Source organism: Myotis daubentonii, chromosome 11 (genome assembly GCF_963259705.1).
Source record: "Myotis daubentonii chromosome 11, mMyoDau2.1, whole genome shotgun sequence".
Taxonomy (NCBI): Eukaryota; Metazoa; Chordata; class Mammalia; order Chiroptera; family Vespertilionidae; genus Myotis; species Myotis daubentonii.
Window position 1 is genome coordinate 25,050,570 of NC_081850.1, and position 144,179 is coordinate 25,194,748.

General features: G+C 44.4%; 1 non-coding gene across 1 annotated transcript; it reads left to right on the forward strand.

The window, feature by feature from the left end:
* Positions 1-53,231: 53,231 nt before the first annotated feature.
* Positions 53,232-53,303, forward strand: TRNAH-GUG (transfer RNA histidin (anticodon GUG)). Its single transcript has one exon. It is a non-coding gene; the product is annotated as a tRNA-His (tRNA).
* The last annotated feature ends 90,876 nt before the right edge of the window (positions 53,304-144,179 follow it).

Genomic DNA, 144,179 nt, shown 5'->3' on the forward strand with positions numbered 1-144,179 from the left:
GGGAGTCTCAAAAATACATCAATTGTGCAAGAGTTTCTGTGGGGAACCTCCTAGGGGGAGCCCTGCCAGTGCAGCTGTGCCCCTGTGGGACCTTGGCAGGTCCTGCTCACTGTTCTCCCAGAGGAGGGGCCTTCCCCTTCTCCCCAGGGGACCTGCTGGGGCCTCTGCTGCCTCACATTGTCCCCAGGGCGGGTCCCCACCAGCCCAGAAGCTGCCAGTCTGAAGGTGACAGTGCTCTCCCCACAGTGTTGACCGTGGGTGTGTCTCCATCGGGGAGGGGGGCTTCTCTGACATGTACTGGCGGGTGCCCTGCCTCTCGTTGGAAGTGCCTGTGTTTTCCCTGTGTCCCTTTAGAAGCACCGACTTTCCAGTGTTTTCTGCACCACAGGGATGTGACACCTCGCTCTGCCCTTGGGTTGTGAGGAATATTTCCCAGCCGCCCTGATGCATTTTCCACAGGCTGCTGCTCCTCAGGGCAGGTTCCGGAGAGCTTTCTTCAGCCAGGGGTGGAGGGTCCTCAGTTAGGTCAGCAAATGCTGCCCAGGCCAGCCCTGCTCCACAGCTGCAGCTGGAGCGGCTGCCGGAGGTGGCAGGACCGCTGGAGGTGGACATGCCTCCAGGTCTGCCCCAGGATGGACTGAGGTGGTACAGGAGGAGCCGCCTCCGCCTCCTGGGCTGGTGCTGAATTTTTGAGAGGAAAAGGTCACCCATATGCCTGTGTTTTCATGTGTCCCCCAAACACAGAACATGGCCACAGCCCAGGACCCACCACAGGACGTCTTCCAGGGCAGGCAGGCAGCAGATGTGTGGTCTGAGGCTGGTCTTTGCTCCTGGCCAGCCTCTGGGGTGCTCCCTGTGTGTTTGCACCAACCCTTCCCCATAAGCTCACATGCACCTCCACCCCCAGCCCACCCCCACCTCCTCTACCTCCTCACCCTTGAGCTCTGCCTCCTTGGGCTCCAGCTCATCAGGCCAGGTTTGTTTAACATGGGCACCGTGCTCCAGGTTGGAGTCAACATGTGTGAGCTGCCAGCCGAGACAGTAGCTTCAAGGTTGGAGGCTTATGGGGCCTGGGTGGCTTCAGTGGAGGAGTCCATCCACTGGCCCTGGCTCCCCCGACCCCCAGGTGGCCACATTCACTTCAGGCCTGCTCAGGCCCTCAGTGGTGTGGCTCACCAGCCCCTCGCTGCTGGACATGGGTGGGGGTCTTAGTTAATCAGCTGCTACTCCTCCTTGACCTGGGTTGAGCTCTGCAATGACAATGACTGGCAGCCAGTCGGGAGGACTCAAGCTGTTCCTGGCCCTCCCCACATGCACCCCCCTTCTACACACACACACAAACACACACATACACACACAGGGAGGGGACATAGGGTTGCTCAGATGGGGTCAGAGTGGTGGCCTGGCCCAAACAAAACCTCCCTGGGCCTCCCTGTGTTACCTCTGGGTCCCGCCGTGCAAAGGGCCACAGGCCTCTGGGCGGAGTCCATCGCTGCCTCTCTTGAGGCCTCGGCCTCGGCACACTGGGAGACAACACGGAAACATGGTGTCCTCTCCAGTGTCTCTGTCCGAGTGAGACGGGAAGGGCAGTTATAGAATGGGGCTGCCTGGTTACCATGGTTCCAGGTTCTATTGGGCTCCACTTATTTCTGTCTTCCTCAGTTTCCTTCCAATACTGAAAAGTATAGGTCTTTTACCTCCTTGGTTAAATTTATTTCTAGCTACTTTATTTTGTTGTTGTTTTTGCAATAATCAGTGGGATTGTTTTCTTAATTTCTCTTTCTGATAGTTCATTATTGGTGTATGAGAACACCACCGATTTCTGAATATTAATCTTGTGTCCTGCTACTTTCAGGCAGTGACCTCATTTCTCAATGTTGTTTCGCTCAGGTGGGTATAGAGAATTGAAGTTGCATTTTGGTGGGCAGTTCAATTTCATTGGTGGAAAGAGGAGTTTCATGGCAGGTGCTAAATGTTAGAGATATTTACAGTAAAGGTAAAAGGGAAAGGGAATTTTTAAAAGTATCATTTGAGGTTATAATTTGGATCTCTTTATATCACCCCACTTGAACTGCTATAGTGCACTGTCAATCTCCAAATCTTCGTGTCTTGAAGCAACATTACTTTTCATTGACATGACATATTCATTGTGGGCCCCTCTGACTCAGCTCTGTATCCTCTTCGTTGCTGATCCCAGGCTGAAGGGCCCGTCCTGAATGCTCTATGACAGGCAGAGGGAAGACTAAGATGGTAGAAGCACTACTTGAGGGCTCTCACAGCTCCTGCTGGCAAGTGGCATTTGCCACTTCTCACCTTGCTGTGCTAAAATGACACGGCCCAGCCTGACGTCAGCAGGTATGGAGATGCAATGCTCCCAAAGCCATGCATTTGCAGATAATAATCTATCCTGCCCTAGTGAATCCTTCAGGAGACAGGTTCCCTGAAGGAGATATGCTTGCAGGAATTTTATTGGCGGAGCTCTTAGAATAGCACCTGTGAGGGAGTGAGGGAAACGGGTTGGAGCAGAGGGAAAAGGTGAACTATGATGCATTCTCCACAAAGGCTTCATCTGAAACAGAAACGGCCCTTCAGAATTGCCCCACATTGAGGCAAGGGGGCTGGATGTTTGTATGGCAGCACCGACCAGCCATTGGAAGAGGCTGTCCCTGGGAACAGGGGCATGACCTTGGGCAGGGCAGTCCCTGTAGCCAAGGGCAACATTCCTGGAAACCAGAAGACGGAGTGTCTCTGGCCGGGCAGTGCAATCTAGGTGGTACACACAACGTCTGTACACATACTCCGACGTTCTTTATAAAACATCTATAAGGACTGCAATGGCTTTTAATTATTATGATGATTGCTTTCTAAGAGTGTTCCACGGTTGCAGCAACAGTCAGAGGCTGCAATGGGGCATCCATCAGTTTATATACATGGGGTTCACAGGGATATAGAACTGGGTATCCTGCTTTTCTTTTATGCTGTTTTAAAAATTGTCATAAACATCATTTATCCTGTGGTTGAAGGAGATAGAAAATATGCCAAATAGGAAAGCTGAATCTATTTCTCAATCCAGTCTCCCCGTGCTTGCTCCTCGGAAAGTTTGCAGGAACTCCTGATTAGCTTAGAAAGCCATGGCACTGGCTGCTGAGCCAGCCGTGGGAGATGTGTGGGGTGGAGAAGGAAGGGAGAGAGAATTCTGCTTTCCTTTTTAATCACGTGTCTGATGCGTTCCAGGAAGGAACTTAAATTCTTCGATTTTTCTGGTTTGTCGGTAGGAATCACCCAGCTGTCATCCCTCTGAGGATTTGCTAAGGGGAAGGGGAGAAGGAGAGTATGTGTGGGCATCACGCATTGGGGCTACTTACGTCTGTGGGTCCTAACCACCTGTCTTCTGTGATCTGAGTGTGTTAGCAGTTCATTTCCCAAAAGATCTTAAAATTTAACAGACTGTTTCTTTTCATTAGATCTGAAAAGTGTTTCTCTCTGCCAGAGATTTTCTTTCTCTAAATATTCTAACTGAAAAAGGGTACCTATAATGCCAAGTGATCATTGTGAGTTTTCTGCCCTTTTACCAATTTTGGCTGGAACTCAGTGAGGCAAATGTTACCTTAACAATTTATTTTTTAAATTCCTACTGCACATAAAGGGAGGAAAGGCAATGAAAAGTCAGTTTTTGTATATGTTCAAAGCTTGTCTGAATCCAGGGCAACTTTTCAATACAATAATGACCCCGAATGGGAAGATGTCTTCTAGCCTCATAAAACCGGTTTGTCTTATTCAGACAAAACCTTCGCTGGTGTCTAAGCATGTGAAGCGTCACAGGTGAGGGAAGGGAAAATTCGGGAAAATGTATTTGGATAAACTGACATGAAAATAAGGCTGCACTTAGGTTTTAGTTCATAGATAGAACAACCAGCTCTGCAGCTTTGGTACTGCCATGCCTTCCTGGTGTAAGTCAACTTTACAAATTAATTTCGTTGTTTATGCTTGCAAAAATAGTAGCTGTTCAATGTAGAAAACATAACATGTAGAATTTGATAAAGAAATAAACAAAAACTGGATATTATCTCACTACTCAGATACACCCCGCCATGCAAGGAGTATCATGGTTAATGTTTTCTTTGTCTCCCCTACACATACTTAAGTGTGAGCATGCATGTACTTATCCGCATACATACTGCATACCTGCTGCAGTGTTGAAGGCAGAAGTCTCAGGTGGGGGAAGCCTGCTGTGTAATGCAATTCCCTCTCTTCAGGGCCAATGACACTTCGTTAAAACTGCTCTCCTCCCATTTGTCCGCCGCCTTCTTTTCCTCTTTGCTTAATCCTGGGCACTTTTCCCTCTTTACTTTGAGCTTGTGATGCTGGCCACCCACTCCCCTTGGTAACCGCCTGATGCCTCGCCTCGACCTCCATGACAGTGACCCCTCCAGGGCACTCTCCTGCTTCTGGTCCACTCACCGTCCACAGCCTTAGCTATTCTCTCCTACTTGTTCTGTGTTGCTGCTCCTGAGAGCTCTGTCCTGAGAGTTCCTCCCGCCATACTCTCCATGCATAGTGGACTACTTTTGGTTTTCCTAAGGAGCTAGATATTCTGGTACTCCAAGTTTTTTCTGTTAGTTCTTCCCTATATCTGGGACATATCCCCTGGGACTTCATGCTTATATACATACTTTACCTAGAGTACTCTTACTCATCTTTTTAAAAAATATATATTTTATTGATTTTTTACAGAGAGGAAGGGAGAGGCATAGAGAGTTAGAAACATCAATGAGAGAGAAACACCGATCAGCTGCCTCCTGCACACTCCCCACTGGGGATGTGCCTGCAACCAAGGTACATGCCCTTGACAGGATTCGAACCTGGGACCCTTGAGTCTGTAGGCCAACGCTCTATCCACTGAGCCAACTGGTTAGGGCACTCTTACTCATCTTTAAGATTTCAGTTTAGGCCTGGCCAGTGTGGCTCAGTTGGTTGGATGTCATCCTGTATACAGGTCTCAGGTTTGATTCCCCGTCAGGGCACATACCCAAGTCTGCAGTTTCAATCCCTGGTTGGGGCATATATGGGAGGCAGTCTATTGATATTTCTCTCTCACATCAGTGTTTCTCTCTCTCTCTCCCTTCCTCTCTCTCTCTCTCTAAAAAAAAAAAAATAATAATAAATAAATATAATCTAATAAAAGACAAAAAGGGTAATTGACCATACCTTCGCTACGCTTCCCATTGGCTAATCAGGGCTATATGCAAATTAACTGCCAAGAAAGATGGCGGTTAATTTGCATACGTAGGCGCTAAGCAACGGAGCGAAGTCAGCCGGCCCCGAGCAGGAGCAGCGAGTGAAGGCCAGCGTGGCAAGCAAAGAGCAAAGAGGGAAGCCCGCCGTGCCAGCTTCTGCCACGTCCCCGGGGCCCGCGTGTGGCGAGCGAGGAGCTAAGTCCCTCGGCCGCCGTGTCGGCCCCTCCCGGCAAAGAGCGAAGGCCTGGGTTCCGGGCGCCGGAGGAAAACTCGTACCAGCAGCCAGGGGAAGTGGCCCCAGACTGCGAGAGGGCACAGGCCAGGCTGAGGGACCCACCCAAGTACACAAATTTTTGTGCACCGGCCCTCTAGTAAATAAATAAGTCCTCGGGTGAGGATTTAAAAAAAAAATAGTCAGTTTAGACATTACTTCATTTGGAAAGTCTTTGCTCCAAGTAGGTGTGCTTCTTTTTGTGTGTGTTTTGTTTTAGGTGCGCTTATGTGAGCCCTTAACACCATCCTTTTCCTTTCTCTAGGACTGAGAACACTGTTGTAGAAATACCCATTTGTTTGACTGTATGTCCTATCAAACTGTAAGGCTAAAGCCCGTCTTGTTAGTCGTCACTGCATCCCCAACTACTGGCAGTGTCTGGATTTAGTGGTCTCACAACATTTATTGAATAAAGAGGTGCCAACAAAACTGCACACCATTTTCTGTGGAGCTCTGTGAGTTTAATCAGTGACGATTGGCACAACAACTATGTCAGCTGAGTTCCTTCATCATATGTGTCTTAGTCCATTCAGGCCTCTTGTAGCAAAATACCCCAGAGTAGGTGGTTTAAACAGCAGACATTTATTTCTTACAGCTCTGGAGGCTAGACATCTGAAATCAGGGTCAATTCTTAATGAGGGCTCTCTTCCCGTTATGTCCTCATGTGACCTAACTTAGCGGGTGGTGGGTGGATAGGGATGAGAATCATTCTTGTGTTTCTTCTATTTTTTATAGGGCCATTGGTCTTATCATGAGAACTTCACCCTCGTGGCCTAATCTAACCCTAATTGCCCCCAAATATCCCCTTCTAAATACCATCAGATTAGGGATTAGGGTTTAAACTTTGGTGGGACACAAATATTTAGTCCACAGCAATAGGATAGGCACATGATTTCTTAAAAAAAAAAAAATAATCTCCTTTGAGTACAAAACAAGATAAATTTGCCTTTAACTGCAACTTGAATGTTTAGATCAAAGTACTAAATAGTGAGGGACGTTCAATCCAAGACCCAGCCCTGGAAAGAACATGTGATATCCTTGCCCTAAAGGTCTTTGACTATTGGACATGTCGGTGAGGCCTCCAAACACATATAGGCTTCCAGACAGCATTGTCTTAATCTGTCTTGTTCACTATTAATCCCTCCACTTTGAATGGAGCCTGGCGTATTGCAGATGGTCAGGGATTCTCTGTTAAATTAGTGAATGAAGTGCAGTGTGTTGTTGCTCTGAGGCCAAAGGTGGGAGGTAATGGGGAATATGACTAGATGGCCATTCCAGATGTAGGAAGATCTAATTTACAGTTATTTGAATCCACATCGACCTCTGTTTGCTTGTTGGGTTTCTTTGTTTATTCATTTCTTTGATAAATTTATAAATTCTTAACTATGGTTCTCCCAAGGGGTGTTGAGGTTGCATATGGAAACACGCATTTTTCAGCAGAATCATAAAGAAATAGATGAGAAAAGAGGAGTAAAGTTAGTACACTAGGTTGCATGCTATAAGGATCTGCATCATTTGGCTCTGAACTTGCTATAAGCGAAAACTAAGAGTTAAACCAAGCCAGTTATAAGGTTTTCAGTTTCCATAGATAAAAATAAACTCGTTGTCAGGGAGGTAGAATGTAAACTGCATCACACAGGGCAGAAATTCATCTCTCTTTTTTTCACTATTTATTTTCAGTACCCAGAACAGTGCCCAACAAAAACTGAGCGTGATACAATCTTTAAATGAACTAAAAAGTATTTTTCCTAGTCTTAATAATGAAAAGATCTTCACAGAAGGAGAAACCATGCAATAAAGTACCTAGCATCCTCAAGACACCCTTATGATGAGTAAATATTTAATTCCCTAGAGCTACTTCTTTTTTGCACTTCCATGTGAACTGATGACATGACATATAACTCAACAAAATGAATTCAATAATATCAATTCTATAATTTCAGTCGTAGCTTTTTGAAGGTCCGTCTTGTGCAGAGGATAAAATATAGGCTATTTTCAAACAATGTCCCATGAAGGTTATTTCTCATAATATTTGATCAGAAATAGGCAGCAGAATGTCTGGAATAATATTTTTCTGCGGGAAACTATAGTGCACGTACTCTCTACGTGAAGGTCAGCCATGTGCTTTGCCGCTCAATGGCCTGTGAGCAGGGCAGTGCTACTCCTAGGTTCTTATTGCTAACACGCCTGGGTAACTCCCCTGTCGTGGGTGCTGGGCCAAGAGTTGCCTTTCATTTTCCCATCAAACATAAGAGGTCATACTATCAGGAACCCCCCATTTTACAGGTAACAAATCAAGGCCCAGAGAAGTTAATAATAAGCATTACAGAACTACCAGTGGTGTTAGAGAGACAAGATTTGACCCAGGGTGTCTGACCGCTTAATCAATATTTCTGCTTATGTGACAATGAAGGAAGCTTCCGAGATATGTGAGAATCGATACTTTTTTCTTTCTCCGCCGTCATAAACACACTTGACCAGTTCTCTAAGCAGCGGTCGGACTTCCCCAGAACCCTACTCAGGACCTTAACGTGTCCTCTATACCATGTAGCAGTGAAATGAGTGATGTGATAACAAAATAACATCATAATAATATCTTAATCTCCCAAACATATTGTGTTGTTGAATTTTTAAAATAATTTTACAATCACACACAGAAACTGAATAGAATTTTAGAAACGTACAGCTCTGTGATTTTCAAGCAGCCCAAGCAAGCATTTCTGATTCAGTCCGTAGCCAGTTCCAAAAGGGCCATTTCCCTGTGTCTTCTCCTTGAGTAAATAATGCACAAGACAACCATTGTCTGAGTGCAGGATCATAATGCATTTTCTTTTTATTTGAATTTTCATTTATTGATCTTGTTTCTCTTCCACATGAATAATGCATCCTTTCAGAAGGCTTCCAAATTCACATTATTTGGCACACTAAATAAAAAGTCCTTTCTTTTATGCACTAACAAATACAAATTATGTAGTCAATGTGTTTTTTAAATTGTTTAAATATGTATTTACATGCTCAGCCGAAGCATTATTAGAGTTGTTTGTATAGCAAGTGGAGTTCTAAAGTGTCCAAATATCTGTTCATCATAATAAAATAACTTTAAGTGAGTCTGTTGTTGTTCATCTGGGGGAAATGGCATATTTAAATATTGATATAAACAGCATTCCCTGTACTAACTGGAAGGGGGGGTTGTAACAGTTTAGGCAAACAATGCAGGCCTTTAAAGGGTCCGCACAAATCGAGACACTTGAGTAATGCATTGTATCCATCTTCCCAGCATTCTTTGCTTTGTGTTCTCCTATATAATCAAAAGAGAACCTAAATAATGTCCAAACTGTCTTCTCCCAATTCATCTTCCCAGAACAGCGAATTGCCTGTGGGAGGGTTCCTGCAAATACGAATTAGGGAAGGAAGCTAGCAGTACCCCAAAGGGCGGACACGAGGCTGGGCGGGTGAGCAAGATACGCCCCGTGCCCCAGTACCATCAGAATGGCGTTGGGGCAGAGATATGGTGATTTCATAGCTGACTATGCCCTTGGCCATGGCACTGTGTTTGGCAGGGATTTCTTTGAAAGAAGAGAAACAGAGGAGCTATTTCTGATACAGGCGAAGAAATTTGGCAGGAGTGACATACAGGAACTAAGAAGACTTTATTCAGCTCAGTGACCAAAGAGCATCTTGTTTGGAGAAGAAAGGAGTGATCTTCTGCAACACAGCATTTCAGAAAGAATTTGGTGGTCATTTTCTTTTGTGGTTGACCCAGTATTTAGAAGATTGGGGTAAAGTCATTGGGGATAGAGACCTATAGAGGGGTTGGGGGTAACTTAGCCAGACTGGTACTGAGAGGACAATCAAAGGTGAAGATGGCACCATGCAGGGAATGGGTTGAGGGCGGAGAACCCTGCACAGCACCACTTGGGACTAAAGAGCATGATTCCTACCTTGGGTGAGACTCTTGGGCAGACATGGAGGCCCTGTTGGTCTCAGCTTCCTGCCTGCACATTTCTGTCATTCTGTGTGTTGCCATATTTAACTTGTCAGGTAAAGAGAGACCTAATAAACTCTACCATCTATCTGTAGGAGTGGCCATGGAGGGGGGACCACTTAATTTACGGATGGCCAGCAAAACCTTGGGGCCTCAAGAGATTAGTCAATGGAGGAAAAGTCCTGAAGGGATGAAGGAAATCCAAGTTCAACAGGAAGAACAGAGAAAAAGATCAAAAGCTTATTTTCTTTTTTGAAATCCTTTTAAATTTACCTTTATTGTGGAAAGTATTACAGACCTCCCCCTTCCCTCCCACCTTTAACCCCCTCCCCTCCTCTCCCAGGCCTTCACCACACTGTTGTCTGTGTCCATGGGTTCTGCATATACGCATACAGGTTCTTTGGTTAATCTCTCCCCTCCCCCATCCCAGCCTTCCCTCTGAGATTTGTCAGTCTGCTCCATGCTTCTATGTCTCTGGATCTATTTTGTTCATCAGTTTATTTTGTTCATTAGATTCCACATATGAGTAGATCATGTGATACGTGTCTTTCTCTGACTGGCTGATTTTGCTTAGCATAAAAGCTTATTTTCTTTTCTTGTCCTGGGTGTGTGTCACCCTTGTCTGCTCTTTCTTGAAGAAACCTCTGAGACAAAGATTCTAATGCAAGTAGACACTTGGGAGATAATCCCAGAAAACTGCAGGAGAGGGATGGGGAAGTGAGACCGGGGAGTGAAGGATGCCAAGACAGGATGCCTTGTCATACTGGTTGCCTAGAGCTCGAGAACTCTGGGGACAGGGTAGAGCAAGCATGTCAAACTCAAAGGCTAACACGGGCCAAATAAACAAGGTTTAAGTTTATGTGGGCCGCAAAAAAACAAAAGCTTCACTTTTTATAGAAACATAGGTTTATTTCAAAAAGCATAGCATTAAAAAAATAAAAGAACAAGAGCAATGATAAAATTAATGTTTTCTTCCAGACATTTTGGCATCTCTTCTCTGCTACCATCTTTCCTACTTCGGGGGAAATCTTGTTCGCAGTGATTACTTTCAAAACTGACCCAAGGTGAATGTCAGTAATTCTGGATCAGACAGGAGACTTATTTCCTTTCATAATTGTAAATAACTGCTCACACCGTTACATTGGCTGGGCCGCAAAAATATTCGTTGTGGGCTGCATGAGGCCCGCGGGCTGTGAGTTTGACATGCGTGCCTCTGATTATTCCAACCAACGTGTTAGGATACTGAGCTACTTGTTGATATGTATCAGCCCAGTCTTAGGCCATTTGTCCATCTGATTGGTTATCCATCCGGTCTTTAGATGAGAGCCGTCATTGGATTCGCTCTCTCACACACCCTACTTGCCTCAAACCCAGGTCTGTCATACTCCCCCGTCTGGCAAAATCCTCAGGGATTTTGTTTACTGTCACAGGGTTCATGGTGAGCATCTGAGGGGTCAAGGGTGAGACACCAGCAATGTCTGCTGCTACCTTTTATGTTTTTAATGAAAGTAAAAACCAGGATCTGAGATTTCTCCACTGATGTTGTTATAAAATGATCTCCAGCAGAAGTGGTGTGAAATGCAGGAAGGCTTTGTTCTTGAGGATGAGGGGGTGGTTAGAGGTACCAGGACACCTACAAACAGACGTGTTTCCATCTCAGCAGGAGACGGCCATGTCCCTCCAAGCGTTGATTACACTGTCCCCCCATGGTTGTCTCATTCATGTTGTTCTCATTTACCTCCTTTTGCTCTGGGAATTTGCCAGCATGGAACTTGTTTCAACGTCTACACTGATTAGATACAAGCTTATGTTAAGCTGGAAGCCAGTAAACGTTTGGCTGGGGAACTTATGGGGCTCATTTAACTCAAAACAGGGTTTTGAACTGAGATTGCAAATAGACACGGGAAGGTTACAATGAAGGTATAAGTGCAGGACACATAGTGGCCTGTTCTCCAGAAGAGGGACACTTCACTTTTGAGGACCGATGTCAAGGAGATCCCTCAAGTTCCTCCACTCAGAGTCCTTAGGGGAGACTGAATACATGGGTCTGATCTCATTGGTGATGCTTGTATTTGCTTTGAGCTTCTGATTAGGCCTAGGAGCAGCATGGTACGGTGGAAAGGCTCAGGTTTAAAAGTCAAGAAAACTTCGATTCAAATCCTGCACAAGGTAATTCATTGCCCTGTGACCTTGGACAAGGTATTGAAACTCTCATTTTCCTAAAAAGTCTGGGTAATAACTACATCTCAAGTTATGGGGAAGGTGAAATTAAGACACAATAGCTAAAGAAGAGGCCCTGACATAAAATGCACTCCAAATAAGTAATTTCCCTTCATCTTTTGTTGTTTTTCCAATTTAGAAAGATGTCTATGTTTCCTTCCTTTTTTTTTTTTTTTTAACCATCAGTGGTTTCCAGGATGTTCACAAGATTGTGCAACCACCACCACTATCTAATTTCAGATTTATCTTTCTCTTGATTTGTTGACAGTGGTTTTGTTTGTTTGTATGTTATACCATGGCATTTATAAAGAGCGGTAGGAGACCCCCTTTACTAACAAAGCCTTACATTTGAAATTCAGTTTGGGCTACAAACTGCATTCATATCTATGATCACTGTGGTCTTCCTCTGAAAACTACATGATTCATTACCGAGCCTGTTTTGCCGTGGAGACATTGAGAGGTGACCTAAGGACAAAATATCTGTGAAGGCGCTATATTAGATCTTGTGTCTCCCTTCTGAAATAGTACTCAGCGGCAACATTTTACCCCAGCAACATTGCCAACACGTGCGAGGCAATGTCCTGCGGAGGAGGCAGGCGTGGCTCCCAGGGCGAGGTCTCAGCGGGATGGACTGGTTGTCAAAACGAATGTGGCCAAAGGTTCAGCAGACTCACCCCCACAGATTTCTGTTACTCCCATGGCCCTTTCTCACTGTGGGCTTCACACCTGAAACCTGCTGGTATGGGTTTCAGTGCTGCAAGGATGTTTCCCATTTTTAAAAAAGGAGAAGAGGGCGATTGCACCACTACTTCTTGGGCCATCGACTCACAGTCTCGGGCCCCCTGGAAGCATGGCACAGGGTGCCTGTCTGCACCTTCCCTCAGGAATCAAGGTCAGTGTCGCTAAGATTAGCAACCTACACAAACTCCAGCCACACCTACATCCTCTTGTCATTCACTAGGTCAAGGATTTTGGATCCCTATTCAGTTGTATTTCCTATCAATTTTTTTCCTGTTATGTAGGGGTGCAGTGGGTTTAAGGTGGCAATGTTTAGGAATCATTTCTTGGCCTAATCCTAACTACTTAGCACCTGCAAGGATGATGTAATATGCTAATGAACGTTTAAAATTGTTATAAGAGCCTTTAAATATTTCCCTGTGAGTGTGCACCCTATTGATGGGAATGAATACACATGCTCTTTTGTGAATAGCTTGATACAGTCCATCAAAATTTCAAACGTGCTTATCTCTTAACCTGTAATTCTACTCTGGGGTTTTTCCTACAGCAGTCCACTCATACAAATGTGAGAATATCATGTGTAAGAATGTTCACTGCATCATTTTCCTAGTGAAAAATTGGAGGGAAAAGCTAAGTATAGATTGATAGAGGGGATTTCTAAATGCAATGTACTATGAAATACTTCCCATAAGGTTGATTTAAATGATATGGAAATTACAGAACAATATGCATCATATGTCCCCATCTTGTAAACAATACCAAAATAATCCTATCTAATAAAAGAGAAAAATGGTAATTGGCGTACGACGATACCCTTTTCATTGGCTAATCAGGGCTATATGCAAATTAACTGCCAACTAAGATTGGCAGTTAACTGCCAACAAGATGGCGGTTAATTTGCATATGTAGGCACAATGCAGGGAGGCGAAAGGGAAAGCAGGAAGAAGCCCCCTGCCACTGACAGTGATCGGAAACCCAGGGGGGAGCTAAGAGCTGGGGGCAGGGCAAAGGCGGCCCTGGCTTTGCCCTGCCCCCCAGCCATGATCGGAGAATCAGGAGTCTTTGCCGCCCTGGCCAGTGATAGCAGGAAGTAGGGGTGGAACCAGCGATGGGAGCTGGGCACGGTCGAAGCTGGCAGTCCCGGGAGCTAGGGGTCCCTTGCCTGGGCCTAAAGCGAAGCCCACGATCGCGGGGCCGCTGCAGCTGCGGGTCCCCGCTGCCCGAGCCGGACGCCTCAGCCAGAGGCGTTGGGCCTGGGCAGGGGCGGAGCCTGCAACCACGGGGAGCTGGGGGTCCCCTGCCCAGGCCTGACACCTCTGCCGGAGGCCTCAGGCCTGGTCAAGGGGCTGATCCGGTGATTGGTGATCAGAGGGTGATGAGGGTCAATTCCTCTGGCCGAGGCATCAGGCCTGGGTGGGGGGCGGAGCCAGGGATTGGGGGGATATGATGGTCCCCTTGCCCAGGCCTGAAGCCTGGGTCAGAGGCGTCAGGCTTGGGAAGGGGGTGGAGCCAGCGATCAGAGGGAGATGGGGGTCCCCTGCCCAGGCATGATTCCTGGGCCAGAGGCCTCAGGCCTGGGCGGGGGCCAGAGCCAGTGATTGGGGGGAGATGGGGGTCCCCTGTCCAAGCCTGACACCTCTGGCGGAGGCGTCAGGCCTGGGCAAGGGCCGATCCTGCGATTGGAGGGTGATGGGGGTCAACGCCTGAGGGCTCCCAGTATGTGAGAGGGGGCAGGCTGGGCTGAGGGACACTCCCCTCCCCCCCCCACACACACACCCAGTGCATGAATTTCGTGCACCGGGCCCCTAGTCTGTATATAAAATCCAACCTCTTTGTTTCCTTTTTTTTAAAAAAAATCATGAAGGTGTGTTCTTTCTTTTTCTTTATTAAATTTTTGTTGTTGTTAATCCTCACCTGAGGATATTTTCCATTGATTTTTAGAGAGAGTGGAAGGGAGAGAGGAGGAGGAGAGAAAAACATTGATGTGAGAGAGACACATCAATTGGTTGCCTCCTGCACGTGCCCTGACCAGAGCAGGGATTGAGCCTGCAACTGAGCCTTTGACCAGAATCAAACCTAGGACCCTCCAGTCCACAGACCAACACTCTATCCACTGAAGCATACCAGCCGGGGCTCTTTGTTTCCTTTTTATGGTTGTGAGGTCTCTTTTGGGTGGACCCTGTTAAATGATTCTGCTCCGTAGTTTTAATGAGTTTGGAGAGAAAGATTTTGCAGAAAGAGGTGAAGAAGTCTAACTTGTTCCGCATATTTGAAGGACAGAGGCCAGAGCAGAAAATATAAGAAGGGGTGGGGGGAGAAAGAAGGAGGGAATTGGTGGGAGTCTGGTAGGATGTAATGCAAAAGCAAGTAAGAAGCTTCTTGGAGCGAGGAGGATGAAAGTACTTTTAAGAACAGAAATAGTTAACGAGCAACTTAAATTGTTTGCTATGTCCTTCATAGTAGCAACTCTGCCCCATAATCCTCAAATCATTGGTAATGTCACTACTTCTTTGTATGGATACATCTGTGTGCATGAGTGTGAAGGTAAGGGTATGTGTGTGAGGGTGTGTGTGGGTGTGGGTGTAAATCCAAGACGGGGCCAAGTTGCAGAACTGAGGCAGCAGATATTGAAGCAGAAGACCTGATTGGCTTTGGTAACATACCATCTCACTCCACCTTTGTGAAAAGATGCAGATATTTGAGGGAGGGCATTGGACTTCCTCACAGCATGAATCAGGGGCTCCAAATCTTTCCAATTTGGTGATGGTTCCCTTTGCGTGCAAAACCTTTTTAGTTTGATGTAGTTCCATTTGTTTAATTTTTTTCTTTTTTTTTCCCTTGCCCAAATAGATGTGTCAGAAAAAATTATTGCTAAGGAAAATGTTAGAGATCTTATTGCCAACTATAGGCTCGGTGCATGAATTTGTGCACCGGTGGGGTCCCTTGGGGTGGCCTGTGGGAATCGGGCCCCAGCTCACACCCCCAAACTCACAGCCCAGCTTGGGCTCCAGCCTCACAGTCCCGCAGCCCCGCCTGGCACCTCTCCGTGGCCTGGAGCCACCCCCTCACCTGCTCCACTATTCTACCTGCAGGGCGATCAATTGGGGCTGGCGCCCCCCCACTCCCACCCCGCCGGCTCCCTCAGCGCCTGGGAGCCAGGCGGTGGCCCCGCCCTACTGCTGGTCGCCATCTGTGGGGTGATCAGGCCACCACTTGCACCCGCCTTGGCCTGGCACCACCCACTCACCTCTGCGGTCCCGCTCTTGTTGGAACCCATCATGGCCCACAGTGCCTCCACTGCCGCCAGCGAGGTGTCACTGACACCTGCCATGTTCCATGGTGCCCCCTGGTGGTTAGTGCATGTCATAGTGAGAGGTTGAACTCCCCAGGGGATAACTTGCATATTAGGCTTTTATTATATAGGATGTTTTCTTTTAGTAGTTCTATGGTTTTGAGACTTATAGTTAAGTTTGTAATCCCTTTTGAGCTTATTTTTGTAAATGGTATAAGAACGTGGTCTGGCCCTAGCTGGTTTGGCTCAGTGGATAGAGCGTTGGCCTGCGGACTGAAGGGTCCCAGGTTTGATTCAGGCCAAGGGCACATGCCTGGGTTGCAGGATCGACCCCCAGTAGGGGCGTACAGGAGGCAGCTGATTAGTGATTCTCCCTCATCATTGATGTTTCTCTCTCTCTCTCTCTTTCCTCTCTAAAATCAATAAAAATATATTAAAAAAAAAAAAAAAGAAAGTGGTCTGGACCAAGGCCATATCTCAGATCAAAACTCTGGGAAGAAATGGAAATGTTCCATGTGCATTATGCCAGGAAGAATTAACATGATAAAAAGGAACACGTTTTGTAGGTTTACCCCCTCCCTGCTGAGTGGTCTTGGGCAAGTCACCCCTCTATGCTTTGTTTCCTGAATTGCAGAGTTAGGATGATAATAATTGTACCTCCTTCATGAGCTTTTATGGAGGTTAAATTAGTTATTGAGCACCTATTCGATGCTCAGTAAATGTTGGGGAAAAGCCTTCTTGAAAGCAGAGCAGTCAGTGTACATGTTAAAATCTATAGTTTGAATTTGACGTCAGGGTTCTGTAGCTTCATTCCCTTCTCACACCTTGTCCGCAGCCACCTGATGACTGTTCAACACCCCGCATGTGGAGGTGGAGGCCGCACCTGTGAGGAGGCAGTCAGAAACAAGAACAGTTACTAAAGAAACACTGTGCTGCATTTCAGAAATCTTTTCTTTTCATAACTGGAAAACAAATCTATGAAATTTCCAGTAAAAGTGATGGCATATGGGAAATCATTATGGGCCTAGATAAGATGAAAAAAGAATGAAAAGCCTGTGACTCCTTCGTGTGGAACACCGTTGGAGAGCAGGTATGGCCAATGCCATGCAGTGCGTTCAGGGAGCTCAGTGACTGATGCCAACAGCAAAGGGCGGGCAGTGCGGCCTGAGTGAAATGGGCACCAGGCGCGGGGACAGGATTTCAGGGCCAGGATTGCAGGGCTGTGGGGCTGGGAGAGGAAGTACAGAAACCCGCCCCAGAAATAGTGAAAAAGTCATTCCTTTTGCTGGTGAACAGCAAGATCTGCAAACTGCCCATTTTGAATAAGCTTGGATTGGCTTCTTTACTGAACTGCAGACCTCCTCAAGGCTTTCTTCTCTAAAAAAATTATTAAATGACAAAAGCCAAAAGAATACCTTCAATTCTAGACTTATAATCTTGGCCATATGTCAGATGACCATTGCTTTTTTTGCCACTAGGTTAAAAATTATATTCCCCTAGTGACAGATGATATGAAAATGTTTATTATACAATGGGATTTTCCCAGCGATGCCTCTGAGACATACATATCCATACATACAGTGTTTCCCCAGCAGTACTGAGGGGGGTTCTGCATACCCCAGGCCTCTGAGAGTTAGGAGGTGTTTATTCCATCCCCTCCCAAACTATGCAGATCCCCTGTTCTTGACCGGCGTGTAGAGTGTGGGGACATCTACACCAGGAGGCGCTGAACATTGAGTTCTCCTTCTCGAGCCTGGATGCTAAGATGCATCACTAAGTACGATTCAAGAAAGCTAGAAAGGAAAGTTGAAATAATTCTAGAGCAGTGCTTTTCAAACAATGTGTGTGTGTGTGTGTGTGTGTGTGTGTGTGTGTGTGTGTGTAGAAGAACCAGTTTTGGTTGGGTTTGGTATTTGCAATCTGTTCAGATGAATACTTTTATAAATTCTAACAAAAGTGAATTACTAGACAAATGAAAATTTAAAAATCATACAAGGTCCAAATTTTACTTACTGTGTTCAATGGACATAAAAGACACTCGGTAAACTTGTCATCACATTTCTAAACTCCTGCTTATCTCACTGTAGACCTGGACTGCAAGGTTCTGCAGATGGACCCTAAACCAGGGGTCATGACTTTGAAGAGCACGAGGCTAGAGAGTATTGAGAACAGTAGGTTTTTATCCATGACTGGGACCCAGCCTGTGACCATTGCAGAGCACCCAGCAACATGTGCACTGTTAGTGCTCACTTAAAGGAACATACCTCCAGGAAGACACTGTGTTGCAAAGTATTTTATTGTGCGGGACACAAAACAAAGGCGATCTCAAAATTTCAATCAACCCAATAATCCATAAGTAATGCACTGATTAAGGAAAATTGTTCTTCATCATTCTCCATCATTCCTATTTTTATGTGTGAAAATGCCTACTACGGGACCTACGAGGGCAGTCTGAAGAGCAGGAGAACCCACTGAAGGAAAAAAAATGAGCCTGAGTCTGGGATCAAGGCAGAGAATGAGGTTTTCCAAGGAGCTGGGGCAGTAAGCCCTTGACAACTCTATGTCTGATGAATGTGGGCAGACCAGTCCCTTCAGAGGCCTCGGGCGATTAAGCCAATTTTCCTAGGCCAGGAGACAGCTCAGACTGGTGTCTGTCGGGCCACTCTGAGACCGCACGTCACGAGTTGGTTTGGTAAAGTGGCAGACTGAATCTCCTGGATGCGTGCCAAGGCCCTCTGTCAGCAAGAGGGTAGGGATTTGCTACTCTTAACAGCAAAAAGTAGAACCAGAAAACCCAACTAATAAAAGAACTATATAAAGTCTGACCACGGCATTCCGTGTCCAAAGACAAGCAAATACGGTATTCTTCCAATTATGAACAGTGGCCATAATTGTAGTAGCTTTGCAGCGTTCTAACTTAGTTATTAAAACATCGTCATTTCCCCATGTCGCTGACTGCTTTTTTCTATTCCTACAAAATCCATATTTGGCCCGAGCTTTAGCAAAACTTCTGGGGTGCATTCCTCATGTGATTTCCACGTTACCAGCTAACTTGTTTATAAGTAAGTCCCACCGACACCTGGACTCAGGGAGGAGGCAAATTCACTAAGAGAAGTTTAACTTTCATGCAGACTTCTCATCCTCACTGCGCAATGTCAGTGCTGTGGGAAGGAGGTTGGAGCTTAGTCATCAGACCTGTTTAAGTGAAAAACCAGATCAGTGATTCTGAGTTTGTTGCTTCCTATCATTATAGAAGTTTATATATAATTTCCACAGTATTTTTTACAGCAACCTTATGCTAATTCAACATATGCTTACTTTATAAATTATTGTCTCCAAGAATATCAATATATACGGAATTTTTCAGATAATTAATGCTTTAGATATGAGCCAAGCTCAGTTATCTAATCATGCCTCTCCATTTCCATTCCTTTTTCATCTTGGAGATGAGGAAATGGAGCCCCTTTCGGGGTAGGGGACAGTGAATTGGGTTACTGAAGGTCTTACAACAAATTATGGGTAGGGTCTATCTAGGCTTAATTCCCCTGACTCCTTGTCCAGTGTTCTTGTAGGGATTACCTCCTAGTTTTTGCAGAAATCAGAGTTCACCAAAGAAACCCTGGATATAATTGCTGTGGACATATGGTCTTGAATTTATACAAGATGCTAATCACTGCCTGCCTGCTCATACCCTCTCTGAAGGAAATCTCCCTTCCCCTAACCCCTGCTGCCTAAGCAGCCAGATTTTGTATTATGGAACTCCTCTAATCCCGCGGTTGTTAATTAGTCTGGAGATGACCATCCTGCCCGGTGGAGTTCACCCACCGGAGGGGTGAAAGGCAAATAGGACAATCAGATTCCCTCTCTCAGGAGGGTGAACCAAGGAAGAGAGAAAGGCTACTTTCTGGAAGTGGGATCATGAAATCAAAATACGAATAAGTTGAAAGAATGCAACTATGGCAAACAAAAGCCATATGCAGTTCAGGGTTATGCGAGAACGGGAATCAAGAGCGAGCGCAGAAAGCCAGGGAGTATAGAGCTGCACACAGGCGCTGCAACGCAACCACAATGGCATGAACAGTGAGCTCTGCACCAGGCACTGTCCGTACTGTCTTACCCATATGAACTCGCTTCCACCCTCACAACAACCCAGGAGCTGGGTGTCACTGTTAGCTGTGTTTTCAGATCAACCAACTGAGGCACAGAGAGGCTAATGAACTTGCTCAGGGTCATACAGCTCACTTCATTGCTGTAGTTCCTGTAGGTCTGTTTGTAGCCCATGTGGTAATCCCTGATTCTTTTTTTTAACAACTGAAAATATAGTTATGTATGTAACCACAACAAAAATAAGATGTTTGACTTGAAATCTTCAAACAGATGATAAAAACTCACCTGAGAAAGGCATGATCATTTATATGTCGCAGTTAGCATGGTCTTTATCTCAATCCTTTACTTGAGTTAGAGTAAGAAACCTTCCCAGGCAGAGCCAAGGTGGGCAGCCAATAACAACGATGGGGATGGCTTCCTACGAAGTTTAGGCTGAAGATTAGGTTCTTGTGACCAAATGTCTGAAAGGGAATATAAGACAGGGGTAGGAAGAGGAGGCTAAGTGGAAACACTAAACACGAAAGAGCTCACATGCCCAGCCTCTAACCAGTCAATCTCAGGCACCTATTGAATGATTCAGGGGCATGCACGTGGGGGGAAGAAACCAGTGGAATGCACAAGGTAAGTCATACCCAAACTTGGAAGTGAGGAGCCATTTCAGAGCACGACTATGGGCAAAGGCAAACTCACCGACTCAGCGCCTAAATCCCATCAGTGAGAGGAGCCCGGGGATCTGGAGAGGCCCAAACCAAAGCTGTATCCCGAGGGATCAGCCCTAAGAGCTTTGAAATGTGGCAAACCGAGAGGGCTACAGAAATACAAATACCGGGGGTGTGGGCAGTTGGGCAAGAGGTCAGGAGGAGAGTCTAACAGCATCAATAAACTAATAATTTGTCACTGAAAACAGTGTGCCCCAAACCTTCCTTATGCTACGTATTGGAATAAGTTGGAAGCTAATGAAAGGGGGGGGGGGGAGAGAGACAGAGAGAGAGAGAGAGACAGAGAGAGACAGAGAGACAGACAGACACCAGTCCCAGGTCCCAACCTAATTTCACCAACTCCACACTTCAGGGAAGAGCCCTGGGAATCCGTACATCATCAGGCCTCTGAGTGATTTTCATCCTCAGGGAAGTTTAGGACACACCAGGCTGAGGATCCTTGTCCTGTGTGTGTCAACCTCACGCTGACTCTTTCAGGTTGACAGTGGTAACAGACGATGAAACTGATAGAAATTCATATCATGCTATGCAGTTGAGAGGTGAGAGAGTCCACATGACTCTACAGGCCCATACACTCTGTGGCTGACAGTGTGTTTTGCAAACTTGTGTGGTGCCCACCGAGTAGGAAGGGTCTAGGCGGGGCCTTCTGATAAGAGGGATCTGAGTCAACCCACTGCTAAAGGGTCCTGCCAGGTTCAATTTGCCCCTCTACATTGTGATGTTTGCATATCAGCCAACTTTGCAAACAGTGGCATCATGAAATCATCTTGAAAGGGAAAGAGGCAGCCCAAGGAAAGCAAATGCAGGCAGCAAGGTTCCAACCTGGAGTGTACAGGGCGTGAGAAGTGGGCATTGCTGTGTCCGTCCTCCTGTCTGGTCCCACTTATGTTACCTGGGTGGGTGAGTGTGGAACACTTGGGAGTGGGGTGTGGTCAGGGTTATGGGGAAGGAGAAAGCGGGGCAGAGGCTGTGGGGGTGAGAAGCTACCAGTACCTCTGGAATTATTTTCTTTCCAATTGACGATCCTCCTTCACCTCCAGTTTCAGAGAGAGACTTTATATGAGTCTAGGCTTTCTAACTCCTCACACTTGTTCTAGGTATTGCTCCCTGCCTGCTTCATCATGTTGATGTGCAATAAAATCCTTAAAATGAAGAGGGCTTGTGATTTGGGGAAAACAACCAAGAAGTAGATTTGGTTCCATATCTTCCCAGTTGTGAGATCTTAGACAATTTACTTGTTAGGGCTGAGTCGTGACTCCCTTGTCAGTAAATGAGTGTGATCACATCTACATCTTGACATTGTCTTAAAATTTAATGAATTATGTATGTAAAACACCTAGCATGCAAAAATCCCTCACAAACGTTAGCTCCTCCTTCATGTGTGTCCTCTCTCTCTCTCTCCACTCTATCTTTCATCTAGTCCCTGCCAGCATCGTGCTAAAGTGGATTGTATCTCATAGTCCAAATTCTGCCTCTGAGAAGCACAGAGAAAAGGAATGAAGTGAGAGGCCTTCTGGGCAGTGATCTTCACACACCAGAAACAGTGCAAAAATGTAAAGTTCCCCCAACCAAGTGGAGTGCCCACTCCCACCCCTCTGCTCCTCCTGGGTCCCAGTTAACAAAGAATCTCTGTTTATAGATAAGTCTGTATTTCTTGTATCTATATTATTCCAGATGTTGAAAATAACCGCCTACACTGCCCCTGAGTGCCTTACACCCGTATCTTCTCATCTTATCTTACTGGCTAAAAGGTTTCTTTTAAATAGCATTTCACCCTCCGGCTGGAAGTACAAGGACAAGCATTTTTTCCCCCCTGCATTGGTTACCTTTATTGTAAGTCTCTTGAAAGGTCCTTATTCATTCTCCCATCTTAAAGTCTTGCTAAATACTGTGTTTTGCAACTAAGATATGTAGCGTCACGTTTCCTAGTGAACTTCATCCTCTGACACCCAGTCTGAATGGCGTGTCTGAATTGGTTTTCTGCATTGGCACTTTGTGTAGAAGTTGGTTCATTCCCCTCTGAGAATAATGTCCAGACATAAATTCTGGGGAAACTATTTAATTCCCACTGCAAAGTTAATTACTCTTCCTCAGGTAAAGTGACATCCCCCCAAGATGTCCGTCAGGTTGAAGTCATGCAGGCCTTGGCTTGATTATCATTTCTGCCACTTAATGTCGTGTGTGTGTGTGTGTGTGTGTGTGTGTGTGTGTGTGTGTTTAATCTCACTGAGCCTCAGTTTCTGCACCTGTAAATGGGGATAAGAATGTCTGCCATATATGATAACTGTGAAGATTGAAACAAATATGAGGCACCTGGCAACCTGCAAGGGCTTTGCGGACACAGGTCTTTATTTTCTTCACCGATGTATCCCAACTTGAGCCAAAAGCAGTGCCTGGTTCATAGTAAGTGCTCAATAAATATTTATTGAATGAATGTTGAATCAATAAATATTTATTGAATGAATAAATATGACTGAATGAATAAATATACATCAAATGAATAAGTGGCTATTGAATGAATAAATAAATCACATTGAATGAATAAATAAATCACATTGAATGAATAAATAAATCACATTGAATGAATAAACAGTCTATAAAGCTCTACAGTGTCAGAACAGAGACACGTACCCCTGGACACGCAGTAAGTGTTGTTAATGGGAACCAGTAGCCACAGGCGCATTCGGCTACTGTAAGGCTGTTTCCATCCTCTCCCGTCTTCTCTCTGGCTTCTCTAGGCCATGTTTCTCCTAGGCACGCATCCTCAAGTTTTACAGGCTTCTGAATACCTTGACGATGTGCTTGGATCCACCTGTGAGCTGGTCCGCTCCTGTGTGCGGGCTGTGTGGGGAACAGGGTCAGCTTCCCCATGCCCAGGTGGGACAGGTCACAGGGGGGCTGGCTGGCTCCCTGTGGTACAGATACAGCCTTTCCCTCCAATCAGGACAGCCTGTGGGTCCTCGCTGCCCAGTCCTAGGGTGAACTTGACAAGTGATCAACTCTATTTACGTTCTAAGAAATACTTGTCAACACAAAACAGCAAATACTTCACACACACACACACACACACACACACACACACCCCAATTCCTTGAGGGGGAACCCTAAGTAGCTGTCCTTAGTGTATGGATGGGTTTTGCTGTTTCTCAGCCCCATTGGCCGGGCACACTGGGACCTCACAGCCCCTCCCAATACACCAGCGCTTCAAGGCCTCCATTCTAGCTCCTGGGGTGGGGAATCTCTTTGTAACTTCACTGAAATTCACTGCACTCAGAGCGCTGGCTCTTTCTCAGGCGAGGTGGAGATCAGCCTGGCTTGTTTTGTCTCCTTGGGGCTGAAAGCGAGGCCACCCGCCCTCGGCTGTTTTCAAGACTGGGGTAAACTGCTCCGTGTCTGCTGTGGCCTCAGCCCCAGCTCCCCTGCCATCACCCAGGATTTTTATCTGGTTAAAATGAACATCAAAGGCAGCCACAGAGGAGAATAAAGAGGGAGGAGATATCACAAAAGGAGCCATGGGGGGCAGAGGAGAGAGGGAGGAGAAGAGAAAAGAGAGGGCCCCTCACGGGTAGGACTGTGTCCGCACCCCCACGGGGAGGAGGAGGGGAAGCTCTGACAGGAGAGCCCCCTGTCTGACGGCCCGGTTTTGTTTTCATGCTGGAAGCCCCCGCCTCCCTGGCTTTTTCCACTGGCTTTACGGTCTCTGCAGCACATGGAGCCAGAGGCCGGAGGCAGAATGTAAAACACAGGCCCCTAGGATGGTGCCCTGTGCCCGGCTTCCCATCTGCTCACGGCCGTGCAGGAGCGCGAGGCCTGGTGTGTTTGATGTGCCCTGGGGAAGAAGGAAAGACGGGCCCTGCCTTAGTGCTGCTCGCTGCCACCACTTGGCAGCCCTTCAGGATTTTATGACAAATAGTAATGAATAATTAACAAATCATTTGAGCTGCTCCCAAAAGCCTGAAGAGAAAGAACAGCAGCGCCCCTGCTCCCGCCACACCAGACAGTGTTTCCCCTCTTACCATAGGTGGCCGAGATGAGGGCCTCGGAGAACACCCCAGGCCGCAGGGGACCAGCTCGCTCCGGCCTGCGCTCTGTTACAGGAAAAACATAGCTGGCATCTTGGCTTTCTCTCTGCCGCGCCTTTCTGTCTTAGACCAAGTTTGGAGGGATGCGTGAGCTCTTTGAGCTCCGTTAGAGCAATAGTGTATTTGGGCTGGGGGACACCTTCACCTTCCGCCCCCAGAGGACACCGAGCACCGTCTGCGACACTGTGATTGTCATAACTGGGAGAGGGGTTATGGTTGTTGCTGGCCTCGAGGCCAGGGGTGCTTCTAAACACCCTGCAGTGTACAGGACAGCTCCCGCAACAAGCATAGCTCACCCCAAGGCCCACCCGGCAGTACAGTAACAGAGTATGTGCCCCCACCTCCCGTTGGGTTTCAATGCTTCCTGGTGCCTGGAGTGAGCCCAGGACCAGAGAAACTTGGGCTCCCTCGAGTGGTGACTCACACTATGACAGCCAAGACGTCAGGCCCAAAGCACAGGCTTGGATAGGGGTGTGAGTGTGTGTGTGTGTGAAACAAGTCAGTTTATCCATCACAAATGACGCTTCGGTTGATGGCGACAGCAATATTCATGAATCATTAATGAGCCATTTTCCTCTCTCCATGTTGTTAATATCTATGCAGCGGCCTTGGAGTTGAGAGCAGATTTCCTTCTGATTAGTCAGACAGAGTGTTTATTTTTGAAATACGTTCTTCGCGTTTAGAGAAGCCCTTGAGTGTGAATTCATGTGCTTTCTTTTTTTGTTTTTTCCCTAAATAGAATCTCCAAATCATATTTCCTCATCCTCCCTTTGGGAAGAGGACCTTAGAAGTAGCCCGAATGAATGGGTTGTAGATAATGTTTCACTTACATTTTTTAGGGAAATGAGGAGAGAAGGTGGAAGGGGATTTTAAGATTCCAATTCTGATCAAAATAACCCTAAATAGGTCATATTTTACACTGTCCACTCAAAAGTATCCCCAGTGAAGCATTTGCGGAGCATCCCTTACCTGTGAGAGGTCATTTGATCTCCCAGCCAGGCAATACTTTCCAATGGATTGACTTTCCTCACTTACCTGGAGCCTGTCACCATGTCACTCCCATGTTCATATTAATTATAACAACAGCAGTAACGATAATAACACTATTTATTGAGTGAATCCCACATGGCAGGCCCTGTGTTGCATTCATTAACTCATCTAATCTTCATTACAATCATGGGAGGGAATGTGACTGCATTTTACAGACGAGGCACTGAGACATCGGAAGATACGTGACTTGGTGAGATCACTGAGCCAACAAGGAAGCACTCAGGACAGGCATCCAGGTCTGTCAGATCGCACAGCTACCTGAGGTTTTCTGGGCTCTGGTCGATTAGAACAGTTCTCCACGCTGGCGCTCAAGGTCACTGCCAACCCTTTCCAGCCAGCCTTCGTTCTGTGATCCTTTCTTCATAAGCCCTTCCCCTCTGAGACCATCTCCCAGCTGGGCCCAGCTCTGCTCTTTCTCAGCTCCGGGTCCTGGGCTTCTTTCCCCCGTCAGAAGTGGCCTCCCTTCTCCTCCCAGCACTTCCAATTCAGCTTTGCTTCCAAGCCCAGTTCCCATCACCACTAAGAAGCCTTTCCTAGCCTTCTCCACTTGAGCACACACACTGTCTGGTGCGGACACAAGCCTGCCTGAGTCTGAAGTTCTTGCGCTGTCACAGACTGCATTGCTTGCGAGAGGGAAACCTGTCCCAGACATTCACTGGTTTCACACGGCAAGGTGTTGTGCCTCTTTCTTTACCTGCAGGCCTCACTGAATATAGAGAGTATGCAGGTATAAATTATAACGTGGCACGCCTGAAACTTATATAATGTTATTAACCAACGTAAACTCAATACATTTAATTATAAATAAACCAATTAGACCGAATTGAAACCCAATCCATCTTCACAGAATTGTTGCAATAAATAAATGAGAAAATGAAAACACTTTGCAAACATAAGGCATGGTTAGATTATCATCTGGTCTTCCCCCCCCCCACCACCAATTTTTATTAATTTCTTTGTGTGTGTGTTTGTTGTTGTTGTTGTTGTTGTTTTTTCTTTTCTTCTCCACCCACTCCTGCCAGTTTTATTCAGAATTACATGAAGTAGGTCAGCCATGCTGGGCTGGAGAGAAATCGAGCTTTTCTTCTCCTTCCCAGGCCTTCTAGCTGTAGAAATGCAAAATGTGGCCAGCAGCCTCGGATGCCACTACAGGGTGTAATGTTTAGAAGAGAAGGGAGAAAACTCAATGACTTCAGTCATGTAAACTATCCCAGTGGTTTCTTGTGTCCCAGAAAATACAGATTTTTAATAAAATATGGGAAAAACCCACTTAATTCTGCTGCCTTGACATGGAGAGAGGGAATATAGGTTTTCTTTGTCATTAACAGCATCACCATCCTAAACCAATAAGTGGGAGAAGTGGCGGCTTTTTCTAGGGTATTCATTAAATGATAGGCAGAAATTCCCGTTGGGTTTTCATTGGAGTTGCATTGATGAACTCGGAAAGAATTGACATCTTTTCCTATTGAATCTCTCTATGCAGGAACACGCTGTAGCTCTATCTATTCAAGTCTCTGTTATCCCCTTAGGTGCTGATGCCCATGAAGACTTTTTATATATTGTGTTAGATTTCTTTCTAGGTAGTTGCAGTTTCTCATGCTATGGCCATAGGCCATATTTCCTTTATGTTATTATCACTGGTTTCATGTCCGTGTGTTTTATAAACACTGTAACTCTGTATAAATATTAACATTCTGACTTTGCTGAAATCAATAAAAGTATATGTAAAAAAAATAAAGTGATGTGCCACATAGTATATACATCTGAGTACTAGGCTGGTAGGCAGAAACCAAAGGACAAGTTTTGTGCATTAACCCAAAGCATTAACAGCACATAAAGATTTTTTTACTTTAACTGCAGATAATTTAAACCGATTATAGTGAGATAACCAGAGATGAATTATGGCTTGAATGTAAAATTTGCAGGTATATGTGTGTTTTAAGTATAGGACACACTGCCCAGGTTTCTCAGAGGTTCCTAGTCAGCCTGTGCGTTGGAGTCCTTTGGGTTAAATGCCTGAGATGCCCTGGGAGTAAGTAGCAGCAAAGATGTACACGTGTAAAGTTGAATCTTATTTTCCCCTTGCTTTTCCTCTCCTCTGGTTGCTCATTGGACTCTTCTGGAAGATTCCTTGATGCTTCTAGTACACCTTTGTCTGATTCGGGCCCAGTGACCCTGAAAGACTAACTGCCACCACGGTTCTCTAATCCTCTCCTTCTGCGCTCTGCCCCCTGACTAACCTGCCTCGAGCATCATCTTCATTAAACCACATCGCCGAGGTTCCCTGATCCACACCTTTCCTTGCATTTTCCCTCCAGGAATCCGCATGTCCTCCTCTCACCTCTCCACTGACTAAAAGCCTCGGTAAATCCCCTTGTCCGTCTAGTTCACATCTTTGAGTGAAATCTTGCTTGGCTGGTGTGACACTCCACTGGTCCCTTCCTTCCGTGAAATTGCTGCTTTATCTCACTGTTGGCACGTTTTTTACATGTTATTTAACCTGAATGTCTTAGGTTTCAAAAACAGAGAAATCAGCCCTAGCTGGTTTGGCTCAGTGGATAGAGTGTCAGCCTCCAGACTGAAAGGTCCCAGGTTCGATTCAGGTCAAGGGCACATGCCTGGGTTGTGGGCTTGATCCCCAGTAGAGGACATGCAGGAGGCAGCCGATCAATGATTCTCTCTCATCATTGATGTTTCTATCTCTATTTCCCTCTCCCTTGCTCTCTGAAATCAATAAAGATATATTTTAAAAAATAAAAAAACAACAAAAAACACACAGAGAAATCAACCATTTAGTTACATTTACATTAAACCCAAATTTCTGAGGTTGAAATAAAGAAACATACTCAGATTTTGATTTATTGGCACCTGCATTTGTCTAGATGTATCTCTAGCCGGTCATTCAATCTGTTGACAAATATGTATTGTATGCCTATCATGTGCCAGGCACTCTGATAGTCATTTGACATTTGTGCCAATTCAAACTAAGCTAAGCTAAGCAATGGTAACAAATGGCCCCTAATCGTGGTGGTTTATACTCATAAAGTTTATTTTTTGCACATATGACATGTCCATCCCCACTCAGCTTTAACTCTGCTCCAAATCTCCGTTTCAGGACTCAGGTTAAAGTAGCTGCCCTCTGGGGGATGTGCTGGTCACGTGGCAAAGGGAAAGAGCAAGGAGAAATCCATGTCAGAACTCTTAAAGCATCTACTTCGAAGTGGCACGTGTCAATCGCACTCATATTTTATTTGCCAAAGCAAGACACACACACAACTAAGCTTGAGATCAGTGGGACGGGGCATAGAATACTCCAGTAGTGAGGGGCCCTTTAGTGAAAGGCATTGAATGTTTTTGACAAATAATAGAGTGAACCACAGCAATAAAGTGCTGAGAAAGACAGATGTAGTACTGATCTCACAGCGATTACAAACTAGCAGGAAATAAAGACGTTAACCAAATAATAGCACAACTGTGGCAAATGCTGCAAAGGAGAAAGGGAGGATGTTAAGAAAACCTAAAATGGGAAAACCAACATAATCTGGGTAATTGAGAAGACCCTCTTTCTACCACCACCAAGAGATATTTCAGAGTTAATAGAAGTTAACTAGGTAAGAGAGAGGGTTGCCTCTTGGGCAGATGCTTCTGGTAACTTGAGGTCGTTCAAAACTCTTCAATATACTAATTTGATCAAGATGATCAGAATTAGTATTCTTCTGTTTTGCAGATTTTCTGCATCTTAATTGAATAAAATTTCTCAAAGTCTCAGTATTCCACATTTCCTTATTAATAGGTTTTCCCCATATAACAAGTCAGAGATAACTTTAATGCATTACTGTGTTGACATTTTTATTGGTTTTGAGGGACCCTAAGTGACAACTTCTAATTAGACTGAGATATACCTTTCTCCAAACAGCAGCATGTAAGTCTTGATATTTATACCACCTATATATTTGCACAATATGTGTAATTTGTGTTATTGTTTTTTGGTAGTAATTATAGAGCAAGAGAATGGTTTAATCATCTGGATGGGAATGTACCCTATCTCTAACATGTAATTATTAGACCATTTCCACATTCATAAGATAATATTACTCTCAATTATTTACTGGGAAATAAATGAGGAAACTAATAAGGATGCTGGGGTCTTCGTCTTGCTTTCCAAATCAATGCCTCAGAAGAGAGCCTTTGTAATTTCGTCTCCATACCATATGTCTCTGTTGACATTAAAGTGCTTAGTTCCAAATGAGTTGGCTTCATTCAAGCATCTTAATTCAAGAGTGGATGATTAGATCTTAAGCTAAAAACCTATTAGGATGTAAGCACTTGTGTTTTTGAAAGGTATTAAGGGAACATCATAGTATGGTTGTAGCTAAATCCTCCCTATCTGGCAGTGGGTTGGCAAAATTCTCATTTGATCTTCAAACGCTACTGACTAGCTTCATGTCAAAGTTAAGCACAGAATGAGAAATATGCCAAGTGTTTGTTATATAATACACAGACTGGATGGTCTCTGTTTTTATCCTTTTCTTGTAGTACTTTCCAAGATCCTGTCTCTGAGCAGAGATAGAGAGGACCATGTACCCTTTTCATGGGAAGAAAAAAAACACACAAAACCCAACACACCTTGAACTAGATTCCAAACTCAGAGCAGGAAGCCACCTTAACAGGACATCTCAAGTGAATGCCAGCATGGTGGGATTATGCACCCGGGTTTCTTTCTTTTTTAAAAAAATATTTATTTTTTTAATTTTTCAATTAGATTTGAGGTATAATATAGTTTCAGGTGCACAACCCAGTGATTGGACATTTATATAACTTACAAAGTGATCATCACGATAAATCTCAGGCCTTCTAACACCATACATAGTGATTATAATATTATTGACTATGTTTCCTATGCTGCACTTTACATCCCCATGACTATTCTGTACCTGCTAATTTGTACTTTAAAAAAAATTCTTATTGTTGAAAGTATTACATATGTCCCCTCTATCCCCCACTCTCCTCTCCCAGCCCAGGCCTCCCACCCTTTTATTGTCTGTGTCCATTGGTTATGCTTATATGCATACAAGTTATTTGGTTGATCTCTTACCCACCCACCCCCACCCACCCATCCTCCCCTGCCTTCCCTCTGAGGTTTGATGGTCTGTTCGATGCTTCTATATATTTGGGTCTCTTTTTGTTCATCAGTTTATGTTGCTCATTATATTTCACAAATGAGTGAGATCATGTGATACTTATCTTTCTCTGACTGGCTTATTTCGCTTAGCATAATGCTCTCCAGGTCCATCCAACACATGAGGTCTCTTCACCAGCACTGTGCTACACAGCAATCGTCGTGAGTAGAAAAAGCTGAATCACGCTGCAAATACGTTTAATCCCTTTGAGAAAGCACATATTGATCTAAATGAAACCCAAAATATGATTGTTCCTGCTTTTATTTAACCACATGTGTGGTCCAAACTAATAGGATTCTCCCTCTTTCTGAGTTAATTTGCTTTGTCCCTGTGTAATCCTATCATCAGCAGGGCACAGTAATCTTTATACCGGGAATGGGAAAATCATTTGATAACCATCTGCCTAATGTTTTGGCAGAAATTTGTTTAGCTTGCAGAGCTACTACCAGACTGGGACTCCTCATCAGGAGTTGACATTTCTCCTGGGGAACGGGGCAGGATGAACTCCCAGGACTGAGATTCCCTAAGAATGTTCTGGCAGGTGACCTATGGAGCTCCTGACTGTATCACTGCTGAAGAAAGACAACATGAATTTATCATTTTCTAACTTCAAAGGCACAGGCTAGTTTCTCCCACCTCCCCTCTCTCCTTCTTTCTTCCCTTTCTTTCTTCTTTTACTTTTTTACATAAAAGATATCATGGATACATTGAACCAGTAAAGGTGGGCTTTTATGAAAACTGCTTGGGGAATATTAATAGCTCATACTTCTAATTCCACAATCCCTCAGTGTTTTCCCTTTGATTCACATCAACTATTGACAACTCCTTTATTGCTCATTAGAAACACAAATGAATAGAAAAGAAATGCTTATAAAAACAGGAATGTAAATTGCTGCAGAAAAACGTCAGATATATATCAAAGTACTTACTATTGACTTAACCATGAAAAATAAGAGCAGACCTCTGAGATTAACTTGTATTGATAATACCTCTTAACTGTATCCTCTCCCACCCCCAAGGAGCTCTGAGTACCGCAACAACATTATCTGGTCCAGACATGCAGATTAAAACAGGACTATAGGTTCAGAACTTGAAAGAAATGAGTCTATGCTTTAAAAAAATTAGGCTTCATGAATGTACACATTTTCATGAAAATTTAAATTAAAGCATGAGAACTAAGACCATGATGGGAGTGGGGTGGGTATTTGAAGCTGCCCTACTAGAGAAATGTCCCCACAAGGATGAGTTCTCTCATACTTTAACTTAAATGAAAGATTAAAAACATCTGAGTCGCTGGAAGTTAATCAACTTACTAGTATTCAAACTCTGATATAATACTTACTAGTATGTGACAATTGGATGTTTGAACTCTGGCTTTATATTGAGCGATATTAGCAACTTTCTATCAGTTTATTTTAGGCCTGAAATGGTATTGTGGTTCTATTTTTTTTTAATGCTTATCTTTTAGAGATACATACTGAACAAGTCCTAATGTTTTAGAGACACATTCTAAAATACTATGAAAAAAATAATAATTCATCTTTGATTGCTTCGTAATGACTTTGGGAGGAGGAGTGTACAGGGATATTAAATAAAATAACATTGACCAAGTGTTGATCAATGTTGAAGCTGAGTAATGGGCACATTAAAGGTTCAGTATGCTATTCTATTTTGTATATGTTAAAAAGGCTTCATAATAGCCTGGCCGGTGTGGCTCAGTAGTTGAGAGTTGACCCATGAACCAAGAAGTCATTGGTTCGATTCCCAGTGAAGGGCACATTGCCTGGGTTGCAGGCTCAATCCCGAGCAAAGGGTGTGCAGGTAGCAGCTATTCAATGACATTTCTCTCATCAGTGTTTCTGTTCCTCTACCCTTCTCCCGTCCTCTTTCTCTAAAAAATGCTTCATAATAAAATTTAAAATAAAAAAGATAAAGTATATTAGATATACAATGATGTCATAAAGATAATCTGGTCAACACTTACCTCCCCACTTTCCAACTGAAGAATTAAAACATAGAAATGTGGTTGAAAAAGTTATGAAGCAATTCTTTTACTTCAATAACTTGGCTACATGTGTGATGTCCCATTGGGAGGGTAGTGGACTCATTCATTAAAGTTGGTAACACCTCAAATGTTTACCCCAGCTAGCTAGAATAGATCTGGATTCAGGCTTCACTGAGCTAAGTCACGCCTGAGAATCAAAAACACCTAGATTGAAATGCCTGCTCTAATTACAATTATGTGACCTTCGGTAAAGTTCCAAATCCCTCTGAGTTCCATTACCTCATGTATGAAAAATATGTTTAGAAATCCCAATCTTGAAGGACTACAGGCAGTGTCTGTAAATCACATAGTTGGCACTGGGAAAATAGTAGCTATTTTATTTGATGTTTTTAAAAGAAGACATGTGGACATTTCCCAACTAAAATGTATGAGCAACTCTAAATATGCAATAAATAAATACTTTATGGCTGGATGACAAAACAAAGTCCAATTTGCTTCTTATCAAAGGAAAGAGATCATCACCTGGAAAGAGTTTGAGTAGCATCTAGGAGTGGGGAGGACACGGTTAGGATACTGATAAGTTTGGAGGGGGGGTCTGATTTAAGGTAGGTCTTAAAATGTAGCCTAAGGGGGCACATAATTGAGCAAAATGTATGATATTATAATTAATCATTGGTGGACACAGAGTTGAGAAGATTTCAAATGGAGTCTTGAAGCCCTAACTAGTTTGGCTCAGTTGATATAGCACCGGCCCTCGGACTGAAGGATCCTGGGTTTGATTCCAGTCAAGGGCATGTACTTGGGTTGCAGGCTCGATACCCTGCCCCAGTCAGGGCATGTACAGGAGACAACCAATCGATGTGTCTCTCTCACATTAATGTTTTTCTCTCTCTCTCTCTGTCTCTTTCTCACCCTTCCGCTCTCTTTAAAACAGTCAGTGGAAAAATATTCCTCCGGTGAGTATTAACCGCCCCCCCCCCCCAAAAAAAAAATAAAAAATGGAGTTTTGAAGAGTAAATTATTTTTTGAAGCTATATGACATCCTGCAACTTTGGCTTCCTGGGCAAGAGTTTCCTGGAAAAATAAAGTTAGGTTAATGTACTCGAATAGTAAAGTTGTGTTAATGTAAACAGTAAGCCAAAGGGATAGAGATGATTTTTGTTCTCATTCGTATATAAGCTTTACACAATATTTTTGTTGCTTGTATTTTTATTTTTAGGTCCAAACATGCATGAGGATTATATGATACGAGTGCATTTTAACAAAATTAACTTTCTTTATGGTCACAGTTGCATCTCCAACATTCTTTATTGCTTTTTGTCACCTCATTAGAAGGTTTCATACTGTCCTTAGGATATTATTGTAGCTTTATGCCAGTGATCCTCAATTTTGCCTGCACATTAGAAACGCTTGGGGAGATTTTGAAAGTCCCAAAGCCCAGGTCCCCCCTCAGGCCAATTCAATGAGAATGTCTGGAGTGGGGCCTGGATATCAGTAAGATTAAACTCTCCCAGTCATTCCAACGTGCATCCAAGGTTAACAACAACTGCTTGATGCCTAGCTGGAGAAATACAACCTTGACTGGGGAATTATAAGAGCTTCGCTAGATCCTGACACTAACTACTAACTGATGAAAGTTGGAGGAGCTTTCTAATGCCATTAAACTTTAGTATAGCCCTAGCTGGTTTGGCTCAATGGATAGAGCCTCGGCCTGCGGACCAAAGGGTCCTGGGTTTGATTCTGGTCAAGGGCATGTACTTGGTTGCAGGCTCCTCCCTGGCTGGGGCCCTGGTGGGGGCTCATGCTGGAGGCAACTAATTGATGTGTTTCTCTCACATCAGTGTTTCTGTCTTTCTCTCTTCCGCTCTCCTTAAAAATCAATGGAAAAATATCTTTGGGTGAGGATTAAAAAATAATAATAATAATAAATTTTAGTATAAATAATAATGACAGGGGTTATGTACAAACATCCTGACCTTAACGGTCTGGATTCATATCAAATCACATTTCTCAGGTACTTAAAGTTTTATGGCAACCTTCATCTTCGATTACCCACTCCAGCAACTTCCTTTTCTTCATTATCTTATCATAGTGCGACTCTTTTATTCATTCCTCTCTGGGAACCACTCCATTTCCTGGATTTACTCATGTACCCTGTCATCCCAGGACCTCCTCCCCCAACACACACAGGCTCATGTAAGACTTCTGCAGGTGTAGCTGAGTGCGCTGGATGCTGGGAAGATAGAAGAAGTTTTAGATTGCAGAAACATAAAAGGATTAGTGTAGAATATTAGAAATGAGAAAATCCATGGCCTGAGAAAGTCCTTCGGCCACTTTGCATGATGATAGTTACCCCTCCATCCACCTTTTTTCTGCCACTCTCTTTCTTCTTTGCCCCTCTCTCAAGAAAAAATAAATTTTTCTACCACTGTCTTATGCACAGCACCCTAGTTTCTTGCTTCATCCCCATCATCAGCTTTGTAATCCCTTTGCATATCCAAAGACCCATTAATTCCTCTGATAGATAAGCATCTATTCCAGGTTGCACCTTCTCCATCCCCACTAGATTCTTTAAGCAAGGAAAAGAAAGTACTAGGAAATGTTGCTACCATTCTCATGGGAATTATGGCAGTCCTTCCCTAACCTCTTAGGATATATAAATAGCCAATCAGTTTAGATTAAAAAAAAAAATTTTCCCCACTACAGTAATTTAATTCCTTAATTCTTCTAGTAATTATGTCTACGGTAGTAGGTGCTAAGAGATGTGTAAGCAAAATGAATAACATATCTTCCAAGAAGAATCAGTTTAGTTGAAGACATAAGATAGATTCATAAGCCATAGATATGATATAATACAAGAGACTAATTATATGTTCAATGAACTCAGCTTCCAAGAATTTACTAGTATTTCAGTTGATTGACATTCACCTTTCTGAGATCTATATTCTTTATTATTGTTATTATTATTTATTATTACTGTTACTAGAGGACTGGTGCACGAAATTCATGCACTTGGCAGGGAGGGGGGCCCCCAGCCCGGCCTTTGCCCTCTGGCAGTCTGGGAGTCCTCAGGGGATGTCCACCTGCTGGCTTAGGCCCAATCCCCATGGGGAGTGGGCATAAGCTGACAGTCGGATATCCTTAGTGCTGCCTCAGAGGCGGGAGAGGCTCCCACCCCCACCACTGCACTAGTCAGCTGTGAGCCTGGCTTCTGGCTGAGTGGCGCTCCCCCTATGGGAGCACACTGACCACTGGAGGCAGCTCCTGTGTTGAGCGTCTGCCCTCTGGTGGTCAGTGCACACCATAGTGACCAGTTGTTCTGCCGTTCAGTCAATTTGCATATTAGCCTTTTATTATATAGGACTAGGGGCCCGGTGCACGAAATTCGTGCACTGGGTGTGTGGGGGGGGAGTGTCCCTCAGCCCAGCCTGCCCCCTCTCACATACTGGGAGCCCTCAGGTGTTGACCCCCATCACCCTCCGATCACCTGATCGGCCCCTTGCCCAGGCCTGACGCCTCCGCCAGAGGTGTCAGGCTTGGACAGGGGACCCCTATCTCCCCCCAATCACTGGCTCTGGCCCCCGCCCAGGCCTGAGGCCTCTGGCCCAGGAATCATGCCTGGGCAGGGGACCCCCATCTCCCTCTGATCGCTGGCTCCACCCCCGCCCAAGCCTGATGCCTCTGACCCAGGCTTCAGGCCTGGGCAAGGGGACCATCATATCCCCCCAATCCCCGGCTCCGCCCCCCGCCCAGGCCTGATGCCTCGGCCAGAGGAGTTGACCCTCATCACCCTCCGATCACCGATCACCGGATTGGCCCTTTGACCAGGCCTGAGGCCTCCGGCAGAGGTGTCAGGCCTGGGCAGGGGACCCCCAGCTCCCCGTGGTTGCAGGCTCCGCCCCTGCCCAGGCCTAACACCTCTGGCCTAGGTGTCCGGCCCGGGCAGCGGGGACCCGCAGCTGCAGCGGCCCCGCGATCATGGGCTTCGCTTTAGGCCCAGGCAAGGGACCCCTAGCTCCCGGGACTGCCAGCTTCGACCGTGTCCAGCTCCCATCGCTGGCTCCACCCCTACTTCCTGCTATCACTGGCCAGGGTGGCAAAGGCGCCTGATTCTCCGATCATGGCTGGGGGGCAGGGCAAAGGGGGCCCCAGGGCCGCCTTTGCCCTGCCCCCCAGCTCTTAGCTCCCCCCTGGGTTTCCGATCACTGTCAGTGGCAGGGGGCTTCTTCCTGCTTTCCCTTTCGCCTCCCTGCATTGTGCCTACATATGCAAATTAACTGCCATCTTGTTGGCAGTTAACTGCCAATCTTAGTTGGCAGTTAACTGCCAATCATAGTTGGCAGTTAACTGCCAATCATAGTTGGCAGTTAATTTGCATATAGCCCTGATTATCCAATGAAAAGGGTATCGTCGTACGCCAATTACCATTTTTCTCTTTTATTAGATAGGATTATTTGCAAAGGATCAGGCTTTTCTCAGTCTTATTTGTAGTAACATGTATGGTCAAACCACAAGTTGCATACATTTTTTGATTCATGGTCAAGTTTTCTCTGACTTCACTGGTCAGAAGGCCAGATCAGTATGGCTTTAAAAATAAAAAGAGAACTTCTATTTCCAAGGTAGGTACCTAGGTCAACCTTCCTTCTATAGACAATAGCTTGTCTAAATTATATGAAAACCATCATCATAAAGCCATCAATGAACTCCAAAGAAAGAAAATAATTTCAGTGTAGTAACTAAAGTCATTTTTTGAACCAGATGAACTCCTCTTTTCACAACTTCAAGGTACAGGGGATGGGAGACAAATCCCAGGGCCCATCAAGATAGAGTCTCCACAACCTGCATCCCAAAGAGCAATACCTTCAGACCAAAAAATGAACTAGAAACAACCCTGCCACTTCCCACCCTCAATCAGAAGACTGCTAAGAAAATGTATGGTTGTTTTTTGTTTTTGTTTTTTTACCTTGATGCTGAGAGAAGGTGAGAAAATGAAAAGAAATCACTTCTGAGAACTTGGAACTGCAGCTCATCTCAGATTAACAGCCTGAATTCACACTCCTAGAATGGTCTGAGAAACCTCAAACCAAGAATTTAATTGAGAGTGACCCCAGACTAGCCATGCCACAAAGTGCATAGTAGAAACAAATATAGATCCTCTCTGAAGAATACATCTTCATTTTAAGCCCTCAACATTCTCAGACCATAATAAAAAGTAACTAAATGCACATGGAAATAAAGCACCATGAGCAAGAACAAACAAAATCCACATACACAGAACAAACACCAACTCATAAGGACTTCCGGTCATGGAAGTTTCAGACACAGGCTATAAAACACTCTGTCTAATATCCTTAAAGAAATAAATGACAAACTTTTAAGAAACAATGACCTATAATATGTGAAGCAGATTTTAAAAGAACTAAATTGAACTTCTAGAAATGAAATATAAAAATTTTTCAAACTCAATGAAATAAGGAATTACTGTTGGTTTAGGTGTGATAATAGTGAGATGTTTCTCCACCAAAACATTAAATATTCTTATCAGAGATGAGTACCAAGGTATGTTCAGATCAAATGTAATTTCAGATGAAATCACACGATATCTGAGATTTGCTTTAAAATGCTGTAAGAAAATGTTGTTTGAAGTTTCTATTTTGAGAAAAATTAGATTGTTGGAATGTTGACAATTATTGAAACTGAGTAATGGACTTGTGGAATTTTTCATACTATTTCCTTTTCTCTTGGGTATGTCTGAAAAAATGACATAATGGCAAGTATGGTTGTTTAAGAGATAGGGAGCCCATTTACTTAACTATGTGAGCCCATTCAATTTATTTTTTAGAATATAATTTTAAAAATGTATGATTATCGTAAGTAATTTCAAGTCATGTTACTGTAAGTATGATATACATATACATTTTCACAGGCTGATAAAACTATAAATATGCAAGGCTGGTTTAATGTTTGAAAATCAGTGTACACAGTGACAGATTAAAAGAGAAAAATCATGTCAATAGGTAACAAAAAAAGTATTTGCTAAAATTGAATATTTTATGGTATAAATTCTAAAATAGATAAAAATTTCTAGTGGAAATGGGCAATAGAAGGAAACTTCTTTAACCTGATAAAAGATATCTACAAAACTTACAGTAAATATCATATGTAATAATAGATTAAGCTAGAAGAGCATTTCCTTTAAGATCAGGAACAAGACAAGAATATTTACTGCCAGCCCTTTAATTCAAACTTGCACTGCAGATCCTGACCAGAACAATAAAACAAGGAAAGAAAACAGAAAAGAACAGAAATGACCAAAACTGTTACAATTGGCAGATGTTATATATAATTCTAAACATAAAAAAATCCAAAATATATACAGATTAATTATTAGAACTGATGAGAGGGTTTGGCAAGGCTCCCAGATAAAAGCCAATATAGAATAATAAACAACATTTCTAAATATCAGCCACGAATAGTTGAGAGGGGAAAAAAATCACTAGACAATGAGCAAACTACAGCTACACAGAGCAACATGGAAGAAGCTCACAAACATGGTTTTGAATATAAGAAGCAAGCCACAAAGAAATATAAACTGCATTGTTACATTTATATAAAATTCAAAAACAAGCACAATTAAACAATTTATGGCTGAGGAATGCACACATAGGTGGTGAAGCAACAAAGAAAAACAAGGGAATGATTATCACAATAGTGAAGATATTGATTCTTGCTGGGAGAAGACAGAGAGAGCACAGTAAGTGCTCACACGATTCCAGCAATGTTCTCTTTATAGTGAGGTTGAGCTTATTTCCATGTTTTAATTATCAATAATGTAGTTTTTTTTTTTTTACTCTCCTGACATATTTCACAATTTTTAAAAAGTTGAAGAGTAAGTGAGGATAAGGACAAAGTTCAGTAAATGTAAAATGTCTGCATAAAAAAGTGATAGCTATAATATCATCTGAGTTTTGGTGTGCTTTTTTTGGTCACACTTCTGAGTTTTCCAACTTCTGATCATAAAAACATCTTGCTCTTGGGCATGAGGTTGATAGTACTACAGAGATCATTCACTCTTATCTGGTCAGAGCTTCCACAATTACCATTATGCTTATAACTTCCAAAACTCGATTTCCATGGCTTCCTGTCACCCATTTGTCAATTTCTTCTAGACACTGCCTTATAGACAGAGCCACTGGAATGACTTGCTGTCACTTAAAACTGTAGGTCTGGTTTGATTCATGTGTGGAGTTTGTGAATACTCTTCTTAATCAACATTCTCTCCCTAGGTGAGTTCATTCATTGCCATGTTTTTGAAACCATCTGTATGCTGCATCTCCCAAACATCTTATTCCAACTCTAAGCCTCTCTTGTGAGTTCCAGCTTCACATATCCATCCGCCTACTTGATATCTCAATTTGCCCCTTTAGTGGAAGCTCAAACCAGCACATTGACTATGCAGTTTTGCATCATCAGAGGCATGAAATGTATAGGATACTTAGAAAATAACCAACAGTTCTGTATTGCTGATCTCAGTGTTGGAGACTGGACAGAAATGTAGAACATGTGACTAGAAAAAAAGTTTGGGACATATACTAAAGGACCTTACATGTTGTGCTTAAAGTTTGGACTTTGTGGACAGTGAAAACTCACAGAGGAATTTTTATTTTTTGTTCATTTATTTATACAGTAAACTAGAGGCCTGGTGCACAAAAATTTGTGCACTCGGGGCGGGGGGTGGTCCCTCAGCTCGGCCTGTGCCCTCTCTCAGTCTGGGACCCCTCGGGGGATGTCCACCTGCAGGCTTAGGCCCGCTCCCTGGGGTATCAGGCCTAAGCTGGCAGTCAGACATCCCTCTGGCAGCCCAGGAGCCCTCGGGGGATGTCCACTTGCCAGCGGGGACCAGGCCGAAGCTGCAGTCAGACATCCTTAGTGCTGCTGAGGAGGCAGGAGAGGCTCCCATCACCACCACTGTGCTGACTGCCGTCAGCCTGGCTTGTGGCTGTGCAGAGCTCCCCCTGTGCGAGCATACTGACCAACAGGGAGCAGCTCCAGCATTGAGCGTCAGCACCCTGGTGGTCAGTGTGTGTCATAGTGACCAGTCATTCCCAGTCATTCTGCTGTTAGGGTCAATTTGCATATTACCCTTTTATATATGCCTGGTGCATGGGTGGGGGCTGGCCGGTTTGCCCTGAAGGGTGTCCCAGATCAGGGTGGGGGCCCTGTTGGGGTGCCTGGCCAGCCTGGGTGAGGGGCTGAGGGCAGTTTTCAGTTTGGCCACACCCCCTTCAGGGAGGGGGGTTCTGCTGGGGTGCCTGACCAGCCTGGGTGAGGGGCTGATGGCTGTTTGCAGGCTGGCCGCAGCCCCTTCAGGGTGGGAGTCCCTGCTGGGGTGCCTGGCCAGTGTGGGTGAGGGGATGATGGCTGTCTGCAGGCTGACTACGGCCCCCAGCCACCTAAGCTCCCAGTGGAGGCTGGCTGGAAGCAGGTATCTGGGATTTATTTATCTTCTATAATTGAAACTTTGTTGCCTTTAGCAGAGGCCACAGCCGGTCAGGGCAGGCGGGAAGCTTGGCTTCCTCCATCGCCAGGGCAACCAAGCCTCCTGCATATAGTTGCTCTGATTGGCTGGTGGGTGTGGCTTGGGGCATAGCGAAGGTATGGTCAATTTGCATGTTTCTCTTTTATTAGATTAGATATTAAGTAATTACCTGCCATGTACTAGACATAGTGCTCAGCACTGGGGATACATCCATGAACAAGACAGAGTCTGGAGAAGAGAGATTACTGAGAGCGTTAGGAGGTAGAATGAATGCATTAAAATTGGTGTCACGTTAGGACAAAATGGGATGGAGAAGTGTGGCTAGAGAAAGGAACTGAGGATGACACCAAATTTTTCTTCTGGCTCTGGAGACTGGGGGGATGGCGATGCCTTTGCCTGAGGTACGTGATGAAGGAGGGGAAGGTGGATGGGTGGGAGGCACCTGAGTTCAGCTTGGACATTGAGCCTGAGATGCCTGTGGGGCTTTCAGGAAGGAGGCTGAGTAGCTCATTGGAAATGGGGGATTGTGTTTTTGGAGAGAAGCTCAAGACGAAGCCCTTGGTGTGGGACGCTACCTGAGGAAATAATAGTTGAGCGTGGTGGGCGGAGGCAGGTGGCACGATATTGCCAAGAATGAGCAAAATAGTGACCATTCATATTACCTTCAAAACATAATTGGCATTGGAAAGGCATTAGTCCTAGCAATGCCTTAGCTAGCTCCTAGCTATGTAACCTTAGTCTCTTTTGCCCAACGTTTTGTGAGTCTGCCTTCTACTGTCCCCTTATTTATTCAGGGAAGGAGAAAGCCAACATATATAGGAAAATCTTGGGATGGTGGGTTTAGAGATGTATGAAAAGTTTGCCTGTACCTGACATTGACCTAGTCACAGCCATGCCCAGGGTTAAAGTACCATGTGCAGCAATTCCTGGCAGATTGCAAACACTATACCTGATAAAAGTAACCTGTGTTCATTTATAAACATTATTAATACCATAATTACTAATAGAAATAGCAGCTCATGGTTAATTGTGGTTTGGATTGTGTCCCCCTACCCCCCCCCCCCAAAAAATAAAATAAAATGTGTTGGATTTACAACCCCCAGTACCTCAGAATGGCACCTTATTTGAGGATAGGGTCTTTATAGAAATACGTTAACATGAGGTCATTGGGGTAGGCCCCAACCCAATATGACCAGTGTCCTTTAAAAAAGGGAAATTTGGACACAGCGACAGATATGCGCACACAGGGAGATGCCATGTGAAAATGATGGCAGAGATTGGGGTGACTCTCTACAGACCAAGCAATGTCAAAGTTTACCCACAAACGACCAGTAGCTTGAGGAGAGTCATGGGGTAGATTTCCCCCTACAGCCCTCAGAAAGAGCCAGCCCTGCTGACACCTTCCAGCCTCCAGAACTGCGGGGCGATACATTTCTGTTGTTGGAGCCATCTAGTTTGTGGGACTTTGTTACAGTAACCCTACCAAACGAATGCATGGTTATGTATTATTTGACATTTTACCAAATGAATTTTTTGCTCATTCTCATTTAATCCTCACAACCTCCTGTGTGCAAGGCATTATCAGTGATCCCTTTTTTGGGGATAAGAAACTAAAACTATCAGAGATCTAGGTTTCTGTGTGATAAGACACAGGACACAGGAATTTTCATAAAGAGAAAGTCAGGACATTTCACCCATGGGCACAGCGTTGCGTAAGTGGTGTAGTAGAATATGTTGGTTTAGCTGATAGCATTCAGCCAAGGGCAGTCTCGTGGGTTCGAATCCCAACTCTGACAGTTCAGGCTGTGTGTTTCTAAGTTTCTTAACCAACTCTGTGCCTTCGTATGATGGAGAAAATAACAATACCTAAGGCTCTCATGAGGATTAAGTGAGTGAATTCCTGGGAAATGTTTAGCACACTTCCTGCTGCATTAATGTGTGCTCAACAAGTAGTAACTATTTTAAAATAATTTTTCATGGCAAATTATAGGAAGTTAAGAAGCCCTTTACAAATTATGAGGGTCATACAATCACAGTTGCCTCTCGTGAATGTACTGTGCAAAAGGTCTGTACTAAATGCTTTGTGTGTATAGTCTCTAGGTGTCTGGGGGTGGGGCATGCATGACAACTGCTATCTATTCCACAGGCAAACACGGCTTTGTGGTAATTCTGCTCCAGGGTCCATTCAGTCATCACTGGGGAGGTCCTCTGCCCATCTTAACCCCTCTATAAGATCTTTGTGGTGGTATAAGGATTCAGGCTATCTTGTTAGGTGTGATCCAGAAAAAAAAAGGAAAGAACTGGGGGTTATATGCAACTGGGAATCAGTTAAAGGGTCAGAAAATAAAGCATAGGTTCCTGACATAGATGTATCCCACATGCTTTGAACTTTGAAATCACTGCATAAGTTTTCACTATGAGCAAGTTCTCTATAAAGACATTTCACCACACAAATAATGAGTAAAAAAGCACGGTCACCATTCTGAATTTTTTAAATGCAATTAAAATTGGTGCAGACCTACAAGCCTTGCCAAACCCTGCTTTAAATAACAGTTTAGAGAACCGCAAACTTCAATTCCTTTTGGCAATGTCTTAGTTTTCTGTGAGGCACTATAGGTTATTAAATGTCATACCTATTTATCTTGCTAATGAATAGTTTATCCTACTTCAGTTAGGCTGGTTTCCCCCCACCTCCCCTCTCTCTTTCCCTCCAGCTCACTCAAATAATTGATGATAATTAAGGGAAAGCTATCAGGGGACCATGCTTTTCATCTAAGATATCTTTACAGTTCTAGGGTTACCTGGTGTAGAAATCTGGCTTCATCTTGTAAACTTAATATCTACCTTTCATATCAGTACTGGATATCCTAACAATGACAGTAAGAATAATTGCAGTTATATGTTCTATACAACACCTTTCAAAACATTCTGAATATTTTACATTATTCTTTTGCTATCTACACTAATAAAAGACAAACATGCAAATTGGCCATACCTTTGCTATGCCTTAAGCCACGCCCACCAGCCAATCAGAGCCACTATATGAAAATTAACCCAACCAAGATGGCGGCCAGCAGCCAGGGAGCTGGAGCGAACAGGAGGATGGAATGATGGAAGAAGCCAAGCTTCCTGGCCGGCTTCTGCCTCCTCTCAAGGCAACAAAGTTTCAATTATAGAAGATAAATAAACCCCAGATACCTGCTTCCAGCCACCATGGCCACGGAGCTGGAGCGAATAAAAAACAGAACAAAAAAAGGAAAGGCTGGGAGCCTTGGTCACTGGGGGGCTTGGTCAGTTTGAAAACGGCCCTCAGCCCCTCACCCAGGCTGGCCAGGCACCCCAGTGGGGACCCCCACCCTGAGGGGGTTTGGACAGCCTTAAAACAGCCCTCAGCCCCTCACCCAGGCTGGCCAGGCACCCCAGTGGGGACCCCCACCCTGAGGGGGTTTGGACAGCCTTAAAACAGCCCTCAGCCCCTCACCCAGGCTGGCCAGGCACCCCAGCAGGGACCCCTACCCTGATCCAGGACACCCTTCAGGGCAAACCAGTCGGCCCCCACCTGTGTACCAGGCCTCTATTCTATATAATAAATGGGTAATGTGAAAATTGACCCTAACAGCAGAACGACTGGGAATGACTGGTCACTATGACACACACTGACCACCAGGGGGCAGATGCTCAATGCAGGAGCTGCCCCCTGGTGGTCAGTGCGCTCCCACATGGGGGAGCTCTGCTCAGCCACAAGCCAGGGAGCGGGCCTAAGCCAGCAGGTGGACATCCTCTGAGGGGTCCCAGACTGCAAGAGGGCATAGGCTGGGCTGAGGGACTCCCCCCCGCCCCAATTGCACAAATTTTTGTGCACCAGGCCTCTAGTCCTATCTAATAAAGATGGAATATACAAATTGACCATCATGCCATCACAAAGATGGTGGTGCCCATAGCCACAAGATGGCAGTGCCCAGTTCCCTCAGCCTCGCCGGAGTCCCGTAGTCCTTTCAACCCACCCGGGTGGGCGGCAGGCACACAGTGCAGCTGGACCCACCCTCAGCCCCCTAGCTGCCTAGGGCCGGCCCGAGGCACAGGCAAGCCTTGGATGTCGGCTGCCCAGCCGCCCAGGGCCACCCAAGGCTCAGATAACCAGGGCTGGCTGAGTCTTGTGCTGCTGGCAGTGGCAGCAGCAGAGGTGTTATGGGGGCATCACTTTCCCTTGATCACCAGGTCGCCTCCTGCCCCTGAGGGCTCCTGGATTGTGAGAGGGGACAGGCTGGGCTGAGGGATCCCCCTCCAGTGCATGAATTTTCATGCGCTGTGCCTCTAGTCTTTGTATAATAGATAAGGAACAGATTTATTAAATCTTTCTAAAGTCAATGAGGCAAGGTGGTCAAATGAATGTTCCCAGATTATAAACTTCATTATGAACAAAGCAGAACAAAACATGAACAGGTAATGTAGTGTTCATTCCATCAAGCTATCCAGTGCCCTGGTTCCTCTCTCTCAGGTGACAGAGGTACTGAGCCCAGGAGATGCTAATAGTATTTTCAGATATGTCTAGCTTCCACACTGCTGAGGTCTGATCAGTTGGATAGCAGTCCCTTCCTGATCGGTGATGTGCTTATTTATCTCATAGCTCGGCTTTGATCAAGAGAGTTGATGGCTCCAGTGATTACTGACACTCACAGAGGCGGTCAGAATTGGACACAGACCCTGTGTAATCCAACAGAAGTGTACTTGTGAAATGTATTTCAGGAAAGGCAAGGTTAAACTCATCAATTAAAAAAAAAACACCTCAATTTAAGAAAAAGGGCCAACTAAAGAGCTCTTAAATATTTAGCAGCTCTAAAGAAAGACCAGGTTCTGGAGTTTGATCCACACCCAAGCCAATTGCATGTTTTAATCTAGTCAGCCAATGCTCTGTACTGGGCACTAATGTCAAGTGTGTGGGAGACAGAAGAAATAGTGCACTCCTTTGCAGTCATCTATAGTCATAGCTCTCCTCCAGCCCTACCCCAACTCGGGCCAGGTACCTCACACATGTGAGACCTTACTCACTTTAAGAGCAAACTCATCATCATCACTTTAAGACAAAGAGAAGGCCCAGCTTCTGAGCCCAGTGCCTTGATCATTCTGTACAGAAAAGGATTTGAGGAGTGATCTGGCTCCTTTATGTCTCTCAATCACCCCCCTCCCCAACATGTTCCAGTGCCCACACTTACCTCCTGACTAAATTGGCTCCAATATTGGCTCCTTTAGGGCAGAGGGACAACAGGACAGCCTGAAACTGGGCGACTGCCTCTGCTTTGGGGGCCTTCTTGATTTGTAGGCTGCATTCGTCTCTCTACTTATCCTTACCATGTGTCCCAGTCACATCCTATGTCTGGGATTGGAACCACCTGTCCAGACCCCGAGGCATCCTTCCCTCTGGCATCTAACTAGCCACTTATCGTCATAACCAGCGCCCAGTTGGGAAGCCACAGGCCACCTCTGGGCTCATGCCTGCTCTTCTGGCACCTCCTCATCCTGGCCTGGAGCTCAGAGCAGCCAACTCCCATATCTCCTTTGACCAAAATATGCCTAATAATTACTAATGACTTCAGACTAGGCACTTCTTAAAATGCATTACATGTTTATTTAATCCTCCCAATAACCATATACATTTGACATTATCTTCCCATTTTTATAAAGGGAACTTAAGCACAGGGAGATTCAAGTATTTGTCTAAGGCTATCAGCCCCAGATCCCCGTGCAGCCCATGCTTAAACTTCTTGAAGAAAAGTAGCTCCACAGTGATTGGCTAGAACCCTCATGGCCATAAATCCAAAGCGCTAATTGGTCCCCATCCTACCAACACTTCTCTTTCTTAAGACCTCAGCCTCCTAATGTGATGGGGGGAAAAATGTAGTCCCGGGGCCTGTCCCGCTTTCCGCTATTAGTCCAGCCCTCTCTCCGCCCCCTGCTTCCGCTGGGGGTCCCGTTGCCACCACTTTTCGTACATGCGGAGCCCTAATGCTCTGCCGCCCCAGGCCTTCAGCTGTTCTCGGGGCTCTGAGTTATTATTGCACATTATCATTAGTGGATCAGCCCCCCCCCCCCCAACCCCAATAAGGTTTCCAAATAGAGGCCTGGCCTGCCAGATCATAAAGGTTAGGCCCACGTATTCCAGAGGGCTGTGTCAGATGAGGAATTCTATTAGGAGGCGATGCATCTGGAGTTTTCTAATGGTGCCTTTAGGCAAAAAAATTAAAATTAAGCCAACAAAAACCCCCTCGGCCCATCCCACCACCCCCTCACCACCACCACCATTCCACACTCCCCACAGCAAGACTTCTGACTCGGTTAAATACAATTCATTAATAAGCATGGGGAAAATCACCTCAAGGAGTTCACTCCTGAAAATGTAAACTGTTAAACATTTTGTGGCTACAGGCATTCTGAAAATAATCCATGTTCTCTATTGTTTTGTGCTTTCTCATAATCAAAGATTTTCTGTACAGGCAGGAAGCGTTTCAGAGGTGGTAAACCTAAGGCCATTTAGCTTTCAGTGTGTTTCTTTATGATAAAGGTGACGTGCTTGGAGGTTTGAAATCTGGAGCTCCCATTTACGTGGGCTTCCTCTACTTCCCCCTACTTTTGTCCCCTGCTAAAAATTTTCAGGAATGTATACAAGGAATTCTTGGTTTCCTTGTACAAAAAAAGATTTGTCCAGCTGTTCTCCTCTCCTTTCCTGCTTCCTTCTCTCTCTCTTCCTCCTGCTCTTTCTTCTGCCTCTCCTCCTCTTCCCTTCCTCCCTCCCCTACCTCTCTCTCTCTCTCTCTCTCTCTCCCTTTCTCCCTCTCTCCCTCCCCTTCCTTCCCTTTCCCTCCCTCCCTCCCTCCCTCACTCTCTCTCTCTCTTATACACACACACCACCCACATACACAAGCACACACACTGTTCACTGGTATGGGAATGAGGTTCTAGAAAGAACCCACAAAATGAATAGTTTTAAGGTCCCTTATATCCTCAAAGCTGGCTGGTCAAGGACTAGAGATGAGACTCTGGGAGGAGGGGACAGGGAGCCCACTTTGCAGGGCAGTTCCCAACCTGTCTTTGTCTGAAAACTGGGCTCTGGGCCAGCCCCAACCCAATGGATTGCTGCTCTTGGCCTCCAGCCCAGTGATGGATCTGACTGTCATTTGCCTAGCCCCAGCGAGGCAGGAGGCAAGCTGAGAAGAGGGATGAGGAGGAGAAACAGAGTTGGTCTGGGGGAAGAGGTGGGCGTGGCCATGCTGGAGATAGGACTCAGCTGGGGAGGTGGGGGCCTCCACCAGTTCCCGGGCCCTCTGGCCAGCCCTGCTCCTGTGTTAGCATCCATTAGGAAAGCCAGGGAAAGTAACAACTCCATCAGAAGAATCTGGTAGTCAGGCAGCAGGAGGCGAGGCAGGAAGGCAGTTGCTCCATCACTTCTAACAAAGAGAGGCTGGTCAGCAACATTCTTCTTTTTAAAAGGGAAGTCCATATCTTCTTCTTCCGGAATAAATTCCATAGTTAAATGCCCCAAACAAGTGAGAAATCTTCTTCACACCCAACTTAAATCAAGAGATCAAACCCTGTGTATGAAAATATGTTGCCATAGGCAGGGAAATAAGACTGGTAACATTTAGAAGCTGACAAAAGACCAGCTTCCATGTAGTTTAAAAAAACATAAGGGATAGCTAAACAGCTGCAGGACTTACCTGTTTTCATTGGGATTTTATCCCTTCACAATTTTTATATTTGGCTATTGTTTGTCAACTTATTTATAGAAATTAAATTTATGACAAATCAGAGATATAAAGAATCTGAGAGGTCATCTAGTTCAATTCCCCTTTCCTTACTGATAAGGAAATAGACTCTGAGAGGTCCAGGGACTAGCCCACGGTCACAGCCCAAGAGCTGGAGAGAGGACCAAAATCCAGACAAAGCAAGTGCTGACTTGCTCTCTAGATATACCTTCCCTGATTTTCTCTACTTCTGCCTAATTTAAAAACTTTAAGCAATATATGTATGTATGTATGTATGTATGTATGTATATTCCTTTCCATGACACTAGCTCATACATTCTATTTGCCTATTATTTATCTGTATGTCTCTCACTAGAATATAAAAATCATGAAATCATGATACATGTCTCTTTTGTTCTCTGTTAAATTCTTAAGAGTCAGAAAAATGGCTGGGCTATATTAGATCCCCAACAAGTATTTGTGAGCGATGAATAAATTAGTAGGAGAGGGATAATCACCTCAGGGTTGACATAGTAAAGCCATAAAAAACGCAGTCATGTAGTAGGTTAAAATGAAGATGAAAATGCCATTAGAAGGCATGTTTTTTAAAAAATTTACCTTTACTGTTGAAAATATTACAGATATCCCTCCCCCCTATTTTTTCCCATTGACCCCTTCATCCCGCACCCAACCCTCCCAGGCCTTCACTACACTATTGTCTGTGTCCATGGGCTATGCATATCCTATATAATAAAAGCCTAATATGCTAAGTGTCTGGTCAACCTGTCATCCATTCAACCAATCAAAGTGTAATATACTAATGATATGCTAAGGCTGCTCAACCGCTCGCTATGATGTGCACTGACCACCAGGGGACAGACAGTCAACTGGTCAACCAGTCACTATGACGTGCACTGACCGCCAGGGGCAGATGCTCCATCCAGTAGGTTAGCTTGCTGCTGGGTTCCGGCAGATCAGGACTGAGCGAGATGGGCCAGACACACCCTGGAGCCCTCCCATGGCCCCTCCCCGCATTGACCCCACCCCTGATCGGCTCCCAACACCTTGATCAGGGGTGGGGCCGGCCGGCCAGGCCCCTCCCCCCAACCAGCCCTACCCCGATGGGCCTCCATCGGAGTGGGCCGGCCAGACCCCACCTGTGCATGAATTTGTGCACTGGGCCTCTAGTATGTATATAAGTTCCCTGGTTAATCTCTCCCCCCACCCCCACCCCTATCTTCCCTCTGAGATTCATCAGTCTGTTCCATAGAAGGCATGTTTTGATTTTATCACTTTTTTCCTTTGAAGTGGGTCATAGATCATTGGTGCTTGTGGAAGGAATATTAATATATACTAGTATCCCCAAAAAGACAGTGAATGGGCAGAAGAACCTGGTAATTGTTCAAAAGTCCATTACAGTTCAGTAGTCAAGAATATTCCAGAGTCTATCCACATGGTGCCTACCATTATCTACTAGAGAACCCCATAGAGATGCTAAAGAAAAGCTGATGTGTTTGCCCCCGGTCCTGTCTGCTGTTAGGCGTACAGCCTCCCAGATGTAGCTCTCCACGCTTCTCCACTAGTTTCCCACGAATGGGATTTCTGGGAGCCATTCGTGCTGTTCCGCTGAGGTTTCCAGCACTGCCTTCTGGGTACAAGGCCTAGTGCCTTTGCAGGTACTTTTGCAGCAGGTCGAGCTAAGTGATCAGTTCTAGCCAGTGAGTTGTGAGAACAGCCTTTAGTTGCTGGTTCTGGACACTCCAGGCTCTCTTTATATTTACAAAGCAATGAGCCATGTTCACGATGGCAGTTTCCTTACCCGGGGCTCCTGCTTGAGGCGCCACAGAACAGGCCCTGCAGTGGATGTGAGAACAAGGAGGGGGAAAGGCTCCCTTACTCTCAGCCGCTAAGACGTCAGCATCGCGACGTAGCATAACCTAGCCTGACAGATGCAGTGTGGGAGGCGATGTAGGGGGTGTAATGATTGGGGCATTTCATAGTATTGAATCCTGTGCAGAGAAAGCTATTTCCTTTACAGCTCTCTTCCATCATTCAGATGAGCAGAGAAGAAGCCCTGATCAGAGGCTGCTATGTCTTTAACAGCTCTCCTACTGTTACCCACTTTCCTTTGCACGGAGAGTAGAACTTGGACTCGAGTACGGGCTAGATTTTAATTCTGTTGTTTTGTTTTCAGATTTTATTTTATTGTGTCGTCTTTTTATGGAATGGGATACTGTGTTTTTCAAAAAAACATATAGGGTGTTATAAAAATTTTTTCAGAAATACATTTAAATAAAATAATATAACTAATATTTCACAGTGCTTACTATGTGACAGGCCTCCGTTAAGTTTTTGGCATGGAATAACCTGTTCAATCCTCATACAATCCTATGAAGTAGGTCCTATTATCTCCACTTTACAGATGAGAAAACTGAGGCACAGAGATTAAATAAGCAGCCCAAGTTCCCCCAGTTAATACATAACAAAGCCAAAATTAGAATCCAGAAGGCCTGTTTCCACAATTTATACTCTGTGAGTTGACTAAAACATACTTTCCTTTTTATGCTGTTGGTGTGTGCCCAGAGCAAAAATCATGAAGGTGGCACGCAAATGATGCTACTTTAGGAAACTGCTTGTCAGCCAAGAGATGTGGCTGCCCCCTGCCTCAGAGTGATTCTTACCGATTCACCTGTATTCCTGTTCAAGCCAGGGAGTGCTCTGCCCTGGTTCCCACACAGAATCCCTGGGCTCAGGCCCTCAGCACAATGTTCTTCTATGTGACTGTGGAAGGAAAGCGGATTTGCGAGAGTTTGAAGCAGTGGTTCTCAACCTTCTGGCCCTTTAAATACAGTTCCTCAGGTTGTGACCCAACCATAAAATTATTTTCGTTGCTACTTCATAACTGTAATGTTGCTACTGTTATGAATCGTAATGTAAATATCTGATATGCAGGGTGGTCTTAGGCGACCCCTGTGAAAGGGTCGTTCGACCACCAAAAGGGTCGCAATCCACAGGTTGAGAACCGCTGGTTTGAAGGAAGACAGAAGGGACCATAGAGAATTAGAGGGGAGGGGATGAGTGGCCATTTGTGTCTGAGGCTTTTAGACTTCCTTCCAGAAGTACTGGAGCTGCTGGCTCCCACTCAACAGATGGGTGAGGGTCTTGCCACCCCACATACAGTGCCAGCTAGCCCCAACTGTTCCCAGATCCTCCTTGTTCAAAAGGCTTAAAGGAGACACCCGATAATAATTCATTGATTAGAAATATATTTTCTGTAACTTTTCTATTAAGCCATTCAATCCTGGGAATAACTTTAACAGACTAATTTTTAGAACGAGGAAATGTATTAAAAATTTCCCCTTGGAACGTATTCAGTGTGGAATGCTCCAGTTTCTTTGTGTGGTGGGTTGCTAATGTTACTGGAAGGTTTTCTTCTTGTGGCTTTAAGACCTACATATTTTTCGGGGGGGGGGGGGAGGGTAGCTTTAGCTATCAGTGGGTTTGAAAAGGGGCCTGTCCTCAGTTCAGGCTACCTTACTCTGACTTCTTCTAATAGGAGAAACAAGCTCTCTCATTCTCCCCAGTCCTCAGGCCATTTTGTTCTTGCCATGTTTTTTTATGGCCCCGCTGCCTGAGACGTGGAAATAAGGCTAGTGGTGGAGAAACCACAAAAGAGGCTCAGAGTCATATGTCACTCCATGCAGCATACTTGGTGGTGGCGGTTGGGGGGGGTGGGAAATCTGTATTCATCATTGGTTAAAAGTAGGAAGCGTGAGTCAACAGACTCGTTTCCCTCGGTCTTATTACTTCGATTGCCATTTCCTGGACAGTAACTCGCGAATCCGACCTCATACGGAGTCACCAGTCAGCCAAGAAGACCACGCCGGTTTCATGTTCAGGCACTTTGTTGTCCTTCCTCTAAATAATTAGAGCTTTCTGAACCGGTGATCCTCTTTCCCAGTATGAAGAAAATGTACATAGTTAGGCAATAGATGGCAGTGTTTCCACAAATTATAATATTGCCATAGCCCTTCAGGGAAGCCAAGTGCTCAGCTGTCCTGTGGCTCGCCGTGATCGTATAGTGGTTAGTACTCTGCGTTGTGGCCGCAGCAACCTCGGTTCGAATCCGAGTCACGGCAGGAGGGGAGGAGGCTTTTGGAAGAGAACAAACGCCTGCAAACAGGATTTTGCAGCGAGACATCAGATAATGAAAATCCATAAAAGAGAAGCTGCTACAAATATTTTAGATGTTAGAGAGATGACATACACAGAGTGGCCCTATTAATGCGCTAATCCGGTGGCCAGCGTGTTGTGTGGGGGTTTTTTATTTGCGTGGACGGATAATATGATAAAACTGGAGTGCAGTGGGCATGTAATTATTATTAATTACAGCTACTTACGCCCTGCTTTGAGCGACTCGTCAGGTCTGCTTGCTTTTGAGCCCTGCCAGGGCGGTACAGTAATAACAACCCTGAATTATTTGGAAAGATGTCAGCAGTCCGTGTGGAAATCCTGTTTAACCAGGCATGAATTGTTGTTAGGAGGGTTTTTTTCCAGGATGACAGAGAGAAAATGAACTGTCCCTTATCAGTAATTGCAGGAAACATTTTGTTTCTATGATATGAACTGGCTGTAATTTCACTTTCCTGCATCATTGGATAATGTAAGAAGCCAGTTGTTGCTCAAAACGAAATTCTCTGAAGTGGGCATTTGGGTCTGATAAAGGGCATATTCTAAGTAGACAATGGGGCTCGGGCAATAAATTATGTCCATATATGGTGAAACTCTTAAAATGACATTTTCCAAAAGACTGGGGTTCGTATTATAAATGGCTAAATGTTGAATTAATGTGAGTAACATGGCTTTAATGGGCCTTTCTCCAGGACTTAGAAACATGAACAATATAGCCTGAAAATGTAAAATATAAGTGTGTTATAATGAGGTTTACTGCTCTGAAATTATTGCCCGCCATGTTCAATAAGGGATCACGAGAATTTCCATTTTAATGCCTCTTGTCCCTGTTTCATGGATGGCCTAGCAAAAACTTGTGTTTGTTATTTATGGAATACTAAAAACAATTTTAAATAAAAATTTATGTGCAGAGGGTAGACACAGAATCTACTAAGTTCCTTCGGTGTCAGTGAATTCCTAGAAACAGTATTCTAGAAAAACTGAAATATAGATTGCCCACCTCGTCCAAAAAACAAAACAGTTTCTGTTTGCCTATGGCCCTGAAAGATCAGCCTCAGAATATCATAAAGTGGAAAGGACATATTTCTTGTCTTCTCCAAGACTGACTTTCAAGACCATTTTTTACTCTGAGTCTCTTCTTCCCTTGGCTTATGCCCTCATCCCTCCCTGCCACAGTCCACGCCCCCCCCCCCGCCCCCCCAATTCTGCCTCCCTTATGCAAAGGGCCTATTGTGGGCTTTGCCTCAAGACTGCAAGGCCTTTTTATCTGGCTGGTGCTAATAGTACTTCTAAGAAGACCACTGAATTGCAGTTGTTCTTTACTGAAAATCAGCTTACACAGTAAGCCCACCCAAGGTTATTTTTATTTTATTAGGAGACTTAAAATGCAAAGAATTGATCATTTGAGGAAGAAAATCATGTCAGTCAGAACTTAGTGTTTGCAAGTGACAGAAATATAACATGTCCTGAGTTAGAGACATGTACCCAGACATGTGTTCAAGGGGGCTTCAGAAATAATTGGTGTGGCTCAGTTGGTTAAGCATCATCTCATGTACCAAGAGCTCACTGGTTAGATTCCAGGTCAGGGCATATGTTCAGGTTGCTGGCTTGATCCCTGGGGGGAGGGGTATGGGAGGCAGCTGATCGATGATTGATGTTTTTCTCTCTCTTTCCTTCTCCCTTCCTCTCTCTCTCAAAAAAAAAACAACAAAAAAAAAACAAAAAAAAAAAAACAAAAACAAAAACAAATCAATGAAGACATATAAAAAGAATTGGAACTAGGTTATTAAAGATGACCAGGCCACACTCTATATCTCATCCCCCATTTCTTTCCGGAAGTTACCTTTCTTCTCTCAAACTAACTTCTATGTGACAGAAAACATGGCAGCCAGAACGGATTCCTGCTCTTTATATCTTAGCTGTTGCTGTGTCCTGCAGGAGAGCCCCTTAGAAATATGTCAGAATATGATAATTAATTGGGACACAGCCTGGAGCTTAGGGACAGAGCAACTGCTTGAACAAAGAGAGCCCTTCATCTTCTCTCTCCTCTGTCTTTGCCAAAGGGGTTCTTCTTGCCCTGGATGACTGCACTCCCAGCCGGGAGAGAGTGAAAACTCATCTGACTTTGCTCACAAAGACCCACTAGAACTTGGGCAAGTTATCTAAGCTCTCAGAGAAAACAGGAGGAGAGAGTTAAAGCAAAAAATAAAAGAATAATATGCAAGTAAACAAAGAACACCTAATCTAGAGGCACATAATGGAAATACAACACTGGCATCTAGCAGAGATGCAACAAATAATATTGATTCCCATTATTCCATAGTGTCTGCATAGTGTCCTCATCCTCCACCCAGCCTCCATTGGTAGAGGCACTAGAGTAAGGTTTCTATTAGGAAAAGGGTTCCTCGCCATGGGTTCCAGAAGTTAAAGATGTGGTAGAGTAGACTCTACACCAGGGAGAGCACAAGTCAGAACTCACTAAATGTCCAGGTCCTTATCCAGGTTTGCTATCCTGGCTTACTCCCCTTCACGTGGTTACCATGACCAAGAGTCATATAAATCAGAGGTTGTTTTCATTGACTGAAAGTTTGTTGACACTGGATGTCCTATCTGTTTTCTTGCTGATGTTAAAATATATTGATTTTTTTGTTCTAAAACCAACTCTATATCAAGTTGGTGCTCAGAAGTGTTAGAACATTTATCAGAAGAAATGAATTTTAATTACATTAAGTTTGAGATCATTTCTGCTGTTAACCTTTTAAAAAGCCTTTCACAACCATCTCAACAGACTCCACTGTGTCCATTCGGATCGTCTACATGCTGTCCCAAAGCCAATACATGCTGATGGGAATCAGAGTGACTCTGCTATAATCTTTCAAAAACCGCCTCTCTAAAATGTCAGGTATCAAGCGTTTCAGGGCAGAGGTGAGCCACGCACACACCAGATTCCCTGACAGCTTTTTAGCATTGATGCTGAAATGTTGGAGTACGAACTGGATCCTTATTTTGATCACATGGCTTTGACAGCTATACTTGTCATTAGTCAATGGCATTGTTATCCCCTACATTTGTTCATGCAAATAGTGAAATCATTTGCTCATTGACAAATCAGTAGCCTGCTTTTCTTTTTTCTTTTTGGGGGAAGTCAACTTAAAGAGCAAGCGAAGTCTTAATTCTCTGTATAACCTATTACCTATGTCCCTCAGGTTGGTATTGCCGCAGTGGTCTATTAGTGTCTGCTCAAGCAAAAAAAACTTCACCTATGTGACTGTAATTGAGTAGCTGCATTAACAATTCAGAAGTATACATGCTTGCTTTATAAGCTTATGGCTTTAGCGGAATGCTTCTTTCTTGCTCTCTTCAATATAGTAGAACAGAGTAACTAATCTCCTGCATTAACCTGTTGAGCTGAAGAGAGTTCATATTCAAGTATTTTTATAGCTATATTTCAGTGAGTTTTAAATAAAAGAAATTAACATTTATTTTTCTGACCAGGTCATAAACTAAGGAGCCTAAAGTAAATTAATAATGAGTACTTTATTTCTTAAAAATCAACATCTATCCATCCCCTAATGATAAAGATTATAGTTTAAGTTTGTTTTCTTTGTGCAATAAAAATATACTAATGCGTAGAAAGGATGTGTTAGTACTGAATCTGAATGGATGGAGCTCCCTCTCAGGGAGCAATGCTGGGCAGAAGGGATGGGTGGCGTGTTGCTGCAGGCCCCCTAGTCCAGTTCATTGGAGTAGCAGTGTCCCCAGGAGTGGCAGCTGGTGGTGACTTTGCAGAAAGAGCGCTTATCCACTGACAGCTGCTGCAGCGTCATTCGCAGGATCTAAGCATTGAGAGATGATGTGTGGGCTGTTTCTTCTCTCTGTAGCTCAGCCAACAGCAGCATGAGACACTATGGCACTACCTATTCCAAGGTACTGTTACCTACCTCAGTCACGCCACCCTGAAAGGCTGAAGATCGGTGGCAAGGCCTGGAAACACAGGCCTTCCAAAGAGGTAACTGGCAGAGGGAAATTCCCACAAAAGCTGAACCAGAGAGAAAGGTTTCCCTAACAGCTCGGATTCAAATTCCAACTCTGCCGCTTCTGACAGCTTGACTTTGGACTTGACCTCTTTGTGCTTTGGGTCATTAGCCAAACAGGGAGGACATGAGGGTTAGATAAGGTGATGTATATCTAGTGAGTCCCGATGACCGTGGCAGTGCTCCCCTCCCTTCTGTCTTTTCCCAGAAGCATGATCTTTGCTCTCTGCTATTTGTGTGGACTTCCCAGCATCCAAAAGTCAACCAAAGGGGAAAAACACACAACACGCCTTGGAGTCAGCCTCTGGTCGGCAGCAGCTTTAACACACTGTGTCTTCCCCTAAGCGCTGCCATTTCGGGTCATGTTGCCACCAGAAAGGGGACTCTTATTTTCCAGCTTGTTTGATAATGAGCAGAGAGCTAGGCAGGGGGGGGTCACTGTCAAATGGACTGAAGAGAAACATAAATTGCCACTAGATGGCACTGCTTGTTATTGTTCGTCAAAGACAAGGAACTTTTTTTTTTCTTTCCCTGTTTTTTTTGTTTTCTTTTTTTCTCTCCACGGGTTCCTGGCCCAGGATACCAGCAACTGGGATCCTCATCATCCCCGACTCTTCCGTTCTCTGAAGGGAGGTTCTGTATTCACCATGTTATCACCTACAAGCTGGGGCATTACCGCAATAGAGGTCTTTATTCAGAGGTGACTTTAAAAGAATATATTGTATGTGGATGCCAACGTTCAAAGGCTCCAAAGCAGAAAATTTTCTTTTTAAAGGAAGTATGATGAATGAAGCCACGTAAATCTCTGTAGATTTATGCAGAGGCTGGAGTCCTTTCAGAAATCACAGCATACAAATCAAAGGAGCGGGTTTTTCTACATCCTCTTTCACTTTCTCTTATTCTCATTTCCACACCATCTCATCATTTTCTTCCTTTCTTCTCTTTCACAGTTTCTTGAATACGTTTATCCCAATGTCCAAAACAGGAGGACAGTTGATCAGAAATCCTAATTACAGCTGGTTCAAGCTCCAACCAACTATGGCCATTTCTCTTCATTCTTTCCCCAAGAGAACTGAAGACAGGGTTGGGCTGTTGCAATGAACTCACACACCTCACAGACTGCTTATAAAACCTGAGCAAATTCTGAAACTCCACGTAGTGCAGTATCAGTTAAGAGTCTTACTTAAAGAAAGCCGAATTTTTCCTGGCCAGGTTTGGCTCAGTGATTAGAGTGTCGGCCCTCGGACTAAAGGGTCATGGGTTCGATTTTGGTCAAGGGCACATACCATAGTTGCAGGTTCGATCCTTGCCCAGTCGGGGCATGTGCAGGAGGCAACCAATCTATATGTCTCTCTCACATTGATGTTTCTCTCTCTGTCTATTCTTTCTAAAAGTCAATGACCCCCAAGAAAATTATCCTTGGGTGAAGATGAACAAAAAAATAAAACCAAATTTAAAAATCATGTAGATCTCTACTGAAGGTTTTCTAGAAGAGGTGGTGCGGGGATTTTAGAGACTGCCTTACATCAAAATATATCCAAAAATCTGCTTCAGACATATCTGTCTCCTTCAAATTTCCCACTTATACCAGCTTCTAACTGGGCCCCCTACTCGCCTCCAGGTTCTCCAACTATCCACCCTTCTCTTCGTCTACGTCCTGTTCACACGCTTTGTCCCATCCACAAACATGGGCCCTCTACTCTCTGTCATGCTGGGCGTCCCCTCTGCCCCTGACAGGGGTCTCCTCCAATACCATGTTGTCTAGTGTCTTGAGTGTAGTCTGGTGATTAAGCATGTGAGCTCTTAAGCCAGATTCCTGTGTTAAATTCCAGCTCCACTGATTACTTGCTAGGTGACCTGGGCAAGTTACTAAGCGTCTCTGGGCCTCAGTTTATTCCTATACAAAATGTGGGTGATAACGGTATCTACCCCAAAGGGTTGCTGTGAGTACTGCATGAGCTGGTCTAGGTAAAGCTCTCTGTTCAGAGAAAGTACTATATAAGTATTCACTGTGACTACTATTATTACTGTAATTGCTATCATTATCACTATTATCACATGCCAGGTGTAATGGTAGGGAAAGAGAACACGCGTATATAAAATAGACAACAGCTTAGTCTTCATGGAGTTTTCGGGCTCATGGAAGAAACAGAAGGCAGCTGGCACCTGCAATTCAGCGTGGGAAGAGCCTGAAAAGGGAAGCCACAGGTATGGGAAGGGTACACACAGATCTTTAGCCCCTAGTGGGCAGTCTAGAGAAAGCTTCCCTTTGGCACTGAGACCCCAAAGGGACTGAGGAGTAGTCAGCACAGAGATGCACTCATCTCTCATGGCTTTTGTGGGAAGGACGCAGCAGAAGGGAGGGAGCCTTGTTCTCCTTTCCCCTGGGTCTCAGCCTGGCTCCAGTGCAGTGAGGCCTGAAGGAAACACAGTACCATGTTGCAACTTGAGGGTTTTACATCTTCAGGAGCTGTAAGAGGCTCCCATGACAAGGCACATCTCAGAGAAAACAGGTACAAATGTATTTCCTTCTGATTGTCCTCCTGGGCACTCCCTGAAATACCCAGCCATCCCTTCGGCTGGAGGGAGGGTGAAGGAGAGGGCAGACTTTCCATGACATCTGGTAGCTTGATGAACCAGCTGGGACAGAAAATATAGAGATCTGTCTTCATTGGGAACGTTTTTCTTTTTCCTGCTTGTAAGGCATGAAAGACCCAGCTTTATCCGTTAGCAAACATATACTAAATGCTCGCACTACAAAATATGGAGATGCAATCAGGAAGACAAAGAAAGCTATCATGAGCTTACAATCTAAAGGAAAAAATAAACAAGCATAAATTCAGTTATAATACAGCAAAATGTGTCATTATAAAGTCTCAGGAGAGCACAGAACTGGGTAGAGAAACTATAAAGACACACCAACTTAGATCTGGTCCATGAAGATTACAGTAGCAGAAGGGAGTAGGGATACAGAATGAAGCTGGGAACAGGAAAGTCATTAGCAAGATTATCAAACTACGAGTAGAAGATCTTTTTTTCTTTAAGCCAAAAATTGTCATCCTATATAATAAAAGGCTAATATGCAAATCGACTGAACGGCGGAATGACGGGTAGCTATGGTGCTCACTGACCACCAGGGGGCAGATGCTCAATGCAGAAGATGCCCCCTGGTGGTCAGTGCGCTCTCACAGGGGGAGCACCACTCAGCCACAAGCTGGGCTGATAGCTGGCGAATGCAGCAGTGGTGGTGGGAGCCTCTCCCATGGGCCTAAGCTGTCAGTCGGACACCCCCTGAGGGCTCCTGGATTGCTAAAGTGTGCAGCTAGACTGAGGGAACCACCGCCCCCTCCCCCCCAGTGCACCAATGTCATGCACAGAGGCCTCTAGTCTAAATATAAGACTCTTGCCCTGGCCAGTGGCTCAGTTGTTGGAGTGTCATCCTGTACACCAAAAAAGAGTTTGAGGGTTCTATGCTCAGTCAGGGCATATACCTAGTACAGGTTTGAACCCTGGTCTGGGCATGTAGGGAAGACAACCTATCGATGTTTCTCTCACTTCGATCTCTCTCTCTCTCTCTCTCTCTCTCTCTCTCTCTCTCTCTAAAAATTAATAAAAATATATCCTCCGATGAGGATTAAAAGAAAATCTTAAGACTCTCCCTGAGTCACAATTAAGGAGGAGCTGGGAACACTCACAGACAGGATCACTTCCTCATTCTTCCAGATAGTATCACCTCCATTTCCCCAGGGAAGAAAGGCAAAGGGAAAAGAAAGGGGGCGGGTGAAAACTGATGGGAGAGATAAAGAAAAGAAAGGGCTTGTACCTATAAAGAAAGATGGCTGCCACCAAATTCTCCAAGAAGTCTCATTTTTCTTTCTTTAACCAAAAAGAAGCCACAGGTGAAGTCCCCTCTAGAGAATCAACTGAGATGCAAAGGCTGAGCATCTTTCTAAATGAATGAAATTAGACCTCCGCAGTGAAGTAGCTCATGGTCCAGTAAGACAGCCTGCCAGGTAAACCAATATTCTAGTCCCACACAATACGCTTTTGATTAACTATGCCAATCCTACCATTTGAAGTAAAACAAATGCCTGGGGATTAGGTGGCCGCAGGGAAGCTTTATGAATATGAAAAAAGGATGTAGCAATGTCTGAAATTTCAATCACACTGAGATTCAGATGCACAGAGAAAATATAATCTCTTTATATTGTTTATGTTCAACCCAGTTTTTCTTACAAGCCCCACCTTATGGATGAACAGGCAAAACATCACTAAACACCCAATTCAGTTTAGATTTTAGTCCAGTCCCAAAGTGTAAATATCCCCTGTAAGTAAAACTCAGTTTTTTGAATAGTGGTTTAGTATTAATTATTTCTACCCTCTTTCCCCAAATTCTCTACAAGAGGGACTCAGGTGTGCACTCAGGCAGGCAGCAGGGCTCACGTGACTTTGTTGGGGCAGAGTGAGGGGTCGTAGACCACAGAGTGCCCCTGTGTGTCCTCTCTTCCTGCTGGTACAAATATTGAAGGCAGTGCTGGCGACCCTGGCTTTGGCTTCTCTCACCCTGGTCAGGGCCAATGGCCCTGGCTGACTCAGCCTCATCCTGGCTCTCTGAGATGCTAAGGATCCCCATAAGCTCTGCCACATGACTGATCTGGCCACTGACTCCCAATCCATCTGATTTTTGAGTGCTATATGGGTGTAGGTGTCATCATGCCACATAGGAACATAGGGTGGAGCAGTAAAACAAATTCTAATCACTCCGTCTGTCCACACTACAGGCTAACCCGCAGATCTCCTAGGTAGGGCCTAGGGGATTTGAGCACTCCTTATCTACCCAATTTTCCTCCTCCTGCTCTGGCCAAAGGCTCATGAAAAATAAAGGAAAAATGGGGACAGATCTGATGAATTCCACCTCCACCTTCTCTCTCCCTCATTGTCGCCCCCATGCTACAGGCACAGGACACAGCGGGCTTCCCTTCACAACTTCTCCCTACCTACACATTCCTTATATAAATTCTATCCATGCCCTAACTGGTTTGGCTCAGTGGATAGAGCGTCGGCCTGTGGACTCAAGGGTCCCAGGTTTGATTCCGGTCAAGGGCATGTATCTTGGTTGGGGGCACATCCCCAGTGGGGAGTGTGCAGAGGCAGCTGATTGATGTTTCTAACTCTCTATCCCTCTCCCTTCCTCTCTGTAAAAAATCAATAAAATATATTTAAAAAAAATTCTATCCAGATCCCCAAACTTAACTCCCATTGATGTCAACTTGGAGCTGAAGAAATTTAAAAACCCTTTTCTTCTCCTCCCACCTATCTCGTGCTTGTTATCTCGCTCAAGATGTCAAGGATCCGCCCTGGGATCTCTGCTTCTGAGTCAACAAGCCCCGTGGCTCAGGTCTCTGAGATGCAGCAAAGCAACGACTCAATAAGGAAATTAAATTTATGCCTTTAATATCTACAATGAGCATGTCAGTTTTAAGGTGATAGAACTGTATTTCCTTGTCTTCTAATTGGGTAGTCCAAGGAATGTTGCTTTGCCGGTTGCCTCTGGGTAAACTGTGGCAAGAGTTTCAAGATCAAATAAGTTTAGGGAATGCCGAGTTAAACAGCGTTCAATAGGTTTATTTACTGTGAAACCATCAGAGCCTGTGATATCCTAATATGTTCTGTGAATTCTCTTGTGCTGTTTCCCAATCTCATTTGCCCATAGAACACTTTCTAAACATATTCTGGGAACAGCGTTCTACGGAATACGGGGATGAACGAGGCTGGAAATACCATGTCCCCAGAACCAGCATATACCTCCACGCCGCCATCCCACCTTCACGGAGTGAACGAAGCCGAGTGTTCAAGCAAAAGTGTTTCTATATCTGCTTTGCTTCCTAACTGGGCCCTTTCTTTACTCCCTCAGACCCTGTGCTTATTTTTTTTTCCTTATTTTTATTTGGGGTGGGGGGAACACAGCTGTGACATCAGTGTCATGAGCATAGAGTACCTGGGAGTTAGTCAGTTGTAGACACTAGAAGTTAAAAGTGTTTACCACAAAGCAAGCCAGCGTAACCCCCTGTGACACTGACGGATAAAAGGGCCTATTTCCCAGGCTGCTCTGGGAATTGTCCAGACGAGATGCGTGCCTGCCCGAGTTGTCCCCGTGAAGGATGGGAAATGGATGGTGGCTCATGGTGAAGGAATGCGAAATAAAGATCTTATGACTTTCAACATAAAAATGCACATGGTGTGAGATCACTGCACCGCTCCCCACCATCAGAAAGAATGCAAGTGTTGCCTGCGTGGCCTGACCAACAGACACAGAACCCGAGTAGACAGAAAATCGGGATCGCTAGGAAAGTCCTGGCAAAAATGTTTTGTAGGGAACATAATGATCTTAAAATAGGTTCCCTAAAAGGGGCACCGCCTAGGAAAAATAATTGAATCCCAAGGGATATAGATGAGTTTCTAGGGAGGACAATGATGGATGAGAGGAAATGGCAGGAGAAAACCGTGGACGGCCAGGATAATGGGCCCAGTGACCCTTTTACCTCCCTCCAGCGTTTCTTCTGTCCCTGTGTAAACAGAGAAGAGGCCCGACTCGACATATAAAGTAAAAGCAGGAGAAAAATTGATATTTCATGTGCAGCCACATGTGGGCTGAAAGTATAACTCATAAAAAAAATCAGTCCCATTGTACACATGTTCATGCAAGAGGGATTGATTTACACGAGAAGCTTTAGCATGAGCAAATGCCCTGGCACAGAGGGAAAGAGCAGGGAATTCCAGGGTTCCAGAAGAGTCGCTGTTCCCGGCCACTCTGTACTTTCATGTGGAGGAGCAATAAAGCCTCCTTAAGAATGAATTAGGAGAATACTCTTTGCCCCCAACCCCATTGCCACGCCAGACCCCTCAGATGTCCTCAAAACAAAGCATGATGTATGCATTATTTTCTAAGTCAATCAATCACAAGTACTGAGAGTGGTAGCACTCTTTGAATTAAATTGTAATATTGTCATTGGCTTGTGGGCATACATGTTCCTCAGGAAGGAGTCAATAGAGATAAGAATGGTAATTTGAACTGTCATGAATCGATATGGCTCTAAAATAGAATAAAGTAGAATAAAATAAAATAAAATAAAATAAAATAAAATAAAATAAAATAAAATAAAATAAAATCTACCCATAGCAAGACTACTGTTCTTGAGAATTCAGAACTGGAAACGCCTGATCTTCTTCCAGAGCAGGCTGGGAGACTGTGAGCATCATTGTTTCATGTGTTCGACATCCTCCCCATCCTTCTTCTTGCCTCCTACTTCCCCCACAACACAGGGTTATGGCTGCTGGGGCTGGGAAACAGTACTCTCCAGCCCCCTCAGCCACAGAGGTGGTCACCAGACTCAGGTTGGGCCAATGTGGGACCATATACTTCTAGCCAAAGTGATTCTTCCGAGGTATGGACACATGCCGATGTTGAGTCCATTGGAATTTTTCCGTGGAATGTCTGGAAATGAAGAGGAGGGAATACTGTCTCTGGGCCTGCCTTTCCAAGGTTTGCTTTTATGAACCTATTGGCCTGTAAGCCTTATTGCCTTCTTAAATTTAAAGTAGTTCAAGCTGATGTTCGTCATGTATGATTGAAAGGCCTCCAAGTAATACAAGGACCTTGGCAGAATGAGAAATACCCTTCCTTTCTCTTTCTTCCTTTATAAGAATGTTTATAGAAGGCACACTATGTGCCAGACCAGAAATAGAGTGGTGAGCAAACATCGGCGTTACCGACATTCTCATTCAGTGAGATTATGGTCTCCTGGGAAGAGCAAGCAACGAATGATTGCTAAAAATTAATGAATTTCAAGTTTTCAGTGTTCTATAAGGAAAGGTAGCCAATAACCCAACCCGAGACCTTGCATCTGAAAGAGGCAACAAAGTGTCCACAAGGAAGTGATGGTTAGGCTGACCTGAAGATGGTCAGAGTTTAGCCTCATCTTCAGAGCCAAAGTCTCCTTTGCCATTTTAACCCTGCATAGCATAATGGTTACCTGTTTAAAAATGTTTTTGCTTTTTGTTTTTTATTAACTGAGATGACAGCAGCCTGTTTATTTGATAATACTGGTGGGGATATGAATTTTTCTGTACTTTGCATACTTCCTGTAATATTATTAAGTACCAAGTGCATGATAATAGAAATATTTCATCTGAGTAGAATGAAATACAAATAGTCCTCAATTTAAAAAAAAAATGATTCCTATGTGATGAATCATCTTTGGAGTCTTACATAGCAATAAAAATTCTGATATATTTATAGATTTTTACTCAATCAGCTATCATGAAAATATAGAAACGTTGGGCATGGTTTGGTACAAAAAATATGTACTTTTGTTGAAAATGAACTCTAAAAGTATATTCAGATGAATCTGAGCTGCTAGGCCGTTAGCACCAGGTCAATCCTAGTGTAGCATCCTTTGCTTTGTTGAAATGTTTCCAGTTATGATGGATTCACTGTCCATTGGGTCATAGCAGGTAATTTACATTTGTCAACTCTCATTTGTATGCAGGTATGATAACTGATATTGAAAGCCCATCTTCTTATCTTCCTCAGTGGAAGAGCTAATCTGATTTGCCATCTTATACTATATGCTGTGCATTGAGGAGTCGCATTTAGTATCTTAAATTCCAGGTAGTGTTTGAATGAGTTATGTTCATGTGTTTACATTTTCTCTCCTGAAAGAATGTCTACACTCTTTGAAATCAGGGACTAGGGCTACGATGCCTCTTCAGCCTTTCTCTATCATGCCTACAGCATCTCATCCAATATCTAATATTGTAAATTATCTAACAAATATTTATTGAACTTGTAACATGCACCAGATGCTATTCTAGGTTTGAGAAATTGAAAAATAAATGTTCTTTTAATTAAAGTGATTGTTCTTTATCTTCTCTAACACTTGATAAAAACTGTCATCTAGAAAAAAAAGGAAAGAAGGAAGGAAGGGAGGAAAGAAAGGAGGGAGGGAGGGAGGGAGGAAGGAAGAGAGGGAAGGATGGAGAAAGGAAGAGAAGGAGGGAGGAAGGAAAGGGAGGACAGGGCCTGTGTCTCTATATTTATGAATGCTACAATTACTTCATATGCTACTAAATTTCTTTTTTGCATAAGACCCAGAGTTTTAAAAATATGTGATGGAATTCTGCAACAAAACAGTTGAAGGCAAGATATCAGTGCAATTTACTTGTAATTAATTTAAGATTAACTTAAAAGTGAAAAACAATTGGCTTACTCTCGGTGGTGCTACTGTGGAACTGTCATCTGAAAGCTTATATAATTAGTGGAAGCATGCTAATTGAATTATGGCAATTAAGTCAGCCTTGACACAAGAGGGTCCCTTCTGAGTGATGAGGTTGCAGTGATTCTGTAACCCATTCTTCCTCTGTTGAAGTTTCAGGACTGTGTCTCATCCTGCCCTTCAGTACTTTAGCTACCATGGCAGCATAGCGAAATCTTGATTTCTCATGTGTTCATTAGTATCTATGAGTACTTTGTGGGTTTTCTGAGCCCTTGGATTTTTACCTCCTTTCCACAGGGTTACCAGGTTGTCCACATTGATGGGTAGCCTGGAGCCATGAAGAGGTCATGCAACTTACAACTGTTATTTCTATTACCAAATGTCTTCACCAGTAAAAGATAAGATGTGTGTGGGAGGAAATGAAAATATTTGGGGAATTGGTGTACGGAGGGTGATTATCTTCTCAGCGCTCTCTTTAATAATGTCACTGTTGATTAAAGCATTGAGAAAACACTGAAGTGGGAGTTCGCATGAGTTTGGGGCAGTTTGGGGACTATAACTGTCCATGTTAACCCCTTTTTACAGATGCTGCTGAATGAGCTGGCCACGTCCCTCGCCTGATATTAATAAACGGAGTAGCCTTGGGAAATTCCTTCCCTCTCTCCAGGACTACATTCACTCTATAAAATGAGATCACCATGGTTCCTTCTAACTGCAAAATTCTCCAGTTTTTCGTCTATTCACAAAGCCAGGGCCATGTTTTCTAGCTTTCGAATCTGGGTTGTCAGCCTCCTATGTCCTGGGGTGAGAAGCTGCTTGGGCCGGATGTCTGCCAGCCAAACAGAGGGACAGGGGGTGTAGCTCATGCCCCTGAGGACTGTCAGAAGTGAAGGCCTGGCTGGATTGCTCCAGAAAAAAGGGAAGCTACCAGAGAAGAAGGGATGGGAGCACCACACTGAAATGGCTGGAAACAGCAGTCCCGGGGGCCGTGAGCACGGCCAGCCACAGCACACGCAGGGCGTGGTCCGTGCAAGATGCAAACGTGAGGCCCCTCGTTCAGACATGAAAGGTTGCAAAATGGCAACAGCCAACCTTGAAACCAAACACAGGGTCTTCTGCATGTCAGCCCTGCCTGTGGGCCTGGCTGGGAGGGATTAAGCCTGTTTCCCAGGGGTTGAAATCACAGTCCCCTCCCCTCCCTGGGCCCCCAAATCGGCTGGGCTCCCTTCAAGCCCGCCTTTCATTCCGTGCTACGTTTCTTTCTTCATTGCCTCCCCCCCTTTTTTTTAACAGTGCTGCTAGCTGTATAAATATTTTACAGTTCCCCTATGAAAAGTTTCCAAGGGGCCCCTGTTAAGGAAAAAATCTTTGAAAGGATTTTTCCATAGCAATTAAAACCTTTCAAAGCACCGAGAGTTCCCCAGTCTCACTTTGGTGCAACAAACCTCTTTTTTTTTTTCCCCCCCTGTTTGGATGGCTCTGGGTCTGAACATAAGCCAGCCTCTTTGTTTGGTGACTTTGTGGGTTGCCGATAGACATTTGGAATTTAAATTCATTAGCTACATGGCAGGGCTGTGGATGGAACCGGCGGAGGGTTTAGGAATGCCGTGATCAGAAACTCTAACCCCGATTTCCTGTATCTCATTTACGGCGGTAAAATGACTATAAATCAGCCTCAAGTTCCTTTTGGCTCCCCAGATGAAGTCCACTGTACACTCTGACTTATGCATATACCATTTTTAGTTAACGCACCAATAAAAATAATTGTGCAAGCCTAAATTTGGAAGTGTTCCCAGCGTTTATGACAAAACTTAATAAAGCCAAATGCATTGAATGTAATCTGGGAGTTTTATTGAAATGAAATTAGTCCATCATGTAAGCCCCACATTTTCCTCAGATTTCTTGGACTTCATCTGAGAGCTCTCCTGGGGACCCTAATAGGGTCCTGCAAACGTTCAAGAACGGCTTGTGGAGACCCAGCATTCAGACCACAGCTCTGCAGTGGATAGGACGGCACACCCTGAGTTTCAGTGCAGCAAACCACACACACTTCTCCACGCATGTCCCTCTTCCCTTCACTCCAGGGCCTGAGCAGCAGATATATTGTTGGGGTTTTACTCAGAGCCTGGGACTCCTGGAGAGACGGGGCTGGGGTTCACTTGTAATTCTAGTAACCGTGGTGTGTGCCAGAGACGTATTATGTAATTTCCCTGGGGGGCCGGCATGGCAGCAGCCATTGCATTTGTCCATACAGTTTGATTGCTTGACCGTATTTACGGATGGAAGCCTGGGGGCTGAGGGATGCTTTTATGGCTGCTCTGAGGAGGAGGCAATATTTGTGCATTTAAAATTTAGGGTCAGGAGTGGTGGTGTAGGGATAAGGACATCTGAATGAAGGAATTCAAGTTCTGATATGGAGTGTATTTCGTTGACGGCGGTTTGCCAACGTTAGTAGGTACATAAAATCTTCCTGGGGTGTTTGTTTAAAAAGCAAGAGATTTTTGTCCATCACATCCATAGTTGGACCTAGGAATCTGTTTGTTAAACAATGCCCCAGGTGATTTGACACAGGTTGTCAAGGGTGACCCTTTAAAAAACAATGCTATCAGGTTGGTCATCAGCAACAAAGAACGAACTTCGATCTGTTTAATTGCTATAAACGGAATGTTTGTGTCTCTCCCCACCCTGCCAAATTCACAAGCTGAAATCTGTCCCCCAAGGTGATAGTATGAGGAGGCAGGGACTTTGGGAGGTGATGGGGTCAGGAAGGTGGGTGGAGCCCTCATGAGAGGGATTAGTGCCCTTACAAGAGGGGCCCAGAGAGCTCCCAGCCCCCTCTGTCCTGTGAGGACACAGTAAGCAGGCGGGCTTGTAAGAACCAAGAATAGAGCTCTAACCAGACACCTACTCTGCCAGGCCCTTGATCTTGGACTTCCCAGCCTCTGGAACTATGGGAAGTAAATTCCTGTTCTTTCTAAGCCACCCGGTCTAGTTTAAAGCAACCCGAACTGACTAAGACATCGCTAAGTGTTTATATTTCAGGTTGCTATGTGCTGAGCAGAGAGAAAGCTCTGGACCAACTCCTTCATTGCATTTGGACCACCTCCTAAATAGCTGTCTAGCCTATTTTTTAAAAAACTCCTCGGACAAATATTTCATGTCTTCTTTTTATAGCCTGTTTCAGTGCCTAATCATCATTATCATTAAGACTTTTTTCCTTGGTCTATTCCTTCTAGCTGAAATTCAACCTCATTTCCCGTTTCCTCCTCAGAAAGGATGGGGAATGATTGGACGGTGTCTTGATGATAATCCCTTATGTATTTCAAGGAGGTTGGCATTGTCTCTCCCACTAATCCACAGGCAGGCAGGTTTGCTCATGGTCAGGACCAGTTTTCATCCTTAAGGCTGCAACCAGCACGTCCCAGGGATGGCTGCATTAAGCCTGGACCTCACACACCTCGGCTGCCTACTCTGATCACCTCCCCCAAAGCCATACCGGATGGACTCTGGGCATTCAAGAATTGTTCTGGACATTGACACCACCATTTTCTCAGATCACATGTAGAGAGTAACTGTCTCTTCTTTGGTCTTCTCTTAAACGGATTCTACTTTCCCTCATCTTCCCTAAGTTTCATCCCTCTCATTAACAGATAATTAAACCTTGCCTGACCTCTGTGGTTAGAACAGGAAATGAATTGGGAGGTTTGAGGGAGGTAGTGCAATGCCTTTTCCTCTCTGCGACAGTGATGGACAGCCTTTGAGGTGGCCTCCTCATGTCCATGCTTTGTGTAAACGCCCCCCTTTGAGTGTGTGCAGGACCTGTGACTTGTTTCTAATCAATAAACTGTAGGAAAGGTGATGGGTTGTTATTCACCTGATATGTTATGTTATGTTATGTTATGCTATGTTATGTTATGTTATGTTATGTTATGTTAAACTCTGTCTGGCTAACGGACATGCCCAGAGCCTCTCCTTGCTGGCTTGGTGAAGTAAGAGGCTGTGTTGGGTAGCCCATGTGGGTCCATAGCTGACTCCTGGGAGCGAGGGCAGTCTCCAACAGCCAGCAAGAGGCAAGCGCTCTCAGTCCTACAACTGCAAAGACAGGGACTTCGCCAGCAACCTAAATCAGCTAGGAAGCTGACTCTTCCCCAGGCAAACCTTCCCGTGAGAATGCAGCCTGGCCAAGCGCTTGCTTGCAGCTTGTGAGCCCCTATGCGGAGGACTCACGTAAGCTGTGTTCAGACTCCTGGCCCACGTAGACTGTGCGATAATAAGTGTGTGTGGTTTTAAGTGGCTAAACGTGTAATTTATAGAAAACTAATAGAATTTGACTTACCCAGCAGTATAGAGGAGGCAGTAGAAAAGGCATCTTAGAGAAGTCTTCCAGGGAAACATTTAGCCTGGGTGCCTTCCTCAAAGGAGACCTCGTGTTTATATACTTGATAATATTTTTGGTTGTGGTGGATCAGAACCATGCTTGAAGTCTTCTACGATGTTTACATAAAAGCTATTTTTCCTTAAAAATTAGAAATAATTATAACAACTATCATTTATTTAGCATGTACTAGCCATACTTTGAAGCACTTTATATGTAGTAATTCATTTAATTTTCCTGTCTTATCAAATAGGCAATATTATTAATCCTACCTAAAAGTAAGACTATCAGCTCAATTATATTTTTATATTTTTAAAATTTATTTCAGCCCTGACCGGTTTGGCTTAGTGAATGGAGCATTGGCCTGCAGACTGAAGGGTCTCAGGTTCAATTCCGGTCAAGGGCATGTACCTTGGTTGAGGGCACATCCCCAGTTGGGGGCGTGCAGGAGGCAGCTGATCGATGTTTCTCTCGCATCATCGATGTTTCTAACTCTCTATCCCTCTCCCTTCCTCTCTGTAAAAAATCAATAAAATATATTTAAAAAAAGTTTATTTCAGAGAGAGGAAGGGAGAGGGAGAAAGAGATAGAAACATCAATGATGAGAGAGAATCATTGATTGGCTGCCTCCTGCATGCCCCCTACTGGGGATCGAGCCCACAACCCAGGCGTGTGCCCTGACCTGGAATTGAACCATGAATCCCTGGTTCATGGGTCGATGCTCAACCACTAAGCCACACTGGCCAGGCTATCAGCTCACATATTAAGTGAATTTCCAAAAGAAGGAGATGGTGGGGAGAGCAGGGGCAAAAGACATAAAAGGCTTTTGGTCTCTTTGGTGTCCAAGTATGTTTCTATGTATCTTCATTTTTAGAAGTATATCTAACTATTATAAAAACGGCATGGCATGGGCCTCCTAGAACTTCTGAGAGGTCCTGTGAGAATTCATCATAGAGCTGTTTTACCTAATGATAATAAAAGTGCCAAGTAGACATAAATGAACACTTTAGTACTAATTCTCTAAAGGTGGGAATGGTGGAAGCTCAAACTCTTGAACCAAATAGGATTTTTGCAAGCCTGCTAACTTTTGGCAGGTCATTTGCAATATCTCTGTTTTACTGGCTTTTCCTGGCATATGCTCCATTTTATTAATAGTCTTTTCAAACTGTAGAAACAAAAGACTGAGCTTGACATAGTCAATGAAGTACAGTTTTGCGGCTCTCGTGGGTCATGCTGTTTTTATGTATCCTGGGATGATATTAAATTACCTTTGGAAGCAGCAGCACAACATCCCAAGCTGGTAGGCATCCCATGATTTACTTTTTTCTGCAGGCCTTAAATTTAATCAAGCATTCCCCAATTCTGCTTTCAGTTTATTTATTTCTTTTGGCCTGAAGAACCCTTATTCAGATTCAGCCAACATGTTTTCAGTGAATGCTAGGGGGTAATTACTAGTGTCTTCACTTTACAGATTAAAAAAACTGAGACTCAGAAAAGCTACACTGCCTGTGGTTACACAATCAGAAATAACAGATAACAGACTGAAGTCAGACTATCTTGCTCCACACACAGGACCCTGCTCACAGTTCCCAGCTGAGGGCTGTGTATTTCCCCAGAAAAGTTCTGAATGAGCAATGTGATAGTGCTTCCCTGCTCCCCACATTCTTGAGCATGCAGGAAAAAATGAGTAAATTTAGTTACATGTGCCCCCAAAAGATGTGGTTTTTCAGCCCACTGGGAAGGCTCCACCTGCCCGAAAGTGTGATCCCCATTACCATCCACTCCACTGGAGACGTATTCCTTTGGATGTGAGGCCTTTTTGGTCTCCATTAGTTTCATTGAGTCTTTATCAACAGATTATAAGACCATAACACATGATTGGAGGGGGCAGTTCAGAGCCATCAGGGGTTGTTTGGAAACCTCCCACATCTATAATCATGTACCACAAAGCGACGTTTCAGCCCATGACAGACCACATGGAGGGCGATGGTCTCAGAAGATTATAATGGAGCTGAAAAATCCCTGTCACCCAATGATGGCGTGGTGGTTGTGAGGTGGTCGGCCACATGTTTGTGGTGATGCTGGTATGAACACACCTACTGCGCTGCCAGTCGCATAAAAGGATAGCCTGTGCAGTCATGTACTGTACATGACAATAAACGACTCTTCCTGGTTTATGTATTTACTGTACTATACTTTTCATTGTTATATTAGAGTGTGCTCTTTCTATTCATTAAAAAAAATTGCTGTGAAACAGTATGTGTGTTTCGCCAGCAGCCGCCTCACACATCCCATGTTTACCATATCTCTTGATTGCATCTTTTTCTTTTGTTCCTAATTTAATCTGGTGTGGTTTTGTACCGTAACATGCTGTACAGGCTTGTGGTCTAGGAACAATAGGTTAGACCAATGGTCGGCAAACTCATTAGTCAACAGAGCCAAATATCAACAGTACAACGATTGAAATTTCTTTTGAGAGCCAAATTTTTTAAACTTAAACTATATAGGTAGGTACATTGCTATGAACTTAATTAGGGTACTCCTAAGGCTTAGGAAGAGCCACACTCAAGGGGCCAAAGAGCCACATGTGGCTCGCGAGCTGCAGTTTACCGACCATGGGCCTAGACCAAGACCACAAGGAGGGATAGAATTTGAGTCCTATTATCCTTCCATTTTCCATTGCTCATGAAGACGTATAGTTTTTCTCCAATGCACTAACTAACAAGGGATGGTTTCTCCTTCCACAACCTTTTCCTTCTCCGTGTGATTAAGATGGCCCTGTATCAAACTCAGCTAGTCTTAGGCCCCATCAGTTTCTGAAGCAAGAGGCAAGTAAGATGTAGAATATGTGAAAATACTAGTATGTTGCCACTCTGAGCCCCCCTCCCTGTCATACCTTTTCCCAGCATCAGGAGCCTTATTTGAATTCTCCTAAGACCTCTGCAATAGAACAATCGCTAAATCGTATGGGTCATAAATATGGATACGTGTTGTTATTATTATTGATGCAAGTTTCAGACCAAGATGAGGTCAGTCTAAGACTTAGTATCCAGAACTATCAACCAAAATTGCTAATAGCCAGTAATGTGTGTTCATGAAGACTTACTTTTGTTTTCATTTAATAATGACTGTGAGAAATAATTCAAGGTTAGGGATGTTTAGACAATTTCTAAATGAATAGCATCTCAATATGTTTGCTCATTGTTACAAAGCTGTCAAAATGGAAACATATCTACAAGAATCACAGTTTGTTATTTTTTACTAATCAACGTTTTTAAAGCATCAGTAATAGGTCCTGAGAAAGTTGCTGACATTTTCAAGGTGTCAAAAGACTAAGCCCAGAGACTGGTTATCTTTAAAACTGATATTCCCTATAGAAACAGAAAAACCCACAAATGAGTCTGCATTTTAAATTCATCCTTTTCTGTGTGCACCTGTGACCTGAGCCTGAGCTAATATGAGGCAAGCCCTGTAGGCCCCAGAGCACAGAAGGGAGGTCACATTTAAGAAAATGACTGAGTGAGGAGGGTGGATGCTCCTAGGAGAGTGATAACACCATCTACCCGAGGACGCAGGAATACCCACCCTCTCTCTGTTCATAACCTTCAACCTCTTTGTTTTCTCTGACTCTTGACTTTCGGCCACTGTGAAATCCAATGCAAGCCTGTGCCAAAGGTGACTGGCACCTGCTCCTAAGAGCCAATGGTTAAATTTTCAAGGAAAATGTTACAATTGTCCAAATGTAGCCAATATTAAAAATTAAATTGTACAAACTTACAGTTAAGTCAATTATATTTAAAAGAAAGCATAATACTCAAAACTCATCGCCTCGTAATTATTTGGCTATGTGTTGCTATTACCTATGCCCTTGAGGGTATTTATCCATAGTGAGAATATTTACACCATGGCTATCAGCAAACACTACAAATCAGGGCCTTTAAAAAATACATACTTTTATTGATTTCAGAGAAAAAGGGAGAGGGAGAGAGAGATAGAAACATCAGTGATGAGAGAGAATCATTGATCAGCTGCTTCCTGCACACCCCCCACTGGGGATCAAGCCAGCAGCCCAGCATGTGCCCTACTGGGAATCTAACCATGACCTCCTGATTCAGAGGTCAATACTTAACCACTGGGCCACACCAGCCAAGCAGAGCTTTTTTTTCCCACCCAGAGAATCAGTTGTAAGACATTTACCAGCATATCAGGAGGAGCATGTTTCTATTACTCACAAGATTTGTGGTAGCACTTGAGCCAGATGGCTGGGTTTAAATCCAGGTTTTGTCATTTGACAGCTATGTGACTCGGGCACATTATTTAACTTCTTTGTACCTTAGTTTATCATCCATAAGATGGAGACAATATAGTACCTACTTCATAGGGTCGCTATGAGGATGAAGAGTTGATATTTGTAAAGCACTTTGGAACAGTGCCTGAAACCTAGTAAGTGCTATATAAGTATTTGCTAAATATATGAAATAAATACTATTCTAAGAGTTTCTATCCCCCCTCTTTGATTCTATCTCATTTGTTTCTTATCTCTCAAAATCTATGTTCTTCTTTCACACCAGTAAAACATCCTATTTTGTTTGACACACAATCATCCAAAATACAGATTAGATTTCTGAGACTCCCTTGAAAAAATTCTAATCAAGACAATATAAACAGAAGTATTATGTGGTAGCTTCCAGGAATTTACCTACAACAACAGTTGGCACATTCTTTTTGCGCCCCCGCCCTTTTAAAATATATTTTATTGATTTTTTACAGAGAGGAAGGGAGAGGGATAGAGAGTTAGAAACAGCAATGAGAGAGACATTGATCAGCTGTCTCCTGCACACTCACTCCCTACTGGGGATGTGCCCACAATCAAGGTACATGCCCTTGACCGGAATCAAACCTGGGACCCTTCAGTCCGCAGGCTGATGCTCTATCCACTGAGCCAAAACCAGTTAGGGCTTTTGCCTCTTTTTTATTTCTTCTTCCATCCCGGTCTCTGAAACTTGGACTTGATGGCTGGAACTCAAACCACTATATTGGACCCTGAGGAAGAAAACCAGACCATAGAGGTAAAAGAAATTTGAACAGGAAAATATGAAATCAGTGCTATTTGATACCAAGATATAAAAACATATTTAGTTCATAGTTTAGTATGCGAATGAAGATCTACGGATTCAGGTTTCAGAGGTCTTTAGAGCTAAAACATCAAATCTGAATGATCTATCAGTTCTAGATCCCTGAAACCCAGCTCACATGGCTCATGTTCTTGGATTTTTAGAAAATTCCATCTCTCAATGCCATGTACATCTTTATAATAAACCTTCATTACTTGAGCTAATGTATTTGATTCTCTCTTCCTTGTAAACAAGAGTAAAATTAACTAAACATTATGGTTTTTAGTACAACCGTAAAGGTAGAATTCTACCTACCTACAGATATATTTTGCTCAGTTACATTTTTTCTAGGCAGACAAACTTACCCCATAGGAACTGAGGGCTTCTCCTTTGGAAACGTTCTATATCCCTTTGTGGTCCTGGGGAATCTAATTATATTCTCAATATCATCTGCCACTTTTCCATTTTGAGAAGGCTCTGAACTTTTATTTCACTCTAGCTCAGTGGTTCTCAACCTTGGCTGCACATTAGAATCACCTGGGAATCTTTTTTAAATCCTGATTTCTGGGCCTCATCCTCTGGAAATTCTGTTTGTTATGGGGTGAGGCCACAACATTAGTAACAAAGAAACAGACGTTCCGGAGGATGAGGCCCAGAAATCAGGATTTTAAAAAGATTCCCAGGTGATTCTAATGTGTAGCCAAGGTTGAGAACCACTGTTCTAGCTGGATTGTCATATATTATTCACTAGAGGCTCAATGGATGAAATTCGTGCAAGGGGCCTGGCCTCTGCACAGCGGTGGCCGCCTCTGCCTCAGCCCCAGCCGCCGCGGCTTCGTCTGGAAGTTCATCCAGAAGGATGTGTGAAAGGACGTCTGGTCTAATTGGCACATTATGCTTTTATTATTATAGATCATCAATGTCACCCTTCGGAAAAAATAAATAGATGAGGTTTGCTTCTCTTCCAACTTTTTCCATTGCTCATTCTCACCTGAGTTCAGCTTCTGAGTTTACCGGGCACATCCACCTGATTAACTCTTCCTCAGACCCACTCTAACTGAGTAACATTGCAAACTTCACCCCCTGTCTCATTACAACTTGCCAGTAATGAAGAATATTTTTCTCGATGCATTGCTAAACAGCTGGTCACTTAATCAGAAACAACAATTTGATTTGCACTGAGATATTAGCTGACTCTATTAGAGATTCCATTATTGACTGCTATGGACCTTTCAATTTGGTCTTTCCAATTCAAGCAAAGGGAGATTTAGTACTTGTAAGGCATTGTGCTCAACACTATTTAATTTAAATTTTACAACTAATATATCAATCAAGGTTTTAGTTGCAAACAACAACAAAAATCAATTCTAAGTGACAAACAGAAAAGAAATAAATTGAAAGGATGTTCCAGGAGCTCAAAGGGTTGCCAAGAGGGTCACAGAAGCAGGCTTAGCAATGGACAGGATAAGATAAAACAGCACCAGTGTATTTGTTGCAAAACTGATATACTATCTGTATTCACAGATAAACCATGAGATTTCAATGGCTTAACACACAATATATTTCTCACTCAAAATTTAATTGGTGTTTGAAGAAAAGTAGGTAAGGCTTTGCTCCGTGAAATCACTAAGGGAGTCAGGCCGATGAGAGCTTTAAACGTTTTTAGCAAATGGGCCCCAGGATCACCTTGAGCCTCAACATCCTGTCAGATGTACAGTGGGGGAGCAGGGACAAAATAACTGCAGAAAAGCCATCACTATAGAAAAAGCAGAGGTAACAGTCATCGATATGTAAAGGTATTAAATTCTAATGGACAGACTTCATGAGAACCCTGCTCTGGGGTGAGGCAAGTTTCTAGAATAGACCCTGGGGCTGCTTTTTGGGGGAAACTCTCTTGTCCATTGTCCTTCATAGCTCCTGTCTGGAAGTTTCTTCTGGAAGCTTCCATCTGGAAGTTTCTACTTTGTCATTTTCCTCCTTGACCACTGCTGATACAGGCAGAGGAAAGTATGCTGTCCTTGCAGGCTGCATGGCCTTCAAGGCCTGTATAAAGCTGATAAATTTGGAGGAATAAAACTCATTTTGATACTCAAAGGTTTATTTTAGTCCAAGCTTATGGTTTCTATAATGGCAATATAATTCCCTCAAGAATCTAGTAGACTTTTCTAATCTATTTGCTTCCAATCAGCTTTATGTGCTAGTAACAATACCCAAAGTTGGTTCCGAGTCATAATCCTCAAGCCTGATTTATGGTTGTGCTTCCTAGTCCCATGGCTCTTTCCATCTACTGCCCGAAGTCATCATCAGGTCTCCATAGGACAGTGGTTCTCAACCTTCCTAATGCCGCGACCCTTTAATACAGTTCCTCATGTTGTGGTGACCCCCAATTTCATTGTCACAAATTGAACATAATTAAAGCATAGTGATTAATCACAAAAACAATATGTAATTAAATATGTGTTTTCCGGCCCTGGCCGGTTTTGCTCAGTGGATAGAGCATTGGCCTGGGGACTGGAAGGTCCCAGGTTCGATTTCGGTCAAGAGCATGTACCTAAGTTGTGGGCACATACCCTAGTTGCGGGCACATACCCAGTGGGGAGTGTGCAGGAGGCAGCTGATCGATGTTTCTCTCTCATAGATGTTTCTAACTCTCTATCCCTCTCCCTTCCTCTCTGTACAAAATCAATAAAACATATTTATTTTTAAAAATATATGTGTCTTCCGATGGTCTTAGGCGACCCTGTGAAAGGGTCGTTCGACCCCCAAAGGGGTCGCGACCCACAGGTTGAGAACCGCTGTCATAGGAGGACCTCACCCTTGACTTGATCTATGCTGCATGCTCCATCATGTCCAATCTGACTTCTTAGTGTGTGAGTTTTGGAAGTAATTTTTCCAACTTTTCAACACCTCGAGTTTCTGACATTGTTTCATTTTTATTTGAAAACAAGCCAATTCTCTTTCTGATTTCATCCACTTTTTGCAGATTGCTACTAACATTCTGTTTTCCAACCCTTTCCCCCTAGAGCCAAACAGTCTTTTGAGTTTTATCGGGAGGCAGTGTTATCAAAGATTTTGCCACTGAACAACACAGATCTTTATCTTTCCAACCTCTAAACACCAGTCTCCTTGTCACTCACATCCTCTTTGCTTCCCCAAATCATGCAGTTTAGGGTTTTGTTATGGCAACATTCCACTTCTGATACAAATGTGTACATTTGTTAGGGAAATGTGGCCGCTATAAAGATAAGCCCTAAAATCTCAACAGCCTAATACAATAGAAGTTTATTTCTCATTCACTAAGATCGAGTGGGTCTGAGGCTCTGCTTCCCGCATTCATTCAGGGAGCCGGGCTGATGGAGGTTGTGCCATAGTCAACATGTAACTTCCAGGCTATTCCGAGCATTAGCAAATAGGTGGCGGAAGAGAGATTATGGAGGATATATGGGTTTAACTTGGAAGTGGTATATATTTCTTTTGACTGCAACATATTAGCCAGAACTTAGTAATAAGGTCATACCTAACTCAGAAGGAATACTGAAAATTACAGTCTAACTTTATGCCCAGGAGGAAGGGACAATGGGTGAAAAACTACATACAATCTTTCCCATAAACTAGAACCACAGCCAATGTCGTGGCCAACAATAGATGAGTGAGGGCCCATTGCCATTGCTGCTAAAGGCTGGACACTGGAGCTTGAACCACAGATGCCTCCAGCATCACAACAGGATGCTGTCATTACATCACTGACCCTGAAAAGACAGTGCTGCTGCTTACTCACACCATTCACAGCCTGAATGGGCTCTCCATGGTCCTAGCTCCCAAGTCAAACCCACAGCAAAAGTATCAGATTGGTTGAGCTTAAATCATGTAGCTACTCTCTTATTGCAAAGGAGACTGGGGAAATAAGTCTGCATTTTTAGTTCTTATAGTGCACAACAAACTCTGCCCTCATTATAACTTCTGAGAAATTCTCCAAATAAAGATGGGGAGTCAAACTAAATCAAGGAATTGACTTCACGATAGAAATTTCAGCAAAAATGGCAAGTTGGTAAAAGAGATATATGTATGGCTAAGTGTCCATTCAACCAGTAGCTATGATGCGCACACTGACCACCAGGGGGCAGACACTCAATGCAGGAGCTGCCATGAGGCACACTGGCCATTTATAAATAAATGGCACCACGGACCTGGCACTGACAAACCAACACTCGTCTTCCCCCAAGTGGGACACAAGCCTGGCACCACCCTGGAGCAACACCCCACCAAATCGCAGTCAACGCTGCCAAGACCCCATGGCGCAAAATGTAGCCCACAGCCCAGCCCAACCTGGAAATTGTCACTGGGGTACCAGGTAATGATGTCACATAGCAACACCCGGCTTCCTCTCCCTAGCGGCTAGCCTCCTTGGAGTTTCTTCAGCCCAGGAACACAACTTGCTTTATTGCCAGGTGCAAACATTTTGCACTTTAACCAAATGTTTTAACCAAACGTGAAGCCTTTTCACATGGCACATCTCATTGGATCCTCACAGAAGTCCTGGAGAAGGTAGATAGGAAACTCGGTAGAATCCTGTTTTCTTTTCATTAGCCGGAAAATGGAGATTTAGAAAGTTGACTGAACTGAAAAGAAGTAAGAAATGGTGGAACTTGAAAATGACTTCAGGCTTTCTCACTGTGTAGAATATAGTCAAACACTACTACAGTTAAATATTTTACCCTTTGTTCTCCCTGCATGATCTACAATAATAATCTGCTTCATGTTGATATTTACTGCTGTGTTGCTGAGAATTACCTGAAAGAGAAGTTGGGGTGCTTCACTGCTCTGGAAAAAGTTTAGCTAAATCAGAAAGCAGGTCTAATTAAGCAAGTTTATTCTATGTATATATAAAAGGCTAAGTTGACTTGCACATGTGTGATATATATAAAGCTCTCACTGGCGCCAATCGCACATGTGTGTTTTGATCTGTCATTGTTGATCATGAATTTGGTTGACACTTCTGTTATAGAGAAAGGGCGAATGGCAATATTAAAATATTTCTTCTAATTAATTTCCTTTCAGTGTGCACGAATCTGTGCACCAGGACACCAGTAATAGTAATAAAGCTTTAATATTAGATAATTGACCACAGCACAGAATTGTATCCTGTATGATCTAGCTTAGGAGCACTCATCTAGTTCCATGGTGGAGTTACATGATAGAAGGGACAGTGAAAACCAGAGGTGAGAGGAAAGAGCAATAAATATGCCTGGTTATTTTTTAAAAAATATATTTCATTGATTTTTTACAGAGAGGAAGGGAGAGGGATAGAGAGTTAGAAACATCGATGAGTGAGAAACATCTATCAGCTGCCTCCTGCACACTCCCCACTGGGGATGTGCCTGCAACCAAGGTACATGCCCTTGACCAGAATCGAACCTGGGACCCTTCAGTCGCAGACCGACGCTCTATCCACTGAGCCAAACCGGTCAGGGCATGCCTGGTTATTTTTAAGATTTTCTAAATTACACCCTTCATAAAGAGCCCACTAAAATTTCAACTAAAAAATTATATATATTTTTTAATCCAAGAAGGTTCATGTCTTTGGTCCATGTATTTGAAATGTTCTCCTTGAGATGTTTTGTTTTGTTGTGTGTTTTTTTCTCCTTGGTTGGCTGGTGGCTTTGAGTATGTCTCAGGGGAATCTGTGTTTGTCCAATTTGAACATAGAACTCTGCTCTGGGAATGCGAATTATGACCTGTCTTTGGCAGAGAGAGATTTGCATTTATAGACATTTTAGGTGGCATAAACCGCATGACACTATTTTAAAAGACGGGTGGCCAATATGGGGCAAGTGCATTTAATCCTTTCTCACCAGATTCTCCTTTCATTCTGTATTACTTTAGTACAAAAAACTATGGCATGCCTTGCTCTGTCTCACTCTTTTGTCCTGATGTAGACGAGGTTAAAAAGTTTTGTGCTGAATGAGATCTTTAGAGAGAAAGAAAGATGAGAAAAGGGAAGAGAAAATCCAATATCATTTACACTTAAAATAAAGATCCTAAAAATTACAAAATAAGAATGCCGGACTCCGCACAAACAGGAAAAATTTCTGGGAAAGGAGTACCCCACATCTTCTATTCCATCTTTAAAACAGGGACATGGGAGCATTGCCACCTGGCGTGAGTGACTTGCATTGCCTGCTGAGGCCGTGTGCAAAAATCTATCATCTCTTAAAGAGACATGACTGTATTTTGAACAGGGATCACTGTGGCCTAGCAAGCCATACCCTCTCTGAATCATTTCATTGCCATGGGCGCTTAGATTTCAGGAGTGCAGAGCTGAGAGAAGTCTTCATTCCATCAACTATAACTTTGGAAAGAGGCAGAGATAAATATGCAAGAGCAAGACAAAAAAATGTTTTGCTCAAGCAATGCAGAAGTGGGGAGTCTAGATGTATTGGCCAGAATGGTCTTAAACCGGAGTGAGAAATTAGCCAAGCTGTTCTTTTCCAGGTTCTGTATTTCAAATACTTTCTGCTATTGGCAAATGACCTTTGAGTACAAACTGAAGGTTCTTTTTACAAGTTGACTACTTTTTGTTGCAAGATAAGACAAGGGAAGAGAAAAAGTGTTTTTTAAAAGAATCAAAAATTATTATTTTTTATTTCTGAGCACATTGGAGTTAATGGTTTTGGCATCTAGTATTTTATTTCGAGGCTAATATGCCACGCCATCTGCCAAGTGACGGTGTCTTTATTAGGTTACCATGGTATATAAAAAGCAAAATGCTTTGCAGAGTTTGTGAGCAAGATGATTTTTATTCCCCCCTTAAAATTTTCTGAAAATGTAAACTAACATATTTTCAACAAAACTGTTGAAATTAGAATTATAAATATTGAGGTGGTACTACCTAATCATTTGATCTTTAAAGGGGCATATATAAATTTAAAAATCTACAACAGTGTGAACCACTGGAATAAATACTCAGAATTATCTCCTCAAAATTTTTTTCTTGTGGAAAGGCCTTTATTCCAACTGCATTTAAGAAAAGTAAAACTAGTTTGTTCTTTAACCTAAGTTGGGAACAAAGGACAGACGCTGAAAGAAGGTGAAAAAAGAAAACGGGTTTGCCCGCTTTTTGACATAAGCTAATAATTTTCACCTTAAAGCCATGGTTTGTATGCGCTCTTCTGTCTCCACCTCCCAAAGGCACTTGGAGGTGACAGTTTGATTCAGCTTTGTCCTAGGCTGGATAGTTTTTTTGCCAGGGTTTTTATTTATTTGTTTGTTTGTCTATTTTATTTTTGTTTTTATAAGAGATTGTTGATTTAGAAAGTTACAGAGGGAGTAGAAGGAGCCCTCTGGGCTGTGTAGGCTCAGGAAACAAGTTCAGAGGCAGAAGGAGGGCCCCTGGAGCTTAGGACAGAGGAAGGCCAAGGTAACGTAAGCCCTGAGGGGGAGAAAAGGGCGAAGGAAATGGAGGGCAGGCATGCTCCTGAGGGAGTGAGGGCATGCTAGTCCTTCATCTTGAGGGTTTTAAAGGCTGGGAGTTTAGGGAGGTTTTGGGAGAGGGTCTCAATAGAATGCTCATCCGCTTTATGCTGATGTGCCAAAATGAGATTTATTCTTCTGGCTTCATCCGCCCTTGGGTGTGTTTTGCACATTGACGCTAATTGAATTTTTGTTATCTGTCTCCCTAAGTAGGGTGATTTAAGCTATTTACCCTCTGGTTGGGGAGATGTATAAACCATTTACTCCTTTTAAAATTTTTTTTATCTTTATTGTTGAAAGTATTACATATGTCCCCCTTTACCCCCAATTGGCTCCTTCTGGTCCCCTCCCCCCCCCCCAGCTCCACCTCCTCCTCCTCAGGCCTTTACCACACTATTGTCTGTGTCCATGGGTTATTCACATATGCATAAAACCTCTTTGGTTAAACCATTTACTCTTAAGTGTCCTTGGTTAAGAAAGATAGGCTTTTGATTTACTTAGATGGTTGTAAACTGCTTGGCCATTTAACTGTCTCAGTTTCCCTATTCCACTTGTCCTGGCTCAGGAGCCAGTCTCATTTTCCCCTCAGAGATTTCCATCCCTGAAATCTTTTAGGGCCGATTAGGGAGGGCTCTCTGTCTTCAGTAGCTGCTTCCTGCTGACAGGGCTGTGGTCCCTGCCCATGTAGGTATGGAAGTCTCTCCCCCCTGATGTAGGGGAGACAAGGGAATGGGGTCTGAGGCTGGAACAGAGAGGCTGTTAGCTGATTCTTCCAAAGTGAGATAGGCTGGAGTCCCCACAGCATCATCGCCTTGATGAGAAGTTGTATCATTCCAGAAGCAAAGTTGGTAGATTGCTCCATATTGCATTGACTGGATTCTGTAATCTGCAAATAAGTCCGTTCAGTTAAATTGTTGAGTCTCATTTCAGGAGGCTCCCAAAGTGAGACCTATGTTGTGTAAATAAGTAATTGGGTATTTTCCTCCTATGAAAACAGGAGGAAAAAGACAAAGGTTAATGATGACAGCAAGTTATTAACCAGTTCCTGAATCTTTAAGCCTGTCGTCTGCCAGTATTTTTAAAGGCAAAGCATGATCAATATGCCTCTTAAATGCTCTGAGTCAAAGTTTCAAGCTTTCTCTTCCTTCTGTCTCTGGGGAAGATGTTCCAGGCTTCATTCCTGCCATATTCTTAAAACATTTTTTAAGTGAGTTGTTTATGTCCAGAGACACATACGCACAGATGCAAAAGGCACACACATATTGACAATGGTCACCTGTACTTCTGACATGCTTTGGAATTCATATACGCCAAGGGTAAGTGGGGAACTACCTCTGGCCCGCCAACATCACTTCAATGTTTGAGAAGAAGCAAGTAAAGGGTTGTTCTGGAGAAAACTTTCTATAACCCACGGCCTAAATTTACTATTACAAACTCTCGGACTGCGCCTCCCACAGCAGATAAGATTACAACGATAGTGAAATGGGTGGGAGATTCAAGAGTACTCAGCATCACTGCTTATGTCCACTTAGAACTAGTGTTTCTAGTTAAACACTAGACTACAGAGCTCTGTTCCAATCCACCCAACATAAAGAAATTGTATTCTTAAAAGCAACACGGGGGAATAGAGAAAATTCCACTTTCAAAGGAAGTCAGTCAATATTTATTGAGTGGCTGTTCTGTAGTTGGGACTACAAGATGCCGAGAATATTACTTGAGTAAGATTGACCCTGTCCCAGCCTTCTCGGAGCTTCCAAGCTAAGGGCAACTTGCCTTTCCCAATGACAACACTGTGCTTAGAAAACTAAGACTTCGGAGCTTAGAAGCAAGGCCTCACGGGAACAGCTCTCACAGACCTGACATCTGTACAGTGGGATAGATTCCAGTTGAGAAAAGAAATGGCAGGAGTGAGCTGGGGAATGACAAAGGTTATATTGGAGACATTGACTTGCTGAGGGTTCAAGAGACGGATACCCTAACAGTGGTTCTCAACCTTCCTAATGCCGCGACCCTTTAATACAGTTCCTCATGTTGTGGTGACCCCCAACCATAAAATTACTTTCATTGCTACTTCATAACTGTAATTTTGCTACTATTATGAATCCAAATGTAAATATCTGATATGCAGGATGTATTTTCATTGTTACAAATTGAACATAATTAAAGCATAGTGATTAATCACAAAGACAATATGTAATTATATATGTGTTTTCCGATGGTCTTAGGCGACCCCTGTGAAAGGGTCGTTCCACCCCCAAAGGGGTCGCGACCCACAGGTTGAGAACCGCTGCCCTAGCATGTTACTGCTGATAGCTAATGAGATGAGGTGGTGAGGGCATGGATACATTTAGCCTTTTAAGGTAAGGAATTCTCCAGTGAGTTTTTTGATAAAGACTTGACATTTTCTGTGAAATCTGCCGCACATTTCGTTGACACCTACTTCTTGGAACTTGTGTAATTCTAACCAGAAATCTCCCTATATAATATTCTGTCCCCTCGTGGGGTGATTATAAAAACATTCCTGGTGACGAAGGTGACATATCAAAGAGGGGACAAACCGGAGGCTACCCTTGGCTGGAGGAGGGGCCCCTGATGAGCCGCTTTGCGGGCAGCCCACCCCACCAAGCAAGGCCTTTGCCAAGCCATTGCCTCCTCCCTAAGCCGGTGATGCAAAATCACCCCACCAGAGTGTTTTGTTCTCCAAGACTCGGGCTTCAATAGGTACATCCCATTCACGAGGCCAGCAGATGTCAGTCCTGATCCACTGTTTCTCAGCATGAACGGAGGAGGAAGAGTAGATCCGATTTCCCAATCACTGCCTTCTCATGGCTGGCTTTTCTCCCGAGATGGAGGCCCCCTGCTTGGTTTGCCTTGTTAACATTTGCATTATTCAATAGTTATTATGTGATAAGCATGTTGTTTGCTTTAGGTTTTGGTTGGCTTGTTTTCTAGTGCTTTTATTCTTAGCTGGAGGCTTCCCTCGAGTTACAGCCGTGGTCTGTGTCTTACGCAGGGTGGGTAGGATGTAGAGGTTTACGGAGTCTTACCTGATGCCTCAACAATCCAAAGTTGGGCCAGAAAACAAAAATATAACAAAAAAATTTTTTTTTCCAAGGAGAAATAAAATATGTAGTTTTTATTCTATGAAACCATCCTCTTGGTGTCAGCCTTGGGTTTATCTCTTAAAATGAAAAAGCTTAGCACTACGGCAAACATCCCTAAGTGCACATATTTTTAAGCTTTCTGATTAAGAAATAATAGTGTCCCTGCCTGTCTATCAAGCAAGGATCTTGTCCTTGAGTGAAAAATATTTATGTCTAAAGACTATCATAAGTGAAAAATGGAATGATTGTAGGTAAACAGAATATAAAGCTAGCGTTAATAATGCGTTCTGCTATTGGTACTGCAGTGTTTATTATAAAAGCATATTTTAAAGTTGCTATTGACGTTCTAAACTCTAGGACTTGCTAATGAAGGGGGAAAAAATGTGTGTTTTTGCCTTTGATCTAGTGCTTGCTTGCTAGAGCTGATTAGCTGTTACACGCACCAAGGTAAGATTGTCATATAAGATGATTTCGACATGCAAGGAAAGCATCTGAACTGGGAGCTGGCTGGGCACGGAGTACATTTGGGCAATACTCTGTTGCTTAAATTAAATATTAAATGTTTGTTTACTAAGTTGCTTCACAACAACTTCCTTGATTTACTAAGCATAACAATGAAACCTGGAATATGGATGTCATTTTGAAACAGCTTCCACTGAGGAGTGTGGTGTTTTCTTTCTGCTCAAAGTAATGCCTATAATACCCGGAGACCTCACACTGGCTTTTCCACTTGAACATAACTTCTGAGTTTAAAGAATTTAAAATTCTACTTCAAGTAAACTTGGACAATCTTCTGGGGGCAGGAAGAGCAAAAGAATCGTGATTTATAATTACTACAGCGTTAAAAGTCTAAAACCAAAGACTAAGTATCTGCAATTTTGTATTTCAAGCTGATATTTGAATGATTTAAAATTCCTTTGGCTGGCTTTTTAATTAAGGGAGACTCAATGCTAATACAAAAACATGCACAAAAAATATTTCCTCATCCTCAATGTAGGATTCTTGTGTTATTGTCAACTGTAAACTGAAGAGCAAAGCAAAGGTAATTTTAAAAAATGTTTTGCCTTCGATTATAAAACCATGTCCCATTTTTCTGTCCAACTACCCAGACTAGCGATGTTCCATGGGAATATAGAATGCAAGTGCTAAATGTGAGCCTTAAACACAAGCTACACATGTCATTTTAAATGTTTTAATAACCACATTTTAAAAAGGAAAGAGAAACAGGTAAAATTAATTCCAGTAATATATTTCCAAAGTATTATTTCAACATGTAACCAGTATGAAAAATATTTAGCACGCACTCGAACATTTTTTTATCTGCGTCCTAAATCTTTGAAACCCTGCCTGTATTTTTACTGCCTGCATAGCTCAGTTCGCACTTGCCGCATTTCATGTGCTCAGTAGCCACATGTGGCAAGTGGCTACTCTATTGGATAGTGCACATCTATCTAAATTATCAAATTCCTACACCCAAACACACTGGCCGGATGGCTTTATAAAATATGACTGCTGAGCTGACACCCATCTGAAAGAGTTACGTGTCCAAGCTAGATGGTTAGTGGAGCTGAGGCCTTCGCCCAGGAACGCCTTGTTTCTGTCCTATTTTGCTGTTAACAGCTTGCTTTGCTCCGTAACGATACACCAGTCACCCTCACGTGGTGAGACCCTCTGTTTGATCATGCCCATGCGTTTAGGTGGCTGAAATTGTCACTCTGGAGCAGGTTGACTTGGAGCAAACATTCTAAAATTGCCCAACCGAGAGAGGCCGCATCTACAGGAACGGTGTCGGGGATCCATTCAGGACATGGGAGGAACCCCAGTGTCTGCTGACTTTGTGCGGCCCTGAAATGTAACCCCGGGATTCCTGAAAGAATGTCATCTCTATGGCTCGGGTTTTCGGGGAGAGTCTAAATTTCACATAGTTCAGCCGGTTTTTCTTCCCAGCGCCCCTATTCCTTAGGCCGTGTGTCTCGATTTGAGGTTCAGAGAGCACGGCCCCTCTGGCAGCGGTCCCTGGGGTGGTGGGGCTGGTTTTCCAGGCTCCCAGGGCTGGCATGGGGTTACTGGGAAATGGTGAGGGAAAGAATCGAAGAGGCCTGGGGATAAATTGTAGGTAGTGCAGAGAGAAGAACCAGCACGGGTGTTCTGAGGCTGATGCCCTTCCCACAGGCCCTAAATTGCTACGAGGTTAGTCAAGGGGAAATTAAGCTGAAAAATAGGAAAGAATCTGCAAAATGCAGATATATATACCTTTATATTTTCGATCCCTCTACTGTTATACCCCACCCCAAAGCCCTTTTCAAAAATAAATAAGGGGCCATTGATCTTGGCCATTCCCCATAATATAACCCAGAACGATACGGGAAATATTTGTATTATGTCACCATATTGAATGGAACCTGGGATGTAGTGGGCACTACCTAAGTGGAGGATATTACTAGGAATATTTGTTGGTGATGAACCATCCAGGTAACACGAGAAAACCAGAGAATGACAAAAGGCACCCTCTCTTTAATATCAATTTCTGTTTTATCGTGTGTGCTCTGAAAGGCACTACATGCCCACTATACCCTCTTTGTATTATTCTCTGTGGAATCTTATTTTCTTCCTTTTTAACATACCTTAGTTAACAGAGGTGCATTTGTATAGCCACTGTGGCAGAGCACCTCAGTAGGATAAAGGTTTTGCATGATATTGCTGGCTCTCTTCTTATTTCCCTATTAAGTTGGAAAGGAATATTGGTGCCAAGGTATAATCATGACTTCTCAAATAGAAATTTAGTGGTTTTCTTAAATTGGTTCTGAGTTCCTTCTTAGTCTTGGATCAGATAAAGACTTGGGAAGAATTTCTCAAATCTTGAAAAAAAATAGGATTTTTATTCTCTACCCATTTTTAATTTATAAAAAGTATCACATTATATATATATATATATATATATATATATATATATATATATATATATATATATATTTCACATTAGATATTTTAAAAATCTCTTGGGAATGAGAAATATGGATTGTTTTCTCCAAAATTAACACATAATCTTTACCACCCAAATGTCCACGCCATTACCAAACCTTTGCATGAAGCAGTTCAACAGGGATTTATCGAATAGCAAGAATGCACAGTTGTCTTTGCATATTTACCTAAGTCACTGTTGTTTGCGCTGTTCTTTTTTTGTTTGTTTGTTTGTTTTTCTCAGGCAGTGTATGAGAAATAACTGTATGCAATCCTGCAGAAACAACCTACAGTTGAACACAGCAACAGCAATTTTATTAAAGTGCAGTTTTAGTAGGCAGTGGGGATTTTTTTGTGTGGTTTTGCATTTCCACTGTTGCCTGTCTAAAGTCCATGGGCCTTTTATTTAAAGAGGAAGAGGAAGAGAGAGACAGAGAGAGACTGGACACACCTAGTGTAATAGCAGAAAGAAATGATGTCCACCCATCTTCCCAGAGACAAGAGGAAGAGCTTCAATAGGGTCTCCGATTCTACCTCGTTTTAGAAACCAAGTTATGTTTACTTCATGTTAACGTTGTGGCATGCAGGCTAGACAATGGCTTTCCCAAACCCCTCTGCATCCCCACACTCTTAGGGGCACTGCTCTTCCTTTTTGATGCCGTTAACAACGCAGGGGCCCCCGGACCCTCACATTGCTACGGAGGAGGACACTTGGTCACTGTTCAGGCTCCCAGGACAGCGACTCCCTGTGTCACTGTTAACTTTTCATGAACACCCTTCTTTCCTTTGAAAAGTTTCAGCGGAATGAAATGGATGTGCAATTTCTGCTTTCGTCTCCACTCTATGTGGGAGAAGAGACAGTAATTCTGGTTGCTGGAGTAGGCTGTGACGTGCCTAATTTGGGGTGTTTAGAAGCTAATAATGTAATTTTGCCCACAGTTACACACAAATGTAAAACAATATTTTTTTTCTAACTCCAGGCCCTAACGTGTCTTATAACTGATAATATACCAAAAAGTAGAGAGACCGCCAGCCTGATTTGGGCCCCACTGTTCATTGCAGGGGATTGCTGACTCCATGGAGAACTCCCATAGAAGGCGTGCCAACAGCTCCCGGGACAATGAGCGCACAGAGGCACCACAGTGCTATTTGGGAGCATTATTCTTTCTTGGTTTCCACAATAGCTGGGATCTGATAATTTAGCATTAAGCCTCTTTTCAACTATATGGAACTGTAATAAGGTGATTTCGCCAATGTGCCTTTCCATTGTCCTGCCGATCCTGTGATCTATTATGCGGTAATGTGTAAAAAATAAAAAAGAAAGAAAGAAAAATGAGGCGACACCCATAAACCAAACTAATTATCAAAACCATGAAAAGCCGCTTTGAGAGAGCTGTTATTTATTGGCATTTTCTTATGAATCAATATAGATATAGGAATCGACTGCAGACGCCTCTGGGTGCAGGCACATAATGAAAGCCCAATTAATATCCAAAAGCACAGCGCGCTGCCGGCGATGGGGAGCTACCAGGACAATCACCGCTTCCGCAGCCAACACTGACAGCTGCAGTGCCCGATAGAACACAGCTTCAAAGGCCGGTGCCCACCCCGCCCCCACCCAGCCTCCACCGAACACTCCCTTCAAATCTCCCCTCACTGAGGCAGGGCCTGCAGGAACAGATGGGATACCAGAAGCAACCCATGGCTATCTGTGATGTCACCAAATGAGGCATTTGGGGATGCTGTTTGGGTGGCAAAAAATGTCAAAAGAATATGCAAGGGGGGTGGGGAGGGGCGAGGGAGACTTTTGTAGGTGAAATTAGCGTGGCAAGGCAACCCTGCAGGTTGGAGAATGGGCTGTGGGGTGGTGGACGGGGTCACGCTGGGTCCAGATCGGGCCGGCTTACATTTCAGGTTTATTTTGGTGTGGATTAAGGGAGCTTTACGTTGGTTGGGCTCACAAGAAGAGCATGTGGCTCCATGTCCTGCAGGCCTATTTGCTTTGGATTCATCCGGGACGCTGTGCCCGTGCCAGCCTGTCAGAGACGGTGTCCGGGGGCTCATTACCCCCCTTTCGCCCTTTCTCCATCACTACTACCTTTCTCACACAGGATCCAAGCTTTCTTCCTTAAGATGTGGCATCTCTTGACTTGTATTAGTTTTTATTTTTAGACTAAAAAAACAAAACACACACACAAACAAAACAACACAAAAAACAAAACAAACCCCAAAAAACTGGATTCTAAAATCAGACCACCCAACATTGCTATCTGGGAATCCTTTTCTGAATGGCACCTCAGTAGAAGGATGCCTGAAACTGGCTACCAGGCTCTTACCCCAGCATGCACTGCTACCTGAGCACCTAGGGGTCTGAGGAATGCCAGTCTCATAAAAGCAGAAAAGTAAAGCTTGATTAAGTAGATCATAGAAGAGAAAGAGCAGCTCCACATAAAATGTTCAATTCTTGCAAAGGCTGAGTGGGGGCAGAGGAGTTGCAATGCAAACATATTTGCCTTTGTTTTTAATAAATATGGCAATTTATTTGTATTCTTACAGCTTGTTAGAGTGTACAAAGATCTCCCATTTGATCTTTCCAGTAAGCCCAAGGTACTTGGCGGCAATAATGGCAAATAGACTATTGTACCGAGGAGGAAGTTAGGACTCAGGGTGATGCAATGACTTGCCCATGGTCAAAGTTGGGAAATAATCAGAGGCAAGATTTTATTCCCAGCCTTCCATATCCTCAGCAAGACATTTGAAGAAATTCATAGAACAATCAGTAATTTTTTTTGGGGGGGGGGTGTTGCTCAACTGTCATTTCTCTATGAATATGTCCCTCCAAGTAGTGTCCACATTGCTCTTACGATGACATTTCTGTTGTGTTTTGCTTGCTTTCTGCCACCCCCCCCCCCCCAGCACACACACTGCATTGGGAGATCTTTGAGGAAAGGGGCTCTCCTATTCACCCCTAAATCCCCACCACCCAGCATAACACGTTCAACCCCCAAACTCCCTTCCATGGCCTGGAAGAAATGGAACATGTTGGGTTTAATCCTTTCTGCATTTGCTAATTTGCCAAAAATACTATAGCTGGCAATAATAAGAAACAAAAAGAAAAGGTGGCTGATTCTGATAAGTGAAGAGGGGGCATTATAGTTATATTATGCCAAAAAAAATGATAGGAAAAAGAAGGTAGGCACTGGCAGCTTTTATTTTTATTTTATTTTATTAGGTTCTTGGGAATTGTCCCTGCAGACAACAAATTAAAGCCCTCCCTGGAGCCCCCTGCCTGCTGAGGGAGATGAATCCTCACATTTAAATGCTTCGGGTACTTTTCAGAGGGCATCCACATTATCATCTGGGGCACCGGCGGTCTCCACCTTGGTGCTAAGTGTGGAGAAGGTTACCGGGTGAAGCTGGAGTTGGCCTCCACCCGGAGGGAGCTGAGGAACTAGGGGGGAGTATGCAGAAGGCCGGCAGGTCCCTGCAGCACAGGGCTCTGTCTGACCCAGTGCCCAAGAGCAAATCTCTAAATCGAGTCCTTAGCGTCAGCTCCCGGGACTTCCAATTTGAGCTGGGAGCAGAGTCAAAGAAGTGTAATGGACAGAGTGGAAGGGATGGATGTGTAAGTAGGAGCCAGAGATGTTGTGGGGCGAACTGCACGTTTGAGGCCGTGTCCGTCCAGTGCCGTAACCCTATGGAGAGGCTCTAATGTACTGGAGGTGTATGCAGCACGTTTCTCATAAAATGACTAAAGTCGGATTTGTTGGATAAGGAGACAGGGTTGGAGGAAAGTTATTAGAAGGAGCTTTGCCCAGTTCTGTGCAGATGAAGTTTAATAACCCAGAAGCGTTGTCCAATCCATTACTCAAGAGTTCTATCCTGACGTGCGGAATAGTGCTGGAAAAATCAAAGGGATGAAATAGACTCACCCAGTGAAGATAAGAAGGATGGGAGTCCAAGACCATTGATCTTTAAAAATAGTGGGTGTTATCGAATCTTTCTGAATACTCCCAACATAATAAGAGCATTCAACGTCTGGAATAGCTTGGTAAGCAGTTCATGAGTTAACTCTGCTTAGTAATACTAGGTACTGGCACCATGCTAAATGCTTTCAATTTGTTATTTTATTTAACCTTCACCATCACCCTATGAGGTAACTGTTTCTCTTCATAACCGTCTTACTTTAGACTAGTTTTAGACTTACAGAAAAGTTGCAAAGATGGTATAGAGCAGCAGTTCTCAACCTGTGGGTCGCCAACCTGTGGGTCGTGACGCCTTTGGGGGTGGAATTACCCTTTCACAGGGGTCGCCTAAGACCATCAGAAGACACATATATAATTACATATTGTTTTTTTGATTAATCACTATGCTTTAATCATGTTCAGTTTGTAACAATGGAAATACATCCTGCATATCAGATATTTACATGACGATTCATAACTGTAGCAAAATTACAGTTATGAAGTAGCAACGAAAATAATTTTATGGTTGGGGGCTCACCACAACATGAAGAACTGTATTAAAGGGTCGCGGCATTAGGAAGGTTGAGAACCACTGGTATAGAGGTTTCCTGCATACCCTCCACCCAGTTTTCCCTGTCAACATCTCACATTCGGAGAGTCCATTTTTCAGTTAACTAATATATTATTCACGACAGTCCACACTTCATTCAGATTTTCTTACTTTTCACCTAACGTCCTTTGTGCTGTCCCACGATTCCAGGTTACTTTTAGTCATCATGCAACTTCTGGCTTCTCTTGGTTGTGACATTTTCTCAGACCTCCCTTGTTTTGGGTGACCTTAACAGTTGTGAGGCGTGCTAGTCAGATGCCCTGCCGAATGTCTCTCCATTGAGATCTTTCTTATGATTTCTTATGATTGGGTAATGGGTCCTTAGGAGGAGGCCCACAAAGGTCAAGTGCCATTCTTATCCCATCCTATCAAGAGTGCCTGCTGTCAACATGGTTTATCACTGATAATGTTAGGTTGCTGAGCACATGCCTGAAGTGGGTCAAGATTCTCCACGGAAAAGTTACTCTGCCCTCCCCCTCCCATGCTGGGCTCGGGAAGAAAATCACTGGGCACGGGAGTGGGGAGTCACGCTCTACCTCTCTGAGTGGGCAGTACCCACATAAATTATTTGGAATGTTTCTGTAGGGGTGATTTGCATTTTCTCCTCATTTATTTACTCAGTCATTTATTTACATCAGTATGGACTCAAGGATATTTATTTTATACTTTTGGTTATAATCCAGGACCGCATTATTTATTTTGTTGATTAAATTGTCTCAGCTTTGGCCATTGGGAGCTCTTTTAGTTGGCTCTTATGTCCCTTTGACATACCCCTTTTGTTTTATTTTTTGGAGCATTTCCTTACTTGCATGCACTGCAAGATATTCCAGGCTCATCTTGTATATGCTTTGTGCCAACCTTGAAATTAGCCATTTCTCTGAGGAGTCCTCTTGTCTCCTGTTGGAGAATGGTATTACCAACCAGGATCTGGGCCTTGGGTATGGAAGTAACTCTTTATGCTTCTGTATTTTTTCCATGAGGAAACTGAAGTTGAGAGAGATTAAGTAACCTGCCCAGAGTGATGCCTTAGAAAATTGTAGGATGCAGATTAAAACTCAGGTCTGTCTGATCTTGTAACTGTGGCATGATTTCTTGCTTCCCGCCCCGCCCCACCCCCTGCCTCTCTTGGGGTATCAGTCTGCCTTCCAACGAACCTTAAGTAGTGTTGGAAGTTTTCCTGGTCTGTTGACATAATATTGTATTTCGGCATTCCCTTTCTTGCTGTCCCTGAGATCAGATTTTGGTAGGATTTATTCAAGACAATCACACTTTTAGTTCGTGGTTCTAATCTAAAATAAGTATCCCCAGAGGTGTGCTGAGTGTCTGAAAGTGATTTTTCCACATTTGGGGAAATCTAATGGAAATCATACACTTACCCATGACACAACTGCCCAACTAGGGAGAATGTCACATTTCTTTGATTCTATATCAACTCAGCGAGGCTGGCTACATTCATTATTTCAAACCATTTGAAGCTCTGATTGGTCGATGATGACTTCATAGGAATTTCTGAAGTTGGAGAGGATAATAAAGAGTCTTCAGGGGTAGAGACGTTGGAAAAGGCCACATCATTACCGTTCTACTTGTGATCCAACTCTGATTGAAGTGGAGCCATTATGAGAGCTGTCTGTGTGTAAGCGGCAGGGAAAGAGTAACTTTTTTGGATAGAAAGTAGACATCTATGTATTTGGTTTATGTTTTACCAATTTGCTGTAATGTTTTAACGTTCAAAATTCTGGTCCAAGTTACTTTAATTTCAGCTTCATTTTAGATGCCTGCTTTAAAAATTTGAAATTATACACATTGGAATGATTTTTTTTCCTTAGTATTCTATTTTCTGAAAGAAAAACCTGTATCTTAGTGTAGATAGACATATGGATCTACTTAATATATTCAAAAGCAATGCATCTGAATGACTCAGAACCTAAGTGTGTGGCACTCGGCTGAATTGCCTGTTGGGATGGACTCAGAAAGGTGAGAGGAGAAAGGAGGGGGCGGGATTGAACAATTTAAATGAGAGGAGTAACATGTGGTCCTAGAGAAGAAAAGAAACACAAGCACCAGGAAAAGATAACTGGTTTTAATGGGAAGTTCTCGGTGAATAGTAACAGAGAATGTGTTTCACACAAATGTGCTCACATGAAACTGCATGAGGAAACAGTGCCATTAAAACGCAGCCTGGCCACTGTGGCTCAGTGGTTGAGCATCGACCCATGCACTGAGAGGTAACTGGTTCGATTCCTGGTCAGGGCACATGCCTGGGCTCAATCCACATGAGGGGCATGCAGGGCCACTGATGTTTCTATCTCCCTCTCCCTTCTCTCTAAAATCAGTAAAAACATACTCTAACTAAAGTTTAGAAGCAGAAAATATTATTTGAAAAAAACTTGTGAGATCATCGAATTCAGCAGCTCTCAACTCCGGGATGTACTTTAAAACACTGGGGGAGCTTTGAAACAATACTACGCCCAGGCCCCACTTCTTAGGTTTCTGATTTAATTGGTCTGTGGTGCAGCCCTGGCAGAGGAAAAACGCCAACCTCCTCGGTAATGTTAATGTGCATCCAGGCTCGAAACCACTGATCTAGTTTTGTTTTTTAATTATGAAATATTTCAAATACACAGAAAGTATAGTGAAAATATATTGAAGACCTTCGTAGTTACTACCCAGATTTAACACATGGCTTAGTGCCACAGTTGCTTCATTTACGTTTGCTTTTTAACAAATGAGGTGTCACCAATATCCTTGGGATCCCTTGGCCACAATCAGATCCCATCGCCTTCCTGCCTCTTCCAAGGCCTGAAAGTTGGTGACAACTTGTCCATTTTTATGTTTATATCTTTACTAAATAGGTGTGTAGTTATGTGCATTTGTTTTTGTGTGTGTTGGTTTGTTTTAAAATTTCCCACACATAATATCATAGTGCCTATACAGGGTGTCCTAAAAAGATGCATACACACTTTAACAGCTGATAGCTCAATTTTGGAAATGAAATGTATTTTAATAAACATGGCTTTTATAATGTGCATATACATTTTGAGGGGGGCGCCCTATATTCCTTTGCATTTTGCTTCTCTTACTCGGCATTATGGTTTTGAAACTCAAATTCTTCAAGTTCATTCATTTCAACTGCTGTGCGGCGTCCCCTGGTATAAGTACACCTGAATGTAGTTATTCATTCCCCTACTGATGGGCACTGAAGTTGTTGCTTTCACTTTATTTTGTTTGATTTTTGGTGTAATAAGAATTCTGTGGTGGGACACTCATGTATATTGTGTCCTTGAGCACACAGAGCATGCTTTGCTCTTACAAAGCTTTCCCACAGTGCTGTAGAGCAGTGCCTTCCAGTTGAGTAAAAGATGTGGAGCCCTTCAGCCCTCAGGGAAGCCAGGTAGGGCCGGAGGTGAACACAGACCCCCAGATGGGTCACCACCTGCTGTGAACAGCCGCCTCAGGTGACCCTAATGTGCTGTATTGAATATTATCATTCTCTGTGTGCACCATGATGAGAAAGAGGTTGGGAAACTCCACAGCAAGAAATGTACCTTGAGTGGATGTTTTGTATGGCAGTATAAACACATATTTAACTCCATAATTACTGCTAAATTATTCTCCAAAATAATTATTCTGATCTACAGGCCCACCCCGCCAGGCCTGAAAAGTGTTGGCCAGTCTCACGGATGTGAAATGATACCTTGTTTTTATTTGCATTTTCCTGATAAATCAAGGTGTCTTTTCCTGTGTTGATTGGCATATATTTATAGTTTGTGAACTGGTTGTTTTATTTGCTCATTTTTCTCTTGAGTTGTTGACTTTTCTATTGAGTAGTTTGCTAATTGTCTAATTTTTTTTTGGCTATATGATTTGCAAATATTTCACTTCAATCTCTGGCTTAGCTTTTCTTTTTAGGATCATTTTTCATAAAAAGTTTGTGTTTTCTAATTTATGTTTCCAATGAGGAAACTTGAGACTCATGGTTGCATAGTAATAATATTTCAGTACGGAATGCTGTCATCATGCTTTCCACTCTTGCAGTGTGGCAAGGTTGAAAAGAACACAGGTCTGAGCCCAAGGTTACAGAGGTCTAGTTGCTGGCAAATATTAGTCTAAAATGTTTTCTCATACTAATTAAATGACTACATGATTAAGCTGAGACACACAGTGATGAACAATTAGTCACCCAATCTCAAGTCAGATAGCTATTTTGTGCCAAAGCTACTAAAATCATTTCCCGAGGTTTACTCTGTGGACCCCTACTTGTTAAAAAAATATTTATTCTGTGGTCAATGACATTTTTCATTTTTTTTATCTTAAAAAATTTTAAACTTATTAGTCTGTGCAATCCCCTTTCTTTGTGGAACACTTAATAACACCCCAAGAAACTATTTATCCTATGGAACAGACACTGAGAATCTCTGCACTTGAAAACATTCATCTCAGGTCTGCAAGACTTCCTTCCCTGAGCTGGTTCTTTGTCTAAAAAAAAAGTCCAGTGAATGAAAACAAAAGCACAGACATCCTTTCTATTGAATTTCAAGCACTGATAGGTAGTAAGGAGGAATATTAACACTAATTTTGTTCCCTGATAGAATCTTGTGTTTTACTCTATGAGGATACAAAATACAATGATTCCCTCTCCTTTCTGTGTTCATCTCTTTAAAATGTGAGAATTATCGGGGTATATGGGATCGGGATTGTTTATTGAGTCCTGTAGGATAAGTATCTTTGGAATGTCTGTCACTTACCTGAAGATCTAGAATTCTAGGGCAGAAAGCAGAAACTTAGAAATTTGACATTTTCTAGGGGAAACATTTCTCTCTGAGCTCTGTTCTCTTGAGACAGGAATTTAAGAAACTGAGTTATCTAGGCACATGCTCCCAAAAGTAGGTACTAGAAGGGTTGGGAGCTTGGGCCTGCAAATTCTGGACAGCCTGGTATCCTTATGAGTCAAGAATAGGAGGCAGATTTTTACTATAAAAATTTCTCTACATTTGAAATTTTGAACAAATGTGTGTATTATCGATTGAATAACTTAATGAAATTCATATTAAGTGACCAGATTTTATCTCATGATTCTGCATGTGTTTATCAAGATCGTGCTGTATCTCTGACCACACATTAGGCATTAGGGACTATGGCAACCAAAAAAATACCTGTAGGGAAGTGATTATTATAATACTAAAGAGAAAAATGGATATATATCATATATATATATATATATATATATGGAGAGAGAGAGAGAGAGAGAGAGAGAGAGAGAGAGAGAGAGAGAAAGAAGTTACAAATATACACAGAAAAATGGCAAGAAGTGTATATCATAATGTTAACTGTGGTGGTCTTTGAGATGCTAGTAATATTGGGGGTGGGGTGCCTTCTTTCTAACTAAAAAGTTCCTATATTAGCATATGCTACTTTTCAAATAGTTAAACATTTTAAGTTTTATTTTTAGATGTACAAGAAAAATATTTTTATATAAGTATACCAGATGCTGATAAAATTTTACTCTTAATATGTGTTTTGCAAAAGCCTCCTAGTCTATTTGTATGTACCAATTGTATCATGTAAAATTACTGGTCACCAATTATCATGATTGGACGAAGGCTGTTAGAAAGTCATAATATACATAAGCTACAGAAGTATAAAGAAAGACCAAGGGCTTAGGTGTCAAGTTTGGCACTCAGTACGGGGTGACCATGGGTGAGTTCCTTAAACCTCTCTGAACCTCAGTTTCCTCATCTGTTGATGGGTAAAATAATGGCACCTACCCTACAGAATTGTTATGAGAATTAGATGAGAATCCATCAGAGACCTTAGCGCTCAGCGTGGTTAACGCATAGTAAGTCCTGAAGGTTGTTAGCGCCTACAGGGGTTTGAACTCAAGACTTTGAGCTAAGCTGGAGGAAATGGCAATGCAGACAAATTAGCAGAGCTGTATACTTACAGACGCTATTTATCTGAAAATCAAGGTGGAGAACTGGCTTCCGGGAGAGAAATACCATGAAATGCTTCTCAAGAAAAGGATTATAATTTTTCCCCCCACTGCCATAAAATGCAGGAAAAGGAGAAGGTGACAGAGTGAAAACTCGATTATACAATCTTGGACACCAGGTATAGGGTTACCTGTGGGAAGGAGATAAAAGCAAGGACTGTAAAGCTACTGACCAGACAAAACCAACAAGGGTATTAAAGAGAGGGTTTGATACCAAGCCCTGAATAGAATTTCAGGAGCATGAATGATGGTCTGGGATTACCATGTTATAAATCAATGAGGTGACGCAGATGATATCTAGACCAGAAGAACAAAATTCAAGTAGATATTAATAACACCTGACCTTGGACATTAACCTTCACCACAGTCATTTGTAATGTAAAATTCCTGGTTGGACAACCTATCCTATCCCCATATGGCTTTTCTGTTGGAGAGGAGACGGTGGCAAGGGTTGGCTTTGGAAAGGGAAAAAATTAGGGCAATTCAAAGCAAGACATTTGGGCTTTGGAGGCAAAGGAGCTTGGAACGGTTCGGAAGTGCTGAGGCCGAGCTATCAAGTATCGTGGTGGTGTCAGGTTTGTTTTCTGCAAAATATTTGAACTAATTTTACCAGCAGCGTTTCTCTCGGGCTATTTGCTACCTGCGTATTTGTCAAGGCCTTCAGAGGAGGCAGCCAAACATGTACATCTGAAATTCTTTCTATTTGGAGCACAACTTGGGTGGGGAAGGCTCTCTGATGACAGGGGCGGGGAGCTGACAGTAGATGTTGCTGTGAGAAAGACGGGATTTCAAGAGCTGTCATCAGGATTGCAACGTCTGGTTGCAGTCGATATTTTTCCAAATGCCAAACACACAAGGATTTAAAAGAATGTGCAAAGAAGCGTGTGGCGTGCTCCTCGGGAAGCGAGAGTGGGCTAAGTGGCTCACTTAGCATCACGCCCCCACCCCCACCCCCCCAGCCAATCACAAGCTTGGGCACCAGGGCCTCTTCTCTGCAAGACCTTGGCCTCCTATGCAATTGCGAGGAGACCGGCTGAACCACGGTGGTATTTAAAGCACTCTTCCATGGCGCACTCGCATTTGCAAGATTTCCCAGGAGGCAGTTGCCAAGATGATATTCTTTCCCACTGGCTTTTAATTTGTACATTTGAATGGGTTCCCCTGTAGATACGGCAATATAGGTGGCACTCTTGCAAGGTGGCCAGAGATGAGAGGGTCCCATGTCGATCTTCAGGGGACCGTTTCTGCCATCCCGAACGGGGCTGAAAAAGCATAAAGACCAGCTTCTCTTCTTGCCAGCAGGCTGCTTGTTGAAAACTCTGGTTTCAAAAGAAATCTGTGATCCGCCGTGTTCTTATGGGAACTTGAAAATTGCGCGATTTTGTTTAAAAGTAACCCACCCTTAAACATGGAGAGGGAAACCCACCAGTCACTGGACCATATTTCTCTTTATGTTTTTATCCACCCTTCCCATGCAGACCCTGCTGGCAGCCGTCCCAGATTCTTAACGCTGCCTTGACACTCTTTTCTCCCCTCCTGGTGGAGCAGCCCTATTTGAATTATTAATCCTGAAACACCGCCTTCCGCTCGACATAGCAGGCAAACAGATCCCCCCTGTCTGGGCACCGGAAGAGTAATCAACAATGTATTAGGACCCACTTGTATTTCAGCAGAGGGGCCCTCCCGCGATAAAAGGATATTTTTCGTTCAGAGTAACTTAATGTTCATCCTAAGAATAAAACTGTAAATGGATTTACTAAGCAGTTCCACTTCGCATATGTGATGAACTGCAGATATTTCTAAGCGAATTTTCTTCCAAGCTCTCTTTGCTAAGCTGTTGGTGAGATTTTTCAAGGACCACATGAGCCTGTTACTTTTGTTTTCAATTTTCAGCGCCTAATAATCCTCTTCTTAAGGGTTCCACATTGTTTTTATTGAGCCCCAGGCTAAGCTGGTATCTCTTGGTTACTTCTTTCCAAGTGGTGCCATACACTGCTGGGAAGCTTCCAGATACGCAGCCCAAGACACTCAGTATGCAAGACTAGCATCACCAGGGCTGCCCTGTCTGCAACGCTTTCTATTATCTCCTTTTCCTTGCCTGCTTTTTCTTCTCTGCGCTTCCATTCGCTCTTTCTCTCGGAAGCATGTCTCCAGTCTTGCAGCCGTGGTTCACTTAGTCCGATCATTTTGGTTGCTGTGCTATATTCCACAGGAGGAATCGATCACAACTCTTTGTCCTATTGGGAGACACTTCGGTTGGCTCCACTTGGGGGTTCTTACAGCATTGCTCTAAGCTTTCTTGCACATGTAAAACCTGATATACTTAGGCAAGAGTTTCTTCAAGATTTATGCCTAGGAGTACAACTGCGGTGCCGTGGAATTGGCTTGTGTTACTAAATAACGCCAAGCAGTTTTCTAAAATTGTTGGCACAAAGAACTCCTTAGTGAGGGGCTCCAGTGTGCCAGGCTCTGGGATGGCTCTGTGGCGACTGAAATACAGTCATGGCCCTCCCCTCAGTGTGCTCACTTTAAGTTCTAGGGGGAAGAGGCGGTCAGTTAAGTCACCATCCAAAAAACAGGAAGTACAAATGGAAGGACTTTGCACTCTCTTTCCCTCTCCCCCCTCCCCCCTCCACCTTTCTCTTTCAACATGCTCTGTCTCCTTGGTGCAGTCAACAGTGGAACAAAACTTGCCTGTTCCCTGCTGTGCTCTCAAAAGTGGGGTGGTTATTCATCCACCCTCAGGAAGCCTCTTCTTTGCATTGGAAAGGACTGCCTCCTGGGATGTAGCTCCAAGATCATTGCTCTTTTAGAAGATAATTCAGTCATCCAACAAGTAGTGACTAGGTACCTACTAGGGGCAAGGTGGCTTTGTCCCTGGCCTCAGAGACCATAGATTTTAATGGAGAGACAGGCTAGTCAGACTTTCACTAGAAGGGCCTACTGGCACTCTCCTGAAGAAAATAAAGAAAATGCTCCAGGCCACTTCACTTGTTCTCCAGCAAAAGCAGACGTGTAAGGCTGGTGCTTTGTGCAAAACATGTTGTCCCCGCGATTTCATTGCCCTCTGTAAGTGGATTGAACTGCCAGGGCTCTCGATGCATTGTGCTGGTTTAATTCATTCAACAGATATTGATCGCGTGGCCACGGCGTTCAAGGGGCTCTGCTGCTCCTTTGACCTGCTGGGGCTGACTGTCTAGTGGACTCATTTCCACTGGGCTCTCTTATGTCTCTCTAGATACTCTCCTGGCCTGATGTCACCTTAACCACACAGAATCCCAAATGTGCTACTGACCTGCCTTAATCTTTGGATGGAAAAATTTCCCCACCCTCATTTTCCAATAATGCTCACTTGCTGTTTGTGGAAACATACACCAGCTGCCTAGATGTATTCACACTTTGTATGTCTGTGACCTCCCTTGATCTCCCAGACATCGGCCCAAAAGAATGAGGAACCCAAGGCACAGAGAGGGTAGGTAACTTGCCTAAGATCGAACAGCTACTAAGCGGTAAAGTCAAGGTTTTGTCTTTCATGTTTTCCTGTACAATTTGACCTCATCTCTCATCCCGCAGACTATTCTAACTCCAACAAAACTTACTCCTGCTCCCATTCCTATGTGCCGCTCTAGACTACCCAGATCTTCCTTCTTAAACATGGCTCTGGATCCTTGGGGACCTCCATCCAGTGAAGTAGCCCTTACGAGGGCCTCCCAGAAGTAAGACATGAGCCCTAATCATGCCCTAAGATCCCAAGACATCCAGAAACGTGGCCCCCTTTTGAGCTTCCTTGGATGACCATTCTGTGCTGTTCACTACAGTAGCCACTCGTTATGTGTGCTGTTTCAAGTAAAATTAAAATTCAACCAAATTTAAAATTCAGGCGGCTACTGTATGAGACAGAGTAGTTGTAGAACATTTCCATTATTGTAGAACGTTCTACCGGACAGTGTTAGTTACAGCGATCTGCACAAGCCCACCAGTACGGGCGTGGCAGCCACCTGCTCATAAGTGGGCTTTCGTCATAAATACATGCTGGAGTTGGGGGATATGGGCCAAGGTCCATGGGTTTTTAAAAAGAGAGAGACACAGGGAGGATCTGCAGGCCATGAATGAAAGCGGGACTTGGGCAACGAGCAAATGTGTGACCCCGAAGAACAGAACAGTTCCATAAATTGACACAAATTGGATTTTGTGGGCATGTCGGCAGTGGTCACAACGGCAGTGAGACTTGCCCTGTGAGGGGGGCGTTGAACCACCACTGTGGTTTATACCCAGAGTGTGGAGAAGAGATATACTCTGCCTTTGCTTTGATCATAATGTGTAGGCAACTACGTGGTCACAGGAAGGGAAATCCAGGGAGAGGGAACAGGGCCCCTCATGGCAGGCCTGGGTGGTGTCGGCTATGACAGCACCCAGCTTTGCCCAACCTGGATTTGCATCCCGGCTCCCCGGCTCTGCCCCTGCCTGGCTGTGTGGCCGTGTGCACATTACTCAGATGGGCCCTCCTCTGCAGCTCACGTGATTCTGTGGGATAGAGGCCATGGGTGAAAACCAGCAAACCCTGCATGGACTGTGTCTCCGGAGGTATCACCACTTACACTGCTGCTCTCTGCCATGATGCCAGGTTCTTTCAGGAGGGTCAAGGCAGGGTGGTCCAGGTGAGATGTCATCTCTTAAGGCAGCACTCTCACCATCTCCCTCCCATGCCACAGCGGATAACTCTGCTTCCTTGTTTTCCGCATAAATAAATTCCCAATGAGTCAGGTTATTTACAAATTCCGAATCGGCTCCAAGTGAATGAAGGCAGTTCCCTTTAGTCCTGATCTGCCCCCAAACATTTTCCTATTTGCATCACCAGCTTATTGGGTCAAAATCTGGTGCAAGGATTAGGCAACAGACCGGTCTCTGGTTTGTTTTTTGAACCTTGCCTTTAAGCCCTCAAGCTCTCAATTCACCTTATGTAACCTCCTGTGCCACCTTACCACGGCGGTTAGACTGGCTTTCGCTTGCTTCCGTGGGGCTTCCCATGGTAAAGACCCAGAAGCGTTCTAGATGTGGGTGAAAGGGAGCTGCCTGCGGTGCTGTGCGCCATTTAAAATTTTCCATTAGGCCGTTGCTCAGAGGAGGATCTATTTATTGGATTGAGTCCATTCTTCCAAATATATTTAGAAAATTATACATTACTTGGATAAGAAGTAATGGCAGAAGCCAGAAGTCTTTCTGTAGGTCAAATAATGCTTTTTTCTTAATTAAAACCCCCCACAAACAACAAAAAACTAATTACCTAAAACAGAAAAGAAGGGAATTTTGTCATGCGAAAATAAGTCAAGCTCGCAGGCAACCTTCTCACCCGGAGTCCAGATGATGAAGGACCACAGTGACCAGAGGACTTTCTGATCCCCGGTTAAATGGGTCAGGTTATTTACAAAACATTATGCTTATTATCATGAAAATAACCGGTAAGCAGGGAATTTTCACCTGCAGTCAGAATTTACAGCACACCACAAATAGCCTTTTATGTCTCAGCTGGTGAAACCATACAGAGGCTGTTATTCTACAAGACAGCTTTTCACAGAAACCTAATTCAATTTTCAGAAAACGAATGTGAAGGGAAAATACCTGTTCCTGCTCCTTCAATAGCTCCGTTCTCCCACTCCTGCGCTGAGTCAGTTCCTTTCATCCTTCCCTGTGAGGCCTCTGGAGTTCCCATGTTGTCTGAACAATTGTCATTCATTGTTTGATACGTAGCTTCTGCCAGAGGGAGGTCCATCCAGGGACTCTTTGGGGAGAAAGCATCAATGTATGGAGGGTAGACACCAGGGTAAGCTGTACTGAGACGTAGTTGGTTATATGCTCCCCTGGCCTCTTCTGGAAGTAATTCCATTATCAACAAGTTAGTGCAGCTTCTTGGGAAGTACTAACAGCTACGATGGTGTCCACCCATCATTTCAAATGTGGTTCCCCTTTGCTAGATACGAAATGCACGCATCCTTCTCTAATGTCATTGACATTTTTAAAACGTTTACTATCTAAGCCCAAATGGAATCAAGTCAGAAATTCAAAGTGTTGCTCTATTTTTAAACTACGCTTTGATTTCCCTCTACTGTACAGCTGGGAGTGGGTGGAGATGGTGGGTCTCTCTAATTAACAATCACTGTCCTATACCAGCCTAATTTTTCTTCTTTTTTAAAAAAAACACATATTTTTTTTTTATTAACTTCAGAGGGGAAGGGAGAGGGAGAGAGAGATAGAAACATTAATGATGACAGAGAATCATTGATTGGCTGCCTCCTGCACGCCCCCCATTGGGGATGGAGCCCACAACCTGGGCATGTGCCCCAACCAGGAATGGAACCATGATCTCTTGGTTCATAGGTCTACACTCAACCACTGAGCCATGCTGGCTGGGCAAATTTTTCTTCTTAAATGACTATACCTTGATCCATTTTCAGAAGGTGATCATTGTTGACCTAGATGAATTTCAAACACTGACATTTTATACAGTGTAAGAATGAAGTGACTTGGCAGGAGAAGGGGGAACTGTTGAAAATAATCTATATATATGAAAGCCTAAGCGACTGGCCAACCGTTCAATCGTTCGACCTGTAGCTATGATGAGCACTGACCACCAGGAGCAGACGCTCAACACATCGGCATGGAAACATGGAACAGACTGATGAATCTCAGAGGGAAGGGGGGAGGGGAAGGGTGGGAAGAGATTAACCGAAGGTCTTATATGCATACTAGGGGCCCAGTGCATGGATTCATGCACTGGTGGGGTCCCTCAGCCTGGCCTATGGGGATCGGGCCAAAACTGACAGTCTGACATCCCCTAAGGGTTCCTGGATTGTGAGCAGGTGCAGGCCAGGCCAAGGGACCCCACTGGTGCACGAATCAGTGCACCGGGCCTCTGGTAAGTAATATAAATAGCTACATTTATTAAGCCCTAAATATTAACCAGACATTGTGATAAGCCCCTCACATGCATTACTTAGTCAAATGTTTATAATACCACTGTGAGGCCGTTGTTATTCCCATTAGAAAGCTGAGGAAACTGAGGCAAACAGTAGTTAAATAATCATCCAGGTCATACTGCTCAGAAGTAGCTAAACCAAGGTCCTAACTATACAGTGCCCTACGGTCAGGTGGTTTAGGCTGCCTTTTTAATCTTTGCATTTCTAACTAGTTAATTTGTCAGTTAACTATTGCAATGGTGGTTACATAATGCTATTCAAACTAGAACTTTTATTTTGAAAATGAAAGTGATAAAAAATTATGCCAGGCCAGCAGGCATAATGGGGGCTGCCCTAGGGAAGTTTAGATGTATAGTCAACTTTTGTTATTAGAAACTTGAGGTACATTATTTTCTGAAGAAACAATGTCAGACATGGATAGGGTCCTGGGATAATCTTTCCTTCTCCTTCCTCTTAAGGTTTTCCTTCAGGACACTGTTGCCTTCACACACATACACACACACACACATAGCACACACACAAGTTGAAGCAAAATGCTACTAGTATATGCTCCAAAAATATGTAATTCTTTCCCCCCCCCCCCACTTTTATTTTAACAGAGAATCTTTTATTTTTTAATATAGCAGGTATATGTGCTGATAAAAATTCTTCAATGACATTGTTAAAAATTTAAAAATAGCACAAAATAGTGTGCACAGCATATGGTCATTGAGCTAAAACAATATAATTTTATATGTTTGCATTGTGTATGTATATGTGTATGAATTCCTATGCATGCTTCCTCATGTAAAATACATCTCTGAATAATACACACAAGAAATGTTTACTAATTGTTACATCAGGAAGGAAAGAATATTGGAATCTGGAGTGAAAGGGAGATTTATTCACATAGTATATCTTTCTGTTCAGACAGAACTCTTTTTCATGAGTATGTCTTATTTCTCAAATGAGAAGGAAAAGCTAGATAAATAAATGCCTCCAATGTGGTGCACTTGTACCATTGCCAGGAGGAAAGCAATCTAATTAAAGTTATTGGGCCCTAGCCGGTTTGGCTCAGTGGATAGAGCATCAGCCTTCAGACTGAAGGGTCCCAGGTTTGATCTGGTCAAGGGCACATGCCCGGGTTGCAGGCTAGATTCCCCAGTAAGGAGTGTGCAGGAGGCAGCTGATCAATGATTGTCACTCATCATTGATGTTTCTATCTCTCTCTCCCTCTCCCTTCCTCTCTGAAATCAATAACTATATATATAATATATTTTTATTGATTTCAGAGAAACATCAATGATGAGAGAGAATCATCGATCGGCTGCCTCCTGCACTCCCCCTACTGGGGATCTAGCCTGCAACCCGGGCATGTGCCCTTGACTGGAATCGAACCTGGGACCCTTCACTCCATAGAATGCTCTATCCACTGAACAAATCTGCCTAGGGCCGTGGTCAGGAAACTGCGGCTCTCGAGCCACAGGCGGCTCTTTGGCCCCTTGAGTGTGGCTCTTCCTAAGCCTTAGGAGTACCCTAATTAAGTTAATAACAATGTACCTACCTATATAGTTTAAGTTTCAAAAATTTGGCTCTCAAAAGAAATTTCAATCGTTGTACTGTTGATATTTGGCTCTGTTGACTAATGGGTTTGCTGACCACTGGGCTTGGGCAACAATATATATATATATGTATATATTTTTTTTAAATATATTTTGTTGATTTTTTTACAGAGGGGAAGGGAGAGGGATAGAGAGTTAGAAACATCGACGAGAGAGAAATATCGATCAGCTGCCTCCTGCACACCCCCTACTGGGAATGTGCCTGCAACCAAGGTACATGCCCTTGACCGGAATTGAACCCGGGACCCTCCAGTCCCCAGGCCGACGCTCTATCCACTGAGCCAAACCAGCCAGGGCCAAAATATATATTTTTTTAAAAAGTAATTGGCACTGATTGTTGAATGACTAATAACTATATCTCTGTAAAAAACGACTTTTAGAAGGGGATGCCTGGGAACCAAAGTGAATCTTCAGTTGGTGGAATTTTAAGGGTTGTGAAAGGGGAAAATGAAGCAACTCCAGTGAGGGCAGGGTGGTCACCCCTACAGGACGTAGAATCTCCTAGGTTGGTGCTATTCTACAGTTTCTTCCTCCTCTCTATGAACTCACCAATTTTTTTAATCGTGCATTTTTTGTGATAGAAAAGGTTTAAGGTCCATCAACAATGTAGACAAGGGAAAAGATGGTTGATGATGTAAACATTTTCATATATAATTTCTAGACAAATAACTGTATTTGCCTAATTTTGAGGCTCAAGATCAGGGGTGGGAAAACTTTTTGACTCGAGGGCCACAATGGGTTCTTAAACTGGACCAGAGGGCTGGAACAAAAGCATGGATGGAGTGTTTGTGTGAACTAATATAAATTCAAATTAAACATCATTACATAAAAGGGTACAGTCTTTTTTTTTTTTTAGTTTTATTCATTTCAAACGGGCTGGATCCGGCCTGCGGGCCGTAGTTTGCCCACGGCTGCTCAAGATTGTGTGGAATTTTCTGCTCTGTATTTATACTCACAAACATTTCCAAGATTAAACTACACAAATAGTAAAGGAAAGGGTCTGTGATGTGTAAAAGTATTCATTTTGGCCATGTGCTTTGAGATAATGCAATGCAAAATGGGTTCTCCAACCAGTGCTGTAAAAACTGCATACTTCAAACAGAAATGATCAATAAGCCTTGAGCAGTATAATGGCATTAAGGATGTTTTATGGGAGTAAGACAGAGACTTAGGGTTTCCCATCCAATACCTGCTCTTACCTAATTTACAGAACCCCAATTTCATTTGGGCAGTGATTTTTTTCCCTCCTAAAAGACCACATCTCCCAAGCTCCCCTGCAGTGAGGTGTGCCCAGGTGACAGAGGGTTGGCTACTGAATTGTAAATGCAAATGTTCTGAGGAGGAAGCTCCTTAAGAGAGTTAACCAAGCCAGGATGAATGTTCATTTTGCCTTTCCCTTTCCTCTGTTATACTTGGAGAAACATTATGAAGACTGCAGGGACAGATGGCCTCAGGTGAAAGAGAGGAGCGATAGAAAGAGCCTGCGACCCTGATGGCTTTGAGAAGCCACCATATGAACCTCAGATAGCCAGAGGTAGGACTTGTTTTATGTTAGAAATAACCCTTGGACGTTTACTAAGCCATTGAAGTCGTAGGTTATTGACAGCTAAATGCAACTCTTAACTTGATCAAGCAAGTCACTTCTGTCCACTGTGAGGAAGAATATCATGGAGGAAAACGAATGTGACATTCGTTCATCCTCATTCCTAATCTGTGCACTTCACTGGGCCTGCTTTTTGTTTTGTTTCATTTTTAATTAATTCAATTTTAAGAAGACATTTCATCTTTTAGAACAACCTAGGGGCTGAGCCTTCAGTTCCTTGTACTCTAGACAAGTCCCTATCCTTTATGAACAACCCATCTTTCAACTCATGGGAACCTCAATTAATAATCGTTTTGCTTGCAAGATGACTCTAGGGGACATTTACTCAGACACTGTGACTGTCACCATAGTTGTTGGAACTGAAGTTATATACACAGATGAACTTTTCTCATTTATTTATTTTCCTTGTGGGGTGTCTCATTGTAAATCCATTGTAAACCCCCAGGCCCTAAATGTAGGCTGTGTTATAGATATCCTTTGAAACTTCCCTCTTCTTTTCTTCAGGAAGGAGGGGAGGTAAGAACTGAATAAAAGGAAAAAAATTAAAAGAAAGAAAGAAAAAAGGAAACAAAATAAAAACCATATTTTTAACAAAAGGATTTTTGAAAGCCTTGGAAAATGTTGTGTTCACTCACATAAGGCCCCACTGTTTTAAACATATTTTACTATAATTTTTCCTTCAAAATTCTGACATGCGAAGTTGAACAGGGCTCTTTCAGTGCACAGCCCTGGGACGTGGAGAAATAAAAAGAACAGTATTCCAACTAATGCATACTCAGTGAAAATCATAATATCTCATAATTGCTTGAAACCTACAGGCTGATCCCATGTCATCTTCAGAAATATGCAAGTTTCCTTTTGTTTTCTGAGTAAGATATTTTCCCTTGCTTTAGAGATTAACCCTTGAGTTTCTACCCATAATTATTGAAATATGATTTAAAATGAATAAATGTAGAGCTACCCTTCATAAATACACCCCAAATGTTAGGTAAGACTCTCCAAATCAGCCAACTTTTGTTCTAACAGAAACGAAAAATATGTACTTAACTTCATCAGTGAAACAACTCTTCTTTTTTATCCATTTCCTTTTCTACCTGTTTCTAAACACACACACACACACACACACACACACACACACACACTCCTTTAAATTTCCACAAGAAACTTTGAAAGAACAAAGAGTTGCTATTTCGGAGCATGTAATAGCATGTTTAAAAGTTCATCAACTTCCCCCTTTAAAAAAAAACTGGCAATGAGTCTAAAATAATAATTCAAAAAGATTTAGAGACAAAAATCCTTAAGACTTCTTCCTCTGTAACATTATGTAAATCATAAATATACCACTGGTCTGGAAGTGATTACAACAAGCTGTGAGACAAAAGATATTCCTCAGCAGACACTGCAGACAATGGATTCTATTCTCCCATCAGCATATAAGAGGATTTAGGAAGGTAAGTTTTCATAATAGCTAATCGAGAGTTACGCCATTATGGAGTGAGTGTGTGTGCTCTAAGAATAAATTCGCAGTCCTGGGCCATAACTGATTGCATGAAACTCATTACAGAAATGTACCCTCTTTTTGAAGGCGGATAAGCTTTTTGGTGTTTCAAGCATTCCTCCCCTCTTCTCCAGTTTTCCCTTTGCTCCTCCGTTGCCATTATCCCTAACCTTGCAGACAGGATCCCTGGAACGAAGAGGAGGAAGCACTATGTAAACAGTTAACTCTAGAAGCATGAGTCATTCAGGAATGAGCTCCCCCAGTCCTATCTAAGGAACGCCCACTCATATCTAAACTTCTCAATCTCTTTTAGAAAGCACTTCTTTGTTTCGTCTTTGCCCATACCTTCTTCTGAAGGACACAGGTTTAAATTTTTCATCTTCTCCAAGCCTTTCAACACTTGAGCTGGCTATTCAGTTATCACAACATCAAGAATTGCATTTTGCTTAGTAATACAGCCTGAGAAGCTAAGGCCAGCCAACTCAAAGGGACACTGCAATGCCATTTTATAATTAAGCAGAGCACCCGCTGGACTGCATGTTATAACAGATGTTTCCTGGCCCCAGGTACTAAGCCGGCACATAGTAAAACTGCCCAGGACCTCTCTCTGAGCCAAGATGGGTCAGTGTCTGGAACAACTCTTGTCTAGTGTCTCTTACTGTAATTAGAGAATGAGACCAGCTTTTGGTCATTAATTCAATTTGAAAAATAGCCATGGCTAAATTAAAAAAAAAAGGGAAAAAAATAAGAACATCAGAGTGCTTTTAAAATTGAAAAGCCCAGTGAGAACCTGGAGATAATTTATTGGTGATTTATTATTTCTAACAGGGTTTTAGAGCTTCTATAAATTCTGCACAATGCCCTCTCTTCAAGATGATTTGCAAAAATTTTCACTCCATTTATAAAGTGGATAAAATCAGAGGCTCCTTATGCTTAGGTTGGAAAAGAGTTTATAGATTGGTTAGTACCAGGAAATCAAACTCAGATGCCGGAGCAGCCAGTTGGTACGTGAACAAAGCAACCAAAAGCAAGAAAAATCATTCTGCATTTTCTAACTTTCATTTTCTTGTTTTCAATAAGAAGCAGGGGTGTAGGAATATATTTCTCCCCTTTGAGAACACAATGTTCGAGCAGGACTGACATTCAGGTGGTGTGCACCTGAGGCTAACATAGTCCCTACCATTTGGCGTATAGATGCTGCTCTCAGCCCACGGAGTGATGGCCACGCCTGCCCTTCCTGCAGGTATCCTTGGACCTCACCATGGTCCAACAGCTGGGGAGGGAGAGCAGGACCTCTCCAAGATGCTGTTCTAGCACAATCGTGTCCATTCCGTAAGTCAGTCCCCATGCCTTTGTAGGTAAATATTTTTGATATTACCCTTGATTACAAGTACTTTGGCAAACAGCAACTGGTGTTTGGCCTCTGTGTAGGGCAGACAAAGGGCAATAGAAAATGATGAGGCCACTGGGAACCTGGAAAGCCCATGCCCTGTTAGAGGAGGCAGCTACGACAAATTGAGTAGAAATAGGGGACCCCTGTGGCCAGATCTGATTTCTCAAGGGAAAATAAAAACCTGCATTCTTATATAAAATCTCCCAATTAAATTGTCACCCCATTCAAACACGGTAAAGAGTAAACAACATGCTTCTGTGGTCCCAATCTCCCAATTTGGGCTGGGTGCTCCAAAATAGCAACCTTTTCTACTTCTGAGAGATAAGAGAGGGTTGGTGTTTAAGTGACTTACCCAAAGATCACTCAAGTGCCTAGTGGCAGGGTCAGAACTGCACCCTAGAGCAGCCCGTGACTCCCCATCCAGTGAAGTCGGATTTCTTTCCACCAGGTCCCGGATAACACTGAAAATGCTTCAAGAGGGATGCGTAGATTACATGCCCTAAGAAGTAGGGTGTTAGCTATGTTTAATCTTACAGTTCTTTTCATTAGTGTCTTCTCCTGCAACAGAAAAGTAAGCACTCATTTCCAAAGTTGACACACAAAGGTGGAAAAGATGACAGGAGTTCCAGAGATAACTGAGGCCTTATACAACTGTAAGAAAAGGTTGGGCCCTAACTGGTTTGGCTCAATGGATAGAGCATCAGCCTGTAGACTGAAGGATCCTGGGTTCGATTTCAGTCAAGGGCACATGCCGGGGTTGCGGGCTCAATCCCCAGTCGGGGACTTACAGGAGGCAGCTAATCAATGATTCTCTGTCATCATTGATGTTTCTCTCTTTCTCTCTCTCTCTTCCATATATATATATATATATATTAAGAAAAAGTTGGTTCTCTGTTTGGAATTACTTTTTAAACAAGAAGCTGCTAGAACTCTAAGAAGAATTTTATAACACCCCCAGGTGAGGATGACCCATTGAAGGGTAAGAACGCATCCAAGTTCAATGCAGCTTCACTATTAGGAGTGATCTGATTTTAATGGATTACTAGTTTCATTTGATCCTGACACCAATCTGTCATTTTCATAGCTACTCTTTACCTTTGTTATTAAGCAAGAGTCATGTCAGGTGTTTATAAAGGAAGTTTATTCATGGGTAAACCCATGCTTATTGACTACCCGCTATGGGCTAGACCAGAATTTCCAAACATGTTATTACTCCACCTTCTACATGATTTATCTCCCTTTTACCACTTACACTATTACTTATTTTTTTTAAAAAAAAACAATGTGTTCTTTTTTTTCTCCAACAGAAAAAAAAACTTAACTATCCTTGTGTTGGAATTGGGGTTACATTGATGAATTGGATAATCCTTGACCTTAAGGATCCAAGGACCATTAATATATAAACAACTAATTTTATTTTATTTTATTTTATTTTATTTTATTTTATTTTTAGCCTTAAAGAGCGTTACTTTAAAGAAGGAATTGATTTTGATGTTGGTAACTGTCATATAGTGATCTGGTTTAGTTTTAAAATATACATACACACACATATATGTACTTACACACATATTTATACGCACAGATTTTTACATATATAGGGTGTCCCCTCAAAATGTATACACATTATAAAGACAATGTTTATTAAAATACATTTCATTTTCAATAAACAACTAATTTTAATAAATGGAGAGCCCTGGCATATGTAGATGGAAGTGCTATGATGAAGGCAAAGGAGAGCCATTAATTTTCCTTGAGGCACATGGGGGAGGTGAAAAGTCCCCAGCTCAAATGTCACATTAGGTTGAGCTTCAAGGAATGAACAGGAGTTTTCAAGGCCAAAAAGGAGGGGTCATCCATTCTAGACAGAGGAAGAAACTTGAAGAAAGGCGCAAAGACCAAGTGTGTTGGGTGTTTGGGATGGCGTGAGTGATTCAATATAGTCAAAGCCCAGGGCACATGAGGGGAGTGGCGGGAACATGTGATATGCGGGCAGGTTTTAAATACAATATTACACTGTAGGAGCAAAACCTCCTACCCTGAGGCACAGGAGCACCACCAAAGGTTTGTAGCCGGAGGTGTTAGATCTGCAGTAGGTGATAGGAAGGCTCATAAGGGAAGGGGCTGAAAGCAAGAAGGTCAATTAGGAAGCTGTCAGAACCCTTCAGGCGAAGTACTGAATTAAAGAGTTTTCATGTTGAGATGAAAAGGAAGTCAGCTTTGAAAAACTTTTTTGATATAGAAACAATAAAACTTGGTGACCTGATAGGTAAAAGTAAATAGGAGGAGTAAAGACTGACTCCACAATTGCTCACTCAAGTGCCTGGGTGGGTGAAAACACCGTGTACTGAGACATAAGGGAAGCCCTAGCCAGTTTGGCTAAGTGGCTAGGGTCGGCCTGTGGACTGAAGGGTCCTGTATTTGATTCCGGTCAAGGGCACATGCCCGGGTTGCAGGCTCGATCCCCAGTAGGGGGCATGCAGGAGGCAGCCGATCAATTATTCTCTCTCATTGATGTTTTTATCTCTCTCTCCCTCTCCCTTCCTCTATGGCATATATATAAATATATATGTATACATAGGGAAAGCAGAGCTTTGGGAGGTGGGTGTGGGGAAGGAAGTGGTGGAGGCTGGTTGATGAGTTCTAGCTTGGAGATGTTAAAGACAATGTACTTCAGAAGACCATTGTAGGTAGACCTTGCCAAGAAAACATGAAAAATGGAAAGAGGGTTCCAGAGGGAAGAATTATCAGCCATGAGCTTGATCCATGCAGAAAAACTCAGAAAATGACTTTTAAATGGTATAGGTAGAAACTATTGATCCTGATAACCCTAACTTGATGATAATTAAATAACTTGAAAACTGGTAGTAGAAGAAGGCACCAAGCAGCCCTTCTTTCAGCTTCCAGGTCATTTTCATTTATACAGTAAAACTGGGAACTCATTAAAAGAGTGCTGGTCTTATTATCATGCAGATGCAGTTCTGAATCCCACTCATGTTACTTTACTAGATGTTTGTCTTTGGACAAGTCATTATTGGTATTATTATTTTTTTAATCCTCAGCCAAGGATATTTTTTCACGGATTTTTAGAGAGAGGAATGGAGGGAAGGAAAAGGAGAGGAGAGGAGAGGAGAGGAGAGGAGAGGAGAGGAGAGGAGAGGAGAGGAGAGGAGAGGAGAGGAGAGGAAAAGCATTGATGTGAGACAGACACATCAATTGGTTGCCTCCTGCAGGCACCCCAACTGGGCTGGGATTGCACCTGCAATCCAGGTACATGCCCTTGACAGGAAATTGAACCTGAAACCTTTTGGTGTGCAGGCAGACACTCCAACCACTGAGAAACACTGGCCAGGACTGGACAAGTCATTATTTAATTCCTCATAGCCAGATACTTGTGTGCTTTGAGGCAGACACTATTCTAGGGCCTGGGAATATAATAGATAAAGAAAAAATACAGCCCTCATATACCTTAAGTTTCCTTTTCTGTAAAACTAGAAGATTGCAACAAGATATGACATATCAAGCACCCAGCACAGGACATTACACAAAGTGCTAGAGACCTGTCACTTACTACATGTGCTGAGTTGGGCTTTTCATTGGCTCATTTAATTCTTACACCAATGGGGCAGATATTAATGCTGTCCTTATACAGTCAGGGAAACTGAGCTGAGGTTTCTTGCTCAAATTCATAGGGAACAAACCAAGAGTTATCTGACTCCCAGATACCAGACTTCATCACCTTTTCCTTTGCCCAAACCAAATGAGTCACGTAGAGAAGAGCACCTTCTCTCTTAGTGCCCTAAAATATGAGTAAGGGAGCTAGAAGTTATCATCCAAGGAAGTGCCAGGTAAGTTGACATGTGTAGCATTTTAACAGGAGGATAATCAAAACTCAAGCTCTTCAAGACAGCACTGGCATCAATTTATTTAAATAATATTCTGAATGACAGAACCAAGGATAATGTCCTACAAACACTCTTCACCAGTTCACAGATGGGCAAGGCCGCAGTCAGACAGGGTGACCCTGGCTCCAGCTACAGAATTTCTTTCCTACCTCAAATCATTTTTGCAAGTAGGTGGAGAGAAAAATGTTAGTGCGCCAATAACTTAGAATTAAACGCAATTTGGGGGGTAATTTTCACTCTTCAGTATGGAATACAACTGCTTAAAAATCATTCCGGAGTGGGAATCTTCACCGCCTTCTTTTTTGTTGTCACTACTACTATGCACATCTACTACTACGTCTTCTTTGCTATCACCTGACATCTCGCTCTCCATGGCTACCACACTGGCCTAGTCCCGGGTCTCCTCATTTCTCCACTGCAGAGCATTCAGCCACTCACCCCCCTCTCCTGATCATCTACAATTCCTCCAAGCTGTTAATCTATGCACCAGTTTCCCCATCACCTAAAAATATACCCACACTCATGTGTGAACACAGGTGGCTTACAACATTTTGACCTTCATTCCCAGTGCACAGAACTTCTTGGTTCTGAACGTGCCGTGTTTCACACCTCGGAATCTCCACACTGGCTGGTCCCTTGACTGGGCTTGTCCTTCTCCAGGTTCATCTGATGAACTCCTACTCACCTCTAAACACACAGCCCAAGGGTCATCTCCTCTGAGAAGCCTTTCGTTACCTTTCCATGCTCGAGTCTTTATATCCCACAAGGTTCTGCTTATTAATAATCTGTCACACTCAATGACTTCTACTTGTGAACATGTTTATTTCCCCCAGTAAACTCTAAGCTCCTAGAGAGAATGCGCATGATCCTCTACACCTTTGCCTCTCTCTACCCAGGAGAGCCCTGGCATATGTAGTAGGGCTCAAGGCTGTTATTTAATACTGTTGTATTAAATAAAACTGAATCCAATTGTCATTACCATGGTCATCAACCCACGGTTCGGGGGCTCTCACAGGAGGCGAAATGGTTGGTAGGTGTTCCATTTAATACTTAGGGTGGTGAAAGGGGAAACAGCCAAACTCCTCGCTGATTCTGCTGGGGAGGAAAGAGAGCCCCTCTGAAGTAAGAAACAAAGGAGAAAAGCCAGGGGGGCCTGACATTGTTCCTTTGGCCACTCTTGGGTGCCAGAGATTGGGATTTGAAAGCAGGCCTACTCACTTACCTATGGGGTTCTGACAAATTTTTCTGGGAAAAGGAAAAGAAATGAGTGAAATGAAAATCTGTGGTCAGAAGATTACAGTAAGGAAAGGCACACAGTTCTGCTGGGGAATAGGAAGTGGTCTTGTCTTCCGCAGCAGGGCTGTCTAATAAATCTGGAGAGTTTTATTGACTTCATAGGCGCAAAAATAACCACCCGGAGAAGACATCGGGTTTCACTTATTTTTTTGGAGAGTAATTTTTCACAGACGCCGAGGTTAAAAGAAAGTGGTTGCACGGGCCTCAGCTGCGGTGGTGTGTCTTCTGGTATGCGTCATGAACTGGGTCTCAATTCTGGGACCATGCCCAGTTTCAGAGGCCTGAAACCTCTGTTGAAAGCAACGAGGACAGAGTGTTGCCAACATTTTATGTATGCAACTGTAGATCGATTGTCTTAGTGCAAGCGGAGACTTTGATCAAGAGCGTCTGGAGGGAGGGGTTTCATTAAGTGCTGTTTTCAACCCTTAATTCTACAGCTTTTATGTCTCCTTGTTCCTAAGTCTACTACAGCCCCCAAATGGCCTGACACAGAGAAGCCCCTCCCCAAACCCACGTCTGGCTCTCAGGCAGCAGAAGTGACTGGCATGGAAGGAGTTCTTGGGTCGAAAACATACACAGTTTGGAAGGTTTTGCTCCTACTCCCGGGTCTTTGGTCTCAAGTTAAAACCATTCAAAAAGGAAAAAGCTTGAAGCTCTCCCGCTCCCGCCTCATGTCTGTGATTCATTAGGAAAACTTGCAAACTGCCCCTACAGGAAAACAAGCTTTTCTAAGAAAAGGATTGATAAGAGAGTATGTTTGTTGGATGAATTCTACCTCTTAAAAATGTCCGGCCAAGAATAGAAAATTCAGCTAGTCGTAGAAAGTTTAAGTAAGTGTCTATTTCCAAATTCCTTTTAACTATCCTTACAATCATAGGGAGGCAAACTAGGTACTATCCTTAACATGTTGTAACTTTCATGTTAATTCTTGTGATGAACCTACAGGGACCTATTCCCACAGGACAGGGAAAACTTTGCTTTGCATGGTCATTTGTCTGCCATTAATCAACTGGAACACAGATAGAGCAGCTCTGGTCTCGGCCAGGTTGCTGGCGGGTGGCACTTCCTGGTGTGTGGGAGGCCACATTATCCTCAGAGATCCCAGCAATTTTGGACAGGGGTTCGAGAATGAAAATGACCATTTGATTGGGAATCAAGAAATACATATAAAACCACTCCATCTGAAATAATCATCATATTTTACAGGAGACAACAATAATTGGGTGGTTTTAACATGTATTTATTAGCAGGAAAAGCCTGTTTTAAAGGTAAATCTTAGATAATAAAATAGCAAAAATTAATTGAGTCCTTGGCATGTACCAGGCACTGGGCTAAGCACTTTCCGTGTGTGGTATTATTTAATTATGCCTTTGTTACTCTTAAATAGGCAGTGTTAGAATGTCTGCTGTGCAGATGAGGAAAATCAGAGATCACCTTGTCCCAGATAACACAATATGTGACCTAACACATAAAATAGTCCAAAGTGGGCCTCTTAGGGTGGGATTAGGGTTGGAACACCAAGAACCTTGAACCCCTGGCTGCTTTACTCCTCTACCAACCTCTTCTGTTTCGTGGAAGCAACTCTAAGGCTTTGTGGAGCAGAAATCCAAATCTTTTGACTGGATAACTCCTGAAATTTCCCCCAGTTTAATGCCCAGTGCTCCGAATTCAGGAAATTCGAGCCATAGTAACCCCCAAAATGAGCTCCTGAAGACTGGTATTTGGCAAACCTTGCTCTTCTTTAATGGGCTGATTCAAAGTCACTCTTCACATCTCTCTAAAGAATAGTGTTTTGTTGTTTTTTTCAAATTACTTTGCTCCAATAAACATAGGGATGAAATCAAATTATTGTACAGATGTAAACATTCTCACGCTGTACTATTAAATGTGTTGTTTACATTGAAACAGCAGTGCAAAAGTCCGTACCCATTTATATTTCTTTAGTAGTTGTTGTTAAGTATACTATAACTAACACATTTGCTTACACATTCACGGACAAATTGTCTGTAATAAATTCAGCTAGACACAAGCAGTAGGTGTTAGAATTTTCCGCCTCTCACATTAACTAGATGTCTGTCTGGGTATTGGCTCACTCAGAGCAGGGGGTTCATCAAGGAAAGGGGGAGACTTTTGATCTCTTTGTTAGCCCTTCACAAAGGGAAAAAACCCCACAGGCTGAACCTCTTAACTCCTAACTCACATCAGACATCCCCAAATTGCATGGTTTTAGTGTTGCTAAGGGAGGGGGGATGGGGAGACAGGCTCCTTCTTACAGTGTGGTTGTGGGTGTAAATCGGTATAAAATTATTGGAGAGCAATTTGGCAATAGCTATTAAAAATGAAATGCTCATACCCTCTGACCCAATAATAATTCACCTTCTGGGAATTCATCATAGAGAAATACTCCTACAACTGCTCAAAGATGTAAGTGTAAAACGATGTTTGCAAGAATATTTGTTACAGGGAAAATTGGAAAGAACCCAAACGTGCATTAACAGCAATTGGTTAAGGAAAGTGTGTCGGGCATACAGTGCAATACCATGGAACATTTTTTTTTAAAGGACTAAAAAGATTACTTTTTACAGACGGGCACGGAAAGATGTCTAAGACATACTGCGAGGTGGTATAAATATAGCACTCTTCAAAGTGGAGAGTATAATCTTATTTTTGTAAAATAATAAATGAAATTTTAATATATGCTTTGGAAAAAAAAGTTAACTGGTTTTCTCAGCTGCATGAGATTATAGAAGATTTTCACTTTCTAGGCTACATATTATTATAATGTTTCAAGATATGTTTTACACACACGCACTCACACATATGATACTTTCATAATAAGAAAAAAATAAATGTTTCTGTGGCTTGGTCCCTCAAGAGCCCTATTAGGAAAGGTATAGAAGTCTAGTCCAAACCAATGAACTTTATTGGAAAACGAAGCTTCGCTGACACTGGAACATTGATACCACTTGACCAGACACGGAAATACTTCTGGCCTGAAGAGTTCATGAGCCATTGTAATAATTAGCCCTCAGTAGGGTGACCTTTCAGGGAGGAGCTAAGGAGAATACGCTTAAAGTGCGGCTGGTTTTTGAAGCACTTCTCTAGGTGAGAGGACATCTGAGGACCAGAGGCTCAAACTAAGAGATCTCATCCTTCGTGGTGACTGGCCAGGGGTAGGGGATGTCCATAAAAGACGAAGAAGAGTTTGTGTTTAATTTGTACGCTTTTATCAAGCTAAGATTTGGGGTCAGTTCTCTTGGATTGAGGAGCAGATCCCAATTTGGGGGAGGGCGGTGGGGAGGGGATGGCCTATAGTTTATACAATCGAGGGGATTCTTTTGATGAAAAGAATGCAAAAGTACAAATACAAAATGAGGGGCCCTGGACAAGGAGGACGCTGGCGGTAAGCTTCCTTAGCTTCTCAGTGATTGCTCGTTTCGAAAACCAAGATGACACGGGAGAGGAACGGGCACACTTCCTCTTCTTTAAGAATGATCCTGGCAAAGAGGAGTTTCCATTGTCACGTGTGGTGAAAGCTAGAGGCAGCGCCATGAGCCCGGGGAGACTGTGTGAGCTGTGCTGTGGGGGATACTTGAGTTTCTGTGGATGGATAAGCTCTGGGGAAGCTCTGTTTGTTGATAGTGGCAGGCGCCCAGTTCTTGATGCTCATAAAGCTATGGCAGGCAGAGATATATTAGGTCATCAATCTAGATTCAGGTCCAAGGCAGGATGGTTCGCTATTGTATTCATTCCAAACCTTTGTCCAGGCAGCCTGGAAAGGTTTGAGGGCCTCACTCTTAAAAAGCTGTTCCTCTCCTCTGGTTCCTAGGCAAATGTTGAGATGTTCGATGAAAAAAAAATAATAATAATTTAGAGTTGGAGCCACAAAACTACTTAATTATATCCATTCACCTAGATTTCTATCAGTTTCCCACATGAAGAAAATAATTTAGTGTAAGAAAAAAACACCCTGAAACTCGTATCTCTGGCATAAATTTTCCATCAAGGAACAAATCACTGATTTTTTCTGGTTCCTTATATTTAACTTTGATGGTAAGTTTCTTTTTAGCTTTAGGGGAAAAGCAAACATACTTGGATTCTCTTTAGCCAGCGTTATCAAGAATGAGTAACATTTGAAAGCTGCTTTTGTGCATGGAAAGAAAGTGGTTTCCTAAAGCTTATTTTCGTCTGTTTTCCTCTGTTTTTGGTAAACTTGATATGTTCCCAGTTTTTAACTTAGGCTTCTATAGGGGATATAAAAACAGTTTTTATTTTCTCATGTTTTCCTTTAAGGCCGTAGTGATAACGATCCTAATCTCCCAAAAGATTCTGGTGGCTCCTTTTTGTAGCAAAGAGAGGCGGCTTCTTCTAGACTAGGAGAGTAAATATGAATTGTTATTGATTGATTAGTGTACGCTGTCCCTCCTTAGTGAAATCTTTAATTTCCTAGGCCGTGTGTGTGTGTGTGTGTGTGTGTGTGTGTGTGTGTGTGTGTGTTTTGCTATCTTGTTCTTTATGTGTTTGATGATTTATGGGAGGAATGGCCTTGAAAATACTCAAAACAATTCCTTTTGATAATTAATGCTACTAGCAAATATAAAAGTGCTAGCAAATAATATAGTCTTTGGATATTTGCATTTGAAAGATCACTGCTATTTTAAGTCACGACATGCAGGCATTAGTTTATTGATGTTGCTGACATCAGTGCTAGTAACGTGCAGCAACAAGCAACCCTCAGGAACCATTTGTTTTAAGAATCCCCAAGATAGGCCCCTAGTTATTCAACTATCAAGAAATTGACTCTAAATGCTATCTGAGTTAAACTTAGCTGAGTTTAATTAGATTTTAAAAGTTGACTGGGAATTCATCCAAAACGTGCTCATCAAAAAACAAAGGTATTGGAAAGTAGCGGAAAGAAATAGGATTATGGGGGACAAAATTAATTTTAAACCTCTTGAAGTGGAAAATGTTTAAAGATAGAAATGCTGAAGGTAAAAAAGATTTTCCTTTTATTTTAAAATGAGTTCAATACAGTATGTCTCTCCCTAGGATTTTCTGTGACATGCTCCTTTCAGAAATATGCCAGTCTCCACTAATAAATTACTAAGGGTAATGGGAAATAAAAATTCTTGAAAGGTACAAAACTACCAAAGGTACAATGTCATTGAAAAGCACTTTGAGAATATCTTCCCAACTCAAAATATTCAATTTGGCAAAATATCTTTTATGAGATTTAAATGTAATCTCATAAAAAAGTTAAAATATTTTGATTGTGCATTAAACAAATTCACTCTAGGAAAAAAATAGTGAAGGTAAATGAATTTAGTACTGTCCAGAAGAAAATGAACTAAATAATAAAAAGTTAGTACTAATAGTGATCTCAATGATGTAGGCTATACTAGACACCTTACTGGCAAAATCATTGTAAGTTCTTAAAAGGATGGGTATCCATCCTGAATGGAATGCTTTAGATATGGTCAGGCTCAGTAAGTATGTGTGGAACAAATGAACATGATTGTGTTTGGGTAGATCCCACATTGTTCACTGTTTGATTTCTATTTCTCTGGTTGTCAGTTATGCCTGATCAAAATGGTAACCGATCAAATGATAGCACTTGTATATATCAACAACCCTGCCTGTGCAAATAAGCTCTTTCAAATGTTCTCTGAAAATTGACATGTCTATATTGGTTGGGAACTTGGTTTAAAATGAAAAGACATTTGTTCCTATAATAAAAATTCCAAGTGGTAGATTAGATCCAGCTTCTCAAACAACGTTGTCTAGAATGCCTCTCTCTCTCTCTCTCTCTCTCTCTCTCTCTCTCTCTCTCTCTCTCTCTCTCTCTCTTTCTCTGAGATCCCAACTTGACCACTTTCTGCACTATTTGCATTTGTGGGCGAGTACAGTAGCCAACACGGAACCACTCAGCAACCCTCCAGTCTGAGAGGGTTTCTTTTACAGTAGAAACTAACCTTCATGGCCCTGGCTTGGGTCACGTAGCCATCCCGGAACCATGCAGTCATGCTGCAGTGGTATGCAGGTATATTAGTTTCCCATGGCGACCATAACAAATTACCACAGACTAGGTGGCTTAAAAAAAGAAACATCTGTTCTTTCACAATTTCTGAAGGCCAGTTATCCGAACTCAAGGTGTGACCAGGCCTGTGCTCCCTTCACAGACCCTGGGGGAGATTTAGTTCCAACTCCTGATAACTCCAGGCATTCCTTGGCTTATGGTCACATCAGTCCAATCTCTGCCTATGTATGTGATCACGTTGCCTCTCCTCTTATCTGTGTGCCTCCTCTGTGTCTGTGTCAAATCTCTCTCTCTCTCTCTCTCTCTCTCCCTCATATCATAAGGTCACGGGGATAATCCAGGATGATCTCATCTCACGATCTTTAACTTAATTCCAACTGCTAAGGCACTTTTTCCAAATAAGGTATATTCACAAATTCCAGGGATCAGGACACAAACATGGCTTCTGGGGACTGCTGTTTAAGCCACTCAAGCTGGTACATGTTTAATAGTCTCCTGACAGAAAAGGGAAAGCCCTGATGTGTAGTATTTGCCTAATTCCGTAGTTGAATACGGCCACCATGGCTAAGGACAGGCTGCCCCTGGGAAGTCACTAAACCTGTAGTTGGAGGAGATGCACAGTAGCACATTCTGACACAGTACTTCCACCCTCATACCGTACGTCCAGTAGGTGTAAGGAAACTCCAGAGCACAGATAGCAGTAAACCCTAATCAAATGAATAGGAAGCAATGAATGTTGAGAGCCTATTAACTTTGTTTTAAATATAATTTATTTAATTATAAGTTCATGTAATCTAGCTTTTAATAATGATTATGTTTAACAACTGGCTCACAAAATTCCTAAAAATTTACGAGTTGGTTCGGATGAGCTGGTATGAGCCAGCTCCAACATGCTACTTAATAGAATTTGCTGATTGACCAGGCCTGAGTCACAGAGCCTGCGGCAAAGAAAGGGTCAACAATATTCAAACCACATGAACTGAAAAGAAGGTGGGTGGTTTCTTAAGAGAAAATTGGGGTGCTATTACTTAAGGAAGCGGAAAGGAATATGGGAAGACAGAAACAACAAAGCCACTTATGTATCATTGTTTAAACATATTTTAATGATTTGAGCCTAAGGCAAAATTTTGCAGCAACGTTCAAAACAGTTACAGGTACAAGTATTGTGGCTGTGCACCGACCTGCAAGTTACTCTCTCCGTCTAAGGCAGCGGTTCTCAACCTGTGGGTCACAGCCCCTTTGGTGGTCAAACGACCCTTTCACAGGGGTCGCCTAAGACCATCCTGCATATCAGATATTTACATTACGATTCATAACAGTAGCCAAATTACAGTTATGAAGTAGCAACAAAAATAATTTTATGGTTGGGGTCACAACATGAGGAACTGTATTAAAGGGCCAGAAGGTTGAGAACCACTGAACTAAGGGGAAAATCACTATTTTCCACATCCTCATTTTACTTAGCTCATAAAATCTGTTTGTAAGTCTGAGCACATGGATCCCAAGGTGGTGAGTTGCAGAAAAAGAGACATAAAGCAATGTTCTTTTTAAAAGTATCATTAAAAAAAATGTTTAACAGCTGTATTGAAATATTATTTGCACACTATGCAAATCACCCATTTATAGCACAAAATCCATTGGCTTTGGTCCATTCACGGAGTTGTTCAACCTTCACCACAATTAACTTTCGAACATGTTCATCGCTGTACCATTGCCTTCCAATGCCCGCCTTTTGACTCCCAGCCTTCCGCAGCCACTAGTCTATTTTCTGTCTCTATAGATTTGCCTAGTCTAGGAATTTCATATAAATGGAATCCTACATTATATGACTAGCTTCTTTCACTTAGCATGGTGTTTTAAGGTTCATCAATGCTGTAACATGTATGAGTATTTCATTCCTTTTTATTGCCTAGTAGTATTTCATTGTATGGATATACCACATTTTCTTCATCCATTCATTAGTTGGTGGACATTTGAATTGTTTCCCCTTTTGGGCTATTATAAATCCAATGCTGCTGTGAACATTCATGGACATAGTTTTCATTTCTCTTAAACCAGTGGTCTTTAAGTTTCAATGTTTAGCAAGGTTTCTTATTTTCCTCTTGCTTAAGGCAACTGTCACTTAGGAATTAAATCAGAAATGCCAAGTTTAAAAAAAAAAAAAAGAAATGCCAAGTTTAGATTTGAATCCTCTTAAATATTGACTCACTAACCCAACCCCTTAAGAATCCTGGGATTGGCTAAGCCCAGAGGAGAAGTGGGGGAGGGCGATGGTGTTTGTCAGGAGACCTTAGGAGATGACTTAGGGCCCACAGATCACCACTGTGCAGGTGATTGCACACCCGGGGCTGTACCTGAGTCCTGGCCTCACCCCAAACAGGCTCACAATAATCAGTCCCTCGCATGCTCCCTCGGGGACTCTTCCCAGGCAAAGTATAAAGAATAACAAAACGAAAGCCTTATTCTCTGACCTGGAAATCAGAATCTTGTGGTTTGGAAAACTTGCATGGGAGAGGAGAAATGTTAGCTTCCCTGATAGAGGCCAGTAGAGAGTTTCATTTTCTCCCTTGCATGATGGGAGAGTTCTTCCATATGTCCTGCAGACCTGTGATAAAAGGAAGGAAAAAAAGCTCTATATTAATTTATATAGCAACTTTCTTCCAAGAAATTCGGAGTGTCTCAAACAGTCTTTCACTCATTCCCCTGAGGGAGTTTGCATAAATGTGCATAAGAAATGACTTCTTTTAAAATTTACACTCCCCAGCTAGCCAGTACTGGGCAGAAATAGAACTTAAAAAAGCAGGCCTCCTGACCAAACATTCCGCTATAATATTTTCAGTGAGGTTCTATAAATCAACGCATAGCCTTCAAAACAGGATCTCTTCATAATATCCCCATGACTCTGCTCCACCGAGGACTCGCCTTCCTTTCACCAGGGGCCAAACTTTCTCTTCCAAAGTTTCAGAATCAACTGGCATGGCATGTACCATGAAACAGTATATCATTTACTTACAATTAACGGTCAAGTCTGCCTGGAAGCCGGCTGGCCAGGCTGCACTCTTGCAGCTCAGCCCTCCTCGCCCAGCGCAGCTGAGAACCTCTCAAGAATCCTGGGATTGGCTGGGCTTAAGGAGAAGAGTCCTGTTCACAGTCCCCTCTCGCCGCGGCTGCTTGCTACGTCTCTGTGTTGCTGTTACATGGGCTGCACTGGCCCACAGGGTCTTGATGGCCATACTGGGAAATATATTCAGATCCAGCTTCCCAAAGCTCAGCTCGGTGCCTGGATGGACGAGCCTGGGAGAGCTTCCAGCATCAGTCATTGGTGGGGGCCCAACCCAGCCCTTCGCCCCAAACCAAACAGTTCCTCTTGTTGGGCTTCTTCTCGACATATTCTTACTGAGAGGTTCTCATGGCCCATCCCGGAGAGAGAAAAGAATCTTGGTCAGGGCCACACTGGGTCCTGCAGAATCTCAGGGAGTCACACCTGGGAATATCTTTTCTCTCAGCTCCATGATACCTCTGGGCTCCGTAAATTCCTTCCCATGGATTCTCAGGGAGTGAGAGGTCTTCATCCAGTTAGTGACAAAAGGTTTCTATCAGTGTCCCATGCTACATCCAGCCTCAGACATAGGTTGTTTCGGCTGCCAAACGCTTAACCTGAACATTATTTAAAATTTATATTAAGGACTAGCTACATAGTTTGTGGGGCCTAGTGCAACAAGAAAATGAAGGGCCCTTGTTCAAAATTTTAAGAATTTCAAGATGGCAACAGCAGAGCAATAAACCAAATGTTTTGGAGGCGACTTTTTACTACAGTTGTCCCTCAGTATCCATGGGGGATTGGTTCCAGAATCCCCCTGCCCCCCGTATCAAATCCCAGGATGCTCAAGTCCCTTTTATAAAATGGCATAGTATATGGTACATCCTCCCATATACTTTAAGTCATCTCTGGATTACTTATAATTCCTAACATAATGTAAATGTTATGTCAATAGATGTTATGCTATTGTTTAGGGAATACTGAATGACAAGCACAAAAAGTGTGTATGTGTTCAGTACAGACGCAACCATCCTAAGCCTTAACTACATAGTATATGTCAGCCACAATGTGAGATTTATTTCAAGCAATTTTAGTTCGCAGTTGGTTGAATCCAGGGATTCAGAACCCGCGGATACAGAGGGCTGACTGTAGGTAGGGTCTTATGTGACTTCACAGGTCAATGCCCATGAAGCTAGCCCTACTGCCAACATTTGAGAAGCAAAGATTCTTAGCCTCTCATAAAAACTAAAAACCAAAAATGGCGACTCTAGGTCTGCATCCGCAACTGGAACACAAAACTGGCTGGTGTGAGTTGCGACTCCTATAAGTTTGCTAGGGCTACCGTAGCAAAGAACCACAGACTGAGTAGCTTAAATGACCAGAATTCACTTTCTGACAACACTGGCAGCTGGAAGCCTGAGATCCAGGTGTCAGCAGGATTGCTTGGTTCTAGGGCAGCGGTTCTCAACCTGTGGGTCGCGACCCCTTTGGCAGTCGAATGACCCTTTCACAGGGGTCGCCTAAGACCATCCTGCATATCAGATATTTACATGACGATTCATGACAGTAGCAACATTACAGTTATGAAGTAGCAACGAAAATAATTTTATGGTTGGGTCACAACATGAGGAACTGTATTTAAAGGGCCAGAAGGTTGAGAACCACTGTTCTAGGGCCTCACTCTTGGCTTGCCAACTCACTGAGGCCCCTCCTCACTGTGTCTTAGTGGAGTTTTCCCTCTGTACCTGTGTCTGGCCCCTTCTTCTAAGGACTTCACTAGTCACAGTAGATTGGAGCTCACCCTAATGACCTCCTTTAACTTTGTAACATCTTTCAATCTCTCCCTCTAAATACAGTCACATTCTGGGTACTGGGGGTTAGGACTTCAGCCTAGGAGTGGAAGATGGATACAACCCAATTCAAGCCAGAACGTAGCTGGCCCCCGACAGAGGAGGCACAGCGCTCCCGGTCACTGCGCTACCCCATCCTCCACAGTGGCCCTGGTCATCTTGTCTGTGCTGCTGTTTTTCCTCCCAGCTCACTTCTCTCATGCAGAGGGACCTGCTCCCCCCACGCAGCACATCAGATGCCCACACTGTCTATTACAGGGCAGTGGCTGCCTACTCCCTCCACATCCGCAAAACCAAGATTGCTCCTCCAGTGACCTTTTGCAGGACTGGATCAGTTTCTTAAAAACAAAAGGCAAAATGCACCCACTACACAGAGATAAGAAAGGAGATATTGCCGGGAGATAGAACTGACTCCTCCTCTCAGCGTCTAACCATGCAGGGGTAAGGAGCGTGAACTCTGGATGACACCATCATTTTTCCTGGGGCTGTTTCTACTGCAAATCACCTGACCATACCAGGAACAGCCTGAAATTTCAGTGGAACCCAACCACACAGCCCCTTGGACAGAGCATACTCCCAAATTGGCCTTTGTACCTATTTGTGGAAACGTGAGCTAGGTTATAGCTGAAAACGCTGCTAATTCTGGGGAAGGTTTTGGTCTTGTGCCTGGAACTATTGAAGCAGATATTCACACCTACCACATGGAACACGTTAGGAGCATAATTTCCAGCGCCGCACGTTCGTGCTTTATTTTTAAAGGAAACAGCAGCATTGGAAGGCCTGCTCACTCTGCTGCTTTCTGTAGGAGGCCCCACAAAAGGCAGAGGGGACGGCTACAGCGCTAAAAAGAGGCACAGTTTGCATTTTTAAAAGGAAGGGGTAACACACACACACACACACACAAAAACACCCTTTGCTCAGGATCAGGAACTCGGGATGCTGAAACATACAACATTTGCACCTTCATAGCAATTTTTTAAAAGGTCAAATTTGCAAGGCTCTGGAAAAGTAGTGTAACATGTTATCCAATACATCTCAGTAGTAGAGCTTGGAAAAGAGCTACCAACATCTTACTCTCACCCCTGTGGTTTTAATGCCCGGAAAAGGAGGTTTTAAAATGCTCTATGACTCGCCCCACACCCGCTTCTCTACCTAAAATGCAGGATTTTGCTTTTTGGCTAAACAGGCATTGTCTGGTCTGCCTCCAGTGCACGCAAGAACAAAACCCTCCTCTCTCGACAGCAGAGTCACTATTCAGATTCCAGAATTGAGAAAAGCAAAGGCTATTGCGACCTCCACTCCCTGAGCAAACAAGAAAAGGCGTCTGACCCAAGGACTTTCGCAGCTGGTCCCTGTGTCTGACGGCCCAAGGTTGCCGGCCGCAGCGAGCTGGCGCCGACTGCCAGGCGGACACCAGGGGGCGCAGCATCCTTTGTCCTGACGCCGACACTGAAGGCAGTCTCTGCAGCCTGGCTGGGCCTCCCAAGAAAATCGGACCTTCCCTCCTTGTCACTGGTTTTCTCTGGAACGCAGCCCCCTTCATTCATTGAAAATCCGTTTCCTTCTTCCTCCCTGAGGCTCGGATTCTTCCTCGGGACCATCGAAGATGTGTGCGTTTCACAGGGTGTCGCTCCTGGGTCTCGACGGATTTTCAGACACACCAGCCCTCCACACCTGCTCCTCCTCGGCTCAGCGTGGGAGACCATGGCCCCCGCCCATTATTTCCTCTCACTTGGAGTCCCCTCAACTCAGGGTGTTTCTAAAGATTCTTCCAGAATGAAGGAGCCTCCGGGACAGGACGAACTTCTTGGAAGAATGATCATATCCGTCTCCTAACACCCCTTCCCTTTCCACTCGAACACAGGATAAACAAATGAAATGCATGCTGCCCAACACGTACCCTCTCCCTCTCCTGCCTGCTCTGGAACAGTCTCAGGTCAGCCTTGGGTGCTGGACACTTCCCCAAAGGGACAAGCTCGAGCATCTTTTCAGCCACACCTGGGACTGTGCACCCCAAGCAGGACAAGGCCTCCTCCTGCCTTCACCAGCTGAGCGCGGCATGTTCTCCAGCCCAAAGAAATCCGCTTTGTACTCCCAAAGTCTCTGATCCCAAAGATTCAGTGCTCCCGTTTTTCACCAATAAGTGAACATCCCCTTCCACTTGAAGGCACACTTCTAGCCCTGGCCCTATTGACACAGCACACAAAAACGCAAACCCTCAACCCTCCCCCCCCAAAAAAAAAACACACCCTTTTGCAAAGAACACTGAAAATCCACTGTTGGGAATTCAAGGGCCATGGGGGCCCTAGCGCAGCTGCTCTATTTACATAAAGATTTCAGGGATACACAGTCCTTTCCCTGTCTCTCCTTTGAGCTCCCCAACAATGCTGAGAGGGAGGCAGGGGAAGTTAACGCTGAAGAGGCTTACCCCAGTCCCAGAGCTAGTCCAGGGCGGGGGCAGCACGGGGTGTGTGTGGCAGTACTGGGGTGACATTACTTGGGTGACAGCGGCCTGAGGAGAGGAATGCAGTCATCACAAGTGGTTATCGGGTTCTCTTCGTGGAAGGGGCCTGTGGACTCAGGTCCTGAAACACTGTAGCAATAGCGGGAGCCTGGAAGGGCAGGTGGGGAGGAGGGGAAGGGGTGATGTAAACGCTGACCTGACCCTTCATTTTATCTGTGGCCTAGATCACTCCTTTTTCTCCCCACTCAGCCTAGCTCACGTGGACTAACGGAAGCACTGAGTCTGGAGTCAGTAGCCACAGCTGGTTGTCTTGACCGTGAGCCTCGCTCTCCTCATTCATAAAGCATCGATCACATCTGTGTATCAGTTATGGGGAGAACTACGAAACGAACCAAAAACATCAACATGGTCTGGGAGAGACGGCAGAGGTGGAGATCTTTATTTTCATCGTATGCCCTTGGGTATTATTTGAAGTATTCTGACTTATACATATATTACTCTTACAATTTTATTTTTTATTCTCATTTGGACTAATGATGCTCCTTAGACTTGCTGTGATGATGAGTTGTGTAAAGTGTCTGGCACATGGCCTGATGCACAGTTGATGCTTCCTGAGCAGTGTTTTATTATTAGCTTCCATACCACCCTCAACACTGAGCAAAGGGGCGTCACATCAAGAAATTTGGGGTCTGGCTCAGTTGGTGGAGGGAGCATCATCCCATGCATTGAGTGGTCGCTGGTTTGATTCAGGCTTAGGGCACACGTCCTGGGTTGTGGGCTCTCTATGAGGTTGATCCCCAGTAGGGGGCATGCAGAAGGCAGCATATCTCTCTCTCTCTCTCTCTCTCTCTCTCTCTCTCTCTCTGATGTTGCTCCTTGTCCCTTCCTCTCTCTCTAAATAAATTTAAAAAAGAAATGTGGGTTCTGGTGCAGACTCTGCTCTCAGCTCACTGTGTGACCCTGATTAAGCCAAGTCCCTCTTTTGCCCCTCAGTTTCCGCATCTGTGAAGTAGAAAGATCCATGCCAATTGATTTGGGAAATGGTGGGAAAGACAGAGCCATGCTCACCCCCAATGCCCGAGGCACCTTCTAAAATTCAGCCTCTGACTTTGCAGAGGAGACCCCCAAGCCTGACTTTGTGAGGCAGAAACCCTCCTGGGGGAAGGTGCCACCTGGGGTGGGCAGAAAGGGCTGCCGTCAGCTGAGCAAGTTCTGAAGATCATACAGAAATTAAATTAGGCAACAACAGTGTATGAACAACAATGTGTAAGGCCATCAGCTGAGGTGGGAAGAAGAAAACGTAGGCTGTTCCTCGGGCACAGTTGGTACCATTTTCCCGACAAAAGAGATGCCCTTGGTTGCCAGAGCCAGCCCCAGCCCAGTTCCCTTGGTGGAGAGCGCTGTGTCGGGCACAGGACTCACCTGGATGAGATGAGACCTTCCCCTTGGCATGATCAGAAGCAGTAGAAATGGACTAGCACGCCTCCAGAGTCTCTCCCAGCATTAGCTGAACAACAACCACAGTGGAGAGACTGTGCCATAGAAGGTGCAGAGGCTGGGACACTAAAACCTCAGTAGTTGAATTGGGGAGACCAGTACTGGGGCACCTCAGCTCCTGCGAATCAAATAGAGATTTGTTCCTACAGCACACCACTGGTTCATTTTCACCCCACTCCCCCGGAATGTGGGTGTTCCTGGTGGTGGCCCTTGCCGGCTTTGGCCTTTGGGGGTGGGAGGCAGGTCCTCTGGTGGGTGGGAAGGTGGGGACCCCCCCCTTCTTCCTATTTAAAGCAGTGCCGCCTGCCATGGCAGCCTCCTGCCCATGTTTGCAGGCAGCAAGGTTTCTGACATTGTAAGGGGGTGTTCAGAGCAGATGGCAGACCCTTCCCAAGGCCATGAGGCAGGACAGAAATCAGTTGCACCCTGCACCCTGGGAGGACTTACCAGACCCCACTTTCTCAGCCAGCACTCAGAAGGAATCTGAGCTTATTTATTAAAAAAATAATAATAAATTTTTTAAAATATATTTTTATTGATTTCAGAGAGAAAGGAAGAGGGGGAGAGAGATAGAAACATCCATGATGAGAGAGAATCATGGATCGTCTGCCTCCTGCAAGTCCCCCACCGGGGATCAAGCCTACAACCAGGGCATGTGCCCTTGACTGGAATTGAACCTGGGACCCTTCAGTTCGGAGGCTGACGCTCTATCCACTGAACCAAACCGGCAAAAGAAATTTTTTTTGTATCTTAAATTATCTGGCTATGCCTGTTACAATGACATATCACCCCCTCGACCCCCCCCCCCAAAAAAAGCTCCTGTTGTCACTGCCTAAAGGGGAAGTAGTGTTTTCAGTTGTTGAGGGGAGTGGAATAAAGGTGCGGAAGTGTGTGGACACCTGGAAGACCCCTCCCTGGTGAATGACCGCTCCCTGTGTGACTTTGAGAGCTAAGCGGGGAGGAGGTGGCGGTGGCTTGCAGAGCGGCTTCAGCAGGTAACAACTCCACCTGCCTTCCAGAGGCAAAACGAAATAAATGAAAAGAGCTGCCACCGCCCTCCTTGACACACCTAGAGTGCGGGGCTTCTGTCATGGGAGAGCCACGCCTTCCGCTGTACATTACACGTCTGTCCGCTTGTTAAAATGCTTGCTTTCCCGCGTGGCTCGTTTCCGTGCCCGTTTCCATCTCCAATAAGCGGCATTGTTTATTCTCCGTGGGTCGGTGCCTCTGGGACTAAACTGAAAACCGGGGCGCGGAGGCTGAGTGCTGGGAAACAGGCTGGCTTTCCCAGCGCCCCCACCCCCAGGCCAGCCCCCAGGGCTGCAGTGCACGCGGAAAGCCCACGGGCACGTGAGCGCCTGGGAAGGGCAAGTTTGCCAGAGTTATTCCAGCCGCAGCGAGGCCCTGGGCCACCCGGAGCTGAGAGGATGGGCAGGGAGCAGGAACCCGGGGAAGCGAATGTCACTGGGGACTGAGGCCTGGTACCTGGGGTGGGACTGCAGGGCTGCGGGGATCATAAGAAGGGACTGCGGTGCGGGGAGCGCGCCCAGCCGTCTTTCAGCGGCAAGTCTCAGCTCTCCTCCCCGTGCGTGCGTGCGGCAAATCCTCGAGAATAAACTCTCCTCCTTCCAGGTAGCCCGGCCGTTTTCGCTGTAAAAATGAGTGCCCTGAACAAAACGGGGAGCCCCTCCCTCCTTCCCTGCGGGGGCCCAATGTCTGTCCCCATTTCGTTCTTTCGGCGGGGTGTGTGGTGACCCTGCAGGACAGAGCGCACGCCCAAGGAAATCAGGCGTCCCTGCATCCCCAGCCCCGGAGGAAGTGTTCCCGCCCCCTTCGACCCCAGAGGGCCCCTCCGTCGGGCTTCTCGCAAGTTCCACTGCTCCCCAAACCGAGCGGGCTTATCTATCAAAAAGCAGAAACCCGCATCGGAGACACAAAGCAGAGACTCCCGTCGGCCGCGCGTCTGGGGGGAAATCACCCATTTTAGCCCAGCCCATGCCTCCCCTTTCCCCCCAAGTTCATGTCGGGGCGGCTTGTTCGGAGAGGGCGCCTAGCGCGGCAAACCCTGGCCATGCGCTTCCCAAATCAGCGACCTGACCTTCCCACAGGTTCCTGTGAGCGACAAGCTCCCTGCCCTCCGGGCCTCCGAAAATCGCTCCCCCGTCCCCCCGCCCCCAGTCTGTAAAAAAAACGGTACAAATTGGCCTTGCTAGCGGGGCTCCCTCACCCAGTATTTAAAAATAGAGAGATTCGGTTTTCTCGTAAGATCAGAGCCGTTTCCCCGCGGCAGCTCGCAGAGTTTCCTTCCTCCAGCGCTGTGGGACTTTTCCGGGTTTCAAGAGGCCAGAGAGTGAATTTCGGGGCAGGGGGAGGGCTCGGTGTTGGGCCGCAGGGTACGGGGTGGTCACCGAGGAATCCGCCAGCGGGCTTTTGGTGTTTTTAAAGTCAGACTTGCACCGAGAGGCCAGCACAACCGGTGCGGCTTCGCAGTGTTCGGATGGAGAGGATCAGGATCGTGAGGTCTTGGAGCCCATCCTTGCGGCCAGGCCCCCGCCTCCTGTTCCCGCAGAGCGGGCAGAGGCGTCGGCGCAGCTCCGGGGCCGGGCAGTGCCAGGCGCGCATGGCCGGCCATGGCTCTCCGTCCTCGTCCTCCCGGGGCCCGGCTGGCTCGCGGAGCAAGCCAGGCCGAATGTCTCGGCTGCGGCATCTCCCAACAGGTAGTTTCACGCGGGAGCTGACCGGGTTGAACTATCAAAGGCCGGGCGGCCCGGCTGCGAAGCTGGAGCCGAGGGGCGGGCAGACACCTAGAGAGCCCTGGAAAGAATGTTGGGTTCCGGGAGTCACTTGAAATAACCTTGTTTTCTCTCCCCTCTCCAACTTCTCCCGAAATAGCGGCAGCCGAGCGTTTAGGAATGGCGCTCCCTGAGCCTAAATAAGCCACTTCGGGCTGTAAACTCACATCCGATTTGGATTCGTTTTGTCCCCACCCCGCCGTAGTTACTACGGAACCCAGCTCGGTTTAGAACGTTCGGCTTTTATCTGAGGATTGGGAAATTCCCCTTCAAAACGCCCCAGGCGCTACAGCAAAAGAGGACGAGGCTGCGCTGGGGTGGCATAATTGAATTCTGTGTGCGCACGGAGGAAAAGCAAGTGCCAAGCCCAGCGGCTGCGGCCTCGCGCTCCAGCCGGCGAACCAGGCTGCCTTCCCAGGGGGCAGGGAGAAGTTGGGTTGGGCCACTTTGTCCTTCCCTGGAGAGGATGCGCAGGCGGGGACCTGGCAGAAGGCTGCCCTGGGCGTTGTGGCCCCCTCCCGTCCCGGGGCGCACTCCAAATGTCCCCGCCAGAGGCTGTGGGTGTACGTGGTGCGTGCCTGGGGACCCTCGCGCACAACGCGAAACTGCGTGCCTTGCTCCAAAGATCCCAGGCGCACCTCTCTGGGTGGGGTAGAGTGGGGGGCGAGGCCCCGGAGCCCGCAGATCTGATCCTGCCTAGGCAGATGAGCCTTTCGCGCTGCTGCTCTGAGCGAGTGCTGGCTCTTGCTTTCGACATCTGCACAAACCCCCAAACTCCCGGCTCTGCCTCGCCTGTCTGCTAAAGAAGGTCCTGACTGCCCACAGCGTCCGCCCCTGGCAGCGTCTGTGGCCTTTGGTGAACTTGACCGACGATGCTTGGATCTTGAACGGCCTCTGGACCTGGCTTCCCAATAGCACCCACCGCGCTGCTCCCCCCCCCCCCCCCCCAGAACTGCTTGCTCGCCTTCAGCCTCCGTCACTAATCGCGCTACAAACTTTTTGCCCAAAGTTTTCTCGGCCACCCCAAGTTTGCCTCGACTGGCACTGGCAGGAGGAGAAAAAGAGCCCCCCTTTCCCTCCACCTATCGCCTCCTGTCCCTCCTCCTCCCTCTCCCCTGTGAGTGCAAACCTTGCGGGTGGGAGGGTGGGAGCAGGCGGTGGCGGAGCCCCCGAAGGCACAGGCTCTGAAGGGAGAGCCAGCTTCTCATCCCCCACCGACTGCGCCGTCCCCGCCTTCCCGCCCCTCCGCCCCCACCTCACTTCAGTGGGGACCTGCAGGCTTGGAGTTTAGTTTGATTCAAATTTATTTATTTATTTTTTTGCGATTTCATTTTGCTGGAGCTTGGAGCGTCTGCCTGCCTCCCAGTGCTCCTGCGTGTGGCTTGGGAGACGCGCCCACAGTGCCGCGCGGGTTGCCTCCCGAGTGGGGACCCGGGGCTCCCCCTGCGCGTCCTCCCGCTGGGTTTCGTCTCCCATGGAGACTCGACGCCCTGGTGTGAGGGGGTCCTGGCGTGAGGAGCTCGGCGGCCTTCAGGCAAGCCTTCTGTGCCTCTGGGCCCCTTTCCAGAGGTGGACGCTGAGGGTTTGGGGGGGTCGTTGTTATGTTTCGGAGACAGGAATAGTCAGGAGGGAGGAGACCTCGTTCTAAGACCCAGGGAATTAGAGGGAGGAAGGTTCCCTTACTCCGGGTCACTCAGCTCCGTGGGCCGGGCCAGGAGGCTACCACGCAAGTGCCCCAAGTCCCTTCGTTTGTGGCCTATTGTGTGTTTATTTTGTGTGTGATGAGCGGGGTTTGAGATGTTCACGGACAGCCATACGACCCGGGGGCTTCACCTCGCAAACCAACAAGCCCACGAGACGCTCCTGGGACAGGGGCTCTCCCAGGGCGCCGCCGCCGGGCAGCGTGCGGAGAAGATAAACGGAATCCGCTGCCACCCACCACCTCGGATGGCTGATGACGCAACAGGGCAGGTACTCCCGGCCTGGTGCCCCCGGGCGCTTCTCACTCTCCTCCGATTGAAGTCGGACTGGAATCACACTTGACCCCGCCAGGGTCATTGCCAACATGTTGCTTTGATCCTTCAACGCGCCGGATGTGGCCCTTTGGGATGCCACCAGGGCTCAGGTGTTGCGCCACGGTCCTGAAATCGGAATCAAGTTTTTCCTCCCCTCAAAATTAGGAGGCTATCAGTTACTTCGTGCGACTGCAGACGCAAACTGTCTCAGCAAAGGTGGCCACCAATGCCTCCCCCAGGAGCAGCGGATGCCGGGTCCCCACCGCATTGCGCATTGCATTCTCTCTCTCCACCGCTCTGCATCAATGCGCACCGCCCTATGCAACCCTGCCCCGCAACCCCACAGGCTCCTGCCTCGCTCCTTTGCGCCAATCCTGTGCACAGGCCTCCTTCGGACTGGGCCTGCCCAGAACCGAGGTCACTCCTCATCACCCATTTCTCCACCCTCGGCTGGTCCCTGCACGCTTTAACCCATGTTGCCCCAAGGCCGTGTTGGAGATAACTCAACAGAGAGTGACCTGAAAAGGAGGGGGGTTTTCGGGTCCCCTTGGAATGGTACCCTGCCAGAAACCAAAGAATGCAGCCACGGCGGGTCAGTGGGACCCCTAGGGTGGCTTTGAACATGGTGTGCCGCCTGGAGAGGTGAGGCGGGCAGTGGAACCAGTTGTGGATGAGGGTATATAAGCAGTTTGCTTCTTAACTCCCTACCTCACCACCGCCAGGCCTAAGCCTTTGACAGAATTGCCTACCTTCTTTTTTAACTCCCAAACTCCTGGAGGGTGGGGCAGGGGAAAAGCCCCCTAACATCCCCCCCCCCCCCCCCCCCCCGCCAGCTGGTACCCTCCAACTGTGGCAGCCACACTTGAAGGGGCAGAAACGTCCACTCTGATCTGTGTTTGCTTCGACTATAAAGGCTCCCTTTCACAAAGGAGCCCCCCCCCCCCCCTGCCATCGCCACCCACCCGTACTCTCCTATAGCCCAGAGCCCTGGGACTGTAGTCGTTTATTTGTATCCTAGATTCCACTGGGAGATGTTAAAGGGAGAGAGGAGAAGGGAAAGATAGGATTGAGACACAGAGCTGGGCTTTCTTATGGGAAGAGGTCTAGAGAGAACTGAGGATCAAAGGTGGATGCATTTGGGAGTGCCTTTCAATTTCATTTCTTTCCCAAGCCGTCCTGCCTCAGACCCAAACCTATTTAGGTTGCTATGAGGACAGGAAGCTGGGAGTCTCTGGAAATGAAAAAGTCGAAGGCTTGCAGGACACCCCTCTTGCCCCTGCCTCTCCTCAAGTGAATGGAAAGCAGCTCCCTGTTCAGTTTGGTGACTCAGGACCCCCAACACCGGCAGCTGGGCTGTCCGAGTGTACCAATGGCCGGCTCCTTCAGGAAGGCTGCATCCAGGGCAGCGACCCCAGACAGGCTCCCAGAGCCTCACTTTTTGTCTTTCTGGGATGGAACCTGGAGAGGACATGGGAGGAAAGCCAACCTGAGATTCAGGCTGGGGGGTGGGGGTGGGGGTGGGGGAGGCCTTGGCAGTGTGTGTGTGTGTGTGTGTGTGTGTGGGAGGGGGTGTCCCACTACCCCTCTTCAGAGCCCCTCTTCTGCTGGTCATTTAAAGCTCCAAGTTTATATTTCTGGTCTTGATGCCTAGGTTAAAAAAAAATAGAATTTTTTTAAAAAAATTTAAAATGTAGAATATTTACTCATGTGTTTGAGGCTACTTATATACGGTCTCCATTTGCTTTTATTTGTAGGTTTTTCTCTTTTTCTGTCTTCCTTCCCCTGCCCCTGTTGGCAACCCTGTGGGAGATTTGGTGGGGAAGGTGAAATTGACCAGTTTATTCTTGATAATCAGGCACAAAACAGCATAAATACTAACTTTCCATGTTTAATATGATCCTTAAAAATAAAACAGGCATTTGGGTGGGAACTGGTTAGGACTGAGAAATCACTAATACTGGTATACTAGCTAATCCTGTCCCTTTAAGAAAAAATCCATAAAGCCCTTCCATCAGCCCAGTGTCTGGGAAAGACGCAAACTAACTGCTTGCAACAAAAGAGACAAAGAGGCCCAACAACAAAACAAACAAACAACTCCCCCTACCCCTCCCCTCCCAGACAACAATAGACTAGACACAGCAAGTGCAGTTACTGCCTGGCCGGCTGCTGCTGTCCACCTGCCAAGTCTCCCGCATTTGGCTGGAGACTTTCTCTCTCCCCTCACTCCACCCCCCATCACCCCCCCCCCCCCCCGCCCCAGTCCTTTCTGTCCTTTTCTCTGGGTCCCTCTCTTGGGGTCTGGCTATGTGTGTGTTTTGTCCCTGTCTATCTCTGTTTTGCTTTCACTTGATGTTGCTCTCTGTCTCAGACCTTCATTATTATTCTCTCTCTCTCTCTCTCTCTCTCTCTCTCTCTCTCTCTCTCTCTCTCTCTCTCTCCCCCCCCCCACCCCCTCTCCTCAGTATATTAACATACTCGGGCATTTATTTCGTTATTTGCTGGGCCATTTCTGTGGCATCTCTTAACTGCCTCCTCACGACTTCTGTTTCCCTGAGTTGTCACGGTGGCCTGTTTTGTATTTTGTTTGCAGCACTCTTGGCCAGCAGCAGCCCAAAGTCCATTTGCACTTCAGTTGCTAACCATTCTTCATGTTCAGGTCTTTGCTCTTTTCTGTGAGGCTGGCACACTCCCCCCTCCCCCCTACCTTGTCCCCTTTCTCTGCTTCTTGGCTGCTGCTTGGGACTCTCACGCATGTCTGCCTTCCCTTTCTCTCCCTCCCTCTCTCCTCCCCTCTCTCCAGCAGCCAGTCATCACCCCACCCCCTGGCCCAAAATCCAGCCTTTTCCTCCCTCTCTTCTTCTCTCCTCTCCACAAAACTTTAATAAAATACTGTAAACACGGGGATTGCTTGTCTTTATAAAGTGAGTATAAACCCACGGAAAGTAGAGAGTAGAGCGAGGAAAGAATCAATACATGGAGACTGCAGACAGCAGAGACTGAAGCATGGAATAGTGGCCCTGCCAACAGCTCTGTCCCTTTCACACTCCCCCCCCCCCACACACACACACCCCTAATAGACCTTTTGGTGAAAGCATCTCCTCCTGACACATCTGTGCCTGCTCCAGGGGGACCCTGGGAAAACCTGGCCAGGACTCCCCTGCCCTGGACAGCAGGTGGCAAGGGGAAGGGAGGCTGAGCCTCATCACAGGCACTCCACCCCCAGCCCCTTTCCAAGTCCTCTCAGAAACACACACACACACACACACACACACACACACACACACACACACACGCAGGGGGCCCTTGGCTGCTTGAAAAGAAGCACCTCCAAGGACAGTTTTAAAGGGAGCAATTCCAGCCACCAGAACAGTGCAGGCCTGACCTGTGTATCTAAAGCTGATCTGAGAACCCACAGTCGGGGTGTATGAGGCGAATGGCACATGACGTCCCGCCCCCTCACAAAAACAACCACCACCAAAGCATGCCCAGTAAGCAAAGAACTAGGACAAATCATCTCTCCCAAACCCCTGCCTTCCCATTTCCTCCTTTCTTCAATAACATATAGGCAAAGGCAGATGAAAACAACATTAGAGACAACTTTGCAGAAAGGGAAACCATTTAGCCTGAGACGAGTAGAAAAAACAGAAATAGGAAATTTATCCTTATTGTTTTGGTTGCTTGGTGATGAGGGCAGTATTAAGAAACACTTGTGTAATAAAACATACATATGCACATGCATATATATATATATATATATATATATATATATACACACACAGGTGCATGCATGTGTATTTAGTTGGTGGAGACAACTTGCTAAGAGGAAAAGAGAGGAGTTTTGAAGGCAGAGAAACCTGATTTGATTATAATCCTGGCCACTAGACCTAGCTCACGGTGGGGTTCTGAAGATTAAGTGGCATTGCACATATGAAAAAGCCAAGAGCAAGGTCTGGCAAGCAGCCTCTGCTCATGAATGCTTGTTCCCCCTCTTCCCCGCCCTCTCTCCCTTTCTTCTTTTCTACCTTCCTTCTCAGTCCACTGGCCTCCTCCCCGAGCTTTCCAATGTGCCAGCAAAGGGAAAATCCGTCAAATCTCCCCAATTTTCAGATCCTAAGTGAAATTGTACTGCTCTCTGAGACCCCATATTGGAGCTTTACAGACCATACCCTACATCAAGCATGTCAAACTCTCGGCCCGCGGGCCACAGGCCTCCTTTATTTGGTCCGTGTTAGCCTTTGAGTTTGACATGCTTGCCCTCCATAGCCCGCTAAGTCTAGCCCCAAATACACCTGAAAGGATTTGTTCTTGGATGGGATTATTTGGCTCCATTATTTCACTCCCTCCCCTAGATTTTTTTTCTTTTCAGCAGTTACAGGGAGAGAAGCCTTATCCAAACCCCAACTATTTACATGTTTTTATTTGAGAGCGGGTGTCCAGACAGCCTCTGTTTTGGGGGACATATTAAAAATCATGCCATGGCCAAAAAGCCGAAGGAAGGAGAAACAGAAAAGAATATGTTCTAACTAACTGTGGTCCTGACCCGTAACTTCCCAGTTGGGAATGCTGTTTTCTTGGTATTTTGACCTTGTCAAAATGACGGATATTTTTTCCCTCCAGAGGAGTCCCTCTCTAGCTGAGCTATATTTCTGGAGCCGTGTTTTGGGACGGCACTTCAGTACATCTGGAAGCATTCACTGGGAGAAGTGCCTGTCCGGACCCTCCACCATGACCGTGGCTAGGACTCCTCCTCTCGCTTTCTCTTGCCCGGAATCAGGTTGTAGCAGCAGCATGCAAGCCTGCAGGCCATGGCTGGCGCCCCAGTGTCAGTTGGTGGGAGAATGAGCACGTGAAAAACTGTTCCCACCTTAGACTTCCTTTTTCCATAGGTCTCATTGTCTGTTCTGCAGATATTGCATTTCCACGTTTCCTGGGCTTCCTGTCCACTTTCCTGTTTTACCCCAGCCTTAACAACCGTGGGGAGCCGCTAACATTGGCGTACATTCTGGGGTGGTGGGGGGCGGTCTCTGTGGCCCCCTCCTCGACACTACTGATCATCTCCTTGCTCTTCTCTCATCTTCCCTGTTTTCATCACGAGGCCTCTGCTACTTTTGACGAGGGTGTGGAAACCTGTTGTGTTTTTCTCCCCCTTCCAACACCCCAATTTCCATGTGGCACCTTTCCGGGAACGACAAATAGAGCCATCTGTCCTTCTTGGGAGCACCTTTTCCCACTGCCGATTCCAGCGTCCATGCACCAGGCGTCCTTGGGCAGTGAACCGCCTGCACAACCAAACCTGAGCCTCCTGAAGCCCCCAATTCTGACAGGCATGAGTGGTGCTGGGCTCTTAGTCATTTAGGGACACTTCCCTAAAATGAAAAGACCACAGTGTCATGTCAGAAGCCTAGCAGCCTCTGGAGCCTTCCAAAGCCTTGTCTTTTATTCTTCGAGGGCACGTGTCCAGGAAGAAGCCTGAGATTCTGTTTCCTTATTTTGTCTTTGACCTACATTTTTCATCTATCGAGGCAGTCGTGGCAGGAAGGCATTTGTTACTGCAGGGGGTACAATGGGTATTAATGCCTCAATAAGCCAGCCCCTCGAGCAGGGTTCAGTTCTCTGTGCTTTGCCTGACGTGGCTCCAGTGGGCCCACTTTTATACCAAACTTCGGGAACACCTGAGAGCTTTAAGTTGGCACTGTTGCCTACACAGTTCAAGTCTGGAAAAATTGCCAGGTGTAAATAGTACCACCGGATTAACAGATTCCACACTACATCATTGGGAGTTGGCATAGCCATCTGCACTCCTCACGAGGAAAATGTTTGAAGAGCAGTCAGTTTCCTGTTTAAGAGGAAGGTTTGTGTCTAATTGCTAGGTTACAGCGGTTCGTACTGACACCGTTCTATAGAACGAGAAACCTCCCAATGTAGATGTCTTTGGAAAAACACTGTCCTCTGAGGTGGCTCTCCA